The sequence below is a fragment of the Amblyraja radiata genome, chromosome 20 (genome assembly GCF_010909765.2).
Source record: "Amblyraja radiata isolate CabotCenter1 chromosome 20, sAmbRad1.1.pri, whole genome shotgun sequence".
NCBI lineage: Eukaryota > Metazoa > Chordata > Chondrichthyes > Rajiformes > Rajidae > Amblyraja > Amblyraja radiata.
Genome location: NC_045975.1, coordinates 3,997,908 through 4,142,086, shown reverse-complemented (window position 1 = coordinate 4,142,086; position 144,179 = coordinate 3,997,908). Strand labels below are relative to the sequence as shown.

General features: G+C 47.4%; 1 protein-coding gene and 1 long non-coding RNA gene across 2 annotated transcripts; both read left to right on the top strand.

Moving 5' to 3' along the window:
* The first annotated feature begins 59,919 nt into the window (after positions 1-59,919).
* Positions 59,920-134,618, top strand: LOC116984380 (protein kinase C-binding protein NELL1-like). The gene is made up of 6 exons (XM_033038538.1): positions 59,920-59,947; positions 67,716-67,811; positions 121,571-121,776; positions 122,314-122,490; positions 127,368-127,592; positions 133,670-134,618. Exons 1-6 carry the CDS (start codon positions 59,920-59,922, stop codon positions 133,715-133,717), a joined length of 780 nt encoding a protein of 259 aa, XP_032894429.1. The 3' UTR covers positions 133,718-134,618.
* Positions 99,494-116,262, top strand: LOC116984519. Its single transcript, XR_004415052.1, has 3 exons — positions 99,494-99,647; positions 102,739-102,740; positions 116,229-116,262. It is a non-coding gene; the product is annotated as an uncharacterized LOC116984519 (long non-coding RNA).
* Positions 134,619-144,179: the final 9,561 nt, after the last annotated feature.

The following is a 144,179-nucleotide window of genomic DNA, read 5'->3' as shown; positions in this document are numbered from 1 at the left end:
GTTTCTCCAGCACTTTTGTCTACCCTCGATTTTCCAGCATCTGCAGTTCCTTCTTAAATACTGCATCTTCTATTTTACTGCTGCCAATTGCTTTGTACCAGTGAGTGACTCACAAGTTCCTCCTTCTCCCATAGACCAAAGGCTGCCTGCCATCTCATTAATAAGCACCACGTCTTTCTCTCTCTCTCTCTCTCTCTCGCTTAATTGGCGCCAATTTGTGCTGATCTGCAAATGAGTGGAATAATGTTTCAGGACATCCTGGGGCGGCCGACATCTTGAAGACTGCTGTGAAAGGCCTGCTCCTGCCGTGAGCTGAAAGAGTGCCACCCGGCTGTGGGAGAGAAACGGGGCCTTGTTGGCACGGACGTAGAACTCCAATTAAAAATCGCTCACTGAAATATTTGATTGGGCAGAACAAAAAAAAAACAACTCTGAACAAAGGAAGCAGTCGGCTGAGTGATGGCGCGCCACGGTGGCGCGGAGGTAGAGTCGCTGCCTCACAGCGCCGGAGACCCGGGTTCGATCCTGACCACGGTTGCCCCGTCTGTACGGAGTATGTCCCTTCTCCCCGTGACCCGCGTGGGTTTTCTCCGAGATCTTCGGTTTCCTCACGCACTCCAAAGACGTGCAGGTTTGCAGGCTAATTGGCTCGGTATAAAATTAAATTGTCCTTAGTCCATGTAGGGTAGTGTTAGTGTGCGGGGATCGCTGGTCGGCACGGACCCGGTGGGCCGAGTGTGCTGTGTCTCAAAACTAAACTGAAATTCCCGAAACTAAAACTCCTCAAAACGAAAACTAATTTCAAGGTACACCACTGTCAGACAGGCCCGCACTCCAAAGACAAGCGGACCTGCAGGTTAATTGGCTTTGGTAAAGATTGTGAATGGTCCCTGGTGTGTGTAGGATAGTGTACCAGTGCACGGGGGTGATCGCTGGGCGGCGTAGACTCGATGGGCCGAAGGGCATGTTTCCACGCTGTATCTCTAAACTAAACAATGGATAAAACCAAAGATCCTATAGCGGAGCAAGATAGATCACTCCTGCTGAATGCAATGGGCTGACGTGTAGTACGCAACGGAACGGAACGTGGGCCTTTTATTCATCCATTTCCATAACCCGACCCGACCCGCGGTGTAATCAACGTTGCGGGGGATCAGTTTGTGTTAATAAATTAAAATTCTGAAAATGTGGAGAAGATTTTTCCCAAAGAACTTTTATTTTTACGAGGATGTTTTTCGGTGACCGGCTCCCGTCTCCGCACTAGTAACTTTGCTCCGCTGTGGGATCTTTGGTGCGGAGACGGAAGCCGGTTACGGAAATGGGGCCGAAAATTACCCATGAATCTGCCCATGGCCGTACTACGTCTTTTTCGTCAAGTGGACCATCTTGCTCGCTACAGGATCTTTGGATAAAATGACAAGGATCTTTTTTAACGAAGAACAGAACCAAAACTTCACAGAAACATGTTTAAGAAGGGACTGCAGATGCTGAAAAATCAAAGATAGACAAAAATGCTGGAGAAACTCAGCGAGTGAGGCAGCATCTATGGAGCGAAGGAAAGTCCTTCGCTCCATAGATGCTGCCTCACCCGCTGAGTTTCTCCAGCATTTTTGTCTACCTTCAGAGAAACATTCCCCGTTGCAATATTCCAACATTCTTATTTCCCAGGCCACTGCACTGTATCTCTAAACGAAACTAAACCATGCTAAACTAAACTAGATCATACTTGACTATACTAGGCCGTTACACTGATACCTGTCCTTCATCAATCGCAGATTCATGACTCCTTCCCTCAGAACAATGCTAAGAACGTACACTGGTAGCCTTGCTATTGAGGGAGTACAGCGTAGGTTCACCAGGTTAATTCCTGGGATGGCGGGACTGTCATATGCTGAGAGAATGGAGCAGCTGGGCATGTATACTCTGGAGTTTAGAAGGATGAGAGGATATCTTATTGAAACATACAAGATTATTTAAGGGTTTGGACACGCTAGAGGCAGGAAACATGTTCCCAATGTTGGGGGAGTCCATAACCAGGGGCCATAGTTTAAGAATAAGGGGTAAGCCGTTTAGAACGGAGACGAGGAAACACTTTTTCACACAGGGATTTGTGAGTCTGTGGAATTCTCTGCCTCAGAGGGAGGTGGAGGCCAGTTCTCTGTATACTTTTAAGAGAGAGCTAGATAGGGCTCTTATCGATAGCGGAGTCAGGGGATCTGGGGAGAAGGCAGGAACGGGGTACTGATTGGGGATGATCAGCCATGATCACATTGAATGGCAGTGCTGGCTCGAAGGGCCGAATGGCCTACTCCTGCACATATTGTCTATTGTCTATTGACTCCAGATTTTTGAATCTATTGATCCGGGGTCTCCGGCTGGCAGGATCATCGGATGGATACTCATGCCGAATTTTTGCAGAACTCCAAAACTCTCCCGAAGGCGGGAGATGCGTGTGCCTGTCTGGGTGCGCGCTCCAATCTTGGGAATTCAAATGAAATGGCTTGCCATTGCAAGGATTATAGATGTGAGAAAGGCCTCCAGCAATTGAAGCCCACGTCAGGGGATCCAGCATTGAAAATGGGTTTGGAAGTGATGATTCTGCCAAGGGCTGACACTTGCCATGTATGCTTCAGGTCTTGTTTATTTCAGATCATCCCTGACATTATTCATGTCTCTAAAGCCCATGTAACAGGTAGAAACGTCCTCTCGGAGCTTCCGTCTACAGGCCGATAAACTCTTCCATACATCATAATGCAGTCACGGTGGCGCAGCGGCAGAGTTGCCGCCTTACAGAGCTTGCAGCGCCGGAGACCCGGGTTCCATCCCGACTACGGGCGCTGTCTGTACGGAGTTTGTACGTTCTCCCCGTGACCTGCGTGGATTTTCCCCAAGATCTTCGGTTTCCTCCCACACTCCAAAGACGTGCAGGTTTGTAGGTTAATTGACTTGGTGCAAGTGTAAACTGTCCCTAGTGTGTGTAGGATAGTGTTAGTATGCGAGGATCGCTGGTTGGCATGGACTTGATGGGCCGAAGGGCCTGTTTCTGCGCTGTGCCTCGCAATAAAACTAAACTAATCTGCTCCGACATTCAGTGTAGCCCTGCAAACATTTCTATACAATACCAACAATATCATCAGTTTGAAGAAGGGTCTTGACCCGAAACGTCACCTATTCCTTTGCTCCATAGATGCTGCCTCACCCGCTGAGTTTCTCCAGCATTTTTGTCTACCGACAAGATTCTTAATTTTCTCTGCATTTGAACACTCATATCTCTCTATATTCTTCATGTTTAGTTAAGTTTAGTTATTTTAGATCAGAGATTCAGCGCAGAAACAGCCCCTTCGGCCCAACGAGTCCACGCCGATGAGCGATCACCCCGTACACTAGCACTATCCTACACACACTAGGGATAATCTACAATATTTAATATTGACCCACAAACCTGTTCGTCTTTAGAGTGTGGGAGGAAACCGGAGCTCCCGGAGAAAACCCACGTGGTCATGGGGGAGAGCGCACAAACTCCGTACAGACAACACGAGTAGTCAGGATCGGATCCGGGACTCTGGCGCTGTGAGGCAGCAACTCTACCGCTGTGCCACTGTGTATTTAGTTATTTTAGGTTCGAGATACAGCGTGAAAACAGGCCCTTCGGCCCATCGAGTCACTGCCGACTAGAGGGACACTAGACGTATGAAAGAGGCACTTTCATTCTTTTGTTCTATTGTACCTTTGCAACCATCTCCCCCGACTCTCAGTCTGAAGAAGAGTCTCGACCCAAAACGTCACCTATTCCTTTTCTCCAGACATGCTGCCTGACCCGTTGAGTTACTCCAGCACTCTGTGCCTATCTGGCCACAGATAGCTTGGTGCTCTGAGATTGATGGGCTTTGGAAGGGCAATCTTCTCACAGAATTCACCTTTTACTGCTTTTAGATTGAACTGGAAACTCAGATAGATTAGTGGAGCCCCTGCTTTGTGAATTGTTGATAGCATCAGTCAGGAAATGATTTGAGAAGACACATCTAGGAGATTATTTCAACAGAAGGCACGTCAGTCTGACTGATAACTTCAGGGCAACTTTATTATGAGCTGATTTTATCTCTAAAGATAGCAAATAAGACTGAACAGCCGAGATTTTGGGGCGCAGATGTAGAGTTGCTGCCTCACAGCGCCAGAGACCCGGGTTCGATCCCGACTACGGGCGCTGTCTGTACGGAGTTTGCACGTTCTCCCCGTGACCTGCGTGGGTTTTCTCCGAGATCTTCGGTTTCCTCCCACACTCCAAAGCCGTACAGGATTGCTGGCTGATTGGCTTGGTACAATTGTAAATTGTCCCTAGTGTGCGTAGGGTAGTCTTATGGGCCTGTCCCACGTAGGCGATTTTTTAGGCGACTACAGGCGACTGCCAATAAAGTTTCAACTTGTTGAAAGTTTTTTGGCGACGGTGGTGACAATTTAGGCTGTCGTAGGTTGTCGCCAGGTGACGGTGCTGACCGGTGAATTCCATTCTAGTCGCTGGCAGTCGCCTAAAAAATCGCCTGTGGGACAGGCCCATAAGTGTGCGGTGATCGCAGGTCAACGTGGACTCGGTGGGCCAAAGGGCCTGTTTCTGCGCTGTATCTCTAAAATAATGTGGAGTGTACATTTATAGGCAATACACAATAGGTGCAGGAGTAGGCCATTCGGCCCTTCGAGCCAGCACCGCCATTCAATGTGATCATGGCTGATCATCCCCAATCAGTACCCCATTCCTGCCTTCTCCCCATATCCCCTGACTCTGCTATCTTTAAGAGCCCTATCTAGCTCTCTCTTGAAAGTATCCACAGAGGCCTCCACCGCCCTCTGAGCCAGAGAATTCCACAATATTCCAGAGATAGACACAAAATGTTGGAGTAACTCAGCAGGACAGGCAGCATCTCTGGAGAGACCATTCTTCGGACTGATGTCAGGGGAGTGGGCAGTACAGAGATAAAATGTAGTCGGAGGCAGTAAGACTGGTCGGAGAACTGGCCAGGGGGAGGGGATACTTGAATCTTTAAGAGCTCTATCTAGCTCTCTCTTGAAAGTATCCAGAGAACCGGAGCCTGACTCTCCCCTGACTCTCAGTCCGAAGAAGGATCTCGACCCGAAACATCGCCCATTGCTTCTCTCCAGAGATGCTGCCTGTCCCGCTGAGTTACTCCAGCTTTTTTGGGTCTAACTTCGGTCTAAACCAGCATCTGCAGTTCATAGATACATAGATACATAGAAAATAGGTGCAGGTGTAGGCCATTCGGCCCTTCGAGCCTGCACCGCCATTCAACATGATCATGGCTGATCATCCAACTCAGTATCCCGTACCTGCCTTCTCTCCATACCCCCTGATCCCTTTAGCCACAAGGGCCACATCTAACTCCCTCTTAAATATAGCCAATGAACTGGCCTCAACTACCCTCTGTGGCAGAGAGTTCCAGAGATTCACCACTCTCTGTGTGAAAAAGTTTCTTCTCATCTCGGTCCTAAAGGATTTCCCCCTTATCCTTAAGCTGTGACCCCTTGTCCTGGACTTCCCCAACATCGGGAACAATCTTCTGACATTCCCCAATTGGTGATATCTCTTCCACCTGTCGGTCTTTTACAGAACACTGTTTTAACAATAAGCTAATCATTTTATTTGAGCCAAGCAAAAGGCTAAATATATGCTGTCAGACGCGACTGTAATGACACGCTACTATTAGAGATGAATGCCGAGTCGCAGTATAATCACCCTATTTATGTTACTTAAGGCAATTATTATTTGGTGTAATATGAATCTGTCGCTCAAGTTAAATCCACATGTACCAGATGAAGATCAAATCTGAATCCAGTGAATAAGTGAATAAACCCCAGATCACATTAGATATTAGGTGTTGGTGTTCCACACAGTAACACAACGCTGCACATCTGAGCTTCTCTCCGAGCTATTACTGCTGTGGCGTTTAACAGGTTTGTAGGTCTTCTTTTTATCGAGTCATAGAAACATAGAAAATAGGTGCAGGAGGAGGCCATTCGGGCCCTTTGAGCCAGCACCGCCATTCAATATGATCACGGCTGAAGGCCCTGTCCCACTGTACGAGCTAATTCTCCCGAGTTTGCCCTGATTCGAACTCGGAGAATTACGGTAATGGCCGCTCGTAGGTACTCGGGGCTCTCGTGGACATTTTTCAACATGTTGAAAAATCTTCACGAGTCTTCACGAGCTTACCGCGTTTCCCGAGTACCTGCCGTTAGCGTTACGAGCCGCTAAGAGACGTCCCCGAGCTCCGACGTACCCGCTACGTACATTCCACGTGCTTACCACAAGTTTGATATTTTTTTTAACTCAGGAGAGCTCTTGAATTACCTCGTACAGTGCGACAGGCCTTTGATCGTCCCCAATCAATAGCCCGTGCCTGCCTTCTTCCCATATCCCTTGACTCCACTAGCCCCTGGAGCTCTATCTAACTCTCTCTTAAATCCATCCAGTGATTTGGCCTCCACTGTCCTCTGTGGCAGGGAATTCCACAAAATCACAACTCTTTGGGTGAAAATGTTTTTTCTCACCTCAGTCTTAAATGGCCTCCCCTTTATTCTAAGACTGTGACCCCTGGTTCTGGACTCGCCCAACATGGGGAACATTTTTCCTGCATCTAGCTTGTCCAGTCCTTTTATAATTTTATATGTTTCTATAAGAACCCCCCCTCCCCTCATCCTTCTAAACTCCAGTGAATACAAGCCCAGTCTTTTCAATCTTTCCTCATATGACAGTCCTGCCATCCCAGGGATCAATCTCGTGAACCTACGCTGCACTGCCTCGATCACAAGGATGTTCTTCCTCAAATTACACACACACACACACACACACACACACACACACACACACACACACACACACACACACACACACACACACACACACACAGAGTCCACACACAAGATGGCGAGCGAAGGAATAGGTGACATTTCGGGTCGAGACCCTTCTTGAAGAAAAGCTGGAGTAACTCAGCGGGAAGGAATAGGTGACGTTTCCTATTCCTTTGCTCCGTAGACGCTGCCTCACCCGCTGAGTTAAGGGCCTGTCCCACGACCATGCGACCTGCATGCGGCAAGCGCGACCTAAAGGGCCGGTCCCACCAGCATGCGCCTGCATGCGGTGAGCATGACCAAACCAGAAGCGGGGGCAGCGCGGAGGTCGAGTGAGTGAAATGAAGTTCGAGCGAAGTCCACGCGGAGTTCGCGAGTGACGTATGGCGTCGAGGCGGCTGCGGGCCGGCAGGTCATTGCCGTGCGGAATTTTCAAACACGGTCAGTTTTTCGGAGCCCCGCGCGATGTCGGGACCAGCTCCGCACAACTCCATACGGCTCCGGCGATCGAACTGGGACCGGCCCCGCGAGGCCGTACGGCTCAAGCGACCACGTTAGGTCGTGCTTGCCGCATGGAGTCTCTTAGGTAGCGCTTGCCGCATGGAGTCGCATGCACGTGGGACAGGCCCTTTACTCCAGCCTGTTTTGTCTACCTAAAATATTTCTCTTGGTCTGTTTGAAGCAGAGGTTCTTGGCTGATTGATTACGGACCCAGATTGTGTGCCAGAAGGTCACAGCTATGAGTCAACCCATCTGCAGTGTCCACAACATCCACAGTTGCTCTTAAACGTATTGCTGCCGCTCAGCTCTCAGCACCCTCTGGGCCTGCTGCCAAAGGCTTCGCACAAACTGGAGCAGTCTAGGGACGAGATCTCCCTCAAACCACACAAGGGAGAAACGGCCTTGTGACTCCAACAACCCAGGCCTTTCCTACTGTCTCTAATTATCTTTGCCGTTCGAGTCAAGGACCAGACGATGTAGGTTTAAGCTGAGCGGGGAAAGATTTAATAGGAACCTGAGGGGTAACTTTTTCTCACAGAGGGTGGTGGGTGTACGGAACAAGCTGTCGGAGGAGGTAGTTGAGACTGGGACTATCACAACATTGGAAAAAACTTTGGTTTAGTTTGGTTTAGTTTAGAAATACAGCGCGGAAACAGGCCCTTCCGCCCACCGGATCCGCGCCGACCAGCGATCCCCGCACACTAACACTGTCCTACACCCACTAGGGGCAATTTGTACATTTATACCAAGCCAATTAACCTACAAATCTGTACGTCTTTGGAGTGTGGGAGGAAACCGAAGATCTCGGAGAAAATCCACGCAGGTCACGGGGGGAACGTACAAACTCCGTACAGACAGCACCCGTAGTCGGGATTGAACCTGGGTCTCCGGCGCTGCATTCGCTGTAAGGCAGCAACTCTACCGCTGCGCCACCGTAAATGGATAGGATAGGTTTCGAGGGATATGGGCCAAAAGCAGACAGGTGGGACGAGTGTAAATGGGGCATGTTCGTTTAGTGCAGGTAGGAACTGCAGATGCTGGTTTAAACCGAAGACAGACACAAAATGCTGGAGTAACGCAGCGGGACAGGCAGCATCTCTGGAAAGAAGGAACGGATGACGTTTTGGGTCGAGACCCTTCTTCAGTCTGGAGTTTTATCAGTTTAGTTTACTGTCACGTGTACCGAGGCACAGTGAAAAGCTTTTTGTTGAGTGCTATCCAGTCAGCAGAAAGACAATACATGGTTACAATGGAACCATTTACAGTGTGCAGATACATGATAAGGGAATAAGATTTAGTGCAAGGAAAAGCCAGCAAAGTCCAATCAAGGATAGTCCGAGGGTCACCGATTTTATTTTAGTGGACCAAGGCCAGATGGCAACCTTTACACTTCTAAGCTGTTACATTTGGAGCAAGTCCATCAAATCCTTGCAGTCCAGTTTTTCTGGGATAGAGTGGATGTGGAAAGGATGTTTCCACTAGTGGGAGAGTCTAGGACAGGAGGTTATAATCTCAGAATTAAAGGACGTTATTTTAGGAAGGAGGTGAGGAGGAATTTCTTTAATCAGAGGGTGGTGAATCTGTGGAATTCTTTGCCACAGAAGGCAGTGGAGGCCAAGTCAGCGGATATTTTTAAGGCAGATATAGATAGATTCTTGATTAGTGCGGATGTCGGAGGTTATGGGGAGAAGGCAGGAGAATGAGGTTAAGAGTGAGAGATAGATCAGCCATCGAATGGTGGAGTCGACTTGATGAGCTGAATAAGGGGTAAACCATTTAGAATGGAGACGAGGAAACACTTTTTCACACAGAGAGTTGTGAGCCTGTGGAATTCTCTGCCTCAGAGGGCGGTGGAGGCTGGTTCTCTGGATACTTTCAAGAGAGAGCTAGATAGGGCTCTTGAAGATAGCGGAGTCAGGGGATATTGGGAGAAGGCAGGAACGGGGTACTGATTGGGAATGATCAGCCATGATCACATTGAATGGCGGTGCTGGCTTGAATGGCCGAATGGCCTACTCCTGCACCTATTGTCTATTGTCTATTGAATGGCCTTATTGTGCTCCTGTCACTTATGCTCTTATGATTTACTGAGTATCCCTGGGCCTTAGTTCCAGCTGCTAATTGTCTGCGATTAACATCAGTGCTGGTGAAAAGTATCTAGACATTTTGGTCAGACACTCCTTATCAAAAGACAGTCCTGTCTGGCAACAGTGTGTTCGAGTGGACTCGCTCAGTCTAACAGCTGGAAAGATGCCCGTGACTATTTTGTAGCCTGCTTTTAGGTGATAAATGTAAATTCACAGCTTTCCCGATAGTTTCTAATCTACATGCAAAATGAAACACTGCGGAAAGACAATTTTTCTTTAATCACAGAAAACTCATTTATTTCTTGCACGTAGTTCCAGATGCATTGAGGTGAGGATATGGCGCGTTGATTTGACTGGCATTTATTTTAAATGGCACCTACTGCCTTTGTTTCAGAATGTGCTTTCAATGTTAATTAGCAGGGCACGACCTCTGGCACCAACCTCTGCCCCTGTGTCTCACGAATGGGCATCATCGAATTATAATCAGCAGCCGACAAATGTCAGATACACCGATGAATAACAGCCATTGAGGTGACTAATTAAACAACAGTGTGCAAACAGGCCCTTCGGCCCACCGAGTCTGTGTCGGTCAGCGATCACCCTGTATACTAGCTCTATCCCACACACACACTGGGGACAATTTTTTTACAACTGATCGAAGTCAATTAACCGACAAACCTGCGCGCCTTTGGAGTGCGGGAGGAAACCGGAGCACCCGGAGGAAACCCCCCCCCCCCCCCCCGGTCACAGGGAGAACATGCAAACTCCGTAGAGACAGCACCTGCAGTCAAGTTCGAATCCGGGTCTCTGGCAATGTTTTTAGAGTGGCACGGTGGTGCCGTGGTAGATTTGCTGCTGTCTCTCAGCGCCAGAGATCCAGGTTCGATCCCGACTACGGGTGCTGTCTGTACCTTCTCCCCCTGGCCGCATGGGTTTTCTCCGGGGGCTCCAGTTTCCTCCCACACTCCAAAGACGTAACTAGCTTTGTAAGTTAATTGACTTCGGCCAGTTGTAAAATAATTGCCTCTAGTGTGTGTAGGATAGCACTAGTGTACAGGGTGATCGTTGGTCGGCACGGACTCAGCCCAGACACGATGCCTGTTTGCATGCTGCATCTCTAAACTAAACTAATCTAAACTAAACATATTGACAGACACATGGATAGGGTAGGCTTCGAGGGATATGAGCCTTATGCAGGAAGAAAGATATAATAAGAACCTGAGAGGCAACTGTTTCATTCAGAGGGTGGTGGGTGTATGGAACGAGTTGCCGGAGGAGGTAGCTGAGGCTGGGACTATCGCAACGTTTAAGAAACATTTAGACAGGTACATGGATCGGACAGGTTGAGAGTCTGTGGAATTCTCTGCCTCAGAGGGCGGTGGAGGCAGGTTCTCTGGATACTTTCAAGAGAGAGCTAGATAGGGCTCTTAAAGATAGCGGAGTCAGGAGATATGGGGAGAATGCAGGAACGGGGTACTGATTGGGGATGATCAGCCATGATCACATTGAAGGGAGGTGCTGGCTCGAAGGGCTGAATGGCCTACTCCTGCACCTATTGTCTATTGTCTAATGAGAGGGATATGGGCCAAACGCAGGCAGGTGGGACTAGTGTAGCTGGAGCATGCTGGCCGGTGTGAGCAAGTTGGGCCAAAGGGCCTGTTTGCACATTGTATCACTCTACGACTCTATAAGACCTCACCACACCAAAGGTCTTTCTAATCTTTGCAATTAGAGCCCCTGTTTACAGCCTCAAGTTTCCGACACATTTAGACATAGAACAGTTTAAGAAGGAACTGCAGATGCTGGAAAAATCGAAGGTAGACAGAAATGCTGGAGAAACTCAGCGGGTGAGGCAACATCTATGGAGTGAAGGAATAGGTGACGTTTCGGGTCGAGACCCTTCTTCAGTCTGAAGAAGGGTCTCGACCCGAAACGTCACCTATTCCTTCGCTCCATAGATTCTGCCTCACCCGCTGAGTTTCTCCAAGTTTTTTGTCTATCTTGAAGATGGAATAGAGTATGTTCGTTGTATGCTGGGATTGATGTTTATAGCTCTGGAGAACATTGGCCATGTGCATGGCAAGTGAAAAGCAATTGTAATAGTGCACCTGGGCCTGGGATTTATTCAACTTTAATGGATGTACCCAGTCAGCCAGCAGTTATTTTGATGGGGGACGTATGTAACTTGTCTTGTGATCGATTGAAAAGGAATTGAAAGAGAGAAATGAGCTCCTATGCTGAATGAATTGCTACCTCTTGGAAAAAGGATTTAAGTTCATCCAGAACCAGGGCCACAGTTTAAGAAAAAGGCGCAAGCCATTTAGAACGGAGATGAGGAAACACTTTTTCTCACAGAGAGTGGTGAGTCTGTGGAATTCCCTGCCTCAGAGGGTGGTGGGGGCAGGTTCTCTGGATGCTTTCGAGAGAGAGCTAGATAGGGTTCTTAAAAATAGCGGAGTCAGGGGATATGGGGAGAAGGCAGGTACGGGGTACTGATTGGGGATGATCAGCCATGATCACATTGAATGCCGGTGCTGGCTCGAAGGGCCGAATGGCCAACTCCTGCACCTATTGTCTATTGTCTATTGTTTGAGTCATAGAGTGATACAGCGTGGAAACAGGCCCTTTGGCCCAACTTGCCCACACCGGCCAACGTGTCCCATCTACACTAGTCCCACCTGCCCGCATTTGGTCCACATCCCTCCAAATCTGTCCGATCCATGTGCCGGTCTTAACTGTTTCTTAAACGTTGGGATAGTCCCAGCCTCAACCACCTCCTCCGGCAGCTCGTTCCATACACCCACCACCCTTTGTGTGAAAAGGTTACCCCTCAGATTCCTATTAAATCTTTTCCCCTCCACCTTGACCCTACTATATGTCCTCTGGTCCTCGTTTCACCTACTCTGGGCAAGAGACAGCGTGAGTTGATGCAGCTTTAGTTGTACTTGACCAGTTTACCGGGTCTGCATTAGTTTGAAGTTAGTTGTTAGTTTGTGCCCCAATCCTGAAAACCTCACCCAACCTGGTCCCTCACACAATCCATATCTTGTCTCCAGGCTCCATGTTAATCATTCCTCAGTGGGCTGTTCAACAAGTGGATGATCATATAGTTAGGGGCGCAACGGTGGCACAGCGGGTAGAGCTGCTGCCTCACAGCGCCAGAGACCCGGGTTCGATCCTGGACTCGAGTGCTGTCTGTACGGAGTTTGTACTTTCTCCCCGTGACCCGCGTGGGTTTTCTCCGGGTGCTCCGGTTTCGGAATGCTCCGGCAGGAAGATTGTTCCCGATGTTGGGGAAGTTTAGAACAAGGGGTCACAGTTTAAGGATAAGGGGGAAATCCTTTAGGACCGAGATGAGGAAAACATTTTCCACACAGAGAGTGGTGAATCTCTGGAATTCTCTGCCACAGAAGGTAGTTGAGGCCAGTTCATTGGCTATATTTAAGAGGGAGTTAGATGTGGCCCTTGTGGCTAAAGGGATCGGGGGGTATGGAGAGAAGGCAGGTACAGGATACTGAGTTGGATGATCAGCCATGATCATATTGAATGGCGGTGCAGGCTCGAAGGGCCGAATGGCCTACTCCTGCACCTATATTCTATGTTTCTATGTTTCCTCCCACACTTCAAAGACGTGCGGGTTTGTAGGTTAATTGGCTTCGGTAAGAATTGTAAATTGTCCCCAGTATGTAGGATGGTGTTAGTGTACGGGGTGACTGCTGGTTGGTCTGTTCGATGCTGTATCTCTAAACTAAAACTATAATGTAAAACCAAATATACAATCTCACTCTATTCCTCTTTAGTTCTTCGATTTGTATTCTTTAGCTTTAGAGATTTAGCGTGGAACCGGGATCTCGGCCCAGCGAGTTTGCACAGCCCAGCGATCGCCCGTACACTAGTTCTATCCTGTACACCAGGGAAAGTTCACAAAGGTCAAATAACCTACAAACCTGCACGTCTTTTGGAATGTGGGAGGAAACCGGAGCGCCCGGAAAAAAAAACCCGCTAAAACCCACGCTGGTCACAGGGATAGCGTAAAAACGTCGTACGGACGGCACCCGTAGTCAGGATCGAACCCGGGTCTCCGGCGCTGTAAGGCAGCAACTCTACCGCTGCGCCACCATGCCTCTTCTCTAATGGCTGCCATTGGTTTGCGGGCAGGAATGGGTTGGCAATCAATAGTAGTCTAACCAAAGGCATCCACATCGTATAATTTAGTTGGATTTATTGTCACGTGTACCGAGCTACAGTGAAGATTTTTGTTGCTGCGTGCTAACCAGTCAGCAGAAAGATTAGACGTGATTACAATCAACCCGTCTACAGTGTACAGTTACAGGATAAAGGGAATAACATTCCGTGCAAGTAAAGTCCAATGAAAAGTGCTCTGAGGGTCTCCAATGAGGTAGATGGGAGGTCAGGACCGCTCTCCAGTTGGTGAGAGGACGGTTCAGTCGCCCGATAACAGCCGGGAAGAAACTGTCCCTGAATCTGGAGGTGTGCGTTTTCACACTTCTGTACCTCTTGCCCGATGAGAGAGGGGGGAGAAGCAACTGAGATGGTCAAAGGTTACGGGGAGAAGGCAGGAGAATGGGAATGGATGGAGAGGGAAAGATTCTTGATGAGTGCGGGTGTCAGGTGTTATGGGAAGAAGGCAGGAGAATGGGGTTCGGAGGGAGAGATAGATCGGCTATGATCGAATGGTGGAGAATACTCGATGGGCCGAATGGCCTAATTCTGCTCCGATGTCGTCATGATCTTGTGAAAGATACATTTTATACATTGATATTCTATATAGTACCTGAAACGTATCTTGCCTGTCATTGCAGATTTGAAGTAAAGGATTTTGATCTCAATCTTTAATCTAAATAAAAGAGACACTAAATGATCATGTCCCATCACCTGGTAGATCTGTGCGTTATTTGTCTTTGTGTCAGTGTTCTGTTCCCACTCAGCAAATAGATTGCAGATTGAGGCTGCATTAATCGAAATGACAGCACACACAGCTCTTGTGAAGACAACATCTTGTCTCCAGAGTGTGATCAACCTCACTGTGGAAATTCCCACTTGCTGGGAAGGAACTGCAGATGCTGGTTTAAAGTGAAGGTAGACACAAAAGGCTGGAGTAACTCAGCGGGGCAGGCGGCATCTCTGGGGAGAAGGGACGGGTGAGAGAAGGGTCTCGACCCGGAACGTCACCCATTCCTCCTCTCCAGCGATGCTGCCTGTCCCGCTGAGTTACTCCAGCACTTTGTGTCTATCTTCCCACTTACTAGGTCAAGCAGAATAAGAAGCCACCATTTGGTTCCAAACCGCTCCATGATGAGTATTTGCCAACATACCAAATTTGGCTCCAGTTTTCAGACAATACTTATTTATTGAACGAATGAATAAATGAATGAATGAATGAATGAATGAATGAATGAATGAATGAATGAATGAATGAATGAATGAATGAATGAATGAATGAATGAAAGAATGAATGAATGAGTGAATGAATGAATGAATGAATGAATGAAAGAATGAATAATACTTTGTTGGAACATGTGAAAAGTCACAGTGATATTCTTTGTTTTTCGTAACCAAGTATGCAAAGAGTCGCTATATAATGGGCGTCAACAAACATAATCTATTCCGTCTTACACAAACCATTTGTAACACATTCAATTTGTGGTCACCTTTAGTTCTTGGTGGTCCCCCCCCCCCCACCCCCCCCCCCCCCCCCACCCACACCGGCTCCTCCTCAAGGGGGTCACCCTTCGTCTGTTCCTCGTGTGTTGCTGGCAGGTTAACTGACTTTTCTTCCATGTATCACAGCAGAAAACTAGGTGTGATGCATCCCACAGCCTCCGACAGGATCCATGAACACCAACCAGGATCCAGTACTGATAGTTGATGACAGTTAATTACATGCGGTACCAGCGTGACTGATTAGTTCACGACATCTGAGTGAATGAAAGTCACAGTGATATTCTTTGTTTCTTCGCCTGCCCAAAGGAATGCAAAGGGGAGCCACATAAAGGGCGCCGACAATGTTACAAAGTATCCCACACCAGGTCTTCTTCTGTTCTCTCCCCTCCCCTCTCCCCACTCATGGGGGGAGGGGGGGTTCCTCCATGGTAGGTCCTCCTTTCATAAGTCCATAAGTACAAGAAGCAGAATTCGGCCAATCGGTCCATGAAGTCTACTCCGCCATTCAATCATGGCTGTTCTATCTCTTCCTCCTAACCCCATTCCCCTGCCTTCACCCCATAATCCGTGACGCCCATACTAATCAAGTATCTAATCAGGTTTAAGGAAGAACTGCAGATGCTGGAAAAATCGAAGGTAGACAAAAATGCTGGAGAAACTCAGCGGGCGAGGCAGCATCTATGGAGCGAAGGGATAGGCGACGTTTCGGGTCGAGACATGGGGTTAGGAGGGAGAGATAGATCAGCCGTGATTGATTGGCGGAGTAGACTTCATGGGCCGAATGGCAGAATTCTGCTTCTTGAAGTTGTGGACTTATGAAAGTATCTAATCAGGAATCTTTCTTTGACAGCTTTGTTATTCCTGCAAGCTCGCTGTTGGATGTGTGTGTGTGTGTGTGTTTTTTTTAAACCACCTTTTGGAAGCTAAACCATTCAGGGAAGGTTTGATCTTTAATGCGGATTACTAAATCCTTCTGCTGGAAGCTGCACTTCTCTGATAACTGCACTCTTTTTTAAGATCGTCCACCAAGATCTCTGTCAGGGGCCTGAGAAAAAAATATCCTTCCAAGAAACCCTTTGTTCTTCCGATTTGAAATCAAAGCCCACATGGTATTACTCTGCTGGCGGCAACGTTTAATCATTTGTTACCACGCCAGGCAGCACAGTGGGTACGAAGCGAGCTAAACTCACGTCGAATGTACGACCTTGAATGGAAAGCTGGCAGATGTGATGGGAGAGGTTTTTTTTTTGTTCTAATCTAACAGCCCGTGTGAGTCTCGAATCAAGTCAGTTCTTGCAGTCTTAATGCAAGTCCTAAAGAGACCAGTTATAATTCACTAATTGACAGAAGACTGAGCAATCAAACTCGGACAGATCCGACATGAAGGGTGGACTGGGAAATCAGATTTGCAATTCTGCAGCAGGGAACGTTTCTCTTTTGATTCAACTCTGTTTTTTTCTGTTTAGAAGGATCTTTGTTATTTTGGCAAAAACGTCCAGTCTTTGTTTAGCTTAGTTTAGAGATACAGTGTGGGAAGCAGGCCCTTCGGCCCGTCGGGACCGTGCTGACCAGCGCCCCCCCCCCCATGTGTAGCAGCATCCTACACACACACAATCTCCTATTAACGTCTTTGGAGTGTGGGAGGACGTGCAAACTCCGCACAGACAGCACCCGAAGTCAGGATCGAACCCGGGTCTCTGGCGCTGTGAGGCAGCAACTCTACCGCTGCGCCACCATGCAGCCCACTTGCTTTATCTTATTTGAATGTTTTTCTGACATCCGTTCACTAAAGAGATGAGGAGGGATTTCTCTAGTCAGAGGGTGGCGAATCTGTGGGATTAATTGCCACAGACGGCTGTGGAGGCCAAGGCAGTGGATATATTTAAGGCGTAAATAGATAGATTCTGGATTAGTACGGGTGTCGGGGGGTTATGGGGAGAAGGCAGGAGAATGGGGTTGAGAGGGAGAGACAGATCAATGACGAATGAATGGCAGATTAGACTTGATGGGCCGAATGGCCTCCTTCTGCTCCGATGACTTGTGAATTAAAATGTGGTTAAATGTCACGGTCACCTTGGGCGGCACGGTGGCGCGGCGGTAGAGTTGCTCCCTTTACAGCGCCTGAGACCCAGGTTCGATCCTGTCTGTACGGAGTTTGTGCGTTCCCCCCGTGACCCGCGTGGGTTTTCTCCGAGATCTCCGCTTTCCTCCAACACACTCCAAAGACGTACAGGTTTGTAAGTTCATTGGCTTGGCATGAATGTAAAATAGTCTCGAGTGCGCGTAGGGATTTGTTAGTGTGTGCGGGAATCACTGGTCGGCACGGACGGGGTGGGCCGAAGGGCCTGTTTCCGTGCTGTATCCCAAAACTAAACTAAACTTGATCACTTGTGTCAACTGTTAAATGAACTCAGCGTTTATGATTAGTAATTCAGCCGAGAAAATATGCTGGCGTTTTGTTCAAAGGAGAACTTGCTAACAACTTGCTCTGGAAAAGGTTCCTTGGCGGTTCCCTGTCTGAAGATTGTGATTCCAAGTACAATGGCAGGAATAAAGGTACAATATGTATTGGAAGTGTAGCTGCAGTTGGCATTGTGTTCATTAAAGTTGGGATTGTGCAAGTGTGAACAGGCCTTCCATAAAGTGAATCCAGATTTGAATGGGATATCATTTTCTGCATCATTATCCCAGTCTCCGCAAACAATTCTGATCTGTATTGCAGAAACACGCTGCTTCTCTGGATACTTTCAAGAGAGAAATAGATAGGGCTCTTAAAGAAAGTGGAGTCAGGGGATATGGGGAGAAGGCAGGAACGAGGTACTGATTGGGGATGATCAGCCATGATCACATTGAATGGCGGTGCTGGCTCGAAGGGCCGAATGGCCTACTCCTGCACCTATTGTCTATTGTTAGTAATGTTGCTTGCCGAGCGGTGAGTTATGGCGTTTGGGCAGAATCCTTTCTCTACTGCAGAGCACAATAAATGTGGCAGCAGCCAGTACACCTGTGACAAGACAGCCCTTTGCACTAACATTATTGGAGGCCATCTATGTAGCTGCAAGCCTGGCTATAAGGGCATAAGGTCATAAGGAATAGGAGTAGAATTAGGCCATTCAGCCCATCAAGTGTACTCCGCCATTCAATCAAGGCTGATCTATCTCTCCCTCCTAACCCCATTCTCCTGCCTTCTCCCCATAACCTCTGACAGCCACACTAATCCAGAATCTATCTATCTCTGCCTTAATAATATCCACTGATTTGGCCTCCACCGCCTTCTGTGGCAAAGAATTCCACAGATGCACCATCCTGACTAAAGAAACTCCTCCTCATCTCCTTCCTAAAAGAACGCCCTTTAATTCTGAGGCTACGACCTCTAGTCCTAGACTCTCCCACTAGTGGAAACATCCTCTCCACATTAACTCTATCCAGGCCTTTCACTATTCTGTAAGTTTCAATGTGGTCTCCCCTGATTCTTCTAAACTCCAGAGAGTACAGGCCCAGTGCCGACAAACGCTCATCATAGGTTAACCTACTAATTCCTGGGATCATTTCTGTAAACCTCCTCTGGATCCTCCCCAGAGCCAGCACATCCTTCCTCAGATATGGTGCCCAAATTTGCTCGCAATATTCCAGATGTGGACTGACCAGCACCTTATAGAGCCTCAGCGTTACATCCCTGTTTTTGTATACAAGCCCTCATGAAATAAATGCTTTTTTTACTACCAATACCTATGTAGGCAGTGGTTGTAGAGGTGGGTGGATATTGGGACTGGAGTGGAACTAACCACATGCCAAGGGCAGGCTCTATCAACCATGTTCCCAAATAGAGGTGAACATAGACACCAGGAACTGCAGATGCTGGTTTACCAAAAAAAATCCCCAGGTTGTGGAGTAACTAGGCAGGTCAGGCAGCATCGTAGTTTAGTTCTGAGATACAGCATGGAAACAGTCCCTTTGGCCCACCAGGTCCGCGCCGACCAGCGATCACCCCATACACTACTTCTATCCTACACACACACTAGGGACAATGTACAGAAGCCAATTAACCTACAAACCCGCACGTGTTTGGATTGTGGGAGTAAACCGGAGCACCCGGAGAAAACCCACGCGGGTCACGGGGAGAACGTGCAAACTCAGTCCAGACAGCACCCGTAGTCAGGATCGGACCCGGGTCTCTGGCGCTGTGAGGCAGCAACTCTACCGCTGCGCCACCGTGCCACCCTGACATTTCAAGTCGGGATACTTCTTGGAGTTGCTAAACCCCTTGACAAGGAATAAGACCATGACAGGGAAGCAAAATCCTGATTAAAGATTTAGGCTTTCACCACAATGTCCTTGATATGAACATAAGTACGGCTGTCAGGGGTTATGGGGAGAAGGCAGGAGAATGGGGTTAGGAGGGAGAGATAGATCAGCCATGATTGAATGGCGGAATAGATCTGATGGGCCGAACGGCCTAATTCTGCTACTATCCCTAATGACCTTCTGACCTTATGATAACTGCCCCCTTCTGAACCCTGCATCTCTGGATATATTGACAGAGATGGGCAGCCACATTGATTCACAGGATTGATACTGAGACATTAAGAGTTAAGTTATGAGTGCAGAGGACTATGTGAATACAACATTCTGAGGGCCTGAAACTAAACAAGGTATTTCGATAGAGATAAAAAAAAATAATCAATAAGTTTAAATGCAATGAAATTGCTTTGTCCAAAGGGGGATCCGGAGGCAGAATTATAAACCAGGGCCAAGCTATCGAGCAGAATAATAATGCGTTTTTTTTTCAAATAAATGGTAGATTAAATGTGAAACTAAATCTCCTCTCCAAACAGTTACATACTCTGGCTCAATTAAAATCGCAACCAATAGGTTTTGTTTGGCAACTTATTAAGAGCTAAGAAGCAAATGATTGGAGACGTGAGGAACCGCAGATGCTGGAACCTCGCGTAGAATGAAAAGTGCAGGTCAGGCAGCTTTGGGCGGCACGGTGGTGCAGCGGCAGAGTTGCTGCATTATGCCCCTGTCCCACTTAGGAAACCTGAACGGAAACCTCTGGAGACTTTTCGCCCCAGCCAAGGTTTCCGTGCGATCCCCGGAGGTTTTTGTCAGTCTCCCTACCTGCTTCCACTACCTGTAACCTCCGGCAACCACCTGCAACCTCCGGGAACCGCACGGAAACCTTGGGTGGGGCGCAAAGTCTCCAGAGGTTTCCGTTCAGGTTTCCTAAGTGGGACAGGGGCATTACAGCGCTTGGAGCACCAGAGACCCAGGTTCAATCCCGACTACAGGTGCTTGTTTGAACATTCTCCCCGTGACCCGCGTGGGTTTTCTCCGGGTGCTCCGGTTTCCTCCCACACTCCAAAGACGTACAGTTCTGTAGGTTGATTGGCTTCGGTAAAAATTGTAAATTGTCCCTAGAGTGTAGGATAGTGTTCGTGTACGGGGATCGCTGGTTGATGCAGACTCAGTGGGCCGAAGGGCCTGTTTCCACGCTGTATCTCTAAAGTAACGTAGGTCCAGCAGCATCTCTGGATTTTAGTTAGGTTCAGAGATACAGAACCGAAACAAGCCCTTTGGCCCACCGAGTCCGCGTGGAACAACCATCACCCATACACTAGCACCATCCTACACACACTAGGGATCATTTAAAATCTTTACCAAAGCCAATTAGCCTACAAACCTGTACGTCTTTGGAGTGTGGGAGGAAACCGGAGCACCCGGAGAAAACCCACGCGGGTCACGGGGAGAAGGTAGAATGTTTAAGAAAGAACTGCAGATGCTGGAAAAATCGAAGGTAGACAAAAATGGTGTAGAAACTCAACGGGTGAAGCAGCGTCTATGGAGAGAGGGAATAGGAGAACGTAGAAATTCAGTACAGACAGCGCCCGCAGTCAGGATCGAACCAGGCTCTCTGCCGCTGTAAGGCAGCAACTCTACAGCTGCGCCACAAAGATAGCGGACATCGATACGGACCAAGGCGGCGGACATGGATAGGTGACGTTTTGGGCCAGGACCCTTCTATAATTGAAGTTGAGTTATAAGCCACAGTCGGAGACAGAATTCGAAGGCAGAATGGCCTGCACTTTGTCCTGTGCTCCTGCACTGTGATGGAGTTTCTTAAGTTTACGTCACCATGTGACATTGGCTTCATGCGTTTTCGAGGAAGTAAATTATTAAGGAGAGCAACATTTTCCGCTTTGATGAGCTAAAATCTGCTTGAAAGGCAGGCCATTGTAGAAATAGCGGGGTGGAGGCGGAATGTTTTACCTCCTACATGCTGCATGCTGCTCACTGACGAGAGACATCGCTTCACAGTTGTCACGAGTCAATCCCCGTAAGTACTTGAAGCTGTTTTTACATTCAATTGATTTCTGAGCAACAGCACAGTTGGTGAAGCGACCAGATGCTTTATGTACATTAGCTCACTGCAATACTAGTGATGGCTGTGAAAAGAGCCACTCTCTCAGGAACAGTTTAAGAAAGAACTGCAGATGCTGGAATAATCGAAGGTAGACAAAAATGCTGGAGAAACTCAGCGGGTGAGGCAGCATCTATGGAGCGAAGGAATGGGTGACGTTTAGGGTCGAGACCCTTCTTCAGACTGATGTGGGGTGGGGGGGGGGGGGGGCGGGAAGAAGAAAGGAAGAAGCAGAGACAGTGGGCTGTGGGAGAGCTGAGAAGGGGAGGGGAAGGAAGGGAGAAAGCAGGGACTACCTGAAATTGGAGAAGTCAATGTTCATACCGCTGGGGTGTAAACTACGCAGGTACTGCTCCTCCAATTTGCGGTGGGACTCACTCTGGCCATGGAGGAGGCCCAGGACAAAAAGGAACTGCAGATGCTGGTTTAAACCGAAGATAGACACAAAATACTGGAGTATCTCAGCAGGACAGGCGGCATATCAGGAGAGAAGGAATGGGTGATGTTTCGGGTCGAGACCCTTCTTCAATAGACAATAGACAATGGGTGCAGGAGTAGGCCATTCGGCCCTTCGCCATTCAATGTGATCATCATCCAATCAGTACCCCGTTCCTGCCTTCTCCCCGTATCCCCCGTCTCCGCTATCTTTAAGAGCCCTATCTAGCTCCCTCTTGAAAGTATCTTCAGGCTGATCACAACATCAGTCCGCATGATGTTGTGAAAATTCTCAACCCGAAACGTCACCCATTCCTTCTCTCCAGAGAGGCTGCCTGTCCCGCTGCGTTACTCCAGCATTTTGTGTCCAGACTCAGTGCGATACTGGTGATGAAAATAACATTGAATGTGAGGAAAAGCCCACGTTTGCTGTTTGTAAAGTGTGAGAAGTCTAGTGGTTCAGTGCCACAGATGGTGAAGAAATGACGACACTGCGATTCTCATCTGTGGTTAGTGATAAGGCAGGTGTCGATGGCAATGTGTGCAAACTTTGCTGCAAATAGCCACATTAAAGGTGTTTATTTAATCCGAACCTCAGCTTTACAAATAACATTTGCATCATCTCAGGCACTGGAGGAGGTGCTGGAGTCACCAGGTCTACTGGACTCTCAGCATCAATCTCATGTGTTTGTACGTTCTCCCCGTGACCGCGTGGGTTTTCTCCGAGATCCTTGGTTTCCTCCCACACTCCAAAGTCGTACAGGTTTGAGGGTTAATTGGCTTGGTATCAACGCAAATTGTCCCTAGTGGGTGTAGGATAGTGTTGGTGTGCGGGGATCGAGGGTCGGCGCAGACTCGGTGGGCTGAAGGGCCTGTTCCCGCGCTGTATCTCTAAACTAAACTGAACTAAACGAGACTAGGACCATAAGCCATAGGAGCTGAATTAGGCCATTCGTCCCATCGAGTCTATTCTACCATAGCTGGACAAAAATGCTGGAGAAACTCAGCGGGTGAGGCAGCATCTATGGAGCAAAGGAATAGGTCACATTCAAACATGGCCGATCTATTTTCCCCTCTCGACCTCACGCTCCTGCCTTCTCCCTGACACCTCCGACGCCCATTACTAATCATGAACATTTTAGTCTTTGTTTTAAAAATACCCAAATGACTTGGCCACCACAGCCGTCTGTTGCAATGAATTCCACAGATTCGCCAGCCTCCGGCTAAAGAAATTCCTGCTGGCCTACGTTAGTTGTCAATGATAGCTGTTATTTGGTCTGAAGCCCGTACAGTTCTCATATCAATACGGGTGAAATATCACGCTCAGCGCTTTATGACTTTATTTAATATCGCTCTACATCCTCGGCAAATTGGTCTACACAGCGATATGTCTCCAAAATAACACGGCATGTCTCCACGAAACAATCTCTTTCTTTCATCCTTTGATTTGTATTGTGTGTGTAATAGCATGATGTGGAAATTTCATCTCTTGCATTCGAGTCTAAAGGTTGCCTCGAAAAAATATTAGATAAGCAATTGTAGTAGATGGGTACATGGCAATAAGACAAACACAACACATCTAAATGGGATCAAACCGGCAATGAACCTTTTCATCTGCAGATTATGAAACCATCCAAGCCCTCTAAATGTATTACAGACGGCAATTGTTCCCCTTTCAATTTTAAACTGACATTGACATATTTGGCTTTGCTGATTGCACTTCACGTACGTTAAGTCGAAGCCTTCCAGCGTTCATGCTTTGAGCTGCTGTCAACATATTGTTGAGCAATAATTGGGATTAATCCATTGCCCCAGTTCACGACCTACGCTCGGTCCGCAATAACCGACCTGATCTCCTGGTGGCTCAGCACTTCAACTCCCCCTCCCACTCCAAATCCGACCTTTCTATCCTGGGCCTCCTCCATGGCCAGAGTGAGTTGGAGGAGCAGCACCTCATATTTTGCTTGGGTAGTTTACACCCCAGCGGTATGAACATTGACTTCTCCAATTTCAGGTAGTCCCTGCTTTCTCCCTCCTTCCCCTCCCCTTCCCAGCTCTCCCACAGCCAACCGTCTCCGCCTCTTCCTTCCATCTTCCCCCCACATCAGTCTGACGAAGGGTCTCGACCCAAAACGTCACCTATTCCTTCGCTCCATAGATGCTGCCTCACCGGCTGAGTTTCTCCAGCATTTTTGTCTACCTTCGATTTTTTCCAGCATCTGCAGTTCTTTCTTAAACAACTCGATAAAATGCTTTCTGTGGTACATATGGCACAGGCCACAGCGGTGGGGGAAGGAAGGGGTTTACTCCAGCTATTTTGTGCCTGAAGCCAGTCAGATGCAATAAGCACTCTTCCTGCTGAAGCCATTAGTGGATTCATTTCCAGGAACATATCCCAGGGGGTCAGTAAAGTACCTGAGTGCTCAGGTGCTATTGTTGCTATTTAGAAGCAAAGCCTCGGGTGCAGTCAGCACACCTGCTGAGATCTAACACAGTCGCGAAGATCTTCAGTGTGTCAGAAGGAACCGCAGATGCTGGTTTAAACCGAAGATAGACACAAAATGCCGGAGTAACTCAACGGGTCAAGTAGCGCCTCTGGAGAGGAGGAATAGATGACATTTCAGGTCGAGACCCTTCTTCGGACCAGAAGATCTTCAGACCATGAGTCCACAGTCTCACCATTCATAGATAGACACAAAATGGCATTCTAACTAATTTGAGTGCAAATCGATTTAAGAGAGAGTTAGATAGAGCTCTGGGGGCTAGTGGAGTCAAGGGATATGGGGAGAAGGCAGGCACGGGTTATTGATAGGGGACGATCAGCCATGATCACAATGAATGGCGGTGCTGGCTCGAAGGGCCGAATGGCCTCCTCCTGCACCTATTTTCTATGTTTCTATGTAACTCCAGATAAGTCTCAGAAAACTGCTCCAATTTAGTTTAGGGAGGAACTGCAAGCGCTGGTTTAAAGCGAAGATAGACACAAAAATGCTGGAGTAACTCAGTGGGACAGGCAGCATCTCTGGAGAGAAGGAATGGGTGGAGTTTCGTGTTGAGACCCTTCTTCAGACTGAGAGTCAGGCTGCCTGACCCGTTGAGTTACTCCAGCACTCTGTGTCTATCATTTGGGCTGTTAAGTTATTTGACGCTGTGATTCTTTTGTTCTTCAATTTCTCCTGCAGACGTCCCCTTTAGTTTACACCGCAGACAGACACAAAATGCCAGAGTAACTCAGCGGGATAGGCAGCATCTCTGGAGAGAAGGAGTGGATGACGTTTCGGGTCGCTACCCCGTCACCCAATCCTTCCCTCCAGAGATGCTGCCTGTCCGGTTGAGTTACTCCAGCATTTTGTGTCTATCTTCAGTTTAAACCAGCATCCCATAAGGTCATGAGGTCATAAGTGATAGGAGCAGAATTAGGCCATTCGGCCCAACAAGTCTACTCTGCCAATCAATCAGGGCTTTTTCACACAGAGAGTTTTGAGTCTGTGGAATTCTCTGCCTCAGAGGGCGGTGGAGGCCGGTTCTCTGGATGCTTTCAAGAGAGAGCTAGATAGGGCTCTTAAAGATAGCGGAGTCAGGGGATATGGGGAGAAGGCAGGAACGGGGTACTGATTGTGGATGATCAGCCATGATCACATTGAATGGTGGTGCTGGCTCGAAGGGCCGAATGGCCGACTCCTGCACCTACTGTCTATTGTCTATTGCCTATGGTTCATCTATCTCTCCCTCCTAACCCCATTCTCCTGCCTTCTCCCCATAACCCCTGACACCCGTACAAAATCAAGAATCTACCCATCTCTGCTTTAAAAATACCCATTGACTTGACCTCCACAGCCGTCTGTGGCAAAGAATTCCACAGATTCACCACCCTCTGACAAAAGAAATTCCTCCTCATCTCCTTGCTAAAGGTACACCCTTTAATTCTGAGGCTGTGACCTCTGGCCCTAGACTCTCCCACTAGTGGAAACATCCTCTCCACATCCACTCTATCCAAGCCTTTCACTATTCGGAAACTGCATCAGCTGCTCCTTCCTACACATCCCCTTTGATTTATTTTCTGCGCCTCTGTCTCCTTGCACATATTTAAAGACTTGTTCTGTTTGGAACAGTTTCGAGCTCCGTTAACCTTGCTTCACTCTCCGCGGGTGCTGTCGGACCCGCTGGGCATCCCCCAGCAGTTTCTGCTTCTGTATTCACGCCACAATGGCCACGGCAATTTTAGGGAAAGATCTGTCTGTGAATTTCTTATTTTACAGCAAAATCATGTTTCGTTTTACAGCAGCCACGTTGTTATGTGATCTGTATGTTTTAGTTTAGTTTTGTTAGGAGATACGGCGCGCACACAGGCCCTTCGGCCCACCGAGTCCGTGCCGAACAGCGATCCCCGCACACCGACACCATCCTACACCCACTAGGGACAATGTTTACATTTATACTAAGCTAATTAACCTACAAACCTGTACGTCTTTGGAGTGTGGGAGCAAACCGAAGATGCAGTTGTACAGGGTCTTGGTGAGACCACACCTGGAGTATTGCGTACAGTTTTGGTCTCCAAATCTGAGGAAGGACATTATTGCCATAGAGGGAGTGCAGAGAAGGTTCACCAGACTGATTCCTGGGATGTCAGGACTGTCTTATGAAGAAAGACTGGATAGACTTGGTTTATACTCTCTAGAATTTAGGAGATTGAGAGGGGATCTTATAGAAACTTACAAAATTCTTATGGGGTTGGACAGGCTAGATGCAGGAAGATTGCTCCCGATGTTGGGGAAGTCCAGGACAAGGGGTCACAGCTTAAGGATAAGGGGGAAATCCTTTAAAACCGAGATGAGAATAACTTTTTTCACACAGAGAGTGGTGAATCTCTGGAACTCCCTGCCACAGAAGGTAGTCAAGGCCAGTTCATTGGCTATATTTAAGAGGGAGTTAGATGTGGCCCTGGTGGCTAAGGGGATCAGAGGGTATGGAGAGAAGGCAGGTACAGGATACTGAGTTGGATGATCAGCCATGATCATATTGAATGGCGGTGCAGGCTCGAAGGGCCGAATGGCCTACTCCTGCACCTAATTTCTATGTTTCTATCTCAGAGAAAACCCACGCAGGTCACGGGGAGAACGTACAAACTCCGTACAGACAGCACCCATAGTCGGGATCGAACCCGGGTGTCCGGCTCTGCATTCACTGTAATGCCCCTGTCCCACTTAGGAAACCCGAACGGAAACCTCTGGAGACTTTGCGCCCCACTCAAGGTTTCCGTGCGGTTCCCGGAGGTTGCAGATGGTTGCCGGAGGTTGCAAGTAGGGAACCTGACAAAAACCTCCAGGAACCGCATGGAAAACTTGGGTGGGGCGCAAAGTCTCCAGAGGTTTCCGATCAGGTTTCCTAAGTGGGACAGGGGCAGATTCGGCAGCAACTCTCCCGCTGCGCTACCGTGACCCCCCAATAATCCATATTGAATGGCGGTGCTGGCTGGCTGGAAGGGCCGAATGGCCTATACTCCCTGCACCTGTTTTCGATGTTTCTATGTTTCTTAATCCCATCGTCTTTCCACTCAATGCCCCCGGGTGATGGCAAATAGATGTAGATGATACCGGTGAGAGTATCGGGAGCGTAGAGAGATTTGTCATGGTCCTCATTGAGGGCTTCACAAGTATTTAGCGCAGAGAGATTGTTGGCACTTTGCCCGGTATGTGCTTCACAACCCTCCACTGAATATTCATTTGCAACACAGCGCTGTTTGGACTGTTAACAAAAGCAGAAAACCGTGGTGTTTTTGTGCTCCCCGGATGCTGAATAATTGTGTTGGCCCGACTTCAGAAATGAGGCTGTCATCTCAGAGCGTCGTGGAGTTTGCCTCCAGGAGTTAAGCAAGGCAGCTCTCATTACTGGCTCGAAAGACTGCAGGTTTCTTACAGAAAGACGGAGAGCAGTGGTCGCTCCAGCCCTCAACGGAGATTGAGAGCAGAAGGCACCAGTTTGTACCCTAATGGGCAACAGATAGATTACTGCCTCCTCAAAAGCCCACTGAGGTGACAGAATCCATGCCTCACTTCACAGTCGCTGAATAAAAAAATACGCTCTCACCATCGCCAAAGGTTCTTGCTTCTGAAAGTTACGCTGAGCATCAAATTGTAGATTCGGGGCGGCACGGTGGCGCAGCGGTGGAATTAATAGACAATAGACAATAGGTGCAGGAGTAGGCCATTCGGCCCTTCCAGCCAGCACTGTCATTCAATGTGATCATCCCCAATCAGTACCCCGTTCCTGCCTTCTCCCCATCATCCCCTGACTCCGCTATCTTTAAGAGCCCTATCTAGCTCTCTCTTGAAAGTATCCAGAGAACCGCCCTCTGAGGCAGAGAATTCCACAGACTCACCACTCTCTGTGAGAAAAAGTGTTTCCTCGTCTCCGTTCTAAATGGCTTACCCCTTATTCTGAAACTGTGAGACCCCTGGTTCTGAACCCCCCCAACATCGGGAACATGGTTCCTGCCACTAGAGGGTCCAAACCCGTAATAATCTTATATGTTTCAATGAACTCCCATCATCCTTCTAATCTCCAGAGTATAAAAGCCCAGCCGCTCCATTCTCTCAGCATATGACAGTCCTGCCATCCCGGGAATTAACCTTGTAAACCTACGCTGCACTCCCTCAATAACAAGAATGTCCTTCCTCAAATTAGGCAACCACAACTACACACACTTGCTGCCTCACAGCGCCAGAGACCCCGGTTTGATCCTGACTGCAGGTGTCATGGTCGTAGAGTGATGCAGTGTGGAAAGAGGCCTTTCGGCCCAACTTGCCCATACCGGCCAACATGTCCCAATGTTCCCGACGTTGGGGGAGTGGAGAACCAGGGGTCCCAGTTTAAGAATGGCTCGGCCATTTAGGACTGAAATGAGGTCCTGTTTCCGCGCTAAATGAAAAGGATTGAAGTTGCAGGATTGGGCTGGTGAGTGAAGGCCTGTGAGTTGAGGGACTGTCAACGTTAAATGGCAGGGTTGACAGGGCTGGGACAATGGGCCAAGAGCTGACAGCAATGTGAATAGTCACCAGCTTTCAACCAGCTGACTCAGACCTGAAGGTTCGCTGACGTGCCTGCCTTTTAGTTTTGCTGATAAGTTGATTGTGCGCAGAGGACATGCAGAGTTTCATCCAACCTCCAGCTGCACAACGCTAATTCATCACCCTGTTAGTTCCTCGCAAGACACACTGGTGAAACGTGTGTATTTTAGTTTGGAGATGCAGGCTCTACGGCCCATCGCGTCCGTGCCGACCCTTCATGCTAGTTCCACGTTGTTCCACTTTCTCATCCACTCCTTACACCCAGAGGCCAATTAACCTACAAACTGTCCGAAGCAGTTTCCCGACCCAAAACGCCACCTATTCATGTTCTCCACAGATGCTGCCTGACCCGCTGAGTTACTCCAGCATTTTGTGATTTTCTTTAACATAACACAAAGTAGAAATCAACTACTTAGCGTAGCAGAACGGCACGGTGGCGCAGCGGTAGAGTTGCTGCCTCACAGCGCCGGTGACCCGGGTTCGATCCCGACTACGGGTGCTGTCTGTACGGAGTCTGTACGTTCTCCCCATGACCTGTGCTTGTTTTCTCCGAGATCTTCGGTTTCCTCCCACACTCCAAAGACGTGCAGGTTTGTAGGTTAATTGGCTTGGTATAAATGTAAAAATTGTCCCTAGTGTGTGTGAGATAGTGTTAGTGTACGGGGATCGCTGGACGGCGTGGACTCGTTGGGGCCGAAGGGCCTGTTTCCGCGCTCCGAACAAAATTAAATCGACATATACTGACCACATAGCAACGTGGCCGCTGTAAAATGATACATGATATAGTTTGCTGTGAAATAAGAAATTCAGAGACAAACCTTTCCCGAAAATTGCCATGGTTATTGGAGCATGAACACAAAAGCAGAAACTGCTGGTTTGCAGGTTAATTGCCTTGGTGTAAATGTAAAAATTGTCCCTAGTCGGTGTAGGATAACGTCAAGGGGCTGCCCCACTGCGGCGACCTAATTGGCGAGTTTAGAAATGTTTAGGAGAGTTTGAAAAAAATGTCAAGTGGAATACTTCCTTCGACTATGTAGAAGACCTCCTTCAACCTCTTTCGACTATGTTGAAGACCAGCTTCGACTAGCTACAACTAACTTCGTGAAAATTTGACACCGAATAGTGGAGTGAAGATGACCTCCTTCGATCTCCTTCGACCTCCCTTCGACTATGATGAAGACTATCTACGACTACCTTCGACTACCCTCGACTACCTACGACTAACATGCCGACCTTCCACAACCTACTACGACTAAAACTACGAGTAAAAAAAGTATCGATTTTTCCCCATGGCGACTTTTTTTACTCGCGGGCATTTTTGAACATATCGAAAAAAAACGCCGCGACCTAGCTGAGGCCTCGAGTACGCGGAGACCACTCTCCAGCATGAAGGAGAGTTACGAAGACCTCCTAGGACCTCGTGCCGACCATGCTGCGAGTATCAGTCGAGGGCAAACTCGCCAGAACTCGCGGATTAGGTCGCCCGAGTGGGACAGGCCCCTTTAGTGTGCGGCGTGGACTCGGTGGGCCGAAGGACCTGTTTCCACGCTGTATCTCTAAACTAAACTAAACTAAAAATTAACAAACGAACTTGAGAAGCACAGTTCCAGTTATGTGATAGATGGTGTGAAGCCACCGGCCTTCATTAAAACGTTATATGCATCCAATGGGAAACGTGAGCAAATGCCAAATGATTTGCTACCTGGGAAGATTAATAATTTTCGAAGCTAATTCTCTTAAGAGAGCAAATTAAAATAAAATTTCTGGTGTTCTGGGACACATCAGGATCCTTTACATAATGGGTTGGAAAATACAGGTGTGAAGATACCCGAACTATATATGAAACCGTTTTAATGATTTGTCTCTGATTGTGGAACGTAATCTGGATGCAATTAAAATATATCTTTCATTTTTATATGAGTCGCCTATCTCTTTGTATTCAGTAATTGGTTACACAAAATCGGTGGAAATTACATGCTGGAAGCTCTTTTACTTTATCACGCGTCTGAATGCGTAGAACGGGCTGTTAAATTGGAATACGAATCAGTTGCATGGTGGCGCAGCGGTAGAGTTGCTGCCTCACAGCGCCAGAGACCCGGGTTTGATCCTGACCGTGGGCGCTGTCTGTACGGATTTTGTACGTTCTCCCCGTGACCTGCGTGGGTTTTCTCCGGGTGCTCCGGTTTCCCCTCCACACTCCAGGTTTTGTACAGGGTCTGAAGAAGGGTCTTGAAAACGCAGCCCTAAGATTTTTGCCTCCACCACAGTGAGGAGGTGCTTGGAGGACTCACTGTGGTGGATGTTAATTTGTGTTTATTGTTGTTTATTATTGTATGTATGACTGCAGGCACGAAATTTCGTTCAGACCGTAAGGTTTGAATGACAATAAAGGAAATTCTAATTCTAATTCTAATTCTAATTTACCAATACTCACACATGTCAAGTTTCAACCCCTAATCTAGAGTCATAGTGTCATAAAGAACGGAAACAGGCCCTTCAGTCAACTCATCCATGCTAGTACCCCATCGAAGCTCGTCCCATTTGTCTGTGTTTGGTCCATAGCCCTTCAAACCTATCCTATCTATGTGCCTGTCAGAGTGATTTCTAAATGTTGCGATAGTCCCTGCCTCAACTACCTCCTCTGGCAGCTCATTCCATACGCCCACCACTCTCTGTGTGAAAAAGTTACCCCTCATGTTCCTGTGAAATTGGTACCATCTCACCTTAAACCCAGTTCCTGATCATCCTTTCCCTAAGTAAAAGACTCTTGCATTTAGCCTATCGATATCCCTCATGCTCCAAAGAAAGTCCCTGAATGCCCCCCTCGCAGTAGCTCAGGCCCTCGAGTCCCAACAACATCCTCATCAATCATCTCTCCACTCTTTATTTTCCAAAAATAAACTTTCATTTCAATAAAGAATAAATACACGAGCATTGTGCATAAACTGTTGCGATGTTCTCAGTGGCTGGACATGCATTCATTAGCGTTGTGTTTGGTGGTGTTCACAATACCTGGCACCTATGCCACTCGTGTGGCCCCCCCTGGGGTGTGTCCCTCTCTACCTATCTCTCTCTCCACATCACCGTCTATATCTCTCGTTTCCCTTATCCCTAACTAGTCTGAAGAAGGGACTGGACCCGAAACGTCGCCCATTCCTTCTCTCCAGAGATGCTGCCTGTCCCGCTGAGTTACTCCAGCATTTTGTGTCTGTCTTAAACTGCGTGGTCTGGCCGTGCGATGTATTTGATAGTCAGAATGTGAAAGGCCAGCCCCAGCGCTGAATGACTCTGTGACTCTAGTGCTTATTAACACACAGTCCAAGTCTCAAATAAGTCAGACAATCAGAGGTCTGAAGAAGAGTCTCGACCCGAAACGCCACCTATTCCTTCTCTCCATAAATGCTGCCTCGCCCGCTGAGTTTCTCCAGCATTTTTGTCTACCTTCGATTCTTCCAGCATCTGCAGTTCTTTCTTAAACAGACAATCAGAGGAAGCTGTTTCAGGTTGTTTTGGCCCAGCTTGGTTTTTGACGTGAAGAGTCGGTGAATTGATTTTGTAGATCGACTAAAATGGTATTAACTTCTTTCATACAGAGCGGACAGCTTTGACATGTGGCAGTGTCGAACGTAACATAAATAAGGTGATCGGAAATAGTGTCAACAACAGATGCAGCATAATGCAGATTAACAGTGGGTGCTTGTTCGGCAGCGAATGATGAGGATGTTCTTGTGTGTTCACTCCACAATCCACCAGTTACAACAGCAGTCATTTACTGTTCTGTAAAGAGAAGAGACAAAATAAGGGCTTAGGTTCGCTACAGAATAAAGGGAAGCAGAAATCAAATCCAGTCTGGTATCCAAGGGCAACACAATTGACCACTTCTGGAGAGAAGGAATGGGTGACGTTTTTCGGGTGGAGACCCTTCGTCAGACTGGCACGTCACCCATTCCTTCTCTCCAGAGATGCTGTCTGTCCCGCTGTTTTAAGTTTAGTTTGTTCTAGTTTAGAGACACAGCACGGAAACAGGCCTTTTGGCCCACCGAGTCTGCGCCGACCAGCGATCCCCGCACACTAGCACTATCCTACACACACTAGGGACAATTTACATTTAAACCAAGCCGATTAACTTACAAACCTGGAGTGTGGGGGGGAAACTGAAGATCTCGGAGAAATTCCACGCGGTCACGGGGAGAACGTGCAAACTCCATTCAGACAGCATGTAGTCAGGGTAGAACTAGGGTCTCTGGCGCTGTGAGGCAGTAGTTCTACCCCTGCGCCACCGTGCTGGAGTTACTCCAGCATTTTGCGTCTATCTTCGGTGTAAGCCAGCATCTGCAGTTCCTTCAGACATTGAATCAGTGAAGAAGGGTCTCGGCCCGAAACGTCGCCTATTCCTTCGCTCCATAGATGCTGCCTCACCCGCTGAGTTCCTCCAGCTTTTTTTTTTGTCTACCTTCGATTTTTTTTCCAGCATCTGCAGTTCTTTCTTAAACCTCAGTAGCAATTGATTTTTTTGGCCGGTTTTAGTGCAACCATTTCAGACAGTATTAATAAGCACGATCCAATGGTTTTAATCACCTCCATTTGGCCACTTTAGATTTTGATGATATTAAATTGTCGGAGGTCTAAACAGATTTCCACGTAAGCTTTGCCCGTACAAATTATTAAATTCATGCCAACAAAATGAGTCATCATCATATTGTATTTGTTCCAGAGCCATTAACGATAATCTTGCTGTCCACGCATAATAATTCACAACGGCGATTTATCTCTTAATGGACGTGAGCATGTTTCACATTCTGTAATCTCGTTAAGGTAAATAGGGCCATTTCCACTGAAGCAGCTTCTTAACACAAATAGCATAATGGACCTTGCTTCTACATTGAGGACAAGGAATTGATTACAGGGCAAGGCAGTAAACAATGTTTTAATCAACCCACACTCACCCTTCCACACAGAGTGCCAGCGTGATACTATCTGATTGCTCCAGTCAGTATTCATTCCATGTCCGAGTGGACAATTACATCGCGCGTTCTTCAGGCAGTTTTAACTTTTTTTAACTTGACAACCTGGAAAGTTGAACGGGGTGCGTACTGATTGGGGATGAATCATCAGCCCTAATTTGAGGAAGGACATTCTTGCTATTGAGGGAGTGCAGCGTAGGTTTACCAGGTTAATTCCCGGGATGGCGGGACTGTCATATGCTGAGAGAATGGAGCAGCTGGGCTTGTACACTCTCGAGTTTAGAAGGATGGGAGGGCATCTCATTGAAACATATAAGATTGTTCAGGGCTTGGACACGCTAGAGGCAGGAAACATGTTCCCGATGTTGGGGGAGTCCAGAACCAGGGGCCACAGTTTAAGAATAAGGGGTAAGCCATTTAGAACGGAGACGAGGAAACACTTTTTCTCACAGAGAGTGGTGAGTCTGTGGAATTCTCTGCCTCAGAGGGCGGTGGAGGCAGGTTCTCTGGATGCTTTCAAGATAGGGCTCTTAAAAATAGGGGATATGGGGAGAAGGCAGGGGCGGGGTACTGATTAGTAGACATCCCTCAATAGCAAGAATGTCCTTCCTCAAATTAGGGGACCAAAACTGCACACAATACTCCAGATATGGTCTCACTAGGGCTCTGTAAAAATATTTACATTTTGTGTTAGTCCGTTCTAGAGATTTCAGTGGAAACTGTTGTCGGGAGAGCTGGAGCGACTGATTTAGATAGAAAAGCAACATGTTTTGTTCTTTACAGTCTGTGAACTTTTGAAATTATTGAAGCGTCGGAAAGGTTTGTCAGAGATTAGTAACAGTAGGTGGTGAGCAAAGAGGCAGAAATTCAGGATTAAGATCCAAGTGTGAACGAGGCAGGTTTATTTACATTGAACTTCACACGGAATGTTTTTTAGGAAGACGGAGGTTTATTGAAGCTGAGAACAAGGAGGTTTCACATGGAATTGGATTCCAAACTTGCGGGGAAAACATATATATTGTCCCCGAAGTTTGCAGTTCAGTAAGGAAGGCAGCTCTATGACACAGAAGTTCAAAATTAATGTTCATTTACTCTTTAATTAGATTTTAGATCTTCTTATCGCGCCCACACACAAGGTTAGACGTTTTTAAGAAGGAACTGCAGATGCTGGAAAATCGAAGGTAGACAAAAATGCTGGAGAAACTCAGCGGGTGCAGCAGCATCTGTGGAGCGAAGATAAAAGGCAACGTTTCGGGTCGAGATCCTTCTTCAGACTGATGGGCGCCCCCCACCACCCCCACCCCCACATCAGTCTGAAGAAGGGCCTCGACCCGAAATGTCGCCTTTTTCCTTCGCTCCATCGTTGCTGCTTCACCCGCTCCGTTCCTCCAGAATTTTTGTCTACCGTCGATTTTTCCAGCATCTGCAGTTCTTTCTTAAACACTCTGTGGCCGGGTGGGTTTTCTCCGGGTGCACTGGTTTCCTCCTGCATCCCAAAGATGTGCGGTTCAGCAGGTTAATTGGCTTCTGTAAATTGCCCCCAGTATCTGCAAAAGTGGGATAACATAGAACTGGCTCCCCTATCAGTGCCTCTCATAATTTTCATTTCCTACTTCTTATCGTGTCCACACACAAGATTAGATGTTGTTCAGCCAGAGCTCAACTCACTTCTCGGCATCTGCACACAATGGTGTCTGTCTTGCCGCTTCTCGTGCTTCTTGCGCGCAGTGGCCGCGACCTGAACGCTCTTTCCTTGACCCCCACATTAGAGATACAGTGTGGAAAACAGGCCCTTTGGCCGACCAGCGATCCCCACACATTTACACAGCCCTGCACACACACACACACAGGGGCAATTTACAATGACACCAAACCAATTTACCTGCCAAACCTGCACGTCTTTGTAGTGCGGGAGGAAACCGGAGATCCCGGAGAAAACCCACGCAGGTCACGGGGAGGAGGTACAAACTCCGTACAGACAGCACCCGTGGCCGGGATCGAACCGGGGTCTCTGGCGCCGTGAGGCAGCAACTCTACCGCTGCTTATTTTTCATGAAAACCTTTATGAATGGGTGGACCACACAAACTTGCAGGTAGCTCTGGCTGTAGGTAAGTCATGTTAAACTTGTTAAAGAGTCATGTCCCATTTCCGGCACCTTGTAGGAAATGATCAGACTGACACACAGTGATTAGAATCCATAGTCTTTTATTAGCAACTCTGCGGAGGAAACACTAGGTGCTTTCATCTCCAGCTCGTCTGACAGGAGAGAGAGAGAGAGAGAGAGAAGATTGAGGGGGGATCTTATAGAAACTTACAACATTCTTAAGGGGTTGGACAGGCTAGATGCAGGAAGATTGTTCCCGATGTTGGGGAAGTCCAGAACAAGGGGTCACAGTTTAAGGATAAGGGGGAAATCCTTTAGGACCGAGATGAGAAAAACATTTTTCACACAGTGAGTGGTGAATCTGTGGAATTTTCTGCCACAGAAAGTAGTTGAGGCCAGTTCATTGGCTACATTTAAGAGGGAGTTAGATGTGGCCCTTGTGGCTAAAGGGATCAGGGGGGCATGGAGAGAAGGCAGGTACAGGATACTGAGTTGGATGATCAGCCATGATCACATTGAATGGCGGTGCAGGCTCGAAGGGCCGAATGGCCTACTTCTGCACCTATTTTCTATGTTTCTATGTTTCTATGAGAAAGAGAGCTTTTACTAATAGGCCTGTGGGCAGACCAGCAGTATGAGTGACATAAGGAATGTGCAGCAAGCACTATCTGTGTGCTAACGTATATATAGTATCGACACACTGATCTACAGGCACCAGAACAGGGATTCAGTGCCTCTTTCTGTCACCGACACAGCTGAATATGCTAGTGTGAGCTTTGTGAAACGCTTCCTCTCAATCTCTGCCAGAATCAATTCACCTGTCATTGCGCTGACTATCGATCAGCACCTTCACTCCAGATTTGCTGCTGTCTTTGTTTGTGTCGTGGATACAATACACTCTCTGTTTCTCATTGTCAAAATTAAATGCCGAATCATGAAGTCCTTTTTTTTCTATTGTTCTCTTGAATTACTTTGAAAATTGCTTTGTAGAGTCATAGAGTGATACAGTGTGGAAACAGGCCCTTCAGCCCAACTTGCCCACACTGGCCAACATGTCCCAGCTACACTAGTCCCACCTGCCAGCATTTAGTCCATATCCCTCCCAACCTGTCCTATCCATGTACCTGTCTAAACATTGAGATAGTCCCTGCCTCAACTACCTCCTCTGGCAGCTCGTTCCATACACCCACCACCCTTTGTGTGAAAAAGTTACCCCTCAGATTCCTATTAAACCTTTTCCACTTCATCTTAAACCTATGTCCTCTGGTCCTCGATTCCCCTACTCTGGGCAAGAGACTCTGTGCATCTACCCGATCTACTCCTCTCATGATCTTATACACCTCTGTAAGATCACCAATCATCCCCCTGTGCTCCAAGGAATAGAGACCCAGCCTACTCAACCTCTTCCGATAGCTCAGACCTTCTAGTCCTGTCAACATTTGCTGTGGTAACTTGCCCTTAGTTGCTATTAGTTTAGAGGTACAGCTCAGAAACAGGCCCTTTGGCCCACCAAATCCACACCGACAGATACTTTCAAGAGAGAGCTAGATAGGGCACTTAAAGATAGCGGAGTCAGGGGATATGGGGAGAAGGCAGGAACGGGGTACTGATTGGGGATGATCAGCCATGATCACATTGAATGGCGGTGCTGGCTCAAAGGGCCGAATGGCCTACTCCTGCACCTATTGTCTATTGACCAGCGATCTCCGCACACTGGCACTATCCTACACTAAGGACAAGCTACAGAAGCCAATTAACCTAAAAACCTGTACGTCTTTGGAGTGTGGGAGGAAACCAAAGCACCCGGCTCCCCACTCTCTCCCCAATTTTTGCACATCCCCAATCCTGGACTTTGCGCTCGTCACTTCAATTTAATGTTTCACACATCTTGTTCCAAAGAACATGGAAACATAGACAATAGGTGCAGGAGTAGGCCATTAGGCCCTTCGAGCCAGCACCACCATTCAATATGACCATGGCTGACCATCTAAAATCAGTATCCCATTCCTACTTTCTCCCCATATCCCTTGATTCCTTTAGCCCCAAGAGCTAAATCTAACCCTCTCTTGAAAACATCCAGTGAAATGTTCTCCACTGCCTTCTGTGGCAGAGAATTCCACAGATTCACAACTCTCTGGGTGAAAAAGTTTTTCCTCATCTCGGTCCTAAATGGCCCTTGTAGTGTTTTTGTGACTCTCGGCAGAACAATCCCCCCCCCCCCCCCCCCCCCCCCCCACCCCTCCCCTGGATAAATAAAGTTCCGTGGTATCGCATCGTAAAGTTATTTCAGGAGTGTCGTCATGACAGAAACCTGGGGAAACTTTGTCTTCTGTCTCTTAACACTCCGTTCGAGCGAGCGAGGTCTGTTAGAAGTGTTAATGTTTAATCTCTCTACTGTTATTGTTACAACTCTGCTGCCTGGCCCTTATTAAAACTGCTGGAATTAAAACTTGGCCCCATGACCAAGGCCAGAAAAATGAAAGTGTGACATTTAACAGAGAGAATATGTGTGCGTCGCAAACCTAGATTTAATCACGATTAGGTATAGTTGTTATTAATGTTAAAATTACATTTATATGAGGAAAATATCTCAAACAATCTTCCCGGCTTTTAAGTCCAAAAACCATTTTTTTACTATTAAAATTCGCCATTTCAATCAAATTGTAGATTGTGGAGAATATTCAGTGTGTTAGACATCTAGTGGCGATCAAGTGTATTACAGCATTTAAAACATTAACTGGGATGTTATGGAGTCAGTCGTACAGTGTGGAAACAGGCCCTTCAGCCCAACTTGCCAAACATGCCCCAGCTACACTAGTCCCACCTGCCTGCGTTTGGCCCATAGCCCTCCAAACCTGTCCTATCCATGTACCAGGTTGGTCGGTCGGTTAGTTAGCTAGTTAGCTACACATCACACATTCCGTCTCTCCACAGATGCTGCCTGTCCCGCTGAGTTACAGACATTCTAGAGATGTTTCATTTTGTCCATTCCCCTTCCCCTTATACTGAAGGATAAGGGGGAAATCTTTTAGGACCGAGATGAGAAAAACATTTTTCACACAGAGAGTAGTGAATCTCTGGAATTCTCTGCCACAGAAGGTAGTTGAGGCCACAGTTCATTGGCTATATTTAAGAGGGAGTTAGATGTGGCCCTTGTGGCTAAAGGTATCAGGGGGTAGGGAGAGAAGGCAGGTACAGGATACTGAGTTGGATGATCAGCCATGATCATATTGAATGGCGGTGCAGGCTCGAAGGGCCGAATGGCCTACTCCTGCACCTATTTTCTATGTTTCCCCTAACTCTTTCTTCCTAAATGCACTTAAAATTTTTGATAAGCATTTCCTTTGGATCTAGAAGACGCCCTGCCCGATACTGACGTCACCTTATATTGTGGACAAATGCCTGTATTTAATCAGGGAAAAGAGCATTTTATACAAATTGATCATTAGTATTATGGGAATCACTGAGGTTTTGTTTGCTATTACATTAAGAATCCTGTTCAGCTCCGGGCTAATTTGATGCATTCTGCCCTCAATATATCTTTACACATCTGTCATTCTGTGGCCTTACTGAATGAGTCAATACGCCATGGGTTATGAACTGTGAAAACCATACAATGTATTACATAGACGCTTCTGTAAAAGCCTATTGTAACTCCAGATTACAGCTGCATTTGTAGAAGCAAAACATAATGCCATGCTTCAATGATTTGTGGCATGAATATTTGATGAATCTTTTGTGTTCACATCAATATATAAAATCACGAGGGGAATACATAGATAATGCACAGAATCTTTTAATCACAGAAGGGGAATCAATAACCAGAGGACATGGGTTTAAGATGAGATGGATGAGTTTTAATAGGAACCTGAGGGGCAACTTTTTCCACACAGGTGGGTGGTGGGTGTATCGAATGAACTGCTGGAGCGGGTAGTCAAGGCAGGGACCATAATAGCATTTCAAACATTTAGACGTGGATCAGGAATGTTTCGAGGGATGTGGGTCAAACACAGGCAGGTGGGACTAGCACAGATGGGGCATCTTGGTCAGCATGTGACAAGTTGGGACGAAGGGCCTGTTTCTGACTCTGATACTAAGTGCAGGAAGGAACTGCAGATGCTGGTTTACACTGCAGATAGACACAAAATTGCTGGAGTAACTCAGCGGGCCAGGCAGCGTCTCTGGAGAGAAGGAGTGGGTCGAGACCCTTCTTCAGACTGAGAGTCATGGGAGAGGGAGACACAGAGATATGGAAGGGTGTGGTGTGAAAACGAGGGATCAAAGGGGATGAAGCTGGAGGATAACGCAGAATAGATCATCGGTAGCCAGGGGAAGGTGACAACCAGGCATACAAAGATAAAGTTTAATCAGGAGGACGGTCAGGCTGGTTGGAGAACTGGGATGGGGGAGGGATGGAGGGAGAGGGAAAGCAAGGGTTATTTGAAATTAGAGGTCTATATTCATATGGCTGTGTTGTTGGCTGCCCACGCTATGATTCAATGATTCTATGACAACTCCGTGTATTAGTAACTGCTTTCCTATTTGCAATCCCACCTTTACTCATGTTATTGACATAGAAACATAGAAACATAGAAAATAGGTGAAGGAGGAGGCCATTCGGCCCTTCGAGCCAGCACCACCATTCATTGTGATCATGGCTGATCATCCCCAATCAATAACCCGTGCCTGCCTTCTCCCCATATCCCTTGACTCCACTAGCCCCTAGAGCTCTATCTAACTCCCTCTTAAATCCATCCAGTGATTTGGCCTCCACTGCCCTCTGTGGCAGGGAATTCCACAAATTCACAACTCTCTGGGTGAAAAAGTTTTTTTCTCACCTCAGTCTTAAATGGCCTCCCCTTTATTCTAAGACTGTGGGCCCTGGTTCTGGACTCGCCCAACATTGGGAACATTTTTCCTGCATCTAGCTTGGCCAGTCCTTTAAAAATCTTATATGTTTCTGTAAGATCCCTCATTTATATATATTTTTTTCCAATTCCGTGATTAGTTCAAAATCAATATGTGTCACTTTTAATGAAACATATTGGAGGCAACGCTGACAATATTGTAACTAAAACTGCGTTAATTTATTTATTCATCGATTAAAATTTTATTTATTTATTAATGGAGTCCGAAGAGGGGTCTCGAACCGAAACGTCGCCCATTCCTTCTCTCCAGAGACGCTGCCTGACTCGCTGAGTTACTCCAGCATTATGTGCCTGTCTGCGATTTAAACCAGGGTCTGCAGTTCTTTCCCACACATTAATTTATTTATGTTCATCTTTACCAGGCATTGTACACGTCGGCCTTAAATGGCTTTTAAAATGTTGACATCATTACCAATTAAATTTGCCGGTGGGAATCTGTGCTGCGGTTTAAGCTGGGGATTTTAATAGGATGAGTATTTTACATTAGTGGAGATGCATCTTCTCCTGTTATGCGATGTCTATATTTCATCTGTGGAGACAGGAGGGAACGGGAACCCAATCCAGTAATGGAATCATGCCCTGAGGACCAGAATAAGATACCGAAATAACCTTTATTTTTTGTGCTTCTTGGCATCTAAGCATCAGATGCTGCTTAGTTTAGTTTAGTTTAGACCAGTGGTGGGGAACCTGCGGCCTTAAGGCTGCATGCGGCCTTATAGGCCATGAAGTGCGGCCTTGTGAATCCAAATTTTGTAGAACAAACCTTTTATTTTTATTAGTATGTTTTTTATTCGTCTTTTATTATTTTTTATTTTTAACTTAAAATGAACGTATTTAAAATACCAAAGAGTAAAAGAAGATTCAACAAAATAATCCTCACAATTAAAACATTAGTAATAATAATAATAATAATGGATGGGATTTATATAGCGCCTTTCTAATACTCAAGGCGCTTTACATCGCATTATTCATTCACTCCTCAGTCACACTCGGTGGTGGTAAGCTACTTCTGTAGCCACAGCTGCCCTGGGGCAGACTGACGGAAGCGTGGCTGCCAATCTGCGCCTACGGCCCCTCCGACCACCACCAATCACTCACACACATTCACACACAGGCAAAGGTGGGTGAAGTGTCTTGCCCAAGGACACAACGACAGTATGCACTCCAAGCGGGAGTTCCGGTCGCCAGCCGAACACTTAGCCCATTGTGCCATCGGTCGTCCCAAGTCATGAGGGCTATTTTAACAAAATAATGTACATTTTGAAGTGTTTATAATTGAAGTTTATTAGATCACAGCTAAATTAATGCTGCCTTCCAACATGAAAAGGTTCCCCACCCCTGGTTTAGAGATATAGCGTGGTAGCACGCCCTTCTGCCCTCCGAATCCGCGCCGACCAGCGATCCCCGCACATGGACACTATCCTACACACACTGGGGACAATTTTTTATATTTCTACCGAAGCCAATTAACCTACAAACCAGCACGTCTTTGGAGTGTGGGAGGAAACCGGAGCACCCGGAGAAAACCCATGTGGGTCATGGGGAGAACGTACAAGCTCCGTACAGACAGTCGGGATCAAACCCGAGTCTCTGGCTGTGCCACGACCCTCGCTAGTAGCTCTGGATAATATGGAGGCACAGGGGACAAGTTAACTCGTGCTAATTAAATGAGCATGGCAGTTTATAGATTCAACATGCAAGCCTTCAGGGCCAGTCACCCCATGACACCTGTATGGTCGTGAGCAATCGCCCAAAGAGTCGTACCTTTGTTCTGGTCGCCGCTGGGTTTTCAGCGTGTTGAAAATTTCCGGTGACATGCTGCGACTATGACGGGTGCCGGCGGTCGCCGAAGAAAATCGCGTAAGTGGGACAGGCCCTTGAAACTGCTGGGGTTTTTTTTTTTCAAATTTGTGGCAGTATATTAGAAATGAGATGTCAGAGTTTACACGCCGTCGCTGTTTGAGTTGAAAGGCGGAATGCTGCGGCAAGAAAATAAATTGCTGCTTTTAACTAGCGGACAAACCATAACTCATTGGCAGAGAAAAGGATTCAGGTGTGCTACAGTCAACGCTTTGTGTGTTAATGTCTGATGCCTTGAGGATCAGCTGTCACATACACACACACACACACTGTGAGCCTGTCTGATACTGACCAGTGAAACGTTCTAACTCAGCGTGCGCATGTGGCTCGGACAAGAGTCAAAAGAGTGTTTTATTGTCATGTGGCCTAGATAGAACGGTGACATTCTTAAGTGCCTGTCCCACTTCGGTGTCATTTGCGCGTCATTTACGCGACATCATTTACGCATCACGACATATGACGCAGGCGTCATGACGTACACGTGATGTGCGCATGATGCGTATTACGCGCGCACGGTGCGTGGTGACGTAGGCAGTGACGGGCGATCGCGCGCGGCGCTCCAGGATTTTGGGATGTACAAAATTTGAAAAATATCAGATTATTAAGGGTTTGGACACGCTAGAGGCAGGAAACATGTTCCCGATGTTGGGGGAGTCCAGAACCAGGGGCCACACAGTTTAAGAATAAGGAGTAAGCCATTTAGAACGGAGACGAGGAAACACTTTTTCTCACAAAGGGTTGTGAGTCTGTGGAATTCTCTGTCTGTGGGCGGTGGAGGCAGGTTCTCTGGATACTTTCAAGAGAGAGCTAGATAGGGCTCTTAAAGATAGTGGAGTCAGGGGATATGGGGAGAAGGCAGGAACGGGGTACTGATTGGGGATGATCAGCCATGATCACATTGAATGGCGGTGCTGGCTCAAAGGGCCGAATGGCCTACTCCTGCACCTATTGTCTATTGTCTATTGTCGCCCAAGTGGGGCAGGCCCTTTACTTGCTGCACCACAACAGAATATGTAAACACTGTAAACAATATGATAAACGAGAGAGAGAGAAAAAAGGTTCAGTGTGTACATACACACATACTCACTTATATTTATATATATATATATATGAACATTGACATCCCCAATTTCAGGTAGTCCTTGCGTTCTCTCTCCTTCCCCTCCCCAGCTCCCCCACAGCCCACTGTCTCCACCTCTTCCTTTCTTTCCCCCCCCCCCCCCCACCTCCCGCATCAGTCTGAAGAAGGGTCTCGGCCCGAAACGTCATCTATCCCTTCGCTCCATAGATGCTGCCTCACCCGCTGAGTTTCTCCAGCATTTCTGTCTACCTTATATATTTATATATACGGTGGTGGCCCGTCGGTGATGACAATGGCAGGTTGTGCTGCCTCAATCCTGGCGAGCTCTGACATGGCTCATGAGTCCAGGGCTGCACGAAAAACTGCGCGTGAACGGGTTTAAGGTGGAGAAGCTGTTACACTGTAGCGACCCCCCCCCCCCCTCTCTTCCGCAGATGTCAGAGTCCAGTGGTATGAAAAATGATCGCGGCTGGAGACTTCTTGGCTGCAGTGGATGGCCGTATCGTCTTTAGTGCTCTGACTAGCCCTGCGCATTCCACGGTGCGTCGCTTCCAGCTGTTGGCTCACGAAGTTCTCTCCCGCCTGGTCCGGACAAGGCAGACTTGAGATGAAGGATGATCATCCCCCACAGGTTGAACTGGAATATATAGTACCAGTTGCAAGGCGACGCCTTGACCTGACATGTATCTATAGAGAGAAGGAATGGGCGACGTTTTGTGTCAAGACCCTTCCTCAGACTGACAACTATGCTTTGCACCCGATATCTTCCCCTTTGCTACATCTATTGTGCTTGTGTTTGGCTTGATTCGTGTTTTTGTTGAGGTTTAACCGATCATTAGTTTAGTTTAGTTTGGAGATACAGCGCGGAAACAGGCCCTTCGGCCCCACTGAGTCCGTGCTGACCAGCGATCCCCGTACACTAGCACTACCCTACACACACTAGGGACAGTCCACAAATTTATCAAACGTGTGTACTGAAAAAAATCAGGAGTTTACAGACATGAATCTTTACAAGTCGCAGAAGTTGATAAAGCCATTTGAAAGTTAGAACAATGAAGTTACAGGAAGAGGCCCTTCGGCCCACAGTGCCTGTGCTGATCAGGGTGCCAAGTTCATCTGAACATTTGCTCGAATGTGTCTACATTCCTCCATGCTCTGCAAGTTCAGCTGTTTAGATTAGAGATACAGCGCGGAAACAGGCCCTTCGGCCCACCGCGTCCGCACCAGCTAGCGATCCCCCGCACACTAAAACCAAGGTTCCTATAGCGAGCAAGATAGATCACTCGATGAAAAAGACGTTGTACGGTCATGGGCAGATTCATGGGTGATTTTCGGCCCCATTTCCGTAACCGGCTTCCGTCTCCGCACCAAAGATCCCGTAGCGGAGTAAAGATACTAGTGCGGAGACGGAAGCCGGTCACGGAAACATCCTCGTAAAAAAAAAAAGTTATTTGGTAAAAATCTTCTCCTCATTTTCAGAATTATGATTCATTAACACAAACTGTTCCCCCGCAACGTTGATTACACTGCGAGTCGGGTCGGGTCGGGTTACTGAAATGGATGAAAAAAAGGCCCACGTTCCGCTCCGTTGCGTACTACACGTCAGCCCGTTGCATTTAGAAGGAGTGATCTATCTTGCTCCGCTATAGGATCTTTGACTAAAACTATCCGACACACACTAGGGGCAATTTACAATTATCCCGAGCCAATTAACCTGCAAACCTGTAGGTCTTTGGAGTGTGGAGGGGCGGAGGGGGGGGGGGGGGGGGGGGGGGGGGGACGGGGCGGAACCGGAGGGCCTGTTTCCACGCTGAATCTCAGAAAAACTGGACCCGAAGGGGCCAATTGATGGTTAAAATGGTGAAGGGATGAGAAAGAGAATAGGTGAGATTTTTTGAGCCGAGAAAAGCTGCTTTAGTGTTGGCGCAGATGTAGGATTTGAAGAGTGGATCGACTCGAGACCGGGCATGGGGGTTAAGTGTCAACAGGCTGAGCATGAGTAATCTGCTTTAACATAATTGGAGGAGCTGGCAAGGTACCAGCTGGCAAGGAACGCGTGCCAAGATGTGGGATCTATTCGGGATTTAGCCTGTCTTCAAATCCTGCACTTTTACAAAGGAGTTTACTTTTCTCCACTAGTTTAGTTTAGTTTAGTTTAAAGATACAGTATGGCAACAGGCCCTTCGGCCCACCGAGTCCACGCTAACCATCGGCCACCCAGTCACACTAGTTCAAGGCTATCCCACTCTCCACATATTGGAGAAACCCAGCGCGTGAGGCAGCATCTATGGAGCGAAGGAATAGGTGACGTTTTGGCAGTCCGCTGAAACATTGCCTAAGTGGGACAGGCCCATTGCTGTGCCATGAACTCAGAAGCTTTTCCCCAGGGTGGAGATTTCAATGTGGAATGTTAATTGACTTTGTTAAAAAAATGTTCTTGGTTCATTTTATACCAGCGGGAAGACTGTACATGCATTACTACCTCCAGGGATGCTGCCTGACCCGCTGAGTTACTCCAGCACTTTGTGTCTTTTGTCGTAATAACCAGCATCTGCAGTTTCTTGCTCAAAAGTGAGATGTTCTTTCACCTTGAGTTTAAGAATAAGGGGTAATCCATTCAGAACGGAGACGAGGAAACACTTTTTCACGCAGAGAGTTGTGAGTCTGTGGAATTCTCAGCCTCAGAGGGCGGTGTAGGCTGGTTCTCTGGATACTTTCAAGAGAGAGCTAGATAGGGCTCTTAAAGATAGCGGAGTCAGGGGATATGGGGAGAAGGCAGGAACGGGGAACTGATTGGGGATGATCAGCCATGATCACATTGAATGGCGGTGCTGGCTTGAAGGGCCAAATGGCCTACTCCTGCACCTATTGTCTATTGTCTGTTGGGAGAATAGCATGTCAGGAAAGAAAATGTAAAATTATGCAATTGGTAACCCAATTTTTAATAATAAATGTAGCATTTGACCTCTCGACTGCTGTTCGCTTTTCGCACATGGGGAACAGTAAATCTTCAAATCTACTCCTTCACTGATAAAATTAAGATGCAGAGGTATAAACAGGGGTGTGAAGTTCGACACAGAGTGCTGGAGTAACTCAGCGGGTCAGGCAGCATCTCTGGAGAAAAGGAATCGGGTCGAGACCCTTCTTCAGACTGAGAGTCGGGGGGAAAGGGAAACGAGAGATAGAGAACACGCGAATGAAAGATGTGAAGGCAGGCATTGCAGAGAATGAGTACTTTAGATTTGAAAGCCTGCAAACATTTTACGATGAGTAAACTGGACAAAGAAAGCATTGCTTAATCTTGGAATATGATCGAGAGGCATGCACTCTGCATTGATGTTTTTTTAATGGGAGATTTCATCATTCATATCTCAATAAGAGTAACAATTTATCATGAATGGACGGTGATAAAGGATGGAACAGTGCATGAAATGCAAGCATATACCATGTTCCCAATGTTGGGGGAGTCCAGAACCAGGGGCCACACAGTTTAAGAATAAGGGGTAAGCCGTTTAGAACGGAGACGAGGAAACACTTTTTCTCACAGAGAGTGGTGAGTCTGTGGAATTCTCTGCCTCAGAAGGCGGTGGAGGCAGGTTCTCTGGATGCTTTCCAGAGAGAGCTAGATAGGGCTCTTAAAAATAGCGGAGTCAGGGGATATGGGGAGAAGGCAGGAACGGGGTACTGATTGGGGATGATCAGCCATGATCACATTGAATGGCGGTGCTGGTTCGAAGGGCCGAATGGCCTACTCCTGCACCTATTGTCTATTGTCTATCTCAATCTTGTGTCGGAAGTAGCTGCATATGCTGACTCCAACCGAAGACAGACACAAAAACCAGGAGTAACTCAGCGGGACAGGCAGCATCTCTGGAGAGTATAGATGTAAATAGATTTATTTATTGAAATCATATTCTATGTCGCTCTCCAGGGAGATGCTAACTGCATTTTGTTGTCTCTGTACTGCACACTGACAATGACAATTAAAGTTGAATCTGAATCTGAATCTGAATCTGAGAGAAGGAATAGGTGACTTTTCATGTGGAGACCCTTCTTCAGACTGAAGCTTCAGTCAGGCAGCGTCTCTGGAGGAAGTAATGCATGCATAGTTTTCCCGCTGACTGGATAGTACGCAACCAAAAAGCTTTGCGCTGTATTTCAGACTGAAGAAGGTTCTTGGTTGGAAAAGTCACCAATTCCTTCTCTCTGGAGATGCTGCCTCACCCGTTGAGTTATTCCAGCTTTCTGTGTCCACCACCTCAACTTTGCCTGAAGTTTGTTCTTTCTGTTTATTTAGAGATGGCTTTAAAAGTTTAGTTTGAAAGCATCAATTGTCCTTATTTTGAAAGCACCAGTAGCTGTACACTGCTGTCAATACCTCACATTTCCAGATATAAATCACAGGTTTTTGCTTTGTACTTTGTAACATACTAACTTGTTTTAAAAAATCTATGAGCAATTGATCAGAGTTTTGCTGGTTGTCGAAGACTGAGGTGTAGTTTTGTGTGCGGAGTTTAACTTTTTTTTTAGTTTTAGAGAGACAGCATGGAAACAGGCCCTTCGGCCCATCGAGCCCATGCCGACCATATAAGGATAAGAGGGAAAAGGCAAGGATAAGGGGGAAATCTTTTAGGACCGAGATGAGGAAAACATTTTTCACACAGAGAGTGGTGAATCTGTGGAATTCTCTGCCACAGAAGGTAGTTGAGGCCAGTTCATTGTCTATATTTAAGAGGGAGTTAGATGTGGCCCTTGTGGCTAAAGGGATCAGGGGGTATGGAGAGAAGGCAGGTACAGGATACTAAGTTTGGATGATCAACCATGATCATATTGAATGGCGGTGCAGGCTCGAAGGGCCGAATGGCCTACTCCTGCACCTATTTTCTATGCTTCTATGTTTCTATGACCATCGATCACCTGCTCACACTAGTTCTATGTTATCCCATTTTCTCATCCCCCTCTCTATACCCAAGGGACAATTTTACAGAGGGCCAATTAACCTACAAACCCGCATGTCTTTGGGTTGTGGGAGGAAACCGGAGAACCCAGAGGATACCCACGAGGTCACAGGGTGAATGTGCAAGCTCCACACAGACAGCACCTGGGTTAGAATCGACTGCAGTGTATCTGGCCTTGTGTGCTTCACCCCAGTGGTATTTGATGGCCATCATGCACAAGGAACGGCATAGTGGCGCAGCGGTAGAGTTGCTGCCTCACAGCGCCAGGGTCCCAGGTTCGATCCCGACAACGGGTGCTGTCTGCACAGACTTTGTACGTTCTCCCCGTGACCTGCGTGGGTTTTCTCATAGATCTTTGGGTTTCCTCCCACACTCCAAAGTCATTCAGGTTTGTAGGTCAACTGGCTTGGTGTAAATGTAAATTATCCCTAGTGTGTGTAGGATAGTGTTAGTGTGCGGGGATCGCTGGTCGGCGCGGACTCGGTGGGCAGTAGGGCCTGTTTCCACGCTGTATCTCTAAACTAAACTAAAATAATATTGATAAAGCGCGCACAGTACGTACTTGACATCGCGAGGATGCATGTGTTTGAGATTTCCTTTATCAATTTGACCACAAAAGAGCTGAAGACAATTGAAGTAAAGGCTGCACGGTGGCGCAGCGGTAGAGTTGCTGCCTTACAGCGCCAGAGACCCGGGTTCCATCCTGACTACGGGTGCTGTCTGTACGGAGTTTGTACGTTCTCCCCGTGACCTGCGTGGGTTTTACTCCAGGAGCTCCGGTCTCCTCCCAAATCCCAAAGGATTGCGGGTTTGTAAGTTAATCGACCTCCGTAAATTAAACCCGAGTGTGTTGGATAGAATTAGTGAACAGTCGTTCGGCGCGGACTAGATGGGCCGAAAGGCCTGCTTCCACACTGCATCAGCCATGATCATATCGAATGGCGGTGCAGGCTCGAAGGGCCGAATGGCCTACTCCTGCACGTAGTTTCTATGTTTCTATCTCCGAACTACACGAAACCAAAGATTGCCGATGATTTCTATTCCATGGTTATCTTTAGAATATTCCCAAGGAATGTAAAAATACAAATGGGATTTCACCTTTTTATTCCTTAATTCTATCCTCAGGCAGCGGAGTCTACAATAGTTAATTCACCAGCTGTGTGTTTTCCTTTACTGCAGATTAAAATACAAAATAATTTTGGAAGGAACACAAAATGCTAATTGCTTACATGAACGTCTCGTTAATCGCAAATGTGGAAGATTTTTGTGCGTCTGACCCGAAATAAATTACTTTTTTCAAAGCATTACAGAACGGCGGCTTCTCAAGTTAAACTAATCTGCGAACGAAGTGTTTCATTGCAAGATCTCTGAACTGGGCAACCTTATTAGCCCTCATTATGTAAAAATGCACCGAGATGTCGTCTGCTTAAAATTATGAAAGGGCTCGGCGGGATAAACAGTGGGAATATATTTCCACTTGTAATGAGACCAAAAGCTTGGGAGCGTAAACACAAAATAGTCATGAATAAATCCAATAAGAAATCTCATTATGACATGAAGTATTTGGGGTAATTTGCTCTGAGTCATTTGTAAGGCAAACCGTGATAGACCTGCAAAGGTGGTAGATAGGTAGAATTGAAAGCATGTTCAGTTAGCGGGAGTGAATAGGCGTGGGAGGAATCACATAGGCACCTTATAAACTGGTGGAAGACTGCTGGGATAAATGGTGCTGCTATGTCTGCTCCACCCGCTGAGTTCCTCCAGCACTTTTGTCTACCTTCGATTTTCCAGCATCTGCAGTTCCTTCCTAAACACTGCGATGTGTCATGTATACGCAATGATTACTGATAGAATATTTGTGTAGTTTAGTTTAGAGATACAGCACGGAAACAGGCCATTCGGCCCACCGAGTCCGCGCCGACCAGCGATCCCCGCACACTACTACTTCTTCTTGCGCATGGAGCGCACAGTCTAAAGTTGTAGCGTGCAAAGATTGTTAAGGGTTTGGACACGCTAGAGGCAGGAAACATGTTCCCGATGTTGGGGGAGTCCAGAACCAGGGGCCACAGTTTAAGAATAAGGGGTAAGCCATTTAGAACGGAGACGAGGAAACACTTTTTCTCACAGAGAGTGGTGAGTCTGTAGAATTCCCTGCCTCAGAGGGCGGTGGAGGCAGGTTCTCTGGATACTTTCAAGAGAGAGCTAGATAGGGCTCTTAAAGATAGCGGAGTCAGGGGATATGGGGAGAAGGCAGGAACGGGGAACTGATTGGGAATGATCAGCCATGATCTCATTGAATGGGGGTGCTGGCTCAAATGGCCTACTCCTACACCTATTGTCTATTGTCTATTGTAGGTCAACTTGTTCTATTTGATCTTGTTTGTGCACGTCGGGTTGAATGCATTCGTCGAAACTGAGAGGACCACGTGAAGGTCCCACCCCAGCCCCGCACACTATCACCATCCCACTCACACCAGAGCCCAGTTTACAATTATACCGAAGCCAATTAACCTACAGCCCGCGGGTCTTTGGAGTGTGGGAGGAAATCCGGAGCACCCGGAGAAAACCCACGCAGGTCACGGGGAGAACGTGCAAACATCCGTGGAGACGGCACCCGTAGTCAGGGTCGAACCCAGGTCTCTGGCGCTCTGAGGCAGCGACTCTACCACTGCGCCACCCTGCCGCCCACAAGTTGTCACAAAGTATAGGGGCAAAGAGGTCCTTCTGCAGTTGTACAGGGCCCTAGTGAGACCGCACCTGGGGTATTGTGTGCAGTTTTGGTCCCCCTAATTTGAGGAAGGACATTCTTGCTATTGAGGGAGTGCAGCGTAGGTTTACAAGGTTAATTCGTGGCGTTGCGTGATGATGTCACCGCCCGACGCCGTGCGACGCCCAAATTCAGTCGGCCCGCCTCATGCCCAGCTGATTGGTAAGCATGACGCAAATGACGTCACACGCGAACTTAGCGCGTACTTAGCACGTACTTAGCGCGAACTCCGCTTCCGTTTGGTCGCGCCAAACGCACACAATCGCATGCAAGTGGGACAGGCACTTAACTCTACCGCTGCGCCACCGTGCCCCGCTTGTATTCCTCACTATGCCTCCTGGTTTAAGCAACAATAGTTCCGCACCATCAATAACGAGCCTACCTGATTCAATTCATGTAGCAGAAAATGTGCTATTGACTCCTTTATTGACCACTTTCCATGTTATGGAAAGGAATGATTTAAATGGCAAGTTGCGGTGACATCAAATTCTTTCATTGCTGTTTGATTACAAGCCCCCTGAAAACAAATCAATAGTTTGATTGGGGATGCTGTAGACTAAAATTGTCGGTTCATACTTACATGGTGTGAGATGTCACAGGGAGATATGGCTCGCTGTGTAGAGAACAGCTTGAAGCCTTTCATGAGAGAGTCAAGGGCCTGTCCCACTTACGAGACTTTGTCTCCTCAGTCGCCCAAAGAGTCGTAGCGGCTTTCTGGTCGCCGCTGGATGTCCAACATGTTGAAAATTTTCAGCGACCTATGACGGGTGCCGGCAGTCGCCGAAAAAGTCACGTAAGTGGGACAGGCCCTTTAGATTTAGGTCTTGGGGCTAAAGGAATCAAGGGACATGGGGGGAAAAAAAGGTACGGGGTACTGATTTTAGCTGATCAGCTATGATCATATTGAATGGCGGTGCTGGTTCGAAGGGCCGAATGGCCTACTCCTGCACCTATTGTCTATTGTCTACTGTCTACTGTCTATTGAATGGCGGTGCTGCCTCAAGGGGCCGAATGGCCTACACCTGCACCTATTTTTCTATGTTTCTTTACATTTATCAGTTCAGTTTATTGCCACGTGTACCGAGGTAAACATAGAAACATAGAAAATAGGTGCAGGAGTAGGCCATTCGGCCCTTCGAGCCTGCACCGCCATTCAATATGATCATGGCTGATCATCCAACTCAGTATCCTGTGCCTGCCTTCTCTCCATACCCCCTGATCCCTTTAGCCACAAGGGCCACATCTAACTCCCTCTTAAATATAGCCAATGAACTGGCCTCAACTAACTTCTGTGACAGAGAGTTGCAGAGATTCACCACTCTCTGTGTGAAAAATGTTTTTCTCATCTCCGTCCTAAAGGATTTCCCCTTTATTCTTAAACTGTGAACCCTAGTCCTGGACTTCCCCAACATCGGGAACAATCTTCCTGCATCAAGCCTGTCCAACCCCTTAAGAATTTTGTAAGTTTCTATAAGTTTCTATAAGACAAGCCTTGTGAGTTTCCCTTTAACGCATCATCCTGTGTTGGAAACGAGTCACTGTCTCTTTGTTGTCAGTTTATCAATTCCCAGCCAGCAGTACACTGAGATACTTTAATCACATTGTCACCAGGGACACACACTGAAGTGACGATTACATCATGCTGACTAAAATAGCTGAGTAATGCCCACATCTTCAGGGAAATGATTGATTGAATGTTCGATAAATTGATTGATTGATTGATTGATTGATTGATTGATTGATTGATTGATTGATTGATTGATTGATTGATTGATTGATTGATTGATTGATTGATTGATTGATTGATTGATTGATTGATCGATAAATGGATGGATGGCTCGAAAGAAAGATACGGCCCTTCAGCCCATCATGAAATCGAAACTTACTGAAAAATGAAAGACTTGAATAGAATGGATAGAGTAGATGTGGAGAGGACGTTTCCACTAGTGGGAGAGTCTAGAACCAGAGATCACAGCCTCAGAATAAAAGGACATTCCTTTAAGATGAGGAGGAATTTCTTTAGTCAGGGGGTGGTAAATCTGTGGAATTATTTGCCACAGAACACTGTGGAGGCCATATCAATGGACATTTTTAAGGCAGAGATAGATAGATTCTTGATTAGTACGGGTGTCAGGGGTTATGGGGAGAATGCTGGAGAATGGGGTTAGGAGGGAGAGATAGATCAGCCATGGTTGAATGACGGAGCAGACTTGATGGGCTGAATGGCCAAATCTGCTCCGAACACTTATAATGGCATGATAGCAGCAATAAATAGTGTACGGTAGAAGCACAGCGATATAGATGTGGAGATCACCAGATGGTTAAGCAGTAGCTATAGAAAGACACAACGGGACGGGCAGCATCTCTGGAGAGAAGGATTGGATGATGTTTCGGGTCGAGACCCTTTCTCAGGTTCAGTTCTTCGGGTCTGAAGAAGGGTCTTGACCCGAAACATTACCTATTCCTTCAAGAAATGTTTTGACTGGTTAGTTTGCAACAAAAGCTTTTCACTGTACCTCGTTACACGTGACTTATAAACTAAACTGAACTAGTCTGAAGAAGGCTCTCGACCCGAAACGTCACCCATTCCTTCTCTCCAGAGACGCTGCCTGTCCCGCTGAGTTACTCCAGCATTTTGTGTCTCCAGAGATGCTGCCTGTCCCGCTGAGTTACTCCAGCAATTTTGTGTCTAGCTCCAGTTTAAACCAGCGTCTGCAGTTCCTTCCTGCACATGCAGTAGTTATATATGTGTTGTATTTTCTGCACAAAACTGATAAATATTTGATTGTGACAGGGAGCTGGCTGGTGAAGGGGTGAAAGGTCAGTTCATTATCTCTGGGATCATTAGTATAGATGTGTGGACTGGTACTGTTGCCTGCTCCCAGTGAAGCACAATGATTATTAATGGCCTGGCGTAAATCACCTCATTTTCTCCATCAATGTGGGGAATAACATAATTTTTTTTTCCTTGCGATTTTCCAGGTGCTAATTTTACATCTTGTTATCTTGTCAGAAATGAGAGCACAGAGGAGAGCTTGATGGTTCACAGAGACAAATGCTTGGCGTACAGAATCTATATATCTCTGCCTTAAAAGTATCCACTGACTTGGCCTCCACAGCTTCCTATATCAAATAATTCCACAGATTCACCACCCTCTGACTAAAGAAATTCCTCCTCGTCTTAAAGCAACGTCCTTTTATTCTGAGGCTGTGATCTCCGGTTGTAGACTCTCCCACTAGTGGAAACGTCATCTCCACATTTACTCTATCCATCCTAGCTAAATGCCAGCTCCCTGGTCATGACTCGGCGATGTCATAGATGGGCCTGTCCCACTCAGGCGATTGTTCAGGCAACTACAGGCGACTAGTTTGTCGCCACATGTTCGCCGCCGGTCGCCGGGAGTCGTCCCCTCAGTCGCGCAAAAAAGTTGCGGCGTCTTTCTGGTCGCCGCTAAATTTTCAACACGTTGAAAAATGTTTGAGAACAGTTTTCTTTGATGCCTTACCCCACTACTCAAACCTCACGTCAAAAACCTTGGCGTGATATTTGACTCCACATTAAAATTTAATAATAATAATAATAATACATTTTATTTTTGGGCGCCTTTCAGAAATCTCAAGGACACCTTACAGAGATTAACAGGAATATACACATATAATCAGAATAAAATAAATAATAAAGACATCACAGAAACACAAATTAAAAACAGAATTCAGTCCAAAAACAAAAAATCAAAAACACAATGTGAAGAGAGAGCAGCGGCAGCTAAAGCGCGCCAGCGTCCACTCTCCCTTCCGACAGCCATCTTGGACAAAGACTAACAGGATTACTTACAGACAAAAAAAAAATAATCCCCCCACAATGGATACCACTGTGGGCGAAGGCACAATGTCCAGTCCCCAACCCCAAGTTCACCCAAAGTCAGGCCTATTGAGGCCACCGCAATTGCCTCTACGGAGGCCCAATGTTCCTGGCCGTTCGCACCGGGTGATCTTGCCCCGGCGTCGGGAGAGTCCTCTCAGCGGCTGGGCCACCTGGAACGGCCACTTCCTAGCTGGAGACCGCGGCTTCCGAAGCCGACAAGGCCGCGCCGGCCTGGAGCTCCCAGGCTCCCGATGTTGAAATCGGCGCCGCCCGCTCCGCTCCGCAGACCCGCAGCCCGGAGGTGTCGAACACGGTGGACACAGCTCACCGGAGCTCCAGCGCGTCGATCCAGCGCGGCGACCCAGGCAAGGCATCGCCCGCTCCGCTCCGCGACAGCGCCCCAGCGCTGCGCCGCCACCGAGGCCGAGGTGCTGGGCGGTCCCCGCCAGGAAACGGCGCTCCAAGCCCGCTGGTAGGCCACGAGGACGGGTCGACGGGCAGCCCGGAGAAAAAGCTGCCTCACCGACCAGGTAGGGACCTAGAAGTAAAATTGCCCCCTGCCCCCCACATTAAAAAGTCAATTTCTCCAACGGACGAAACACAGGACTTACTAAAAACTTTTTTAAAAAAGCGAAGAAAACGGACGGTTGCTGGTTAGCAGCCGCTCCCCAAGATAAGATAAGATAAGATAAGGTAAGATAAGATAGAATTTCTTTGCCACACAACCAGGGTCGGTGGAATTTGGGTTGTCAGCAGCGATACAATAATAAAGAACACACAACCACAATAAAACTGTAACACAAACATCCACCACAGCATTCATCACTGTGGTGGAAGGCACAACATTTGGCCAGTCCTCCTCTATTTCCCCCCCGTGGACAGGACCAGAGTCCAGAGTCAGTCCAGGATCGGCTCTTCCTCACCGGAGACCGCGGCTTTAGATTGTTGCAGGCCGGCGGTCGAGATTTAAAGTCTCCGCCGCAGCCAGAAGCACCGTAGACTGCAGGGCCGGCGGTCGAAGCTCCCCTCCAGGGGTGATGTTAAGTTCACGCCGGGCCCGCAGTAGAAGTTGGCCGCGGGCCGGCAGTGATGGCTTCTTCTTCCCCCGGGTCCCCAACGAGGGATCCCAGGCTGTAGACGCCGCACCAGCTGGAGCTCTGCAGACCGCGGCTTCAGGCTGCGACTTCAGGCTGCCGGCTGCCCCAGGCCAGCGAAACGGAGCGCTCCCCTGCAGCGAGCCCCAGCGAGGGCTCACCCGCTCCACAACGAGAGTCCACGCTGCGCCCGCCGCTGAAGCCCCGGGCGCGTTTCCGGGAAAGGCCGTGCCGATCCTTGATGTTAGGCCACAGGGGAGGTGACCTGGAAAAAGTCGCCTCTCCATGGAGGAGGCGACCGAAGCGGTTTCCCCCTCACCCCCCCACACCACCCCCCACACAAGACACACAAAGGAACATTAAGCACATACTTTAAAACATACTAAAAAAATAAAAAAAAGTTGAAAAAACTGACGCGCTGCTGACATGGCTGCTACCAGAGGAGCGCCCCCTACAGACACATACAGAATTGACAAACAAGTCAATGTCGTGGTAAAAGCTAGTCTCTTCCAGCTTCGCACGATAGCTAAAATCAAACCGTTCCTCCAATTCGGCGACCTTGTAACGATCATCCACACATTTAGCTCCTCCCGCCTCGATTACTGCAACTCCCTCTACACTGGCATCAGCCAATCATCCCTGTCCCGCCTGCAATTGGTCCAAAACGCTGCAGCGAGACTCCTGACGGGCACCCGTAAAAGGGACCACATTTCCCCAATTCTGGCCTCTCTCCACTGGCTCCCAGTACGGTACAGAATCAACTTCAAGCTCCTCCTATATGTATACAAAGCCCTTAACGGGCTTCCCCCCCCCACCTATATCAAAAATCTGCTAACCCACCATTCTACCTGCAGTTCCCTCAGGTCGGCCGACTTGGGGCTACTGACTATCCCGCAGTCTAGGTTTAAGCTCAGGGGCGACCGCGTTTTTGCGGTTGCAGCTCTTAGACTGTGGAACAGCATCCCTCTCCTCATCAGTACTGCCCCCTCCATCGACTCCTTTAAGTCCAGACTTAAAACCTATTTCTACTCACAAGCGTTTCTTGAGGTCCTCAGAGGGAGCGCTGTATGTATGTATTCATGTATGTATTGTTAGATCTGTGTATCATGTTAGTTCCTGCACTGATGTGAAGCACTTTGGTCAATGAGAGATGTTTTTAAATGTGCTATAGAAATAAAATTGACTTGACGACTTGACTTGGTCAAAGGCACACTCGCCCGAGGTTCTGTAGTGACACAAACGCGCCAGCAATGGCTGTTATTGCTGCTTCCTCTGGGTCATAGACAGGAACAGCAAACTGCTGAGAGCAGCGTTTTGCAATTGAATTTCAATGCTTATTAATCTAAGCTGCGGAAATTCACAATGCAGAACAGATCAAGCTTTTAATTAGTAACTCCGAAACGTCCAATGGAAGTGTCAATTAAATTAGCATCCAGTAAGTACCTAGCCGCATATTTAATTGCCGTCATGGCCCGTCTGAAGGTTCAACATTATACTTCAATGATCAATGGGTTTAGCTACGTGGGATTGGGTCCAACCAAAGCACACAGTGTAAGATGCCCCTTCCAGAGAGAACGTGTATTGCTGAGTGTCTGAGAAGTTCACGTTCATCGGAGCGGAATTAGCCCATTCGGCCCATCCACTCCGCCGTTCAATCATGGCTGATCTCTGCCTCCTTAAAGGCCCTGTCCCACTTTCACGAGTTATTCACGAATTCTCCCGAGTTTTCCCCTTGATTCAAACTCGCAGAATGTCCGTAACGAGTCTGTAGGAGTCCGTAGATATATCGTAGCGGCTCGTTATGCCAGCCGTAGGTACTCGTGGCATCAGGTAAGTCGGGACGTTTTTTCCAGCCCGATAAAAAATGTCCACGAGTAAAAAAATGGTTGGGATGAAAGAAATTTCAATTTTTTACTCGTAAGGAGGGCATCGAAATAGTCGCGGGAATTCGTAGACACTCGTAGGAGTTCGTGAACATAGTCGTGGAAGGTCGTAGGAGTTTGTAGATTATCACGATCTTGATTTTTTTTTTAGGTCCTTTAAACTCGGTAGAGGTTTTGAATTAAGTCGTGAAAGTGGGACAACCCTTAATTCACAACCTCTGCCGAGTTTGCCCTTGTCTCATACTCGCAGCATGGTCGTCACGAGGTCGTAGGAGGTCGTAGGTAGGTCGTGATGCTACTCGTAGGTACTCGTGGCATCAAGTAGGTCGGGCCGTTTTTCTAGCCTGATGAAAAATGTCCACAAGTAAAAAAGATTGTGAATTAGGTCATGAAAGTGGGACAGGCCCTTTACTCAAATGTCACTGTACCTTAATGGGTTAAGTGACAATAAACGCGAACTTGAACTTCAACATTTTCCCACTTTCACCCAGGAATGAGTAGGCAAGCATATGGTGAGCGCTGGGCCTCTACTCACTGGGGTTTAGAAGGTCGAGGGGTGGGGGGGGGGGGGGGGGGGGACACCTCATTGAAACGTACAGAATAATGAAAGGTGTAGATAGAGTGGATGTGGAGAGGATGTGTAAAAGGGCGCTCTTTTAGAAAGGAGGTGAGGAGGAATTTCTTTAGGCAGAGAAGTTCCTGTAAATTAACTTCTGTGAAACAATCACGTCTAGTAGAAACAAGGAACTGCTGATGCTTAGAGTCGCAGAGTCAAAGAGTGAATGAAACAGGCCCTTCGGCCCAACTTGCCCACACCAGCCAACGTCCCATCGGCTCTCGGCCCACCTGCCTGCATTTGGCCCATATCCCTCCAAACCTGTCCTAACCAGCTTCATTAGTTCATAAGTGAGAGGAGCAGAATTAGTCCATTCGACCCATCAAGTCTACTCCGCCATTCAATCATGGCTGATCTATCTCTCCCTCCTCACCCCCATTCTCCTGCCTTCTCCCCTTAAACCCCTGACACCCATGCTAACCTGCTTTACAGTGCTGGAGCAATTCAGTGGTTCTGAAGAAGGGTCCCAACTCAAAACGCCGCCTACCCATGTTCTCCAGAGATGCTTCTTTACCCCACAGAGTTACTCGAGCATTTTGTGTCTGCCCCTTTAAGTGGCACTTCATGACGGTAGAACTGCAGTCTCATCTTCATTTATATAGGTCCTCTCCCAATCTAAAGGTCCTGACCCACTTTCACGAGGTACGTCACGAATTCTCCCGAGTTTTCCCCTTGATTCAAACTCGCAGAATGTCCGTGGCGAGTCCGTAGGAGTCCGTAGATATATCGTAGCGGCTCGTTATGCCAACCGTAGGTATCGTGGCATCAGGTAAGTCGGGACGATTTTTCCAGCCCGATGAAAAATGTCCACGAGTAAAAAAATGGTCGGGAAGAAAGAAATTGCGATTTTTTACTCGTAAGGAGGGCATCAAAATAGTCGCGGGAATTCGTAGACATTCTCGTAGGAGTTCGTGAAGGTCGTAGGAGTTCGTAGATTACCACAATCTTGATTTTTATTTTAGGTCCCTTAAACTCGGCAGAGATTTTGAATTAAGTCGTGAAAGTGGGGCACGCCCTTAAGTAAGAGCCATTGAGGAGGGGAATACCTGTTTCATAGAACATAGAAGAGGACAACACAGGAGAAGGCCCTTCCGCCCACAGTGTTTGTGCCAAGCATGATGCCATCTCATGTGAGACCCGGGTTCGATCCCGACTACGGGTGTTGTCCGTATGGAGTTTGTACCTACTCCCCGTGACCTGCGTGCTCGAGAATTTTCTCCGAGATCTCTGGTTTCCTCCCACACTCTAAATGCGTGCAGGTTTGTAGTTTAATCGGCTTGGTATATAAGTGTTAAAATTGTCCTTGGTGTGTGTAGGATAGCTGTTAATGTGCGAGGATCGTTGGTCGGTGTGGTCTCGGCGGGCCGACAGGGCCAGTTTTTTTGGACTGTATCTCTAAATTCTTGCTATAGAGGGAGTGCAGCGTAGGTTTACAAGGTTAATTCCCGGGATGGCGGGACTGTCATATGCTGAGAGAATGGAGCAGCTGGGCTTGTACACTCTGGAGTTTAGATGGATGAGAGGGGATCTCATTGAAACATATAAGATTGTTAAGGGCTTGGACATGCTAGAGGCAGGAAACATGTTCCCGATGTTGGGGGAGTCCAGAACCAGGGGCCACAGTTCAAGAATAAGGAGTAAGCCATTTAGAACGGAGACGAGGAAATACTTTTTCTCACAGAGAGTGGTGAGTTTGGAATTCTTTGCCTCAGAGGGTGGCGGAGGCCAGTTCTGTGGATGCTTTCAAGAGAGAGCTAGATAGGGCTCTTAAAAATAGCGGAGTCAGGGGATATGGGGAGAAGGCAGGAACGGGGTACTGATTGGGGATGATCAGCCATGATCACATTGAATGGCGGTGCTGGCTCGAAGGGCCAAATGGCCTACTCCTGCACCTATTGTCTATTGTCTAAACTAAACCAAACTAAAAGAAGTTGTCGCTGGGCTGGACAGTGCGGCAGTGGGTGGAGCTGCTGCCTTACAGCGCCAAAGACCCCGATTCGAAACTGACCACGGGTGCAGACCTCGGCTCGATGGGCCGAAGGGCCTGTATCCTCACTGTATCCTTAAAACTAAAAAAAAATAAAAAATTTCTACTAATTGGAATAGCCGACAGTTCATTCCTGTGATCTATGACATCGGATATTGATGATCAATGTACATGATTGGGTTTTTTAAATTGACTGCTGCAGGAATATAAGCTGTAGGGCTTTCTTTTACCATTCACTATTCCTTGCCTGTCTCCTTTGCCTCTACAGTGACAATATCCCACCTGCACGTTGCAATATCATTGCTTTATTGGTTTATTTCATACTCTTGTTCATTTGTGGTTTAATGTTTCACCTTTAAATTCTCAATAAAGGAATAAAGCTAAACTCCGCTCACTTTCTCAGTCCTGCACAGTCCATCCACAGATACAAATATATAGAAGGGAGAAACATAGCCAGCACCGCCATTCAATATGATCATGGCTGGGCTTGTATACATTGGCATTTAGAAGGATGAGAGGTGATCTTATTGAAACATATAAGATTATTAAGGAGGGAGGTATTCGCCCGACACCTCCGCTCGGTCCGCTTTAACCAAACTGATCTCCCGGTGGCTCAGCATTTCAACTCCCCCTCCCATTCCGAATCCGACCTTTCTGTCCTGGGCCTCCTCCATGGCCAGAGTGAGTCCCACTGTAAATTGAAGGAGCAGCACCTCATATTTAGCTTGAGCAGTTTACACCCCAGCGGTATGAACATTGACTTCTCGAATTTCAGGTAGTCCCTAATTTCTCCTCCCCTTCTCAGCTCTCCCTCAGCCCACTGGCTCCATCTCTTCCTTTCTTCTTCTTCACCCCCCCCCCCCCCCCCCATCCCCCCTCACCCTCACATCAGTCTGAAGAAGGGTTTCGACCCGTAACGTTGCCTATTTCCTTCGCTCCATAGATGCTGCCTCACACGCTGAGTTTCTCCAGCATTTTTGTTCACCTAAGATTATTAAGGGTTTGGACACGCTAGAGGCAGGAAACATGTTCCCGATGTTGGGGGAGTCCAGAACCAGGGACCACAGTTTAAGAATAAGGGGTAGGCCATTTGGAACGGAGATGGGGAAATATTTTTTCACCCAGAGAGTTGTGAATCTGTGGAATTCTCTGCCTCAGGAGGCAGTGGAGACCAATTCTCTGAATGCTTTCAAGACAGAGTTAGATAGAGGTCTTAAAGATAGCGGAGTCAAGGGATATGGGGAGAAGGCAGGAACAGGGTACTGTTCTAAAATGCGCAAAAAAAAAAGCATTCTTTCCATCAGTGACAACCGCAGAGCCAGATGTCGATTCGAAAACAAATGTCCTTTGTTTGTTAATAAAAGTGAACCATTTCAGTATTAAAAACGAAGAATTTGGACCTTAAAATGTCCCTGGAAAGAACATTTTAAGGTCCAAAAAATAAACAAGTGTCCTTTGTTTGTTCGCGGAGTCAGGGGATATGGGGAGAAGGCAGGAACGGGGTACTGATTGGGGATGATCAGCCATGATCACAGTGAATGGTGGTGCTGGTTCGATGGGCCGAATGGCCTACTCCTGCACCTATTGTCTATTGTCTATTGTCTATTGATCATCCAAAATCAGTACCCCATTCCTGCTTTCTCCCCATATCCCTTGATTCCGTGAGCCTTAAGAGCTAAATCTAATTCTCTCTTGAAAACATCCAGTGAATTGGCCGAGGTACAGATTTCCATATATACTTCAATTTTATTTCATACAATACGATACAATATAATTAAACTTTATTTTTCCATTTATCCCTGGAGGGAAATATATCTGCCAACAGTCGTAAAAACACAAAATATATGAAACATGAAATTAAAGCGACGAATGGAAAGGCTTGGGGGATGTGCAAAGATTGGGGGGGGGGGGTTAGGGGGGAGTCAGTCTCAGTCTACCCCACGACAGAAGGGGGAGGAGTTGTACACTTTGATAGCCACAGGGAAGAAGGATCTCCTCTGGCGTTCTGTGCTGCATCTTGGTGGGAACCAGTCTGTTGCTGAAGGTGCTCCTCAGGTTGACCAGTTTTTTTTCTTTTTTTTTTCTTCTTTTTTTTTTCCCGTAAATGTTTTTTATTCGATTTTCAAACAAATGTACAATTTACAAGGGAAGGTAGAAAGCTCAAACAATTTTAAAAAACACTTAAGGAGGGGGTGAGCTGTATAGAATAGAATAGAATACGTTTATTGTCATTAACCATATAACAATTACAGCACGGAAACAGGCCATCTCGACCCTTCTAGTCCGTGCCGAACACGTATTCTCCCCTAGTCCCATATACCTGCGCTCAGACCATAACCCTCCATTCCTTTCCCGTCCATATAACTATCCAATTTATTTTTAAATGATAAAAACGAACCTGCCTCCACCATCTTCACTGGAAGCTCATTCCACACAGCCACCACTCTCTGAGTAAAGAAGTTCCCCCTCATGTTACCCCTAAACTTCTGTCCCTTAATTCTCAAGTCATGTCCCCTTGTTTGAATCTTCCCTACTCTCAGTGGGAAAAGCTTATCCACGTCAACTCTGTCTATCCCTCTCATCATTTTAAAGACCTCTATCAAGTCCCCCCTTAACCTTCTGCGCTCCAAAGAATAAAGCCCTAACTTGTTCAACCTTTCTCTGTAACTTAGTTGCTGAAACCCAGGCAACATTCTAGTAAATCTCCTCTGTACTCTCTCAATTTTGTTGACATCCTTCCTATAATTAGGCGACCAAAATTGTACCCCATACTCCAGAATTGGCCTCACCAATGCCTTGTACAATTTTAACATTACATCCCAACTTCTATACTCAACGCTCTGATTTATAAAGGCCAGCACACCAAAAGCTTTCTTTACCACCCAATACTGTGCAACAAAATTCCATCGCATCTCCTTCGGTTTAAAAAGAACAAACACAACCGCCATTGACTCACATATACACAAATCATTTAAAAAATAATAATAAATAGGTATTAAAAATATTTTAAAAGAATATTTCGCATTATCTTGCACCCCGAATTATATTGTGCTTCCCCAGTGTTCTCTGTTAGAATTAAGTTCTTTTATCGTACATGGGTAGAAACTATTTTATAGTCTACTGGTATTGTCCAGGATGTTCCGCAGTTTGAGGAGCATCCTCCCCTCCAAGACCACCTCCTGTGAATCCAACCCCACACCCAGAGCCAGCCTTCCTGATGAGTTTGTTGATCCTGCTGGTCCTATTATCTTCCATGAATCCATGATTTCATAAGGTCAAAAGTAATAGGAGAAGAATTAGGCCATTTGGCCCATCGAGTTGAGCCAGCACCGCCATTCAATGTGATCACGGCTGATCATCCACAATCAGTACCCCGTTCCTGCCTTCTCCCCATATCCCCTGACTCCGCTATCTTTAAGAGCTCTATTTAACTCTCGATTGAAAGTAACCAGAGAATTGGCCTCCACCGCCCTCTGAGGGAGACGGCAGGAGAATGTGGTTGAGAGGGAAAGATAGATCAGCCATGATCGACTGATGGTGTAGACTCCATGGGCTGAATGGCCTCATTCTGCTCCTGTGACTTATGAACTAATGAAACTGGATAGGACAGGTTTGGAGGGATATGGGCCAAATGCAGGCAGATGGGACGAGTAGCTGGGACATGTTGGCCGGTGGGGGCAAGTTGGGCCGAAGGGCCTGTTTCCACACTGTATGAATCAACAGAAGGTGTGAGACAAAAAGGCTGATGGCGCGGTGGTAGAATTGCTGACTTACAGCGCCAGCGGAGCTGGTACGTTCTCCCCGTGACTGCGTGGGTTTTCCCCAGGTGCTCCGGTTTCCTCCCACACTCCAAAGATGTAGAAATGTGTAGTTTAAAATTTGTAAATTGGCCCTAGTGTGCAAGATGGTGCTCCTGTACGGGTGATCGCTGGTTGGCACAGACTCGATGGGCCGAAGGGCCTGTTTCCGCTCTATATCTCTGAACTGAACTGATGAAAACACTAATCTAAGTGGTTCTACCACCAATCCAGAACCATATTTGCTAAAAACATTATCTAAGCAATGGGTTTTCTACAAGAACATATTTGCAAAATGCAATTTTCAAAACACAATTAAAACCTTTTGAATCCTTTGAAATGAAAAATAATTTTGACTTGATTCTATCACAGTTTACCCAAGAGGCAAGAAATTAGAATCCAGAATATTTTGTTGGTGCATTAAACCTATGTAGAGTAGCTGCTAATGTTGCTGTCTAGGAGCTTTGCCACGCTGGGAGCTATTATTCCCATGGAGGGAGGAGACAAAAGCCCCCCCCCCCCCCAGAAAGAAATAAAGACAGCAATTTTCTAAACCACTGGAGAATAGATTTAGAGTCATTGTTCTGTGTTGCGGAACTTCGAGTCAACCACTCAATGCGCTGCAAAGCAATAGACAATAGGTGCAGGAGTAGGCTATTCAGCCCTTCGAGCCAGCACCGCCATTCATAGAAACACAGAAACATAGAAAATAGGTGCAGGAGTAGGCCATTCAGCCCTTCATGCCTGCACCGCCATTCAATGTGATCATAGCTGATCATCCACAATCAGTACCCCGTTCCTGCCTTCTCCCCATATCCCCTGACTCCGCTATCTTCAAGAGCCTTATCCATCTCTCCCTTGAGAGTATCCAGAGAACCGGCCTCCACCACCCTCTGAGGCAGAGAATTCCACAGACTCACAACTCTCTGTGTGTAAAAGTGTTTCCTCATCTCCGTTCTAAAAGCAAGCAGAAAGCAGTCCGCCTAAACCTACCTGATCACCCGGTTTGCCAAACACTCTAACTCCCCCTCCCATTCCCACACTGACCTTCCTGTCCTGGGCCTCGTCCACTGTCAGAGTGAGTCCACACACACATTGGAGGAACAGCACCTCATATTTCGCTTGGGCAGCTTACACCCCAGCAGTATGAACATTGACTTCTCTAACTTTAAGTAATGCTTGCATCCCCACTCTCTCCGCCCCTCCCGCACCCTAGTCATCGTACTAGTTTCACTGTCGTCCTAGTGAGTTCCACTGTCTGTATAACTCGTTATCACCTATCACACCGGCAACAATGGACCATTGTGGGCCACACCTTCCCTTGATTATTGAAGGTAGAAATAAATGCTGGAGAAACTCATTGGGTGAGGCAGCATCTATGGAGCGAAGAAAATAGGCAACGTTTCAGGCCGAAATCCTTCTTCAGACATTGATTATTGTTGCTTTCAGCATATCTTCCGTTCATTTGTCCTAAGTACCATCTATATCTCTCGTTCCCCTCTCCCCTGACTCTCATTCTGAAGAAGGGTCTCGGTCCGAAACGTCACCCATTCCTATTCTCCAGAGATGAGTTACTCCATCTTTTTTTGTTATCTTTTTTGATTTAAATCAGCATCTGCAGTTCCTTCCCACACGTTATGTTACCATTGTACAAGATGGACGTTGATGAGTAGCCACCTATCTATATACTATTAAAAGCCCCGACTTGTTTGTCTGTCTGTCTGTCTGTCTGTCTGTGATCTCAGGAGCTACGCCAAAACGGTACATGGTAGCGCTGAGATTTTTGCTGAACCTTACTCAGCTTTTTCTTGTCGTCTGTCTTGTCAAGTTTTCTTCACATTTGATGTTATATTTCACAAGTTATTGATATTTCATCGTTTAAAAAAGCCAACTTTAACATGATTTTTACTGTTAAAATCCTTCCTGCCAGCTTCCAACAAACTTTGATACAAAGTTGCAATACAGGAACACTCTGTGCCTCCACCAACTTTTCACCTGAATGGGATATCACAGTCCTCCACCCGACATTTGCAACAATGTTGCCATCATACAACACTTATTCCAGGAGGGTGAATTGGTGTTGCAATTGGGGAAGTGCAATTGGATTTTTTTTTAAAGTCCAGTGCTGGGAGAGACAGGGGAATGCTGGAATCTTACGTTTGGCAACAGGTTGAGTTGGGGGCCCAGGCCTCACGTGTGACAGGGACCCAACGGGTCCCAGTTGGTCCAGTTAAACTATAAAATGGTGTAAAGTGAGGTTTGAGCTTGTGAGGGGGAAGATTTAAAAGAGACCTGAGGGCCAACCTTTAATGTGGTGGCATGGTGGCGCAGCAGTAGAGTTGCTGCCTTCCAGCACCAGAGACCCAGGCTCAATTCTGACCACGGGTGTTGTCTGCACGGAGTTTGTACGTTCTCCCCGTAACCTGCGTGGGCTTTCTCCGAGATCTTTGGTTTCCTCCCAGACTCCAAAGCCGCGCAAGTTTGTTGGTTAACTGGCTTGGCAAAAATGTAAATTGTCCCTAGTGTGTGTAGGGTAGTGTTAATGCGCAGGGATCGCCGGTCGGTGGGCCGACGGGCCTGTTTCCGTGCTGTATCTCTAAACTAAAAAAACAAACTAAATGTGTTATTGTTTCACGGAACAAGAAGTCAAGTTTCATTGCCGAATAATTGCACTGTTCTTGGGGATTTTTTTTTTTTGTTGCTCTGACCATGTTTGGGTGACAAACAAACATAAAGGTTCTTTCTCTTTCCAGCATTCTGCGAGGGAGGCTGCAGGAATGGGGGAACATGCGTCGCTCCCGAGGTGTGTGTGTGTCCTCCTGGCTTCACAGGAAGCACCTGCCAGACAGGTAAGGCTCACCTTCACTCACTTACCTCACCTAGGTTGGTCACACGACAGCTTTTCACTGTACCTCGCAACAATAAACAAAACTCATTGAAACTTACTGAATAGTGAAAGGCCCGGATAGAGTGGGCGTGGAGAGGATGTTGCCATTTTATTGTCATGTGTCCCAGATAGGACAATGAAATTCTTGCTTGCTGCAGCACCACAGAATATGTAAAGGTAATGCAGAACAGGAGATAAAAGTTCAGTGTGTCTCTAAACCATATATATATACACAATAAATAAACAGATAAAGTGTAATAGTGATAATAGACTGTTATTGTTCAAAGTTTGTTTGATAGTGAGTTTAATAGCCTGATGGCTGTGGGGAAGTAGCTATTACTGAACCTGGATGCTCCAGTTTTCAAGCTTCTGTACCTTCTTCCCGATGGCAGCGGAGAGATGAGTGAGTGGCCAGGATGGTGTGGGTCTTTGATGATGTTGGCTGCCTTTTTGAGGCAGCGACTGCGATTGATCCATTCGATGGTGGGGAGGTCAGAGCCGGTGATGGGCTGGGCAGTGGTCACAACTTTCTGCATTCTTTTCCGCTCCTGGACGCTCAAGTTGACAAACCAGGCCACGATGCAGCCAGTCAGAATGCTCTCTACTGTGCACCTGTGAGGCCACAGGCTCAGAGTTAAAGGACGTTCCTTTAGGAAGGAGATGAGGAGGAATTTCTTTAGTCAGATGGTGGTGAATCTGTGGAATTCTTTGCCACAGAAGTCTGTGGAGGCCGTCAATTGATATTTTTAAGGCAGAGATTGATAGATTCTTGTTTAGTACGGGTGCCAGGGGTTATAGGGAGAAGACAGGAGAATGAGGTTAGGACGGAGATATAGATCAGTCATGATTGAATGGCAGAGTAGACTAGATGGGCCGAATGGTCAAATGCTGCTATTACTTATGACCTGACATTATGAACTGAAAAAGATACCACCTTCTCTCACGAAGGGCAGGAGTCACATATGGGACTGGAAGAAGATGCAAGAAACTGCAGGCGCTAGAATCTTGAGAAAAAAAAGTGTTGGAGTAACTCAGCAGCTCAGGAAGCATCTCTGGAGGACATGGATAGGTGCCGTTTTCAATCGGAATCTTCAGACCTGAATCATCACCTGAATCCATGTTCTCCAGACATGCTGCCTGACCTGCTGAGTTACTCCAGCATTCGGTGATTCCAGCATTGCAGTTCCTTGTTTGAATCCTTGTGTAAAACAACGATTGTAATCATGTATTGTCTTTCCGTAAGAAAAGCGTTTCACTGTACCTCGGTACACTTGACAATAAACAAAACAGTAACTGAATCCGCCTATCATGTGACTTGCTCTATCCCACCCCAACCTCACCTCCAGCTGTCTGACCTCACCACACTCAGTCTGAAGAAAGGTCTAGACCCGAAACAACACCTATCCATGTTCTCCACAGATGCTGCCTGACCCGCTGAGTTACTCCAGCACTCTGTGAAACGTCACCTATCCATGTTCTCCACAGATGCTGCCTGACCCGCTGAGTTACTCCAGCACTTGGTTATTTTCATCTTTTATTTTCGGCTTTAATATTCCTTTTTCTTCCGTTCCGAAACGAAACATCAACTCGAGACATCAACTCACAGACTCCTTAAATTGAAATTATCAATACTAACAAAAGGCGCAAATTCTCCCCTCTCCCATCGGGCAAAAGGTATAGAAGTATGAAAACGCACACCTCCAGATTCAGGGACAGTTTCTTCCAAGCTTTTATCGGGCAACTGAACCATCCTATCACGACCAGAGAGTGGTCCTGAACTACTATCTACATCATTTATTTCTTTGTATCAAAAAATATTTAAATTAATTTCGATACAAAAACCAAAAAAAAAACAAACCGTGGTGACGTACCCACCACCATGTTACAAAATCATCAAACAACTATGCTACAAATAGTCTAATAACTACTGCACAACCCCGGTAAAGGGGCAAGCATCTGGCTCGGGAGGGCCAGCTTGGCCAGGCCTAGGAGCAACTCACCCAGGACATCTTCAGCCCTACCGTCCCCCTAGAACCCAACACCAGTCCTTCGGTCATTGACAGCAGAGCCACTCCTCCCCTTGCGGACCCTAGGTGGAGTGTCGGGCGGTGCTCCTTGCCCTCCAGACCCTGGCTACAAGGGACGCTCCACTGGAGCCCACTATCTACCTCATTGGTGACCCTCAGCAGGCACGGAAATCGCTGTCAAAACATGCGGGAGACACAATTTTTTGGCGGCCACGCGCGCGCATGCACATACATACGCGCAAGCACGCGCATGCGCGCACACGCGAGGTTTCGGCCGTGGGCAACAGCAGCAGCAGCTTCGTCCACCCTGAATAGTGGAGCTTGAATTGGCCCTTTCACGGGGTCTTTCATCGGCCGGCAGTGGCTTCAACATCTGGAGTCTTGATCGCCTCGATGCAGCAGCTAGATTTTAAGTCGCGCCGGGTGCTGAACGGCCCCCAGAAAGGCTCCTTTCTAAGGGCTGATAAAGGACTTTATCAGCCCTTAGAAAGTGGCTGATAAAGTCCGGATTACAAAACATGGGAGGGGGGGGGGGGATCGTCCCCTGCCTTAAAGCAGGCGGGGGGGATGCCCCCCCCGTCCCCCCCAGGATTTCCGCCCCTGAAGTCTATCCTTGATCGGACTTTACCGGCATTACCTTGCACTAATCCCTTATCATGTACATTGTAAATGGCTCGATTGTAATCACGTATTGTCTTTCCGCCGACTGGTTAGCGTGCAACAAGAGCTTTTCACTGTACCTCGGTACACGTGACAATAAACTAAACTGAACCGAATATTCAAAGGGAAACTAACATGGAAATTTACTGCCTTCTGCCAATTAGGCGCTGTCTTGGCAACGACTAACATGCCACATGCTAGGGTCACCAACCTCATTTACAAACTGCCTATAGCATTCTTATAGCAAATGAATAAATATGTACACTTCGCCAAGTTGTATTAATAGGGTTCATCGGTGAAAAAAAGAAGCAATATTTCTAAGTAAGTCTTCGGGGATTTTTTTTCCAGTTTCTGTTGATTAACTGAGACGTTCAAGCCAACCCATATCTTATTGATAACATTTTATTTTCCCAAGGCAATAGACAATAGACAATAGGAGCAGGAGTAGGCCATTCGGCCCTTCGTGGCAGCACCACCATTCACTGTGATCATGAATGATCATCCCCAATCGGTACCCCGTTCCTGCCTTCTCACCTTATCCCCTGACTCCGCTATCTTTAAGAGTATCTAACTCTCTCTTGAAAGCCTCCAGAGAATTGGCCGCCACTGCCCTCTGAGGCAGAGAATTCCACAGATTCACAACTCTGTGTGAAAAAGTGTTTCCTCGTCTCCGTTCTAAATGGCTTACCCCTTATTCTTAAACTGTGGCCCCTGGTTCTGTTCATTCTCTCAGCATATGACAGTCACCAATTCCTTTTCTCCAGAGATGCTGCCTGACCCGCTGGGTTACTCCAGCACTCTGTGTCTTCTTTTGCAAACCACTATCTGCATGGTGGACGTCTTGATTGTAATCATGGGTCGTCTTTCCTTTTTCACCTTTTTTTGTTGCTGAGATGAAACATTAACGTGAGATTGTCCTGGCTACGTTCCGTTCGGATGGCTCAACACAAATCAAACACAACCATAATGAAGCTCAGTCCGTCGTGGCCTACGCGATCTCCCAGTTGCCAAACACTTTATCTCCCCTTCCCGTTCCCACACTTACCTTTCTGTCCTGGGCCTCCTCCATTGTCAGAGTGAAGCCCAGCGCAAATTGGAGGAACAGCACCTCATATTTCGCTTGGGCAGCTTTCAACGCAGTTGTATGAACGTTGACTTCTCTAACTTGCCTTCCCAGACCACCCCCCTCCCCCCCCACTCTCCCCCCCCCCCCCCTGGTCATCCTACTAGTTCCACTTATTTATCTTGCGTATGGCGTGCACAGCCTAAAGTTGCAGGACAACTTGTTCTATTTGATTGTGCACGCCAGGTTGATTGCATTCGTCGAAACAGGGCAGACCACGTGAAGGTTGCAATCTCCCACCCCACTAGTTCCACTCATCCCTGTATCCTCTCGTTATCACCTGTTGTCTATTGTTTTGGGTCAAGATCCTGCATCATTTCCCAGATCAGATCAGAGACAGGTCTGAAGAAGGGTCCCGACCCGAAACGTCACCCATTCCTTCTCTCCAGAGATGCTGCCTGACTCGCTGAGTTACTCCAGCTTTTTGCGTCTATCTTCGGTGTAAACCAGCATCCTACGCATCGTTCTAAACCAAATTAAACCCGTTCCTCCCTGACCCGCTGAGTTACTCCAGCACTCTGTGCCTTTTACAAATCACTGAATATTGGTTGTGGGCATCAAACTGAGAAAGAAAACAGGCGGGGAATCAGATCGGCTGTCAAAATTGCAGCAATTTTCCATGACAGTGGGTAATTATAGGGATTCAAGTTTGAAAAAAAGACAATGAATTTGCAAGCTTTGTGCCAGTGAATTGGAAAGGTATGCCTCGAAACCTTACAACAGTTGACAAGAAAGGTCACAGCAAAGCAAAATATTTTGATATAAACATGTAATAATATCAAACGCCATTCATTCATTTATACCTTTTCTGATATTAAAAGTATTCAGACAGAAAATTACCATTTTGAGCTTTCATTCGGTCAACTGGCCATTAGATTTGATGACTATACAAGGTTGGATAGAGATCGAGGTGACACTGGGTGAGCGGATGAAATATATTCCTTAACGTTGCACCAATATTATATTATAGTGAAGAAGTGATGATATAATGTGTACCTTTTTGCTCCCTATAATATCTAAAAGTAGTAAAATGAGGGCGTCACAGTGGTGCAGTGGCAGAGACCTGGGTTCGATCCTGACTGCGGGTGCTGCCTGTATGGAGTTTGCACATTCTCCCCGTAATCTGCGTTGATTTTCTCCAAGATCATCGGTTTCATTCTCACCCTCCAAAGACGTGCAGGTTTGTAGGCTAATTGGCTTGGTAAGAATGTAAAATTGTTCCTCATGTGTGTCGGATGGTGTTAATGTGCGGGGATCGCAGGCCGGTGTGGTCTCGGTGGGCCGAAGGGCCTGTTTCCACGCTGTATCTCTAAACTAAACTCGAATGAAGGGGGTTTTCAGACAAAGTGGATTCCACAATCCTGTAAATAATTGAACCACATCTCACCCTCAAGTTAAAATAATTTCACAGCATTTACTTTTAGTTTCAGATTTAGTTTTCCTGTTAGAGATACAGCATGGAAACAGGCCCTTCAGCCCATCGAGTGCACGCCGACCAGCGATGAACCATTCACACTCATTCTATACAATTCCACTTTCTCATCCACTCCCTGCACACTAGCATCAATTTTACGGAGGCCAATTAACCTACAAAATCCGCACGTCTTTTGGATGTGGAAGGAAGCCGGAGCACCCGGAGGGAACCCACATGGTCACAGGGAGGACTTGCAAACTCCACACGGACAGCACCCGAGTTTACCGCCACGTTATGTATCCCTAAGTTTACTTAATTGTTCACAGGTGAAATCTCTTACCCATTTGAAAATAATAATCGGGCGAGAGGGCAGGGCTTGTACACTCTGGAGTTTAGAAGGATGAGGGGGCGTCTCATTGAAACATATAAGATTGTTAAGGGTTTGGACACGCTAGAGGCAGGAAACATGTTCCCGATGTTGGGGGAGTCCAGAACCAGGGACCACAGTTTAAGAATAAGGGGTAAGCCATTTAGAGCGGAGATGAGGAAACACATTTTCTCACAGAGAGTTGTGAGTCTGTGGAATTCTCTTGCCTCAGAGGGCAGTGGAGGCCGGTTCTCTGGATATTTTCAAGAGAGAGCTAGATAGGGCTCTTAAAAATAGCGGTCAGGGGATATGGGGAGAAGGCAGGAACGGGGTACTGATTGGGGATGATCAGCCATGATCACTTTGAATGGCGGTGCTGGATCGAAGGGCCGAATGGCCTACTCCTGCACCTATTGCCTATTGTCTATTGTCTATTGAGAGGGTGTTTTCAAAATTTGAAACGTCACCTATCCTTTTACTCCAGAGACTCTGCCCCACCTGCTGAGTTACTCCAGCACTCTGTTTCTATCTTTGGTATAAACCAGATGCAATAGTGGCGTTTAAGAGACTTTTAGAAGGTCATGTGGATGTACAGGGAAAGGAGGGATATGGATTATGTGCAGGAAATCAGGAGTTGGTCTTGGCATCAAGTTTGGCACAGACATAGCGGGCTGTAAGGTCATGAGGCCATAAGTAATAGAAATAGAATTAGGCCATTCGGCCCATCAAATCTATTCCGCCATTCAATCATGGCTGATCTATCTCTCCCTCCGAACCACATTCTCTTGCCTTCTCCACATAACCCCTGACACCCGTACTAATCAAGAATCTATCTATTCCTGCCTTAAAAATATCCACTGATGTGGCCTCCACAGCCTTCCGCGGCGAAGAATTCTACAGATTCACCACCCTCTGACCAAGGATATTTCTCCTCATCTCCTTCCTAAAAGAACGTCCTTTAATTCTGAGGCTGTGACCTCTAGTCCTTGACTCTCCCACTAGTGGAAACATCCTCTCCACATCCACTCTATATAAACTCCAGTGAGTACAGGCCCAAAGGGCCTTTGCCTGTCCTGTACAGTTCTATGTTCATTCACGATTGCTTTGTAGTGAAGCAAACCATTCTCAAATGCCCAGCTTTATACTGGAGACAGCTTAAAGGGCCAGTCCCACTTGCCGATTTTTTTCGGCGACTGCCGGCGTCATTGACCGACGTATCAGGGTCTCCGAAACATTTCAAAAATCCAGCGGCGACAAAAAAAATGTTGTGACACTTGAGGAGATACGTCGTCACGCCGCGACTTCTCCGGTGACCTGATGCGTGGTGTCAGTGATGCCGGCAGTCGCCGAAAAAAAACGCCAAGTGGGACAGGCCCTTCACACACATAAAATGCCTCCTTCAATTTCTTATATCTCTTTGGAGGATTCAATGCATTGAGAGGATTGATGGCTGCTGTCCTAAAATATGTCTCGGTTTTTACATGTGCGCGGGGGATAAGTTGCAGAATAAATAGGCCATCAAATGATGAATTAGATTGGTTGTGGGCACTGCTTATGATGGCGACTCATAGGGATATTTCTGGCCCATTTTTTCAAGTGTAAAGTTCACGTCAAGGTGGCTCAAATCACATTTCTTGCGGAAAATTTCCTCCAAGTATTTAGGATGCCAAGAACTGCTTTTTGAAGTGCAGTGTCCATTGGTGCATTGGCAGTTTTTTTTTCAATCAGAAATTTGAAATAAGAATTAGTAACCAGCAGTTTGTAAAAACTACCGTCTTGGCATTTTTGCAGCAGAGCTTTTTTTGCTGAGTAATTGGTTGGGCATGGTCTGATATTCCTGGATACATGTAAGAAATGTGTGTGTTTGCAAAGCCTTCTGCCTGAAAACACTGCACTTGTACTGGAAGTTCGCAAGGTTGTTAAAATGCTGACAGAGTCATACAGTGTGGAAACAGGCCCTTCGGCCCATCTTACCCACAAGCCCCATCTTCACTAGTCACACCTGCCTGTAATTTGGCCCATATCCCTCCAAACCTGTCCATGTACCTGTCCAAATGTTTGTCAAACAATGTGCGAGCCATCATGGTGGTGCAGCAGTAGAGTTGCTGCCTCACAGCGCCAGAGACCCGGGTTCGATCCCGATTACGGGCGCTGTCTGTATGCAATTTATACCTTCTCCCCGTGACCTGCGTGGGTTTTCTCCGAGATCTTCGGCCTCCTCCCACACTCCAAAGACGTGCAGGTTTGCAGGTTAATTGGCTTGGTGTAAATGTAAAAATTGTCCCTAGTGGGTGTAGGATGATGTTAATGTGCGGGGATCGCTGGTCGGGGCAGACCCGGTGAGCCGAAGGGCCTGTTTCCGCGCTGTATCTCTAAACTAAACTAAAAAAAAAAGTCAAGTCTAGTCACATTTATTTATATAGCACATTTAAAAAAACAACTCTCGTTGGCCAAAGTGCTTTACATTTGTTATAAGAATAGTATAAACAAACAAACTACATACATAGGTACACAAAAATGCTGGAGAAACTCAGCGGGTGCAGCAGCATCTATGGAGCGAAGGAGATAGGTAAAGTTTCGGGCCGAAACCCTTCTTCAGACTACATACATATAGCCCTTGCTCAGTGGACGTCAGGAAAGGCTTGGGAGTAAAGATGAGTTTTAAGTCTCGACTTAAAAGAGTCGATGGAAGGGGGCAGTTCTGATGGGAAGAGGGATGCTGTTCCACAGTCTAGGGGCTGCAACCGCAAAGGCACGGTCGCCCCTGAGCTTATGCCTAGTGGGCTAAAAAAAAAGTACATGCCTCAACTACCTCATCTGGCAGCTCGTTTTTTTTCCATACGCCCACCAGCCTTTGTGTAAACCTATCCTATCCACGTATCTTTGGTGTAAACTAGCTCCTGCAGTACCTTCCTGCACACTACCCATGTACCTGGCTATATTTTTACTTTCGATTTGTCCAGTTCAGTTTAGTTCAGTCTGGAGATACAGCACAGAAACAGGCCCTTCAGCCCACTGAGTCCGTGCAGACCAGCGACCTCCCCCCCCGCACACAAGCACTATCATACACACTAGGAACAATTTACAATTATACCGAAGCTAATTCACCTCCAAACCTGTACGCTTTTGGAGTGCGGGAGGAAAATGGAGAACCCAGAGAAAACTCACGCAGGTCACGGGGAGAACGTACAAACTCCGTACAGACAGCACCCATAGTCAGGATCAAACCCGGGCCTCCGACGCTGTGAGGCAGCAACTCTACCCGTTTCTTAGATGTTGTGATACTACCTGCCTTAACTACCTCCTCCGGCAGATCATTTCATACTCCCACTACCCTTTTTGTGTGTAAAAAAAAGTGACTGATCAGGTTCCTATTAAATCTTTAAGAAGGAACTGCAGATGCTGGAAAATCGAAGGTACATAAAAATGCTGGAGAAACTCAGCGGGTGCAGCAGCATCTATGGAGCGAAGGAAATAGGCAACGTTTCGGGCCGAAACCCTTGCGGGTTTCGGCCCGAAACGTTGCCTATTTCCTTCAGGGTTTCAGCCCGAAACGTTGCCTATTTCCTTCGCTCCATAGATGCTGCTGCACCCGCTGAGTTTCTCCAGCATTTTTGTCTACCTCCTATTAAATCTTTCCAGCTTCAACTTAAACCTATGTCCTCTGGTTTTCAATTCCCCTACTCTGGGCAAGAGAATCTGTGCGCCTACCCAATCTATTCCTCTCATGGTTTTGTGTGCCTCTATAAGTGGTGTTCAAAATCATGAGAGGAATAGATCGGGCAAAGGCACAGAGGCGATATGTGAAAAGAAAAAAAAAACTGGCTTGTTCAATATTTAATTGAAACACAGAGTTAAGTTGTTACGAGGGACTTAATAGAATCCTTACAAAATGAGCAAACAGTATCTTTGAAAACCATTCCAATTTCCTAACTGTTCATTCCAGCCAGTCACGATTTCAAGCCTTTTTGATTTCTATTGCAAACTCCACAATTTGGATGATACAAGGAAGTGCAGATGCTGATTTACACCAACAAAAAAAAGCACAAAGTGCTGGAGTAACTCAGCAGGTCAGGCACCACCTCTGGAGAACGTGGATAGGTGACGTTTTGGGTGGAGACCCTTTAGTTTAGTTTAGTGTAGTTGATAGATACGGCGCGGAAACCGGGCCCAGGCCGGCCAGCGATCCCCGTAAATTTAACACTATCGTACAAACACTCTGGAAAATTTACAATTATACCGAGACAATTTACCTACAGACCTGTACGTCTCTGGAGGGTGGAAGGAAACGGAAAATGCCGGAGAAAACCAATGCAGGTCACGGCGAGAACGTACAAACTGTGTACGGACAGCACCCGTGGTCGGGATCGAACCGGGGACTCTGGTGCTGTGAGGCAGCAACACCTCCAGTTTAAATTCCATTTGGAATATTTTGGAGGTCGAACAAACCAAGCAGCAACTCTACTACTCTTGTATGTTTGAAATTATTTTGTCACGACGGGCGCTGTAAAATCTGTGCTCCAACAGTCCCGCCGGTGATGAATAATATTTCAGTCCGGGGACAGCATTGGAATTGCCGAAATAAACTTGGAATTGCCTCCTGCAGAACCGACCGCAATGCTGCCATAGTTATGAAGACAGCTCTGTGACAAGACATTCATTTCATGTTTTGAGCAGGAACCGTAGTTTGGCAAATGTTCCTTCGTGGAGTTGACTTGGGAAGATGCCACTCCGAAGACGTACAGGTTTGCAGGTTAATTGGCTTATTATAATTGGAAATTGTCCCTGGTGTGTGTAGAGTAGAGTTAAAGGGCCTGTCCCACTTGGCGATTTTTTTTCGGCGACTGCCGGCGTCATTTCAGTGTCGCCAAAAGATTTTGAACATTTCAAACTCCAGCGGCGACAAAAAAAATGTTGCGTCACTTGAAAAAACACCGCGCCTCAATACGTCATCACGCCGCGTCATGCCGCGTCACGCCGCAAATTTCTTGGTGACCTGATACATCAGTCAATGATGCCGGCAGTCGCCGAAAAAAATCGCTAAGTGGGACAGGCCCTATACTGAGCGGGCATCGCTGGTCGGCACGGACCCGGTGGGCCGAAGGGCCTGTTTCTCTAAATTAAACTAAACAGAGTATTTTTTAACCAATGGTAGGGTGACACAATGGTGGAGCTGCTGCCTTACAGCGCCAGAGAACAGGTTCGATCCTGACTACTGGTGCTTGTCTAAGAAAGAACTGCAGATGCTGGAAAAATCGAAGGTAGATAAAAATGCTGGAGAAACTCAGCGGGTGAGGCAGCATCTATGGAGCGAAGGAATAGGTGACGTTTCGGGTCGAGGCTCTTCTTCAGACTGATAGGGGGGGGAGGGGGAAGAAGAAAGGAAGAGGCGGAGACAGTGGGCTGTGGGAGAGCTGGGAAGGGGGGGGGGGAAGGAGGGAGAAAGCAGGGACTGCCTGAAATTGGAGAAGTCAATATTCATACCGCTGGGGTGTAAACTTGTGTGTACAGTTTTGGTTTCCTCACACACTCCAAGGATGTGCAGGTTTGTAGGTTATTTGGCTTCTGTAAATTGTCCCTAGTATGTGTCGGGAGTGGATGAGAAAGAGGGATGACAGAGAACTGGTGTGAGTTGGGTGATCGCTGCTTGGTGTGGACTCGGTGGGACAAAAGGCTGAAGGGCCTGTTTCCATGCTGTATCTCTAAACTAAACTAAATTTAGTATTTACTCATCAATTGTAGTGGCGGCACGGTGGCACAGCGGTAGAGTTGCTGCCTCACAGCACCAGAGACCCGAGTTCGATCCTGACTACGGGCACTGGCTGTACGGAGTTTGTACATTCTCTCTTTAAGAGAGAGTTAGATAGAGCTCTAGGGGCTAGTGGAGTCAAGGGATATGGGGAGAAGGCAGGCACGGGTTATTGACAGGGAACGATCAGCCATGATCACAATGAATGGCGGTGCTGGCTCGAAGGGCCGAATGGCCTCCTCCTGCACCTATTTTCCATGTTTCTCTGTGACCATGTGGGTTTTCTCTGGGTGCTCCGGTTTCCTCCCACACTCCAATGATGTCCTGGTTTGCAGGTTAATTCTGTAAATGGCCCCTTGTGTGCAGGGAGTGGATGAGAAAGTGGGATAACATAGAACTGGAGTGAACGGGTGATCGGTGGTGAGCGTGGACTCGGTGGGCAGAAGGGGACTGTTTCCGCGCTGTATCTGTCCTTTCCAGTGCCTTGAGAAATGTACTTGCATGGGACTGATGGAACAGTACTGCTCTTCGAGCTTTCATCTGATCCCAGTTTGAAAAACCGGGTCCGTGGGCCCTTTTCATTTTCGCCCTTGAGTACGTCGACACGCGATGTAAAAATAATATTCTTGTTCGGGCTCATCTGCACTGTTGGTAATTATCTTAAATCTGTCTTGTCCAGTTGTTGATGACTGGACATATCTTCAACCATTGATATGTATCTTGGACCTCGTCCAAAGTCAACCTTATGGAAGAGTCTTTGCCTCACCTGTATACAAAAGTAATGTCTTGTTAAAGAGTTGTCTTCATAACCATGAGTGAACTGAGGGAAATACAGCAGACTTGGTATTTCAAAGCCCTGGGCAATATCGCCATTGACAAGTTACTGAAATATCATTCAATACCAATGGGACCACAGTGATATGAATTCTACTGTGCCGACTGCTTACTAATCTTGTTTGCTCTCCTTATTTACTCTCCTCTCTCGAGGCCTTTCATACTTCTTAACAGCAGCTGTTAATCTGCCTGTAGTCTAAAGTTAGATTGACTTTTTGTTTGACTTAGATTCAAACTCTTTGAATCACTTCCCTCTGGAAGGCGACTCCGGACTGTCAAAGCTGCCACAGCCAGACATAAAAACAGTTTTTATCCACGAGTAGTTGCTCTACTCAACAGCCAAAAATCTGTATCCTCCCTTTGATCTGGTATTTTGTTGGTTCACATGCTTGATCAATGGTGTTTTATCATTAATGTTTTATTATTATTAATGTTTCTGAGTCATTCGTAACTGTCACTGACAGTTGCCCACAAGTAACAACATGTCATGTTGTTACTTGTGGGCGGAGCACCAAGGCAAATTCCTTGTATGTGAATACTTGGCCAATAAAATTACTTACTTACTTTTTGTTTGGTCTTTCGTGTGACTGTTGTTACAGTGAAGGAGACCATATTGCAGGGTGTCTGAGTTTAGTTTAGTTTAGTTCAGAGATGCAGCGCGGAAACAGGCCCATTCGGCCCACCGAGTCCGCGCAGACCAGCGATCCCCGCACCCTAACACTGTCCTACACACACTCGGGGACGATTTACAATTTTTACAGAAGCCAATTAACCCACAAACCTGCACGTCTTTGGGGTGTGGGAAGAAACCGGAGCACCCGGAGAAAACCCACGCAGGTCACGGGGAGAGCGTGCAAACACCGCACAGACAGCACCCGTTGTCAGGATTGAACCTGCTTCTCTGGCGCTGCAAGGCAGCAACTCTAACGCTGCGCCACTGTGCCGCCCCTGAATAGTTGCAGATTTTTCAATCCTGACTTCGGGTGCTGTCAGCGTGGAGTTTGCACGATCTCCCTGTGACCGCGTGGATTTCCTCCAGGTGCTCCGGTTTCCTCCAATATCCAAAGATGTGTGGATTTTTAGCTTTATTAACCTCTATAAAATTGCCACTAGTGTGTAGTGAGTTGATGAGAAATTGGAATGACAAAGAACTAGTGTACGGGTGATCGATGGTTGGTGTGGACTCAGTGGGCCGAAGGGCCTGTTTCCATGCTGTAAGTTTGTTTAGTTTGTTCTGCATGCTATCCAATCAGATCAGATGTCCCATACCTAGTTACAACCAGTTCAAACTCAAGTACAACAGGTAGAGCAAAGGGGAAGATACAGAGTGCAGGATATAGTTCTCAGTTCTCAGTATACCGCATCAGTTCCACAGACAAAGTCCAATGTCCACAATGGGGATGAGATGAATTGGAAAGTAGCCTAGATTATGGAAGAAGCTTTTAATACTCAAGCCCATGCATGTAGAAACAAAGAACTGCAGATAATAATAATAATAATAATTTTATTTATAAAGCACTTTAAACAACTGCAGTTGCCACAAAGTGCTGTACATGAGAACTCATGAACAAAAAGCTATTACAACAATTAAAAACCATTAAAAACCGTAAAACGAAGGACTATAAAAAACACACTAAAAATTAAAAGACATTAAAAGCACTAAAAACAGGAGCAATGCCTCAGCCAGTGTCGAAAGCCAAAGAATAAAAATGTGTTTTGAGGGAGGATTTGAAGATGGACAGTGAGGGGGCCTGTCTGATGTGCAGCGGCAAGGTGTTCCAGAGTGCCGGAGCAGCAACAGAAAAGGCTCTATCCCCTCTGAGCTTCCGCTTAGACCTTGGTACCTCAAGGAGCAGCCGATCAGCTGACCTGAGGCACCGGGCAGGAGCATACAGGTGGAGCAGCTCAGAGAGGTAAGGCGGGGCGAGCCCATTCAACGATTTGAAAACAAATAAAAGAATTTTGAAATGAACTCGAAAGTGCACTGGGAGCCAGTGAAGGGAGGCCAAAATTGGCGTAATGTGCTCCCTCTTTCGAGTTCCGGTCAAAAGGCGAGCGGCAGCAAAAGATGCTGTTTTATACCAAAGATAGATGCAAAGTGCTGGAGTAAAGTGCCTGTCCACGATGCGAGTTCACCCAAGAGCTCTCCCGAGTTAAAAAAAATCAAGCGCGTAGAATTCTACGAACTCCTACGACCTTCCACAAGTATGTTTACGAGCTCCAACGAGTAAAAAGTAACAATTTTTTTCATCACAAGTATTTTTTTACTCGTGGACATTTTTCACAGCGTTGAAAAAACATCACGAGTAAAAAAATACTTGTGATGATAAAAATCGAGTTGCCATTGCAGCACATTAATAAGAATACAACATAATATTATAAAGGAATGTAACATAAAACATAAAAACATCCCCCCACATGGTTCCCATTATGAGCGAAGGCACAAAGTCCAGTCCCCATTCTCTTGTCCACCCATAGTCGGCCCTATTGAGGCCTCCGCAGTCGCCGCTACGGAGGCCCGATGTTTCAGGCTCTTCTCGCCGGGTGATGGTGCTCCGGAGTCGGGAGAACACTCTCAGCGGCTTGGGATACCTGGAACGGCCGCTTCCTTACTGGAAACCGCGGCTTCCGAAGCCGACAGGCCGCGCCGGATGGAGCTCCACCGCTGGCGATCTCGGCGAGAGATCCCAGGCTCCCGGTGTTAAAGTTCAGCGCTGCCGCCCGCGGCTGGCCGCTCCACAGACCCGCAGCTTCGCGATTGTTCAATCCCAGCAATCTAGCACCGGCGACCCGGACAAGGCATCGCCCGCTCCGCTCCGCGATAGCGCTCCGGCGCTGTGCCGCCGTCGAAGCCGGGGTTCTGGCCGGTCCCCTAAGGAAACGCCGCTCCAGACCCGATGGAAGGCCGCGAGTACGGGTCAAAGATGCTGCTCGGAGGAAAAGCCGCCTCTCAGACCAGATAGGGACCAGGAAAAGCAGTTCCCCCCCCCCCCCGCACCCCACCCCACACATAAAAAGACTAAACCTCCAAAAACAAAACACTATTTAACACACTAAAAATAAAAAAAAGAAGTGAAAAGACGGACAGCTGCAGGCAGGGCTGTCATGCCCAAATGGGTGGTGCCCCCCACAGGGATAGTGCTAGTATATGTGGTCAGCGTGGACTCAGGTGGGCCGAAGGGCCTGTTTCCACGCTATATCTCTAATCTAAACATGATTCATGTTGTGTGTAAAACGTGCATTAATTAATTAACGGTACATTCCAACTATTGTAACATCCTTCACATTTTGTACTTCAATTAGCACTTACTAAATTACATAGTTTTATTCTTTCAAAATCACAATACGAACTTCATCTTACTTACAATGCACAGAGTCTTTTGTTCAGTCTGCTATGTTGGAAGTGCTTGAACAGGTTAATTAGTTTATGTATAAGAAGGATTTGTTGCAAATTTCTAATGCATGCATTATTCATTTCGATGAAAGTTAATTCTACTTAGATTGGTAAAATTAAAAAGGATAGTGTTTTTAATACATTTGGATGGAGTTCAAATCGAACTGAGGTAACTTTACACAGGGTTTAGAGTCATAGAGTGATACAGTGTGGAAACAGGCCCTTCGGCCCAACTTGCCCAAACCGGCCAACATGTCACACCAACACTAGTCCCACCTGACCGCGTTTGGCCCACATCCCTCTAAACCTGCCCTATCCATGTACCTGTGTTTAATTAAATGTTGGAAGAGTCCCAGCCTCAACTACTTCCTCTGGCAGCTCGTTCCATACACCCACCACCCTTTGTGTGAAACCATTGCCTCTCCAGTTTCTATTAATTATTTTCCTCTCACCTCTGTCGAGGTTAGGGTTACCGTTTTCTGGGTAAAAAAACTCTGTGTGTTTACCTGATCAGTTCCTCTCATGATAGACAATAGGCAATGGGTGCAGCAGTAGGCCATTCGGCCCTACCGCCATTCAACGTGATCGGTAAACTGTGGCCCCTGGTTCTGGACTCCCCCAACATGGGGGACATGTTTCCTGCCTCTAGCGTGTCCAAACCCTTAATAATCTTCTGTTTTTCAATAAGTTACCCTCTCATCCTTCTAAATTCCTGAGTGTACAAGCCCAGCCGCTCCCATATTATCTGTTCTCACCAGTAAGTTAATGGAAGATAAACCCTTGGGAAAATTCTCAGTCAGTCCATTTCCGGTATTAATTACTGCTCATTATGAACTGCCAGGGATGCGGAATAAACAGCCTGCTTAAACACTGCCTGCAGAGGGAAGAAACTACTCCTTGTTCATCTGTGACTAATTAATTTTCAGCGTAATGTTCATGAAAAAAAAATGCTTGTTGACACACACACGCACGCACTTTTTTTCCAGTTCGGTTTGTCTTATAGTCACGTGTAGCAAGGTACAGTGAAAAGCTTTTGTTGCATGCTGACCAGCCAGCAGAAAGACAATGCATTATTACAATCGAGCCATTTACAGTGTACATATATGTATATGATAAGGGAAGGTAGACAAAAATGCTGGAGAAACTCAGCAGGTGAGGCAGCATCTATGGGGCAAATGAATATGTGATGTTTCGGATTGAGAACTATTCCGTCACCTATTCCTTCGCTCCATAGACGCTGCCTCACCCGCTGAGTTTTTTCCAGCATTTTTGTCTACCTTCGATTTTTCCAGCATCTGCAGTTCCTTCTTAAACATATGTGATAAGGGAATGGCATTTAGTGCAAGGTAAAGCCAGCAAAGTCCGATCAAGGTTTAGTCCGAGGGTCACCAATGAGGTTTTAATGATAGACTCAAAGTGCTGGAGTAACTCAGTGGGATAGACTGCATCTCTGGAGAGAGGGAATGGGTGATGTTTCTGTTCGAGTTCCCGACCCGAATCGTCACCCATTCCTTCTCTCCGGAGATGCTGCCTCTCCAGCTGAGTTACTCCAGTATTTTGTGTTCATCTTCGATTTAAATCAGCATCTGCAGTTCCCTCCTACACACGAGGTTACAATGAGAGTAGTTCAATGTATTGCAGGATTGAATTATTTTGCTTTTACTGCAATTTATTCATATCTGCTATTCTCTAATGATGAAATAAATGCTCTTAATATAAAACATGATCTCTTTCATGTCAGAGCAACATCACCCAAAAAAACATAGATTGTTTGAATTATCAATCAAAATCATGAAACATATTAAAATGCAGCACGGTGGCACAGCGGTAGAGTTGCTGCCTTACAGCGCCAGAGATCCGGGTTCGATTCTGACTGCCGGTGCTGTCTGTACGGAATTTATACATTCTCACTGTGACCGCGTGGGTTTTCTCCGGGATCTCTGGTTTCCTCCCACACTCCAATGACGTACAGGTTTGTTGGCTAATTGGCTTTGGTAAAAATTGTAAATTGTTCCGAGTGTGTGTAGGATAGAGTTAGTGTGCGGGGATTGCTGGCCGGCGCGGACTCGGTGGGCTGGTGTGCCTGTTTCTGCACTGTATCTCCCAACTAAACAAATATATCTCTGAATCGACAGTCTGCCGCAGCCTTATTGCTGCTTACCTTCAAGAAGCTGATGCTGACAATTCCCCTTCACAAGACCCGTCGAGTCCGCGCCGACCAGCGATCCCCGCACACAAACACTATCCGACACACAATTTACAATTTTTACCGGCGCCAATTAACCTACAAACCTGCGCGTCTATGGATCGTGGTGGGAAACCGGAGCACCCGGAGAAAACACACGCGGGTCACGGGGGAGAACGTACAAACTCCGTACAGACAGCACCCGTGGTCAGGTTCGAACCCGGGTCTCCGGCGCTGTGAGGCAGCAACTCTACCGGGTCACAGCCTGCAAATTCATCTCGATGTCTTCTGAAGTAGGATATATATATTGTTTGTATTGTTCCTGCCAGATTAGATTAGCAGCTTCTGCATATAATAGTCTTTCCCGGATTCAGCCGTTCATTAAGCAGATGAACAGTGTTAGGATGCACACTATATTTCCGGCGTTGTCTAGACAATACGTTTTGAATTATATGCCTGGGATAATTACACTTTGTTTGGCAAATGAGGCAAGAATATTAATAGCGTGCTACCTTGGTAGAATTCTGCAAGTGTAGCCCAATTTGTCTGCAATTCTTCTGTCGGATTCACAGATTTATTTTTTAATTAAAATGCTACTTCACACAGTTGTACGTGCAGTTACTGATGCTATGAAATGATTTTAAACTTGAGTGTGAATGTTGCAAGGCCTGGATAGAGTGGATGTGGAGAGGATGTGTCCACTAGTGGGAAAGTCTAGGACCAGAGGCCACAGCCTCAAAATGAAAGGACGTTCCTTTTGGAAGGAGATGACGAGGAATTCCTTTAGCCAGAGGGTGGTGAATCTGTGGAATTCTTTGCCACAGAAGGCTGTGGAGGCCATATCAATGGGTATTTTTAAGGCAGTGATAGATAGATTGTTGATTAGTACGGGTGTCAGAGGTTATGAGGAGAAGGCAGGAGAATGGAGTTGAGAGGGAGTGATAGATCAGCCATGATTGATTGAATGGCAGAGTATACCTGATGGGCTGAATGGCCTAATTCTGCTACTATCACTTAATAACTTACCATAACAATTAGTACGACAGGTCCGGAAGAATGAACAAATACGCCTGTCCGGCCGGTGAAGGATGTGTTAGTCTAAGATGCCAAACAGTGAGCATTATTGCCACAAAGGATGGTCATACTGACAGCTTCGGCAGTTAAATATTCTGCGAGTAATTCCTGACAGAAAGTATACAGCAGTATTGTAACAGAGAGAGTAGGTATGTCCAAGCCAGCTGTGAAATGCAGGTTAAATAGAGCAAATAAGTCTGTGGAATTCTCTGCCTCAGAGGGTGGTGGAGGCCGGTTCTCTGGATACTTTCAAGAGAGAGCTAGAGAGGGCTCTTAAAGATAGCGGAGTCAGTGAGATAAGGGAAGAAGGCAGGAACGGGGTACTGATTGTGGATGATCAGCCATGATCACATTGAATGGCGGTGCTGGCTCGAAGGGCCGAATGGCCAACTCCTGCACCTATTGTCTATTGTCTACTGTCTATTGAACTCATCCCCTCAACATCCTGTGTGTCTGAACCCATCTCTTTATCATTGGCAGCCTTGTAGGCTCTGGAATGCCTGTGGGGTGAATATCAATAGTCATGTGAAAAAATGGGAGGCCATGTTGCACTTGTGGACGACGTTGGTGAGGCCGCATTTTAGAGTATTGTGTTCGGTTCTGGGCACCACGTTATAGGAAAGGCGTTGTCAAGCTGGAAAGGGTACAGAGAAGATTTACGAGGATGTTGCCAGGACTGGAGGGCCTGAGCTACAGGGCGAGGTTGAGTAGGCTGGGACTCTATTCCTTGGAGTGCAGGAGGATGAGGGGTGATCCTGTAGAGGTGTATAAAATCATGTGGGGAATAGATCGGGCAGATGCACGGTGTCTCTTGCCCAGAGTAGGTAGGAGCTGGTCGGGGATCAGTATCTGTGATGGACCGGGCAACGTCCAACACTATTTGCAATCTTCTTCGTTGAGCTGTGACCACTTTGGTGCAATGATTAATATAGTTTAGAGATACAGTGAGGAAAGAGGCCCTTCGGCCCCACCGGGTCCGCGCCGACCAGCGATCCCCGCATATTAACACCATCCTACACACACCAGAGACCTTTTTTACATTTACCAAACCAGTTAACCTCGAAACCTGTACGTCTTTGGAGTGTGGGAGGAAACCGATGATCTCAAAGAAAACTCACGGTGAGGACGTACAAACTCCGGACAAACATGCACCCGTAGTCGGGATCGAACCTGGGTCTCCGGCGCTGCAAGCGCTGTAAGGCAGCAACTCTACCGCTGTGTCAACATTCCGATCTCTCCCGCTTTTATTTATTGAGGCCCACCCCACCTGCCCGCGTTTGGCCCATATCCCTCCAAACCCGTCCCATCCATGTACCTGTCTAACTGTTTCTTCAACATTACACTCCTGTCATGCTAACCTTGTCGAAATATCACAATACCATATAACCATATAACAATTACAGCACGGAAACAGGCCATCTCGACCCTTCTAGTCCGTGCCGAACACATAATCTCCCCTAGTCCCATATACCTGCGCTCAGACCATAACCCTCCATTCCTTTCCCATCCATATAACTATCCAATTTATTTTTAAATGATAAAAACGAACCTGCCTCCACCACCTTCAATGGAAGCTCATTCCACACAGCTACCACTCTCTGAGTAAAGAAGTTCCCCCTCATGTTACCCCTAAACTTCAGTCCCTTAATTCTCAAGTCTTGTCCCCTTGTTTGAATCTTCCCTACTCTCAGTGGCAAAAGCTTTTCCACGTCAACTCTGTCTATCCCTCTCATCATTTAAAAAACCTCTATCAAGTCCCCCCTTAACCTTCTGCGCTCCAAAGAATAAAGCCCTAACTTGTTCAACCTTTCTCTGTAACTTAGTTGCTGAAACCCAGGCAACATTCTAGTAAATCTCCTCTGTACTCTCTCTATTTTGTTGACAATAAAGTCTTGGAACGATCAGGTTCAGGAATGCAACGCGGTTTTTTAAAATAAAATAAAAATAAAAAGGATAAAGCAGTTTTTCTTTACTTAAAATCAGCTTATTTCAAATTAATTCCTGAAGGGAGACAATTTCTTTCAAAGTGGCTTAAAACTTTGGTTTAAAAATCAGCATACTTTAAATTACTTTTGAAGGGCTTAACAATGACAAAGTATATCTTTGAATTTCAACTAACTTGACGGCCTCCACCTGCCTGAAGGACTAATGGAAATACTTAAAGGCAGAGCTTTCGTCTGGATTCCTTGCCAAATAGGTCATTTCTTGTATGGATTATGGAGTGATATGTAAGTGGGAGAGATACAGAGTGAGTCACTCACAGGCTCATCTGACTTTGGGAACCCTTGCGGCGAGGGGAATTCCCGAGGATACAATACATTTCTATTTTTTTTAGTCATCATCATCATCGGTCACTCGGAAGGAGTATGACTGTCCTCTTCACAGCAGGCAGTGAAGAAAGCGAATGGCATGTTAGTCTTCATTACAAGGGGAGTTGAGTATAGGAGCAAAGAGGTCCTTCTGCAGTTGTACAGGGCCCTAGTGAGACCACACATGGAGTATTGTGTGCAGTTTTGGTCCCCTAATTTGAGGAAGGACATTCTTGCTATTGAGGGAGTGCAGCGTAGGTTTACAAGGTTAATTCCCGGGATGGCGGGACTGTCATATGCTGAGAGAATGGAGCAGCTGGGCTTAGATGTTTAGATACTTCTGGAGTTTAGAAGGATGAGAGGGCATCTTATGGAGACATACTCCTGCACCTATTGTCTATTGTCACACTGTATCACTCTATGACTCGATGACAAAATGTACCATCATGACACAAATCTTAAAAATACAGAAAGACAGTGAATGCTGGAGTAACTCGGTGGGTCGGGCAGCATCCCTGGGGAACAAGGATATGTGTGAGTTCAACACAACACGGTTATGACTGGGGAAGTGCCTCGACCCGGAACGTCACCTACCCATGTTCTCCAGAGATGCCGCCTGGCCCGCAGAGTTACTCCAGCACTCTGTGTGTGTCTTTCTTAATGGGAATAAATCAGGCAGAGGGAAACCGAGGTTGTGAACTCTGATGGACTGTTGCATTGGATCAGATGCAGGCGAGGATTGTGCCTGTGGCAGCAACAACAGAGCCTAGAAGTAAGGTGTCACATCTCCTCTCCACTCGCAAAGGCTTTTCTCGTTTTTACAGCCCGCAGCAACTGTGGCAAATGTATTTCTGCAACACAAACCTATCGTGTGTGAAGTCCTCCAGAAATATGAAGAGTTCTGTCCTTTCATTTACCGGACTGGTAATATCTCTCATCCAACAGCCTCTTCTCTCTTCACTTTTTCAAGTGTAGGAGTCGGCCGTCAGTGGGCGGTCACAGTGGCGCAGCGGGTAGTGTTGCTGCCTCACAGCGCCAGAGACCCCAGGTTCGATCCCGACTATGGGTGCTTGTCTGTACGGAGTTTGTAGACTCTCACCGCGACTGTATCAAAAACAGGAAGGCAGATTATTATCTAAATGGCGTCAAGTTGGGAAAAGGGGATCTGGTGGTCCTTGTTCATCAGTCTATGAAAGTAAGCATGCATGTACAGCAGGCAGTGAAGAAAGCGAATGGCATGTTGGCCTTTATAACAAGAGGAGTCGAATATAGGACCAAAGAGGTCCTTCTGCAGTTGTACAGGGCCCTAGTGAGACCACACCTGGAGTACTGTGTGCAGTTTTGGTCCCCCTAATTTGAGGAAGGACATTCTTGCTATTGAGGGAGTGCAGCGTAGGCTTACAAGGTTAATTCTCGGGATGGCGGGACTGTCATATGTTAAGAGAATGGAGCGGCTGGGCTTGTACACTCTGGAGTTTAGAAGGATGAGAGGGCATCTTATTGTAACATATAAGATTGTTAAGGGTTTGGACACGCTAGAGGCAGGAAACACGTTCCCGATGTTGGGGGAGTCCAGAACCAGGGGCCACAGTTTAAGAATAAGGGGTAAGCCATTTAGAACGGAGACGAGGAAACACTTTTTCTCACAGAGAGTTGTGAATCTGTGGAATTCTCTGCCTCAGAGGGCTGTGGAAGCAGGTTCTCTGGATACTTTCAAGAGAGAGCTAGATAGGGCTCTTAAAGATAGCGGAGTCAGGGGATATGGGGAGAAGGCAGGAACGGGGTACTGATTGGGGATGATCAGCCATGATTACATTGAATGGCGGTGCTGGCTCGAAGGGCCGAATGGCCTACTCCTGCACCTATTGTCTATTGACCTGCGTGGGTTTTCTCCGAGATCTTCGGTTTCATCCCACGCTCCAAAGACATAGGGCTTTGCAGATTAATTGGCTTGGTATAAGTGTAAATTGTCCCCAGTGTGTGTGGGATAGAGTCAGTGTACGGGGATCGCTGGTCAGCGCGGACTCGATGGGCCGAAGGGCCTGTTTCCACACTGTGTCTTTAAACTAAACTAAAAATAATTAAAAGCAATTTAAAAAAAAATGAAATGACAATAAGTAAAAATATATTCCATGTTGCTGATTATCAACTTTTTAATATATTCTTTGGAGTTTGACTTTTCATGTTCTTGATACTGTTCAAAAGACTGGTTAATTTTATTCATAAATTTTAATATTTTACTTCCTTTATTGTGGAGTGTTTTGTAATGTATTATGTAAAGCTATTAATATTTTATAAGATTTTCATTACACTGAAATAAATGTTTTTCCACACTTGCATTTTCACAAATGATCTTTGAGCCTATTGTATTTTTCCCTCTCATTCCAAGACTATTTGGGGCAGTTTTGGCAGGCCAGGCAGATAGATGATGGGGGATGAGGGGGGGGGGGGGGGGGGGGGGGGGGGAGAGGTAGGTTGGGTCCGAAGCTCAGGTGCAACAGGTCGAAGATAAGCCAATGTGCTCCAATTCAAAACAGAAGGTAGTTGAGGCCAGTTCATTGGCTATATTTAAGAGGGAGTTAGATGTGGCCCTTGTAGCTAAAGGGATCAGGGGGTATGGAAAGAAGGCAGGTACAGGATACTGATTGGGGATGATCAGCCATGATCACATTGAATGGCAGTGCAGGCTCGAAGGGCCGAATGGCCTACTCCTGCACCTATTTTCTATGTTTCTATGTTTCTATCAAAAGGCATTTAAGGTGACACTCATGTGCCTGATACCTTAAAGAATGGGTCGACTGGGCTTGTATTCACTGGAATTTAGAAGGAAGAGAGGGGATCTTATAGAAACATGTAAAATTCTTAAGGGATTGGGCAGGCTAGATGCAGGAAAAATGTTGCCCCATGTTGGGGGAGTCCAGAACCAGGGGTCACAGTTTCTCACATCTACAACTTCCTGCAATTTCTTGCTGTCTCAGGCAGAGCTTTTAAGATACATGTGATCCACGGACACATGTTTTCCACCGAGGCTCGTATATATTTGTTCAAGCAAGTAAACATTCTAAAGACGTTAAAGGCACTTTTGCCAATTGATTTTTATCCCTCTGTTTCTAAAGTGAGTAATCTATACTATTTTTCGAACGATCACCCAAATCCTGAAGCTCACTCGTGATGTTTCAGACTTACAGGCGGCTGTGGGTGGGATCATGAGGGGAACTAATTGAGGGGTTGTTTTTGTTTATTGATCCCGTGCGCTTAGCGGGATAGTGAAGATTGAGTGATGGGAAGTCAGTTACTCGAAGCTCGCAATCAATTCTCAGAGGTCGCTGTGTTTCTGACCTCCAGCGCAGCTGGGAGGGAAAACAAATGAGCAGAGAAAAATCCATTTACAAGCGACCTCCAGGAGGAGGTCAGAGACGAGCTGTTGCGGGTTGAAGATAGACACAAAAAGCTGCAGTAACAATAGACAGTAGGTGCAGGAGGTGGCCATTCGGCCCTTCGAGCCAGCACCGCCATTCACTGTCATCATGGCTGATCATCCACAATCAGTACCCCGTACCTGTCTTCTCCCCATATCCCCTGACTGCTATCATTAAGAGCTCTATCTAACTCTCTCTTGCAAGAATCCAGAGAACTGGCCTCTACCGCCTTCAGAGGCAGAGTTGCCCCCCCTTCCCCCTCGGTCATGACTGACCATGGGTGATGCATCCTAGTTTGCAGGTGATGTGTGGTTGGATGCAAGCCTGGGCGATCGATGTCACATGGAGAACAGGCTGTTGCCCATGCAGCACGTCCCCCCCCCTCTCCACGTCACTGATCCATCCAAAGGAACAGCAGGGCCGTTACAGTTTGGCACCAGCGCCGTCGCAGGAGCTGCCAGAGCGAGGTTGTAGACAACGACGAACTGCCTTAGGGGCTCCGACTCCGGATATTCTTGAGGTTTACTCCTGGAGCCTTTTCCATGACTGGATATGGCCACAAGGAAGTGGAGGTTTTAAATCAGAGTTTTCCCTCTCCTAGATGGACTGCCTTCCCAGGCTGACGAGCCCCATCTGCCCGAGACTCGTGGGGGCGGGAGCGTCTACCTTCCCGTGCAGGTCTATAGCACCTGCCACACTGCCCACCGTGGGCTGTTGCTATAGACGGAGAATTCCACAGATTCACAACCCTCTGTGTGAAAAACTCAGCGGGACAGGAGAGAAGGAATGGGTGACGTTTCGGGTCGAGGCCCTTCTTCAGACTGGTTAGGGACAAGGGAAACGAGAGATATAAGCGGTGATGTGGAGAGATAAAGAACAATGAATGAAAGATATGCGATGATAAGGAAACAGGCCATTGTTAGCTGCTTGAAGGTACACAAAATTGCTGGAGAAACTCAGCGGGTGCAGCAGCATCTATGGAGCGAAGGAAATAGGCGAAGTTTCGGGCCGAAACCCTTCTTCAGACTGATTGTTAGCTGCTTGCCTGACGAGGATTAAATTTGTACTTGCTGGGCTTTGTCCTTGTCATAGATAATCTCAAGTTGTTCTCGAAAGAGCTCGTGACGCCTGTAAACAAGGGCAGACTGATTTTGCGCGTGAACTAACACAGATTGGAATTGAAAACTGCTGGGAAGTAAATGAATTCGGCGGAGGAGAAACTAAACAAAAGGCGCAGTCTATATCCTTGATGTGTGTTTGTTTGGTGTCAACCGAATCTGTCCACAACTCATTGGAAGATCAATGATACTGTAACAGGCAGTTTCCCTAAGGACCCTGACACCTTTTTGCCCGATTTGAAAATCGGTAAGGTGGCCAAAAAAAAAGAGATAGAGTGAGATTTAAAAGATGCAATTGATCGAAAGAATTCAAATCAAATATAGAGCCTGTCTGAGCAACACGACGTTAAGTCATGAATTGAAAAAGAACAATTGGGCGGTCATGGTGGCGCAGCGGTAGAGTAGCTGCCTCACAGCGCCAGAGACCCGGGTTCGATCCTGACCACTGGTGCTGTCTGTACGGAGTTTGTACGTTCTCCCCGTGACCTGCGTGGGTTTTCTCCGGGCGCTCCGGGTTTCCTCCCACACTCCAAAGGCGTGCAGGTTTGTAGATCAATTGGTGTCGGTGAGAATTGTAAATGGTCCCTAGAGTGTAGGATGGTGCCAATGTACTGCGGGTGATCGCTGGTCGGCGTGGACTCGGTGGGCCGAAGGGCCTTGTTTCTGCGCAGTATCTCCAACCGAAACTAAGTCTGTTATTTTAATGGGAGGATGACCAAATCTGTGCATTTCCGGTCAATTTATTCAATTTATTCATTCATAAATTGTGGATTTCACCAACACGACCATTATATGTTGTACATCCCTATTCATAACGTATAATCATGCACAATCATATATGATCACATATAGTCTTTTCGCTGACTGGGTAGCATGCAACAAAATAAGCGTATCTTTGCAGAACCTGACCTCGGGCGCTGTCCGTGTGGAGTTTGCACGTTCTCCCTGTGACCGCCTGGGTTTCCTCCCACGACTAAAAGACGTGCGAGATTGTAGATTGATTGTGAAAAGTGCCCCCAGTGTAGAGGGAGTGGATGTCTAAGTGGGGCGACATAGAACTATGTTACACTCCCACACTCCAAAGGCGTGCCGGTTTGTAGGTTAATAGACACTTGGAAATTGTCCCTAGTGAGTGTAGGGGTTCTGATTGGGGATGATCAGCCATGATCACATTGAGTGGCGGTGCTGGCTCGAAGGGCCGAATGGCCTACTCCTGCACCTATTGTCTATTGTCTATTGATAGTGCTTGTTCGGCGTGGACTCGGTGGGCCGAAGGGCATGTTTCTACACTCTATCGCTAAAGTCTAACATCTAAAGTTAAGACTATAGTGATCGATGGTCGGCACGGACTCCGTGGGCCGAATGGCCTGTTTCCACACTGTATCTCTAAAGTCTAAAGCCAACAGTAAAGGCCAAAGTCTAGCCTGAATGGGTGATCAATGTTCAGTGTGGATTTGGTGGGCCGAAGGGCCTGTTGCCATGCTGTCCCTTCCAATCAATTCAAGTACAGAAAGTTGAGGAATGAAGTCATGAAAGCAAGTCAGAAAAAATACTGACTGCTTTTTACAAATATGTGAAGGGAAGTGGGAGATAATGAAAATAATAGGTGAAGCGGAGTGTGGGGGTGGGTGTGATTCTGAAGGAGTACATTTTGTCAGCCTTCATCGGGTAAAGTGACAATGCAGACATTGAATTTAATGAAGGGATCAGGGTTAAGGGATGAGCAGCAGAATAGATTCAAGTTTGGAGTTTGTTCCTTCGTGATCAACACTGCCTTTCGCAATTTACCTTCACAAGTTCGCTTTTGGAATCCGGAATGCGATTCCTCGCTGAATTAGGAGGGGGGGGGGGGGGGGGGCAGTCAATAGACAATAGACAATAGGTGCAGGAGTAGGCCATTCGGCCCTTCGAGTCAGCACCAAATCTTGGTTCGACCACACTTGAAGCACCCCCTGCTATTCTGCTCATCATATTATATAGAGTTAGACAATAAAAAAATACATTAAAAGAATCATTACAAGGATGACAACAGTAATATGAAGGTTGACTTATTGAGCGGCACGGTGGCGCAGCGGTAGAGTTGCTGCCTCACAGCGCCAGAGACCCGGGTTTGATCCTCACCACGGGCGCTGTCTGTACAGAATATGTACGTTCTCCCCGCGACCCGCGTGGGTTTCCTTCGGGTGCTCCGGTTTCCTCCCACACTCCAAAGGCGTTCGGGTTCGTCGGTTAATTGGCTTCTGTGAAATGTGTATAGGATATAAATTAAATTAAATTAAATTTCTTTATTTATATAGCACATTTTTAGTCAACTTGCATTGACCCCAAAGTGCTTCACATAATTACATCCACACACACAGGCAAAGGTGGGTGAAGTGTCTTGCCCAAGGACACAACGACAGTATGCACTCCAAGCGGGATTCGAACCAGCTACCTTCCGGTTGCCAGCCGAACACTTAGCCCATTGTGCCATCTGTCGTCCGTAAATAAGTGTTTAGGTGATCGCTGGTTGGCGCGGACTTGGTGGCCCTAAGGGCCCATTTCTACGCTGTATCTCTTAGCTAAATTCAACAAAACTTACCAGTAAAGTGAGATCCAACAGAGTATTTTTTCCAGATGAAAGTTTCAAGGGCATTCTAATGGGGGTCTTTATAAAAAAAATGAAATGTTTTGAAACAGTAGGTACAGAGGGAATGGTTTGCAATGTATTTTTAAACTCTGAGCGCTTAGGAAATAATTATAAGGTCATATGGGATAGGAGTAGAATTAGGCCATTTGGCCCATCAAGTCTACTCCGCCATTCAATCATGGCTGATCTATCTCTCCCTCCCAACCCCATTCTCCTGCCTTCTCCCCATAACGCCTGACACCCGCACTAATCAAAAATCTATTTATCTCTGCCGTAAAAATGTCCACTGACTTGGCCTCTACAGCCTTCTGTGGCAAAGAATTCCACAGATTCACCACCCTCTGACTAAATACATTTCTCTTCATCTCCTTCCTAAAGGAACGTCCTTTAATTCTGAGTGTGACTTCTGGTCCTAGACTCTCCCACTAGTGGAAACATCCTCTCCACATCCACTCTATCCAGGCCTTTCACTATTCTGTATGTTTCAATGAGGTCCCCCCCTCATTCTTCTAAACTCCAGCGAGTACAGGCCCAGTGCCGACAAACGCTCATCGTAGGTTAACCCACTCATTCCTCATATATTCAATGGGTCCTTGGACACGTCAATGAAAGGTTATTTGTAGATGCAGCAAGCAATTAGGCAGGCATGTGCTTATTAGAAGGGGATTTGAGTACAGGAGTAAAGATGTGTTAATTGTAGTTATATAAGATCATGGTGAGAGGAGAATTATAAATACTAATTATTCCCTAACTAAATCACAGGTAAAGACATACATATATAATGGAGGAAATGCAGTAAAGAATCACTGCACTGATTCCAGGGATGATTTGCTTTCTCTATGAGCAGTGATTATGCACCACATGTCATTTAATTTCGAGATACAGCATGGAAACAGGCCCTTCAGCCCACCTAGTCCACACTGACCAGCGATTCCCGCACATTAACACTATTCTACACAAACTAGGGCCTATTTACATTTATTCCGAGCCAATTAACGTACAAAGCCGCACGCCTTTGGGACGTGTGTGGAAACGGGAGCACCCGGAGGAAACCCACGCAGTTCACAGGTGAAAACGTGCAAACTCCACACAGAGAGACGATAGACAATAGGTTCAGAAGTAGGCCATTCTGCCCTTCAAGCCAGCACTGCCATTCGATGTGACCATGGCTGATCATCCCCAATCAGTACCCCGTTCCTGCCTTCTCCCCATATCCCCTGACTCCGCTATCTTTAAGAGCCCTATCTCTTGAAAGTATCCAGAGAACCGGCCTCCACCGCCCTCTGAGGCAGAGAATTCCACAGACTCACAACTCTCTGTGTGAAAAAGTGTTTCCTCGTCTCCGTTCTAAATGGCCTACCCCTTATTCTTAAACTGTTGGCCCCTGGTTCTGGACTCCCCCAACATCGGGAACATCAGACAGCACCTAAGGTCAGGATCGAACCAGGCGCTGTGAGGCAGCAGCTCCACCATTCCTGAGAAGTTAATTCATCGTTGCACCCAAATAACTATCAGACAACGAAAAAAAGGATTCTATTAAATTAAGATCCTTTTCAGAATGGTAGGCAGTGACTAGTGGGGTACCGCAAGGCTCAGTGCTGGGACCCCAGCTATTTACAATATATATTAATGATCTGGATGAGGGAATTGAAGGCAATATCTCCAAGTTTGCGGATGACACTAAGCAGGGGGGCAGGGTTAGCTGTGAGGAGGATGCTAGGAGACTGCAAGGTGACTTGGATAGGCTGGGTGAGTGGGCAAATGTTTGGCAGATGCAGTATAATGTGGATAAATGTGAGGTTATCCACTTTGGTGGCAAAAACAGGAAAGCAGACTATTATCTAAATGGTGGCCGATTAGGAAAAGGGGAGATGCAGCGAGACCTGGGTGTCATGGTACACCAGTCATTGAAAGTAGGCATGCAGGTAGGTGCAGCAGGCAGTGAAGAAGGCGAATGGTATGTTAGCATTCATAGCAAAAGGATTTGAGTATAGGAGCAGGGAGGTTCTACTGCAGTTGTACAGGGTCTTGGTGAGACCACACCTGGAGTATTGCGTACAGTTTTGGTCTCCAAATCTGAGGAAGGACATTATTGCCATAGAGGGAGTGCAGAGAAGGTTCACCAGACTGATTCCTGGGATGTCCGGACTGTCTTATGACGAAAGACTGGATAGACTCGGCTTATACTCGCTAGAATTTAGGAGATTGAGGGGGGATCTTATAGATACTTACAAAATTCTTAAGGGGTTGGACAGGCTAGATGCAGGAAGATTGTTCCCGATGTTGGGGAAGTCCAGGACAAGGGGTCACAGCTTAAGGATAAGGGGGAAATCCTTTAAGACCGAGATGAGAAAAACATTTTTCACACAGGGAGTGGTGAATCTCTGGAACTCTCTGCCACAGAAGGTAGTTGAGGCCAGTTCATTGGCTATATTTAAGAGGGAGTTAGATGTGGCCCTTGTGGCTAAAGGGATCAGAGGGTATGGAGAGAAGGCAGGTACAGGATACTGAGTTGGATGATCAGCCATGATCATATTGAATGGCGGTGCAGGCTTGAAGGGCCGAATGACCTACTCCTGCACCTATTTTCTATGTTTCTATGTAAGATGATGAAAATCTGAATTTTGAAGGACAAGCCTATAATGCAAGTTTAAGTAAAGGTAAACTAACTAATTAGACGTTGCATAGAAGCATAGAAAATAGATGCAGGAGGAGGCCATTCGGCCCTTTGAGCCAGCACCGCCATTCATTGTGATCATGGCTGTCGTCCCCAATCAATAACCCCTGCCTGCCAATTAGGTCTCCCAAGTGGGACAGCCCCTTTACAGCGAATGCAGTGCCGGAGACCCGGGTTCGATCCTGACTACGGGTGCTGTCTTTACGGAGTTTGTACGTTCTCCCCGTGACCTGCGTGGGTTTCCTCCGAGATCTTCGGTTTCCTCATTCCAAAGACGCACAGATTTGTTGGTTAATCGGCTTGGGGTAAATGTAAAAATTATCCCTCGTGGGTGCGGGATGGTGTTAGTGTGCGCGGGGATCGCTGGTCGGTGCGGACCCATCGGGCCGAAGGGCCTGCTTCCGCGCTGTATCTCTAAAGAACTCACAAACATTTGAAGCATTGTTATTGTTTTGGAAGCAACATTGGAGTTGAGCTGCTGAATATGTATTGAACTCCTAAAAGCCCTGTCCCACGGTACGAGTTCATTCCAAGAGCTCTCCTGAGTTTAAAAAAAAACCAAACTCGTGGTAAGCACAGAGAATGAACGTAGCGGGTACGTCGGAGCTCGGGGACGTCTCTTTGCGCTAACGGCAGGTACTCGGGAAGACTCGCTAACGGCAGGTAAGCACGGGAAGACTCGTGAAGATTTTTCAACATGTTGAAAAATGTCCACGAGAGCCTCGAGTCCCGACAAGAGGCCATTACCGTAAATCTCCGAGTTCGAATCGGGGCAAACGCGGGAGAGCGCTTGGAATAAACTCGCACCGTGGGCCAGGGGTTTTAAAACTCCTATTGAGCAGGAAAATGTCTGCAATCATATCCTCTAGTTATTTCAGTGACACAGTTATTCGCGCTAATTAACGCATGGGTAGTTTTGTTACTGGCCTGCACCTTGCCCTGCACATCAATGCCTTCTATGCTGGAAAGTGTCATGATGGTTTATTCAACGTGGCAATCTGTCAAAGTCCCCCGTGACCCATAATTATGTTCCCAGCCTGTTGATTGATTATTTGGAACCATGTCATTTGACTGCATAAGACTACAATAGTTTAAACTAAAAGTAAAGTCCTTTGAGGGCCCCTGTTCCATTCAAGCACCGACTCGAAAGCCTGGAGCATCAATAGATAAGTCCAGTAGCTTCCAGTCATTCTTTCATATGGATTGCTGTTGTTTTCCAGATGGGTAGGCAAAATACTAACTACTTTATCCTAGGTAGACAAAATATGGAGCGAAGGAAATAGACAACGTTTCGGGTCGAGGCTCTTCTTCAGATTGATGTGAGGGTGGGGATGGGGAGGGGGCGGGAAGAAACATAGAAACTTAGAAAATAGGTGCAGGAATAGGCCATTCGGCCCTTCGAGCCTGCACCGCCATTCAATATGATCATGGCTGATCATCCAACTCAGTATCCCGTACCTGTCTTCTCTCCATACCCCCTGATCCCTTTAGCCACAAGGGCCACATCTAACTCCCTCTTAAATATAGCCAATGAACTACCTTCTGTGGCAGAGAATTCCACAGATTCACCACTCTCTGGAAGAAGAAAGGAAGATGAGGAGCCAGTGGGCTGAGGGAGAGCTGGGAAGGGGAGGAGAAAGTAGAGACTACCTGAAATTAGAGAAGTCAATGTTCATACCGCTGGGGTGCAAACTGCCCAAGCGAAATGAGTTTCTCCAGCATTTATATCTACCTGGCATTTTTTCTATCTGTTTATCCCCACTTTCCATGCCTGTTGTTTTTTTTATTTGCAATTACCATCATTGCATCAATTATGCAGTCAAGCGGGGCGAGAAGGAGATCTTTGTATATTTTATTACAAATAACAGATGGCTAACGTTGAAGTAAGCACGTTTGTGGGTTGCTGTTCACTTTGGACATCGACTGCCTTATTAATGTTGACACAAAAATTAACTTGGGACGAGGTATGCATGAGAAGCTTATCACCATCCATCTGTTAACACTTCAGGCTTAAGTCTTCACTTTGCAAAGGAATACAAGAGCTTAAGATGGGGGCAGCACAGTGGCGCAGAGGTAGAGTAGCCGTCTTACAGCGCTTGCACCGCCCGAGTCCCGGGTTCGATCCCCAATCAATAACCCGTGCCCGCCAATTAGGTCGCCCAAGTGGGACAGTCCCTTTACAGCGAACGCAGCGCCGGAGACCTGGGTTCGATCCCGACTACGAGTGCTGTATTTACGGAGTTTGTAAGTTCTCCCCGTGACCTGCGTGGGTTTTCTCCGAGTTCTTCAGTTTCCTCACACACTCTAAAGGCGTGCAGGATCGTAAGTTAATCGGCTTGGTGTATCTGTAACTTGTCTGTAGTGTGTGCGCAGGAGTGTGTTAGTGTGCGGCGATCGCTGGCCGGTGTAGACTCGGTGGGCCGAAGGGCCTGTTTCCGTGCTGTATCTCTGAAACTAAAAACTAAATATACTCCGTGCTGTTTTGTAGAACCTTATAGAAACATATAAAATTATAAAAGGACTGGACAAGCTAGGTGCAGGAAAAATGTTCCCAATGTTGGGCGAGTCTAGAACCAGGGGCCACAGTCTTAGAATAAAGGGAAGGCCATTTAAGGCTGAAGTGAGAAATCCTCAATCAGTACCCTGTTTCTGCCTTCTCCCCATAGCTCCTGACTATCTTTAAGAGCCCTATCTAGCTCTCTTGAAAGTATCCAGAGAACCGGCCTCCACCGCCCTATGAGGCAGAGAATTCCACAGACTCACCACTCCCTGTGAGAAAAAGTGTTTCCGTTCTAAATGGCTTACCCCTTATTCTTAATTTCTGGACTCCCCCAACATCGGGAACATGTTTCCAGCCTCTAGCATATCCAAACCCTTAATAATCTTAGGTACACAAAAATGCTGGAGAAACTCAGCGGGTGCAGCAGCATCTATGGAGCGAAGGAAATAGGCAACGTTTCGGGCCAAAACCCTTCTTCAGATGCTTTCCACTGGCTGGATAGCACGCAACAAAAGCTTTTGACTTTACCCCCGTACACGTGGCAATAAACTAAACAAAATTAACTTTCAAAGTTTCTTGATGACATTCGCTTTGACTGAAAGGGCATCTGCTGGCATTCAAAGAGCTAAAACCGATCCATTAAGTTGTGAGTGATGATACAAGGACTACATTTTCTTAAATGGGCTATTTGTCAAAAGTGTTCTAAATGGTTCATAAAATGATATTCCGTGACATTAGAACCCTGAACTTGCATTTTCTGATTTCACTATTCACACATGATCAGCTCAGCGACAACCTATAAGGCCATGGTTTGCCATTACTTCTCTCTCCTCTACATTCCACAATGCATTAAACCACAAATCGGCTCCTCAGAAGTAGGTCATATTTCATGAAACAGGGAAATACAAATCTACGTCCGAATTCTCTTTTATCTTTAGATGCCTGTCCCACTTACGCAACATTTTCGGCGACTGCCGGCACCCGTCATAGGTCGTTGCAGGTCGCCGAAATTTTTCACCGTGTTGAAAATTCAGCAGCAACCAGAAAGACGCTACGACTCTTTGGGTAACTAGGAGGCTACTCACGACCATACAGGCGACATGTCGCGGCCCACCGAGACGCCTGTATCGTCGTGAGTGGTCGCCCAAAGAGTCGTACCTTGTTCTAATGTTTTTCCTCATCTCCGTTCACACGAGGGAGTGATAGAACAGTCATGATTGAATGGCAGAGTAGGCTTGATGGGCCGAATGGCCTAATTCTGCTCCTATCTCTTTTGAACATTGGAAACATTGTTATTGTTTTTGGCGGCAAGATAACAGTTGAGTGTTGAATATGGATTAAACTCCTAAAAGCCCCTGATGGGCTGAATAGCCGAATTCTGCTCCTATTTAGAGTGGCACAGTGGCGCAGCGGTAGAGTTGCTGCTTTACAGCGCTTGCAGCACCGGAGACCAGGGTTCAATCCTGACTACGGGTGCTGTCTGTATGGAGTTTGCACGTTCTCCCCGTGACCGCGTGGGTTTTCTCCGAGTTCATCGGTTTCCTCCCACACCCCAGAGACGAACAGGTTTGTAGGCTAATTGGTATAAAATGTAAATTGTCCCAAGTGTGTGTAGGATAGTGTTAAATGGCAGGTTTCGCTGGTCGGTGCGGACTCGGTGGGCCCTGTTTCCACACTTTTTCTCACAGAGAGTTGTGAGTCTGTGGAATTCTCTGCCTCAGAGGGCGGTGGAGGCCGGTTCTCTGGATACTTTCAAGAGAGAGCTGGATAGGGCTCTTAAAGATAGCGGAGTCAGGGGATATGGGGAGAAGGTAGGAACGGGGTACTGATTGGGGATGATCAGCCATGATCGCATTGAATGGCGGTGCTGGCTCGAAGGGCCGAATGGCCTACTCCTGCACCTATTGTCTATTGTCTATTGTATCCCGAAAACTAAACTAGAATAAAGAAGCGAAAAATGTGCAAAATTATCTAAACTACAAACATCTCACACGAGGAAAATTAAAACTATCACTTGTGACCTTCTGACTTAATGTGAAGTTGCCGAGTTCGCCTCATGTGTGTCCTGTATTTCTGTGCGTAGAAGGCAGTGTCCAATGTCACTGTGTTAATCTACCAGGGTGGTACCACTGTGAATGCAGGGCCCGTTACCATGACAACGGCAACTATTCATTCACCGGTGAGACTTGCACTGGTAAGAAATTAAACAAAGCCGTCTCAGAATCATAGAAATATACAAAAAATAGCTGCAGGAGTAGGTCATTCGGTCCTTCGAGCCAGCACCGCCATTGAATACGGTCATGGCTGTTCATCCAGAATCATTACCCCGTTCCTACTTTCACCCCATTATCCCTTGATCCCTAAGAGCCATATAGAGTCACGGTGTGGAAACAAGCCCTTCGGCCCAACTTGCCCACACTGCCAACAATGTCCCAGCTCGTGTGCGGGGATTGCTGGTTGGGGTGGGCTCAGTGGTCTGAAGGGCCTGTTTCCACGCTGTATTTCTAAGCTAAGCTAAACTAAACCAAATAGCCCTATTAAAACAGCTGGAGAAACTACACATCAACCCACTCTAAACAGGCCCTTCGGCCCAACTTGCCCACACCGGCCAACAATGTCCCAGCTACAGTAGTTCCGACCTGCCCATGTTTGGTCCATATCCCTCCAAACCTGTCCAATCCATGTACCGGTCCCTTAAACAATTGGTTAGTCCCAGCCTCAACTAACTCTCTCTTGAATATCTTCATCCCCATCATCATTTATGTTTACAAGAATGATTCCAAGAATGAGTGGGTTAGCATATGATGAGAGTTTGATCAACACTGGGCCTGTACTCACTGGAGTTTAGAAGATTAATAATAATAATAATAATGGATGGGATTTATATAGCGCCTTTCTAATACTCAAGGCGCTTTACATCGCATTATTCATTCACTCCTCAGTCACACTCGGTGGTGGTAAGCTACTTCTGTAGCCACAGCTGCCCTGGGGCAGACTGACGGAAGCGTGGCTGCCAATCTGCGCCTACGGCCCCTCCGACCACCACCAATCACTCACACACATTCACACACAGGCAAAGGTGGGTGAAGTGTCTTGCCCAAGGACACAACGACAGTATGCACTCCAAGCGGGATTCGAACCGGCTACCTTCCGGTTGCCAGCCGAACACTTAGCACATTGCGCCATCTGTCGGGGGGGACCTCATTGAAACTTACAGAATAATGAAAGGCCTGGATAGAGTGGATGTTTCCACTGGTGGGAGAGTCTAGGACCAGAGGTCACTGCCTCAGAATTAAAGGTCGCTCTTTTAGAAAGGAGGTGAGGTGGAACTTCTTTAGTCAGAGGGTAGTTAATCTGTGGAATTCTTTGCCACAGAGAGCTGTGGAGGCCAAGTCAGTGGATATTTTTTAGGCAAAGATAGATAGATTCTTGATTAGAACAAGTGTCAGAGTTATGGGGAGAAGGCAGCCTTAAGGGTGATCGCTGGTCGGCTCTGGTACTTTTAACTCAAGTCGTGTACTCAACTGAACCATCCTACCACAACCAGAGAGCGGTGCTGAACTACTATCTACCTCTTTGGTGACCCTCGGACTATCCTTGATCGGACTTTGCTGGCTTTACCTTGCACTAAACGTTATTCCCTTATCATGTATCTGTACATTGTAAACGGCTCGAATGCAATCACGTATTGTATTTCCGCTGACTGGATGGCACGCAACAAAAGCTTTTCACTGTACCTCGGTACACGTGACAAATGATGGGATAGTCCCAGCCTCAGGACCACTCTCTAGATGGTGAGGGGATGGTTCAGTTGCTTGATAACAGCTGGGAAGAAACTGTCCCTGAATCTGGAGGTGTGCGTTTTCACACTTCTCTATCTCTTGCCTGATGGGAGAGGGGAGAAGAGGGAGTGGCCGGGGTGAGATCGGTTCAGGTCAAAATTGATTAGTACGGGTGTCAAGGGTTAGGGTGGGGGGGGGGGAGGCAGGAAAATGGGGTTTGGAAGGAGAGACATGATTGAATGGCAGAGTAGACTTGATGGGCCGAATGGCCCAATTCAGCTCCTATCACTTATGACCCATAGGAAGGGGAGGTGGGAAACAGGAATGACGGTGTGATGCTGAAATGGATGACAATGGAATGAGTACAGGAAACAATGATGGAATCAGGGGAATGGTAAGTGAAAGGGAGAAATCAATAGCAGAAATTATTGAATCCAGATTTTGATGGAAGGTTCAAATGGGCTAATTTCCAGAAACAAGCAATGTATGGCCCCAGAACCGAGGAAGTGTACACTTCCACATGAAATACAGTAATTGCCTGAAATACTATTATAGCGGGCAGTAAACCTGTTAATAGGAATTCCGATTGATAACATTTTATTGGATTTACAGGTTAAGTGAGTGTTTGTGCCCGTAATTTTGCTGCGAGCGAGATTTTCACTAGCTCTACCTCCCCCTGCTTGTGCATGTAACGATAACGTTTTAGTTTAGAGATACAGCGCTGAAACAGACCCTTCGGCCCACCAAGACCGCACCTACCAGCGATCCCCGCACACTAACACTATCCTACACGCACACTAGGGACAATTATACAATTTTTACCAAAGCCGATTAGCCCACAAATCTGTACGTCTTTGGAGGGTGGGAGGAAACCGGAGCACCCGGAGAAAACCCACGCAGGTCACGGGGAGAACGGTACAAACTCAGTACGGACAGCGCCCGTAGTCAGGATCGAACCCGGGTCTCTGGCGCTGTGGGGCAGCAACTCTACCGCTGCGCCACCGTGCCAGGTAAACTTGACTTGACGTTAAATGCATTGAGGGGGTGCAGAACGACAGAACAAAAAATAAAGACAAAATGCTGGAGTAACACAGAGGGTCAGGCAGCATCTCTGGAGAACATCTGTGGAGGGCGGCACGGTGGAGTTGCTGCCTCACAGCGCCAGCTATCTGGGTTCAATCCTGACTACGGGTGCTGTCTGTACAATATTTGTGCAGTGTCTGTCTGGGTTTTCTCCGGGTGCTCCAGTTTCCTCCAAAGACATGCAGGTTTGTAGGTTCAGTGTCAGTAAAAGTTTCAAATTGTCACTAGTGTGTAGGATAGTGTTACTGTCCTGCAGATGTGATCGCTGGTCAGCGTGGACTTAGTGTTTCCACTCTGGATATCTAAAACTAAACCTAAACATGGATTGGTGACTTTTCGGGTCGGGACCCTACTTCAGACCCGAATCGTCACCTATCCACATTCTCCAGAGATGCTGCCTGACCCGCTGAGTTCCTCCAGCATTTTATGACTGTTTTGCAAACCTTGTTCCAACAGAACAAAGGAACAGGGAGAGGTGTGAATGGGTAGTGTTTAGTTAACACACGCCGGTCACAGGGAGAATGTACAAACTCCGTTCACACTGCACCTGAAGTCAGGATCGAACCCGGGTCTCTGGCGCTGTGAGGCAGCAACTCTACCGCTGAGCCACCGTGCTGCAGATAAAAGAAAGGCGATCGCTTCGCCCGACACCTCCGCTCAGTTCGCATTAACCAACCTGTTCTCCCGGTGGCCCAGCACTTCAACTCCCCCTCCCATTCCGAATCCGACCTTTCTGTCCTGGGCCTCCTCCATGGCCGGAGTGAGTCCCACCGCAAATTGGAGGAGCAGCACCTCATATTTTGCTTGGGTAGTTTACACCCCAGGGGTATGAACATTGACTTCTCCAATTTCAGGTAGTCCCTGCTTTCTCCCTCCTTCCCCTCCCCTTCCCAGCTCTCCCACAATCCTACTGTCTCCGCATCTTCCTTTCTTCCCCCCTCCCCCTCCACCCCCACCCCAGACATCAGTCTGAAGAAGGGTCTCGACCCGAAACGTCGCCTATTTCCTTCTCTCCATAGATGCCGCCTCGCCCGCTGAGTTTCTCCAGCATTTTTGTCCACCTAAGGAAATGGATGATCAAGTCAAAACCCCAAAACTGAAGAGGTTTCTCCTTTATTTTCACCATTGCCGCTTTGTTTAAATTAAATGGCCCATTCTATATGTGCGGCTATAACTCCTTCTGCCGTCTGGTGCCAAATAACACTGAGCACAGAGTGAAAAATCGACTTGCGCCTTCAAGTTACGAGACAGTGAATGTGATTTTAAAAAAAAATCCTTTTAATCCATCATTAAATCACACGTAGCACTGTTTTCACATGCGGTATTAAGTGCCTGCAACTTGCAGGGTTATAATTGACTTTCACCTTAAAGATTCGAGTGAAACGGAAGAGGTTTAATGAGTTTTCTCGATTCCTGCTGGGGGAAGCCTTTGACTCGGTGAGAATTAATGCACCACGCAAGCAGTAGCTTTCTTTTATTTGCTGTCTCGGGCTTGAAGGTAAAAGGGAGATGTGTTTTGCAAGTTTAAGAAAGAACTGCAGATGCTGGAAAAATCGAAGGGGGACAAAAATGCTGGAGGAACTCAGCCGGTGAGGCAGCATCTACGGAGCGAAGGAATAGGCGACGCTTCGGTTCCCTATTTCCTTCGCTCCATAGATGCTGCATCACCCGCTGAGTTTCTCCAGCATTTTTGTCCACTTTCGATTTTTAAAGTGTTCTTCTTGATCACAAGGGCTTCCTGACTGTGCTGCAGCCAAGGTGGCGCAGCGGTAGAGATGCTGCCTCACAGCGCCAGGGACCCGGGTTCGATCCTAACCTTGGGTGCTGTCTGCGTGGTGTTTGCATGCTTTGCTTTCGTTTCATTCTGTTTGGAGAAACAGCGTGAAAACCGGCCGTTCGGCCCACCGAGTCCGCGCTGACCCGCGATCCCAGCACACTAGCGCTATCCTACACACACGTTTACCGATGTCAGTTAACCCACAAACCTGCACGCCCGTGGAGCGTGGGTGGAAGCCAGAGCGCCCGGAGAAAACCCAGATCTGAAACGTTACCTATTTCAGGTAGTCCCTGCATTCTCTCACCTTCCCCTCTCCCCTTCCCAGCTCTCCCACAGCCCACTGACTTGGCCTCTTCCTTTCTTCTTCCCCCGACCTTGGGTGATCACAAAGGTTCAAAAGGTTCAAAGGTTATTTTATTGGTCACAGACACCTAGGTGTAGTGAAATGCTTCTTGCCAATGCAGCACATAAAGAAAGAATACAGTCATAACAATAATAAAGACATTTAACTTTCTGATGCCTTTCCCCACAGTGGAAAATGTTGATTCTGTTGTGGGGGGACGTTCATGTTGAATTCTATAATTGTGTTGTGTCATTTTTCTTTTTTTTTTTTAATTTTTCTATGGATGTACGGAAACTTTAATTATTTTTTTCTATGTAAAGCATTTTTGGTTTCAACGCGAGTCGATTTAAACGTGCTATATAAATAAAATTTACTTACTTACTTATCTACTTACTATGCCTGTTCTCCAGAGACGCTGCCTGACCTGCTAAGTTACTCCAGCACTTTGTGTCTATTTTTGTAAGTGGGCTTGTGGGAGAGCTGGGAAGGGGAGGGGAAGGAGGGAGAAAGCAGGGACTACCTGAAATTTGAGAGCTCAATATTCATACCGCTGGGGTGTAAACTACCCAAGTGTGCGGTGCTGCACCTCCAATTTGCGGTGGGATCTCACTCTGGAGTCAATCAATGAAGGGTGATGCTGAGGAGAAGGGAGGAGAAAAACCAAGGCAGTGGATGGGTCCGTAGGAAAGAGATCTCCACATAGTCACAATGATTGATGGTCCCCAGGTACAACTGGTTAGCAGAAGAAGAGGGATTTCTGCTCCATGTGTTTGCACTTCTCTGCTTCATCAATTGAGCAATGTTCATTTAATAAACTTTAGTAGCCTGACAGCTGTTATGGATGGAGTGAACAGTTGCACCAAGCAATAGCCAGGACTAACTCATGTGGATTTGTGGCTTTATTGATTTCTCACTTCTTAAAATAAAGTGTGAATGTAAATTGGTTGCAGTGTGCCAGAGAGGCTGAGAGCTTCATAAATCTTGAATTATCAGTTAAAAACTTGACTTATCTAAAGCCAACGGTTTCATTCCGCAGCGTGGAAAATAAGTCACCATCGGGGTGAGGCCTCGCTCTTCCCGAAGCTGAGGTTTGTCACGGAATTAGTCTGGTAAACAGAAATGTATTGCAACATCGCGGAGATCCCCGGACCCTTTAAGCCGCTGAAACATCCGTTAACCCACAAAGGTTGTCTTGCCTTTTGCCATTTCGATGTTCGGCGCAGCGTTCAGGGCGGCACGGTGGCGCAACGGTAAAGTAGCTGCCTCACAGCGCCAGAGACCTGTGTTTGATCCTGTCTACGGGTGCTTACCCGCTCAGAGTTTGTACCTTCTCTCTGCGTGGGTTTTCTCCGGGTGCTCCGGTTTCCTCCCACACTCCAAAGACGTACAGGTTTGCAGGTTAATTGGCTTTGGTATAATTGTAAATTCTAGTACGTGTGGGATAGCGTTAGTGCGCGGGGACCGCTGGTCGGCGCGGACTCGAATGAATGAATAAATTTATTGGCCAAGTATTCACATACAAGGAATTTGCCTTGGTGCTCCGCCCGCAAGTGACAACATGACACACAGTGACAGTTAGCAATGACACATAAACCATTAAAGGTTAATAATAAAACATTATCTGTGGGCCTGTTTCCCTGCTGTACTCCTTAATTAAGCTAATCTAAAAGTGGTTCAAGATCAAAAGAGCTCTCCGTTGACTTTACACAGTCACTGCTGGTGGTCTGCTGTCTCTGATTGTGACTTGCGTTTCCTGTGGAGTTTTCTGACCTGCATGTTCTGTGCATGAGGCATCCAATGTGACATTGAAACATATAAGATAAGATTGTTAAGGGCTTGGACACACTAGAGGCAGGAAACATGTTCCCGATGTTGGGGGAGTCCAGAACCAGGGGCCACAGTTTAAGAATAAGGGGTAAGCCATTTAGAACGGAGACGAGGAAACACTTTTTCTCACAGAGAGTGGTGAGTCTGTGGAATCCTCTGCCTCAGAGGGCGGTGGAAGCCGGTTCTCTGGATACTTTCAAGAGAGAGCTAGATAGGGCTCTTAAAGATAGCGGAGTCAGGGGATATGGGGAGAAGGCAGGAACGGGGTACTGATTGTGGATGATCAGCCATGATCACATTGAATGGCGGTGTTGGCTCGAAGGGCCGAATGGCCTACTCCTGCACCTATTGTCTATTGTCTATTGTCAAAGACGCTCCACCAATTACAAACCCTTGTGCGTATTTGATAATCTACATTCATCTGGATCTCTCTGGAAGATGCACAGAATCCCTTCCTTCTTGGTGAATTCACCTCGCCACCCAGTTCCTCTGCTTTGCTATCCCTTCTGCCTTCTAGGGGGTAGAGTGAAATTAGATCCTAATTGGAGAAACTGACAGAACAGTGTATTTTTTTAAATATATATAAAATAAGTGAGTGTTCAGGGCAGGGGTGACGTTGTCACAGAGTCCTTATCGAATAGATTTCATTCCATCACCAGTCACAGCACATGGCTGCATTATTGAAGACCAGTGTTTCTTTATGGCAGAGAGCAAATGAAGGCACGATAAGTGTTGCAAGCACCACTGCACACCTGCTGCTGCCACTGGTTTCAACAAACACGGTGGCACAGCGGTAGAGTTGCTGCCTCACAGCGCCGGAGACCCGGGTTCGAACCTGACTGTGGGTGCTGCTTGTACGGAGTTTGTACGTTCTCCACCGTGACCCGCGTGGGTTTTCTCCAGGACCTCCGGCTTCCCTAACAAGACGTTCTACTAAGACGCCCTAGGTGTGTAGGTGCGCAGAAGGGTCTCGACCCAAGACGTCACCTATTCCTTCGCTCCATAGATGCTGCCTCACCCGCTGAGTTTCTCCAGCATTTTTGTCAACCTTCGATTTTTCCAGCATCTGCAGTTCTTTCTCAAGGAAGTGTGTAGGTTAATTGGCTTCGGTAAAATTGTGAATTGTCCCCCTTTAGTGTGTGTGGGATAGTGTAAACATAGAAACATAGAAAATAGGTGCAGGAGTAGGCCATTCGGCCCTTCGAGCCTGCACCGCCATTCGATATGATCATGGCTGATCATCCAACTCAGTATCCCATCCCTGCCTTCTCTCCATACCCCCTGATCCCTTTAGCCACAAGGGCCACATCAAACTCCCTCTTAAATATAGCCAATGAACTGGCCTCAACAACCTTCTGTGGCAGAGAGTTCCACAGATTCACCACTCTCTGTGTGAAAAATTATTTTCTCATCTCGGTCCTAAAAGACGTGTATGGGATGATCGCTGGCCTGCACCCCCATCTTCTGCATCGAGGATTCCAACCCCACTTCCAGACATTCTGGTTCAGACCTGCCCCAGAGCACAGGCACCGACAGTCGATCCACCACTTTTCTCAGAATCAGACTTTTTAGTTTAGAGATACAGCGTGGAAAGAGGCCCTTCTGCCCACCGAGTCCACGCCGACCAGCGATCGCCCGTTCGCACTAGTTCCATCCGACACACTAGGGACAATTTACAGAAGCCAATTGACCTCATTGGAGTGTGGGTGGAAACCGACGCACCCTGAGAAAACCCACAAGGTCCACAGGGAGAACGTGCAAACTCCACACACTCAGCGCCCGCAGCCAGGATCAAATCTCGGTCTCTGGCGCTGTAAGTCAGCAGCTCTACCGCTGCGCCACCGTGCTGCCACGCAACAGCGCCTCGTGTATTAAACGTTGTGATCTTTATCCTTAGTTTCCCCTGATTCGAACTCGGAGATTTACGGTAATGGCCGCTCGTAGGTACTCGGGGCTCTCGTGGACATTTTTCAACATGTTGAAAAATCTTCACGTGTCTTCACGAGCTTACCGCGTTTCCCGGGTACCTGCCGTTAGCGTTACGAGCCGCGATGAGACGTCCCCGAGCTCCGACGTACCCGCTACGTACATTCTACGTGCTTACCACGAGTTTGATTTTTTTTTTAAACTCGGGAGAGCTCTTGAATGAACTTGTACAGTGGGACAGGCCCTTTACTCTTCTGTCCATGGAAAGTGGAAAGTGAAATTACATGATGTAAATTTATGGTCTTAATAACTTTTAACGAGCCACTTCACCTTTGTTAATGAGCGTGGCTTACAGCACGGTGATTGGGAGCGTGCGGAACACAAGGTTACTGGGATGGTGCAATATTTCATGGGCAGAGATTGCCAATCAATTTCCAAAAGGAAGGTGTTTTTCAGTTCACTTAATAGCCATTAAAGCGTTGGACGTGATGGACAATGGCGTGACCTTGAAAGGCAAGAAACTCCGAGCGTGGGTTTGAACCAAAGCTTAATGCTTTGTCTCCGTCTGGAGGGAAGAGAATATCATCAGATTAGTTTATCGTCACGAGTACCGACCAAGGTCCAGTGAAAAGCTTTTGTTGCGCGCTATCCAGTCAGCCCGCTTGGTCGCTACTCGTGACAATAAACTAATCTGGTGATATTCTGTTGGGTGGAATATTCCAGGGGCAGAAATCCTGGGGGGGGGGAACCTGTCACCACCCATGTTTTGAGAGGTGGGGGACAATCCACCCCATGTTTTGTGACTTGGGCGCTGCAGCTCGCTTGCCCCAGGACTGGCGGTAGTGCCCAGTTCAGCTCGCCTAATTGAAAAAAAAACGCCTGCGGGCAGGATGATTTTGGGTTGGGGGCCGGCCCCGGCCCGTGGGCCGCAGGTTGCTGTTGTGTATTTGGGTGTTTGGAACCGACTTAAAATAACAGTCGGACACGGGAGTACACTAACTAGCTTCTTTATTCCAGGACGCCACCTTGAGTCTCCCCTGCGCAAGACATCACATATGCTAATTATATCACATACCTAACACTCCTCCCCCTTTAACTTGGAGGCAGGTAACACCATTTCTATTACATACTCCGCAGTTGCTGACCCCTGTCCTAGATGTCAGGCCTCATCGTGTCCCCCCCATGTTTTAAAGGCGATTTCCGCCCAGACAGGCGGCCTGCTGCGACTATGACGGGTGCCGGCAGGCACGGTAAAAAGTCACGTGTGGGACAGGCCCTTTACTCACGTTATCTAATCATGTTCATAGTTTATTGGAGCAGAATTAGGCCATTCGGCCCATCAAGTCTACTCTGCCCATCAAGTCTACTCTGCCATTCAATCATGCCAGATCAATCTAACTCTACCGCTGTTTCACTGTGTCGCCCCTGATTTCATTCACCTCCCTGAGATCACCCCTCATCCCCCTGTGAGCTCATCCCCCATCCCCCTGCACTCCCGAGGAATATAGTCCTTGCCGGCCCAACCACCCCCTACAGCTCAGGCCCTCAGGTCCTGGCAACATCCTCGTAAGTTTTCTCTGCCACCATTTCCAGCTTGGCAACATCACGAGCCAACTATTTTTTAAATTAATTTTGGATCTGGATTGGAGGCACCTAATCGTTAAAAGTATTTTAACCCGAACCTATTACAAACACAGTTTAATTCTGTCGGGGTGAGTCAGGCTTAACTTTAGCAATGATGAGTTTGCAGTTCCTGTCAGTGTCTGAGTCTAATATGGGGAGATGAATTTAGCATTGTTACAGTAGACAAAAATGCTGGAGAAACTCAGCGGGTGAGGCAGCATCTATGGAGCGAAGGGAATAGGTGATGTTTCGGGTTGAGACCCTTCTTCAGACTGGTGAAGGGTCTCGACCCGAAACGTCACCTATTGAGCGACCCGCTGAGATTCTCCAGCATTTTTGTCTACCTTCGGTTTTTCCAGCATCTGCAGTTCCTTCTTTAGCATTGATCCAGTAAATAACCAACAAGTCATCAGTCTGAAGAAGGGTTTCGGCCCGAAACGTTGCCTATTTCCTTCGCTCCATAGATGCTGCTGCACCCTGCTGAGTTTCTCCAGCAATTTTGTGTACCAACAACAAGTTAAAGATTGTTGAAGAAAGAACTGCAGATGCTGGAAAAATCAAGGTAGACAAAAATGCTGGAGAAACTCAGCGGGTGAGGCAGCATCTATGGAGCGAAGGAATAGGTGACGTTTTGAGTCTGAAGAAGGGTCTCGACCCGAAACGTCACCTATTCCTTCGCTCCATAGATGATGCCTCACCCGCTGAGTTTCTCCAGCATTTTTGTCAACGTTAAAGATTTATCTTTCTGGACAGCTTAAATAGTTTTAGTTATCAGTCATTTTAAAAATGAAGTGTCTTTATAAACTGACAAAGATATTTTAGTTATCTCTACATCCTCTGGGGGAACGAGGTGCCAAAGTGATAAATCTCTCACCGTTAACCATGTCACTCACGCCCTTCATCCCTAGTAACCTTGCCCACTAATTCCCTGTGTCTGGACATCCTCGATTTAAATGAATCTTGTACAGAGTCACATACTTTGCTGGAGTTTAGAAGATTGAGGGGGGACCTCATTGAAACTTACAGAATAATGAAAGGCGTGGATAGAGTGGATGTGGAGAGGATGTTTCCACTGGTGGGAGAGTCTAGGACCAGAGGTCACAGCCTCAGAATTATAGGGTGCTCTTTTAGAAAGGAGGCGATGAGGAACTTCTTTAGTCAGAGGGTAGTTAATCTGTGGAACTCATTGCCACAGAGGGCCGTGGAGGCCAAGTCAGTGGATATCTTTAAGGCAGAGAGAGACAAATTCTTGATTAGAACGGGTGTCAAGGGTTATGGGGAGAAGGCAGGAAAATGGGATTAGGAGGCAGAGATCAGCCACGATTGAATGGCGGAGTAGGCTCGATGGGCCGAATGGCCTAATTCTACTCCTATAACTTGTGTGAATACTTAAACCTGCCTGAATCTGAGAGGCCTTGAAAGAATGGTTGATGTTTTGGGTTGGGACATCGGTCTGAAGTAGGGTCTCGACCTGAAACGTCACCCATGCCTTCTCTGCAGAGATGCTGCCTGTCCCGCTGAGTTACTCCAGCTTTTTGTGTCCATCTTTGGCATAAACCAGCATCCGCAGATCCTTCCTACACGTGACTCTAAAGCCCCTGTCCAGGCTGTCGCCACATGGTTGCGGGGTGACGCCCGTATGGTCGTGAGTCGTCTCCTCAAGTCGCGTAATGAGTCGTTACGTTTTTCTGATCGCTGCTGGATTTTCAAATGTTCTAAACTTTTCGGTGACTGTGGGCTTGTCGTAGCTTGTCTTCTCCTGTTGTAGGTGCTGTCGTAGGTCGGCGCCAGGATTGAGTTGCAGTGTTGGCTCGAAGGGCCAAACGGGCTACTCCTGCACCTATTTTCTATGTTTCTATGTTTCTAAGTTGTGTCTGGCCGTTGCATTGGGGAGTGTTGCTGGAGCTGTCGAACATTTTCTGGCTTCGGTACCAGGCTTGCAGGGTCTTGAACCACAACTGAACCATTCTACCATAATCAGGGAGCAGTCCTGAACTACTGTCTACCTCATTGGTGACCCTCGGACTGTCCAAGATCGGACAATGCTAGCTTTACTTCACACTAAACGTTATTCCCTTATCATCTGTATCTGTGAACGGCTCGATTGTAATCACTCGTAGCGGCTCGTACGAGTAACGGTAGGTACTCGGGACATCCGGTAAACTCGTGATGTTTTTTCAACACGGTGAAAAATGTTCACGAGTAAAAAAATACTCGTGACGAAAAGAACTGTTACTTTTTACTCGTACGAGCCGCTACGAGACATCCACAAACTCCTACGGACCCGCTACGGACATTCTCCGAGTTCGAATCAGGGGAAAACTCGGGAGAACTCTTGAATGATCTCGGACAGTGGGACAGGGGCTAAAAGCTTTTTGTTGCTTGACAACACGTGACAACAAACTAAACTGAACTGATGCGGCTGTGCTTCCTACCTGCCTAGAGGTCCTCTCTCCCCCCTCCCTGTCCCCCGCACGTAACTGGTACTGGTCCTCATCTATGTGTGGGAAGGAACTGCAGATGCTGGTTTACACCGAAGATAGACACAAAATGCTGGAGTAACTCAGCGGGACAGACAGCATCTCTGGGGAGAAGATATGGGTGACGTTTCGGATCGTGTTTGAAGAATGTTCTCAACCCGAAACGTCAGCCATTCCTTCTCTCTAGAGATGTTGCCCGTCCCCCTGGTACTCTTATAGACAATAGACAACAGGTGCAGGAGTAGGCCATTCGGCCCTTCGAGCCAGCACCGCCATTCAATGTAATCATAGCTGATCATCCCCATTCAGTACCCCGTTACTGCCTTCTCCCCATATCTCCTGACTCCACTATCTTTAAGAGCCCTATCGAGCTCCCTCTTGAAAGTATCCAGAGAACCGGCCTCCACCACCCTCTGAGGCAGAGAATTCCACAGATTCTTCTACATTCTTCAGGCAGCATCTCTGGAGGGAAGGAATGGGCGACATTTCGGGTCGAGACCCTTCTACAGACCCGGAACCGTCACCCAATCCTTCCCTCCAGAGATGCTGCCTGTCCCGCTGAGTCACGCCAGCATTTTGTGTCTATCTTTGGTTTCAACCAGCATCTGCAGTTCATTCCTACACCTTAATCTAGGCTTTTGGAGAGTGGGTGGAAACCGGTGCGCCCGGAGAAAACCCACACAGGTCACGGGGGGAGCGCACAAACTCCGCACAGACAGCACCCGTAGTCGGGATCGAAGCCGAGTCTCTGGCGCTGTATGGCAGTAATGCCCCTGTCCCACTGTATGAGCTCATTCAAGAGCTCTCCCGAGTTTAAATAAAAATCAAACTCCTGGAAGCACGTAGAATGTACGTAGCAGGTATGTCAGAGCTTGGGACGTCTCTTAGCGGCTCGTAACGCTAACGGCAGGTACTCTGGAAACGCGGTAAGCTCGGGAAGACTCGTGAAGATTTTTCAACATGTTGAAAAATGTCCACGAGAGCCCCGAGTACTCACGAGCGGCCATTACCGTAAATCTCCTTGTTCGAATCAGGGCAAACTCGGGAGAACTCTAGAATGAACTCGTACAGTGGGACAGGGGCATAACACTATCGCCTCGACACCCTAGTTTTTCAGAGTGGTTCATATTTTCTGGAATTGCCGCAGTTCTAACTGGCCAGTTTATCCCGTGCTTCTGTTGAAACGCTGGCAAACACAGGCACCTAATCAAAAGTAGACCATTAGATCACTGGAGCGTGCATTTCACCCAGTTCCCCAGGGCAAACGTAGGTTGTTTATCACCAGCACATTTAACACAAAGCCTTGCCCACACTGGATGCTTCTCAAAATTCCATTACAATCTAACCTGAGCAACCATAAAGGGGACAGCTGCAAAATAACTAGGACCTGTTCAAATTTCGAACAATAGAAGTTTTATTGAGTAATTTATTATTACCACACAAACATCATTTCACAACTACAAACTCCTGTCTTCAGAGGAGTAACACGAAGGTCATGCTGACATTATTTTTACCAGTGTGTGCATTTTTTTATTCCAAAGTTGTTTATTATTTAGGCTCCTAAATGTGATTCGCTGCAGGATATTTGTATATGGACGACAGACAATAGACGCAGGAGTAGGCCATTCGGCCCTTCGAGCCAGCACCGCCATTCAATGTGATCATGGCTGATCATCCACAATCAGTGCCCCGTTCCTGCCTTCTCCCCATATCCCCTGACTCCGCTATTTTTAAGAGTTCTATCTAACCCTCTCTTGAAAGCATCCAGAGAATTGGCCTCCACCGCTGAGGCAGAGAATTCCACAGACTCACAGCTCTCTGTGTGAAAAAGTGTTTCCTCATCTCCGTTCTAAATGGTTTACCCCTTATTCTTAAACTGTGGCCCCTGGTTCTGGCCTCCCCCAACATCGGGAACATGTTTCCTGCCTCTAGTGTGTCTTGCAAAGGCTGTCGTTTGGTTCAAGGGGTTTGGACTAATTAGTCCTGCCTGCTGTCTTGCTGATTGCTTTGTGATGTTCCCCCTGGATCATTCTCCACACGTCCAGTTATCCATTCTTCACTAGAGCATGATCCTTTTCTCACCTCAAGTTCCCCCCCCCCCCACTTCCAACTCTTACTTTCAGTCTGAAGAAGTGCTCTGAGCCGAAGCATGTATGGAGCATTTCTCTCCAGAGATGCTATCTGACCCGCTGAGTTACTCCAGCAATTTGCATCTATCTTCATCAGAGAAGCTTCTCTTCATTTGCGGAGTTTGCTGAACTTTAACGACCCTGCCAGAGAACATTTTGGCGTGTCCACATACTTGAGATGCTCCATCCCAAGAGCAAGGAACATAGGTGAGGCAGCATCTATGGAGAGAAGGAACTGGCGACCCTTCGGGTCTCAACCTGAAACGTCACCAATTCCTTCTCTCCATAGATGCTGCCTCACCCGCTGAGTTTCTCCAGCATTTTGTGTCCATCTTTGGCATAAACCAGCATCCGCAGATCCTTCCTACACGTGACTCTAAAGCCCCTGTCCAGGCTGTCGCCACATGGTCGCGGGGTGACGCCCGTATGGTCGTGAGTCGTCTCCTCAAGTCGCGTAATGAGTCGTAGCGTTTTTCTGATCGCTGCTGGTTTTCAATGCGGCTAAACACGTTCGCACACACACCCACGCGCGCGCACCACAACGCGCAGCACAACACGGGCAGCACACAGCAGCACACAGGTCGAACACAACACGGGCTATCGCACACTTCTACGCATGTTCAAAGTGGTCGGCCGTTGCATTGGGGGTGAAACACAAGCGTCGAACATTTCTGGCACGTACAGCTTGCAGGGTTGAACCACAATCCTGCCTCAAACACCACACCCGCGCTCCAGCATTTTGTGTCTACCTTCGATTTTACCAGCATCTGCAGTTCTTTCTTAAACAGCTAGGAACATGGTCTTAGAACCAGATCCAACCAGTTAGGATTTGGACCACGTCAGATATTTTCACGTGGATGGTCATGGTGCTTGGGAATTCTCTATCTGGGAGATACACACGCGCGCACACACACGCGCGCACACACACACACACGCACACACACACTTCTGCGCGCGCACACATGCACACACACACACACACACACGCAACAAAAGCTCTTCACGATCGCGGTACACGTGACAATGAACTAAACACACAAACAACATAAGAAGCACGATATATTATTTATTATCTTGTTTACAGAATATTATGTTTACATATTCTGTTGTGCTGCTGCACGGAAGAATCTCATTATTCCATTTCGGGACATATGACAATAAAACACTCTTGTTTCTTGTCTCTCCTTATCGAGGCTAAAGTGCATCTTTGGATCATGAGAGAATTGGAGTAGATGGGAATATGGATGAAGCCATGATTCTTGATTGGCACAGGTGTCAGAGGTTATGGGGAGAAGGCAGGAGAATGGGGTTCGGAGGGAGAGATAGATCAGCCATGATTGAATGGCGGAGTGGACTTGAAGGGCTGAATGGCCTAATTCTACTCCTATTGTGGAATTCTCTGCCTCAGAGGGCGGTGGAGGCCGGTTCTCTGGATACTTTAAAGAGAGAGCTAGATAGGGCTCTTAAAGATAGCGGAGTCAGGGGATATGGGGAGAAGGCAGGAACGGGGTACTGATTGGGGATGATCAGCCATGATCACATTGAATGGCGGTGCTGGCTCGAAGGTCCTAGTGTCTATTGTCTACTGTCTATTCCTCATGAACTTTCTCAATGCCAGAGCAAAATCCAAACATATTCCTTCTATACCTTTTGTTGCTTTTTAAGGTCCTTTCATTGTAGATTCTTTATTTGTCATTTCCATGGTCTTATACAAAAGAACAAAACAAAGCCCAAATACAAACTGTCGGACTCACAAATCAATATTGAATATGTAGCTGACAGAATCATATTTCCTTTTACTTTTTATGACATGAATCCAAGGTTTTCTTAAAGATACTGCTGATTGTGTGGGGAATTTTAAGCAATATCCATTTAACCTTTGTTTGGACTACACAAAGCTGCCTAAAGCATTGAAAGTATTTGCTCGTGATAATTTTCTTTGGCAACGTTCCAGGAAGTTTCTTGTGCTGGTGCTCTGGCAAAAAGTTTATTAGTTTGGAGATACAGCGCAGAAACAGGCCCTTCAGCCCACCTAGACTACGCTGACCAGTGACCACTAGCACTATCCCGCACACGAGTTCCGATCTACAATTTTACCAAAGGCGGCTAATCTACAAAGGGCGGCAGGGTGGCGCAGCGGTAGAGTTGCTGCCTTACAACGCTCGCAGCGCCGGAGACCCGGGTTCGATCCCGACCACGGTGTTTGTACGTTCTCCCCGTGAACTGTGTGGGTTTTCTCCGGGTGCTCTGGTATCCCCCCACACTCCAAAGACGTGCAGGTTTGTAGGTTAATTGGCTTCACAGCACCAGTAGACCCAGGTTCGATCCCGACCACGGGAGCTGTCTGCACGGTGTTTGTACGTTCTCCCCGTGACCTGTGTGGGTTTTCTCCGGGTGCTCAGGTTTCCTCCCACACTCCAAAGACGTGCAGGTTTGTAGGTTAATTGGCCTGGTGTAAGTGTAAATTCTTCCCAGTGTGTGTAGGATAGTGCTAGCGTGCGGGGGTCGCTGGTCGGCGCGGACTCGGTGGGCCGAAGTGCCTGTTTCCGCGCTGTATCTCTAAACTAAACCAAACTAAACTGACCTGTGCGTCTTGGTGGAGCGTGGGAGGAAACTGGAGTTATACCTGTTGCAAGGAAGGCCTTGATTGTTCCGTTTTGCGACTTCTGACACTAAAACACTCTTGACGTTTGACCTGCCAAGCCGTTTGTTTTTGTGCTCCAGACTCCGGCACCGCGCAGTGTCTGGATCTGGATCTGGGTCTGGACCCTAACCCTAACCCTAATGCACTATACGAGATGGAGATGGAGATGCCTTTGGAGTGCATCTTTGTGCCTCACTTGTGCCCAAAGATCCTATAGCGAGCAAGATAGTCCACTCGACGAATAAAACGTAGTACGGTCATGGGCAGATCCATGGGTAATTTAAGGCCCCATTTCCGTAACCGGCTTCCGTCTCCGCACCAAAGATCCCGTAGGATACTAGTGCGGAGACGGAAGCCGGTTACGGAAACATCCTCGTAAAAAGTTATTTGGTAAAAATCTTCTCCTCATTTTCAGAATTATAATTTATTAACACAAACTGAGCCCCCACAACGTTGATTACACTGCGAGTCGGGTCGGGTCGGGTCCGGTTACGGAAATGGATGAAAAAAAGGCCCACGTTCCGCTCCATTGCGTACTACACGTCAGCCCGTTGCATTTAGAAGGAGTGGTCTATCTGTAGGATCTTTGCCCGTGCCCCAGTGATGTGTGCACGTTGTTTCCTGGCAGATATCGACGAGTGTGCCACGGGCTTGCACAGTTGCTGGAATGACTCGGTGTGCGTTAACCTGGAGGGTGGATTTGACTGCCGGTGTCCCCTTGGGGAGCGCTGCCCGGGGGACTGTCCACAGGAGGAGGAGGAGGAGGAGCAACCCAAGCGCAACGGTCAGGTGTGGACCTTGGCCGGCGATCGATGTTCAGTCTGCTCCTGTCAGGTGAGTGCACGCACTGTTGCAGTGAGGAGGGGAGGTTTGCCCCGTGGGGGGGGGTCTCCCCTGAGTCCGAAGAAAGGTCTCGACCCGAAACGTCACCTATTCCTTCGCCGTTGTGGGGGGAAACGCCGTGAGGGGGGGGGGGGGGGGGGGGAGGAGAACAATGGGGGACCCGGAGTGGGGGGTGGGGGAGGGGAGGAGGTGAGAACAAAGGAGGAGCTGCGGGGGTACCTTGTAACTCTGTCTGTGCCCTTTATGTGACCACTATTGGCATACCTTGGGTGTGCAAGCAAAGAATTCACTGTGACTTGTCATTTGACAATGAAGTGTCCCATTCCATACCTTCCATTCTTTGCACCTTTTCATCCCTCTTATCTCCCCCTCCCCCCGACTCTCAATCTGAAGAAGGGTCTCTGAATACCCGAGATGTCACCTTGTTCCTATCCCCCCAAGAGGTGCTGCCTGACCCGCTGAGTTACCCCAGCTGTTTTGTGTCCGTCTTCCTATGATTGTCCCCTCTTTGCGTCCTCTCCCGCGCAGGACGGGAAGATCTTCTGCAGGAGGGCGGTGTGCGACTGTCAGGACCCCGACGTTGACCTGTTCTGCTGCTCAGAATGCGACAGCAGGGTGACCAGCCAGTGCCTGCATCAGAACGGACATCTCGTTTATCGCAACGGCGACATCTGGACCTTCAGCTGCCAGCAATGCCGATGCCTGGTATGTTGCCGAGTTTTCTTCCGGGAAAAATTCCAGAAGTTGATGAAGAAAAATGAAGCAGTTAACGGAACCTGTGAGATTATATCCCAAAACGTCTCATTCCTTCCATTCCTTCTGCCCAGCTGAGTTACTCCAGCATTTTGTGTCTACCTGGTATATTTAGATTAGTTTACTTTAGTTTGGAGATACAGAGCAGAAACAGGCCCTTCGGCCCACTGGGTCCGCGATGCCCACCGATCACCCCGCACACTTATACTATCCTACACACACTGGGGACAATTTACAATCTTTACCAAAACCAATCACCCTGCAAACCTGTGCGTCTTTGGAGTGCACCTGAGTTCCCGGGGTAAATCCACGCAGGTCACGGGGAGAACGTGCAAACTCTCAGACAGACAGTACAGACAGCACCCATCGGACAAGCACCAGAAGAATGAGAGGGTATCTTATAGGAACATATAACATTCTTAAGGGATTGGACAGGCTAGATGCAGGAAAAATGTTCCCGATGTTGGGGGAGCCCAGAACCAGGGGTCACAGTTTTAGAACAAGGGGTCGGCCATTGCAGACTGAGATGAGATAAGACGTTTTCATCCAAAGTGTTGTGGATCTGTGGAATTCTCTGCCACAGAAGGCAGTGGAGGCCAATTCACTGGATGTATTTAAGAGAGTAAAGCCCCTGTCCCACTTTCCCGAGTTTCTCACGAATTCTCCCGAGTTTTCCCCTTGATTCAAACTCGGAGAATGTCCGTAGCAAGTCCGTAGGAGTTTGTAGATATATCGTAGCGGCTCGTAATGTCAGCCGTAGGTGCTCAGGGCATCAGGTAAGTCGGGACGTTTTTTCAGCATGTCGAAAAAGTGTCCACGAGTAAAATAAATATCCCTAAGTACCTACGGCTGGCATCTCCAAGCTTGAATCAAGAGAATCATTGAAAGTAGGCATGCAGGTGCAGCAGGCAGTGAAGAAAGCGAATGGTATGTTAGCTTTCATAGCAAAAGGATTTGAGTATAGGAGCAGGGAGGTTCTACTGCAGTTGTACAGGGTCTTGGTGAGACCACACCTGGAGTATTGCGTACAGTTTTGGTCTCCAAATCTGAGGAAGGACATTATAGCCATAGAGGGAGTGCAGAGAAGGTTCACCAGACTGATTCCTGGGATGTCAGGACTTTCATATGAAGAAAGACTGGATAGACTTGGCTTATACTCGCTAGAATTTAGGAGATTGAGAGGGGATCTTATAGAAACTTACAAAATTCTTATGGGGTTGGACAGGCTAGATGCAGGAAGATTGTTCCCGATGTTGGGGAAGTCCAGGACAAGGGGTCACAGCTTAAGGATAAGGGGGAAATCCTTTAGGACCGAGATGAGAAGAAACTTTTTCACACAGAGAGTGGTGAATCTCTGGAACTCTCTGCCACAGAGGGTAGTTGAGGCCAGTTCATTGGCTATATTTAAGAGGGAGTTAGATGTGGCCCTTGTGGCTAAAGGGATCAGGGGGTATGGAGAGAAGGCAGGTACGGGATACTGAGTTGGATGATCAGCCATGATCATATTGAATGGCGGTGCAGGCTCGAAGGGCCGAATGGCCTACTCCTGCACCTATTTTCTATGTATCTATGAAAAACTTGGGAGAATTCATGAGTAATTCGGGAAAGTGGGACAGGGGCTTTAGATTTAGCTCTTAGGGCTAAAGGCATCAAGGGATATGGGGAGAAAGCAGGAACGGGTGTACTGATTTAGGATGATCAGTCATGATTATATTGAATGGCGGTGCTGGCTCGAAGGGCTGAATGGCCTACGCCTGCACCTATTGTCTATGGTTCTAGTCAGGATCGTACCTGGGTCTCTGTCTCTGTAAGGCAGTAGCTCCACCGCTGTGCCACCGCTAGTTCTACATGACTCTCTAAGTCCTTACCAAAGATGCTGTTTATTAGCTTTAGTGATCACTCAAGTTCAGCCGCAGATTCTGGTGATTATGAAAGGTCCAGGCCGCGGGAAAAAAAAGATCTACAGAATCGTGCTCTGGGGGGGGGGGGGGTCAAATTAGTGCACACTTATCGATGAAGTGATAGTAATTCTGTCGGCAGTGAAGTGCCACTTGAGGTCGTGATCCAGACTAGTTCATATCTGAGAAAGCTCTCCGTATTAATGTTCAATGATGCCTCAGTTTAACCAAACGTGTAATTGGACCCAGTTCAGATCTTTTCCCTGTGTGCGTAGGTCAGAGTGGGCTAGCTCGCCTGCACCAAGTGATTCATCCCACACCCTCTCCACTGCCGGCAATGCGTGGGACGAGATTGTGATGGACTCCCTTTCAATTGCCCGCTGCTCCGAGAACAGTCAAGGAACTCAAGAGCATCCATGCCACGCGAGAGAGAGTTAGATAGAGCTCTTCGGGCTAACGGAATCAAGGGATATGGGGAGAAAGCAGGAACGGGGTACTGATTGGGGATGATCAGCCAGGATCATATTGAATGGCGGTGCTGGCTCAAAGGGCCGAATGGCCTCCTCCTGCACCTATTTTCTACGTATCTATGTATCTATGTCGGTGCAGGAGTAGGCCATTCAGCCCTTCGAGCCAGCACCGCCAGTCAATAAGAAAAAGTGTTTCCCCATCTCCGTTCTAAATGGCTTGCCCCTTATTCTTAAACTGTGTGGCCCCTGGTTCTGGACTCCCCCAACATCGGGAACATGTTTCCTGCCTCTAGCGTGTCCAAACCCTTAACAATCTTATATGTTTCAATAAGACTCATCCACTCTCTCAGCCCCAACGCATACAATGTTCTTGCTTCTGTAGATGTTGCCCACTCAGACCAATAACAATAAAAACTACCATGGAACATGTTGATGGAGATTTTTATCCAGATTCATGTTGCGTCCTATTTTTAACAATGCACGCATGCAACAGTAAGGAAGCAGATTAACTGTAAATCCTTTATACACAGCAACTTCCATCTGTTTGTAGATTAACTTCGATCAATGTCAATATTTACCCACTGAGTGTTCAAATCCTTTGATCCACGCTAATCTTGAATGTTGGCATCATATTAACATCAGCCCCTAACCCAGGATGTGTAACCCTGCCCGATCTCCCGGTTGCTAAATACTTGGAATATATATAAACAAATAAGAATTTTTTAAAATGGAGCATTTCATGTTGAACTGAAAGAGAAATTAAGTCATTAACTGGGGCGATCTAATATGGAAATTGGCTTTTTTTGTGATCTAGAGGAAAATAGTGGTAGAAACATAGAAAATAGGTGCAGGAGTAGGCCATTCGGCCCTTCGAGCCTGCACCACCATTCAATATGATCATGGCTGATCATCCAACTCAGTATCCTGTACCTGCCTTCTCTCCATACCCCCTGATCCCTTTAGCCACAAGGGCCACATCTAACTCCCTGAAATAATCCAGGTGAACAAATTGGAGGAATCACCTGTATCTCCTGAACATACCTGTTCTCCCGGTTGCCAAACACTTTAACTCCCCCTCCAAATCCTACACTGGCCTCTCCGTCCTGGGCCTCCTCCACTTTCACAGCACAGATCGGAGGAACAGCACCTCATTTTTCGCTTGGGCAGCGGTATCAATATATCTAACTTCAAGTAGCCCTTGCTTTTCCTCTCTCTCCATCCCCTTCCACTTCCCAGTTCTCCCACCAGAATGGAGATAAGGAAATACTTTTCCACACAGAGAGTTGTGAGTCTGTGGAATTCTCTGCCTTAGAGGGCAGTGGAGGCAGGTTCTCTGGATACTTTCAAGAGAGAGTTAGATTGGGCTCTTAAAGATAGCGGAGTCAGGGGATATGGGGAGAAGGCAGGAACGGGGTACTGATTGTGGATGATCAGCCATGATCACATTGAATGGCGGCGCTGGCTCGAAGGGCCGAATGGCCTACTCCTGCACCTATTGTCTATCTAAATATCTTTTGAACGGTAAGCAGCAAGGTTTTAGTTTACAAAATTGCTGGAGAAACTCAGCGGGTGCAGCAGCATCTATGGAGCGAAGGAAATAGGCGACGTTTCGGGCCGAAACCCTTCGGTTTCGGCCCGAAACGTCGCCTATTTCCTTCGCTCCATAGATGCTGCTGCACCCGCTGAGTTTCTCCAGCAATTTTGTGTACCTTCGATCTTCCAGCATCTGCAGTTCCTTCTTGAACACAAGGTTTTAGTTTAGTTTAGTTTAGAGATACAGTGCGAAAACAGGCCCTTCGGCCCACCGAGGTCGCGCCGACCAGCGATCCCCGCACATTAACATTATGCTACACCCACTAGGGACAATTTTTACATTTACCAAGCCATTTAACCTACAATCCTGTACGTCTTTGGTGTGTGGGAGGAAACCGAAGATCTTGGAGAAAACCTACGCAGGTCACTGGGAGAATGTACAAACTCCGTACAGACAGCACCCGTAGTCAGGATCGAACCCGGGTCTCCGGCGCTGCATTCGCTGTAATGCCCCTGTCTCACTTAGGAAACCTGAACGGAAACCTCTGGAGACTTTGCGCCCCACTCAAGGTTTCCGTGCGGTTCCCGGAGGTTGCAGGTGGTTGCCGGAGGTTGCAGGTAGTGGAAGCAGGTAGGGAGACTGACAAAAACCTCCGGGAACTGCACGGAAACCTTGGGTGGGGCGCAAAGTCTCCAGAGGTTTCCGTTCAGGTTTCCTAAGTGGGACAGGGGCATAAGGCAGCAACTCTACCGCTGCACCACCGTGGCCGCCTGTCCATGTACCATGTACCTGCCTGACTGTTCCTTAAACTTTGGGATAGTCCCGGCCTCAACTACCTCCTCTGGCAGCTCGTTCTATAACTTCCTCCGTGGTCAGTTTGCGAGTTGTCGACCTCCTGACCGTATACCACTTTTTGTGTTTCTGCAGCAGGGGGAGGTGGACTGCTGGCCTGTGAGCTGCCCGGCCCTGCACTGCGAGTACACCACCATGGCGGACGGGGAGTGCTGCCCGCACTGCGTGAGCGACCCGTGCCTGGCTGACAGCGCGGTCTACGACATCCGGCAGACGTGTACGGACAACCACGGGATAGCGCGGCTAGGCGGCTCGATCTGGACCTCGGCCGGCTCACCCTGCACAACCTGCACGTGCAAGGTACGCGCGCACAGCGCCAACATTTGCCGTTACCCGGGCTGCACGGTTCACGGCCCACCGAGTCCACGCCCCCGCCCAGCGAACACCCGTTCACACTCCCACCTCCAACGTGACCCCACCACTCGCCACATCTTCCCATCTCCCCCCATGTCTGCCTTCCGCAAGGTCCGCTCCCTCCGCAACTCCCTCGTTAATTCTTCCCTTCCCTCCCGTACCACCCCCTCCCCGGGCACTTTCCGTTGCAACCGCAAGAAATGCAACACCTGTCCCTTCACCTCCCCCCTCGACTCCATTCAAGGACCCAAGCAGTCGTTCCAGGTGCGACAAAGGTTCACCTGTATCTCCTCCAACCTCATCTACTGCATCCGCTGCTCTAGATGTCAGCTGATTTACATCGGGGAGACTAAGCGTAGGTTGGGCGATCGTTTCGCCGAACACCTCCGCTCAGTCCGCAATAACCTACCTGACCTCCCGGTGGCTCAGCACTTCAACTCCCCCTCCCATTCCCAATCCGACCTCTCTGTCCTGGGTCTCCTCCATTGCCAGAGTGAGCAACAGCGGAAATTGGAGGAACAGCACCTCATATTCCGTCTGGGGACCTTGCGTCCGGATGGCATTAACATTGAATTCTCCCAATTTTGCTAGCCCTTGCTGTCTCCTCCCCTTCCTTAACCCTCTAGCTGTCTCCTCCCACCCTCCCATCCGCCCGCCCTCGGGCTCCTCCTCCTCCCCTTTTCCTTCCTTCACCCCCCCCCCCCACCCCCCATCAGTCTGACGAAGGGTTTGGATCATAAGATCGTACTTCAGTTTGATTCAGTTCATAATGGGAGGAAACCGAAGATCCCTTGAGAAAAACCCAAGCAGGTCACGGGGAGAATGTACAAACTCCGTGCAGGCCGCATCCGTAGTCGGGATCGAACTCGGGTCTCCGGCAACTCTGCCGGCACGCCGCCCCATTGAGAACTTGGACTCACCCCAGCGGACTCCCCAGGGTCCGTGACTGACTGAGCTTTGAAACTGAGTCTGAAGAAGGGTTTCGGCCCGAAACGTTGCCTATTTCCTTCGCTCCATAGATGCTGCTGCACCCGCTGAGTTTCTCCAGCATTTTTGTCTACCTTTGAATGATCATCTCCTGTTTGGCTTCCACTGTGTATGACAGGATATCTTAAAGGCTGGCTTAAAGATAGTGGAGTCAGGGGATATGGGGAGGAGGCAGGAACGGGGTACTGATTGGGGATGATTAGCCATGATCACATTGAATGGTGGTTTTGGCTCGAAGGGCCGAATGGCCTACTCCTGCACCTATTGTCAATTGTCTATTGTCTATCATTCAATCCCAGCTCTCCCTGTACTGTTTTGACACCAGCAGACCTTCTAATGAGAGTGATGCCTGCTGGTCGGGGAAGAAGCGCGGCCAGTGATTTCTCCGTGACGCTGAAACATTCACGTTCATCATCATTAGTCCATTATGAGACCGACGCACATGGTGCCAGAATGTGCCATTTATTCTAAACCTCTCGTTTGCATCCTTGAATAAATCAGCGCTTTCCCTCCGACTGCCTGGCAAGAAGGTGTCAGATTTGCAATTAAATTGCCGATAGTGTGTTGTGATCATCGAGGCACAGATTGTCAGCACTTTAGAAAGAGAAAACTGTTCCTATTTCAGCCACTTAGTGTCAGGCACTCTTTACTCATTTATAGTGCAGGACCATCATGGAGTTAATGCATTCGATTTTTTTGTCCCTTGGAACTTAACAAAAGCACTGAGGCTTTTAACCCTGGTGAATCATTCCGCTTCTGCCCACTATATCACAGTCTCTTTGCTACTTGCTGGGCATAGCTGTTCAGTAAAAAAGCAAGGCGGAAATGAGAGGGTGGGGGTGGGGGGTGGTTGGGTTATGCCCCTGTCCCACTTAGGAAACCTGAACGGAAACCTCTGGAGACGTTGCGCCCCACCCAAGGTTTCCGTGCGGTTCCCGGAGGTTGCAGGTGGTTGCCGGAGGTTGCAGGTAGTGGAAGCAGGTAGGGAGGCTGACAAAAACCTCCGGGAACCGCACGGAAACCTTGGGTGGGGCGCAAAGTCTCCAGAGGTTTACGTTCAGGTTCCCTAAGTGGGACAGGGGCATTAGGAACTGGCCGGATAATGAAAGGCCCAGAGAGAGTTGGTGTGGAAAGGGCGTTTGCAATAATGGGAGAGTCTAAAACCAGAGAGCACAGCCTCGGAATAAGAGGACGTACCTTTATAATGGAGGTTGGGGAGAAACTTAAGACCAACAGTAGGGGATGGAGGTGGGGGGGGAGGTTAGGAGCTGGTGGTCAATAAAGGCAGGGACCCTAGGTGCGGCACGGTGGCGCAGCGGTAGAGTTGCTGCCTCACAGCGCCAGGGACCCGGGTTCGATCCTGACTGTCTGTACGGCATTTGTACGTTCTCCCTGGCATTCCCTCTCTCTCTCCATCCCTCCCCCACCCAAGTCGCACCAGCTTCTCGTTATCACCCTGCAAACAGCTGACAACGGCCCGTTTCCTTTATCATCCTTACTTTTTTGCATATCTTTCATTCATTGTTCTTTATCTCTCCACATCGCTGACTATATCTCTCATTTCCCTTATCCCTGACTAGTCTGGAGAAGGGCCTCGACCCGAAACGTCTCCCATTCCTTCTCTCCAGAGATGCTACTGCCTGTCCCGCTGAGTTACGCCAGAATTTTGTGTCTATCTTTGGTTTAAACCAGCGTCTGCAGTTCCTTCCCGCACATAAAACAGGGAGCAGATTTGCTACATCTCACTGCTGGGACTTAGCCAACGTACAAGACGTGCCCACAATCACCTACTTCCAATGGCCGTTGGCCCAGAACAAGCCCGACTGCAATTCAACAGACTGTAATACTAGAGGCCAGGATTAGAAATTCGATCTTACAAGTCCCCACGCTCGGTGTAAAATTATGCATTCATCATTAAATTATCCCTATTGATTATTCAACAGCAGCTTCGAAATCCCTGCTTCTGTGAAACACAACTGGAGTGAAACCATTCCATTATGGCAAAACACATCTCTTCCCCTCTGTTATCAGGCTCCTGTATGTGTAGGAAGGAACTGCAGATGCTGGCTCAGGCCCAAGATAGACACAAAATGCTGGAGTAACTCAACGGGACAGGCAGCATCTCCGGAGAGAAGGAGTGGGCGACGTTTTTAGGGTCGCTTCAGTCTGACCTGAAACGTCACCCATTCCTTCTCTCCAGGGATGCTGCCTGTCAATAGACAATAGACAATAGGTGCAGGAGTAGGCCATTCGGCCCTTCGAGCCAGCACCGCCATTCCATGTGATCATGGCTGATCATCCCCAATCAGTACCCCGTTCCTGCCTTCTCCCCATATTCCCTGATTCTGCTATTTTTAAGAGCCCTATCTAGCTCTCTCTTGAAAGCATCCAGAGAACCGGCCTCCACCGCCCTCTGAGGCAGAGAATTCCACAGACTCACAACCCTCTGTGAGAAAAAGTGTTTCCTCGTCTCCGTTCTAAATGGCTTACCCCTTATTCTTAAACTGTGGCCCCTGGTTCTGTCCCGCTGAGTTATTCCAGCATTTGGTGTCTTATCGGCTTCTGAACAGTCTTTCCATAAGCTAGGGTACTGTCCGATTCACCTCTACCCCATTGCGGACATTGGACTTTGTCTCTGGAACTGATGCGCTACAATGCTGAGAACTATATCCTGCACTCTGTATCTTCCCCTTTGCTCTACCTGTTGTATGAGTTTGACTCGATTGTTTCTATGCTTAGGTATATCTGATCTGTTTGGGCAGAGTGCAAAAATAAACCTTTTCACTGTACAAGTAACAATGATAAACCTAAACTATCAAGTGGATAGTGTTAACTGCAGAATGTAGAAACAAGGAACTGCAGATGCTGGTTTACAAAAAAAGGCATAAAGTGCTGGAGTAACTCCGTGGGTCAGGCAGTATCTCTGGAGAAAAAGGATGGATGTGTCTGGTTTCATGTCTGGAGAAGAGTCCCGACCCAAAACATCACCTATCCCTTTTCGCCAGAGATGCTGCCTGACCCGCCGAGTTACTCCAGCACTCTGTTTCCATGCCCGGTTTAGTTTTTTTTAGTTTAGTTTAGAGACACAGCGCAGAATCAGGCCCTTCGGCCCACAGAGCCCGTGCCGGCCAGCGATCCCCGCACACCAACACTATCCTACACACACTGGGTACAATTCTTTTGCATTTTATACCAAGCCACTGAACCTACAAACCTGCACAGCTCTGGATAGCGGAGAAAAGCCACGCAGGTCACGGGGAGAACGTACAAACTCCGTACAGACAAGCACCCGTAGTCGGGATCGAACCCGTGCCTCTGGCGCTGTACAGCAGTAGCTCTACCGCTGCGCCACCGTGCTGCCCGTTACATGGGCTGAGTTTGTGATCACCTGCGCTAAAGATCATGGGTTGATCTGGGTTTCAGAGTAGATTCACTTTGCGCTCATTCAGTATCCAGGCAGTTTCCTCACAATCATGTTATTAAGCGTTTAAGAAGGAACTGCAGATGCTGGAAAAATCGAAGGTAGACAAAAAATGCTGGAGAAACTCAGCGGGTGAGGCAGCATCTATGGAGCGAAGGAACAGGCGATGTTTCTGGTCGAGACCCTTCTTCAGACGTTATGGACAAGCGTTATTTTCTGATCCCGCACTCTGTCGAGTGATGTCAAGAACAATCACTCACATCTGATCTCGGGAAGCTCATTCCTGTGGTGCCCATTTGGTTTGGCGCTGTAATGAGTCATATGGTCCTGATTCACCGATTCAGGACTTACCTGGACTTTATCTGGACTTTACCTTGTCTGAACTTCTGGACGCCCGCAGCGCCGGCTGTGGAGGGTTGAGGTCCCGACCACGGGGGGGAAATGGAGGAGGACTCGCCAATTTTTGTGCCTTCCACCACAGTGATGAATGCTGTGGTGGATGTTTGTGTTACATTTTTTTATTGTGTATTGTGTGTTCTTTTTTTGTTGTACCGCTGCTGGCAAATTCATTTCACTTGCACTTTATGTGCATGTGACGAATAAAACTAATATTGATATTGATGGAAACTGGTGACGTTGTTTGTTCATTTGTTACGGTGAAGGTGAGGTGCACACGGCATCCAGCCAACAGTCCCTTGACTTTTTCATTTGTGGTTTCACTTTTAACTTCAGGTTTTCCAGTACCTTGTGTGTTGTGACTGTCGGCAGACCAATATCCCTCCATCGTTGCTGCGATGTTCAAAAAAACAATCAGACAGGTTCATGGATAGTACACAAAAATGCTGGAGAAACTCAGCGGGTGCAGCAGCATCTATGGAGCGAAGGAAATAGGCAATGTTTCGGGCCGAAACCCTTCTCCAGGCCATGGATAGGACAGGTTTTGGGCCAAACGTAGGTAGCTGGGACACGTTGGCCGTTGTGTTGGGTCGAAGGGCCTGTTAGGTCTGTTGGGGCCTGTAGGGTCGAAGGGCCTGTTTCCACGCTGTCCTATTAATCGGTGGTGGCCAGTGCCATCATCTTCGCTGCCATGTGCTGGGGCATCAGGGCGAAGGCCGCGGATGCCAACAGGATTAACAAACTCATCAGGAAGGTCGGCTCCGTCCTGGGGAGCGGAGTTGGAGTTGGATTCACGGGAGGTTGGCCTTGGAGGGGAGATTGTTCCTCAAACTGCGGAGCATCCCGGACAATACAGTTCACCCACTCCATGACACACTGGTCAACCTGAGGCGCACCTTCAGCAACAGACTGGTCCCACCAAGATGCAGCACAGAACGCCACAGGAGATCCTTCTTCCCTGTGGCTATCGAACTGTACAACTCCTCCCCCTTCTGTCGTGGGGTCGACTGAGACTGACTCCTCTCTCCCCCAATCTTTGCACATCCCCAATCCTGGACTTTCAAATCATCACTTTAATTTCACATTTGATGTATCTTGTTGTGGTTCGATGACTATTGGCAGATCAATTTCCCTCCTGGGAGAAATAAAGTTCTATTGTATCGAATGGTATCGTACGACTCGATGACTCTCTCATGCTTTCTTTTCCCTTCCGCCCTAGAATGGAAATATCTGCTGCTCCGTTGATGTGGAGTGCCTCTACAACTGAAGCCAACGTTCTGGACTCATCCCATACCCGCACGTTCAGTGCAGGCTAATCGTGAAAGCATACCGCAAAAAGGCCCTCCCGTTGTCGATGCAAATGGAGCAAGAAGTCCAAGAGTTTGTGTGTCATTGAACAGCCCTGCACTTTTGTAGATGTCTACTTCCAGTACTTTTCACTTCCCGCACAAGGTTGGGACTTTCCATTATCATACTGTTACAAAATATCACTTCTATATTTTTTACAATGGCTCCTTGTGGAAAAACTGGATGCGTTATCTGTCCTCACAGATAATATCTGTCCCAATTTGTTGTCGTGTTCCTTTGTAACTCAATTATCTATAATAGTGTGTAACGAGCCTTCGAGCTGAATGTCTTCTGTGTTTTTAAATTCCATAGTCTTCTGTCCAAAAATACTCAACGAAATGAAACACCATTGAAGGCCAGTGCTGAACACAAATTTAGATGAAGAAGGTGAGGTCCTCTGGAAGAAGGATCCAAAATGCTACCTTCAATTGTAATCTTTGGTTGGAAAGATAAAGTGATAAATGCTTCCTGAGTTTTGCACTCAACACTTCTCTGGAGATGTTGCCAAGCAGAAGATATCCATTTTCCTTTCGGTCAAGGAGTAACAACCAAAAATCTAAAATGCTACTGCAATACCTGAAGGTTGGTCGGGTGGCCAAGGCTAACATGGGCATCGAGAGGGGCAGAAAGGTTCTTGATCAGGAAGGGTGTTAAAGGTTAAAGTTTAAGGGGAGAAGGCAGGAGAATGGGGAATTCATTGCTGCGGACGGCTGTGGAGGCCAAGACATTGGGTTCGCTGAGCAGAGATTGTTAGCTTTTCGGTTAGGAAGGGTGTCAAAAATCATAGCGAGAAGGCAGGAAAATGGTGAAGGGAGAGTAATATATATAGAACATAGAAATATAGAAAAATAGGTGCAGGAGGAGGCCATTCAGCCCTTCGAGCCAGCATCGCTATTCATTGTGATCATGGCTGATCATCCCCTATCAATAACCCGTGCCTGCCTTCTCCCCATATCCCTTGACTCCACTAGCCCCTAGAGCTCTATCTAACTCTCTCTTAAATCCATCCAGTGATTTGGCCTCCACTGCCCTCTGTGGCAGGGAATTCCATAAATTCACAACTCTCTGGGTGAAAATGTTTTTTCTCACCCCAGTCTTAAATGACCTCCCCTTTATTCTAAGACTGTGGCCCCTGGTTCTGGACTCACCCAACATTGGGAACATTTTTCCTACATCTAGCTTGTCCAGTCCTTTTATAATTTTATATGTTTCTATAAGATTTCCCCTCATCCTTCTAAACTCCAGTGAATACAAGCCTAGTCTTTTCAATCTTTCCTCATATGACAGTCCCGCCATCCCAGGGATCAATCTCGTGAACCTAGGCTGCACTGCCTCAATGACAAGGATGTCCTTCCTCAAATTAGGAGACCAAAACTGTACACAATACTCCAGATGTGGTCTCACCAGAGCCCTATACAACTGCGTGATGGGCCATGATTGAATGGTGGAGCAGACTCGATGGGCCGAATGGCCTAATTCTGCTCCTATGTCTTATCAAATTTTACTTTTGTCGTAGAGGAGAGTTAAACCACTATTAGCTTCTGTGAGCTTTTATAAATAGTGGTGTTGGTGGAATTTTTTAACATTTTTATCATAGCAACTAAGAATCTCTTGACTAAGTAAACAAATGATCTGAACTAAACTAAAATAAACTAAACTAAACTAACAAGGGTGTAGGAAGTAACTGCAGATGCTGGTTTACGTCGAAGATAGGCACAAAATGCTGGAGTAACTCAGCGGGACGGGCAGCATCTCTGGAGAGAAGGAATGGGTGACGTTTCGGATCGCCCAAGACGTCCCCCATTAAAAACCTAACAGAGGAATCTTCTGAAGTTGTCACGGATGTGATGTTGATTGTATTTCCTTCTCTGTGTAGCTTTAACTGATTCCTTACCCAGTTGTAAGATAGTGGGTGGCACGGTGGCACAGCGGTAGAGTTGCTGCCTCACAGCGCCGGGGACCCGGGTTCGATCCCGACTACGTGTGCTTCTCTGTATCTGCGTGGGTTTTCTCCGAGATCTTCGGTTTCCTCCCACACTCCAAAGACGCACAGGTTTGTAGGTTAGTTGGCTTGGTATAAGTGTGAATTGTCCCTAGTGTGTGTAGGATAGTGTTAGTGTGCGGGGATCGCTAGTCAGTGTGGACTCGGAGGGCCGAAGGGCCTGTTTCCACATTGTATCTCTGAGCTAAAGCCATAAGAATAATCACCTCCAGCAGACATTAGTGAAGACCCCTTGTGTACTCCATGTGGGGCACACTATTGAGAAGGATGAGAGGGTATCTCATTGAAACATATTAAGGGTTTGGACACGCTAGAGGCAGGAAACAGGTTCCCGATGTTGGAGTCCAGAACCAGGGGCCACAGTTTAAGAATAAGGGATAGGCCATTTAGAACGGAGACGAGGAAACACTTTTTCACCCAGAGAAGTGTGAGTCTGGTGAAATTCTCTGCCTCAGAGGGCGGTGGAGGCCGGTTCTCTGGATACTTTCAAGAGGGAGCTAGATAGGGCTCTTAAAGATAGCGGAGTCAGGGGATATGGGGAGAAGGCAGGAACGGGGTACTGATTGGGGATGATCAGCCATGATCACATTGAATGGCGGTGCTGGCTCGAAGGGCCGAATGGCCTACTCCTGCACCTGTTGTCTATTGACCGTGACGGCCATTGTGTCTGTGTACAGGCACAGCTGCTCTCTGAATACGATTTATTCCCGGCATGTTTCCTGCAATTATGAGGTAGTAATAATAAATAACGCTAAAATTAACTCCAATTAACTTGAGTCGCAGCCGCTGTGATTTCAGAAATGTTCTGGCAAAAGCTTCGCTTAGCGTTGCAGGGATGTGTGAATCGTCTGGAATATTGCTGTGGTACAATGTTGGGAGGGCTGAGACTCATAACGTCATCAGTGATAGGAGCAGCATGAGGCCGTTCGGCCCATCAAGTCTACTCTGCCATTCAATCATGGCTGACCGCTGTTTAAGAAAGAACTGCAGATGCTGGAAGAATCGAAGGTAGATAAAAATGCTGGAGAAACTCAGCGGGTGAGGCAGCATCTATGGAGCGAAGGAATAGGTGATGTTTCGGGTCGAGACCCTTCCTCAGACTGATATATCATGGATCATATCTCATATATGATAGATCATGGCTGATCTATCTCTCCATCTCAACCCCATTCTCCTGCCTTCTCCCCATAACCCCTGACACCCGCACTAATCAAGAATCTATCTATCTCTGCCTTAGAAATATCCATTTTGACTTGGCCTCCACAGCCTTCTGGGGAAGGGGGAATTTGCTTTTCAGACAGGTTGACTAGGTGGACAAAAAAGGCTTTTGGCACTTTGGCCTTCATCAGTCAGAGTATTGAGTATAGAAGTTGGGAGGTCATGTTGCAGTTGCATAAGACATTTGTGAGGCCGCATTTAGAGTATTGTGTTCCATTCTGGGCACCGTGTTATAGGAAAGATATTGTCAAGTTGGAACAAGTGCAGTGAAGGTTTACGAGGATGTTGCCAGGACTCGAGGGTGTGAGCTATTGGGAGAGGTTGAATAGGCTGGGACTCTATTCCTTGGAGTGCAGGAGGGTGAGGGGTGATCTTATAGAGGTGTACAAAATCATGAAAGGAATAGATCGGAGAGTCTCTTGCCCAGAGTAGGGGAATCGAGAACCAGAGGTCATAGATCTAAGGTGAACGGAGAAAGATTTAAAAGGGATCTAAGTGGTAACTCTTTCACGCGGAGGGTGGTGGGTGTACGGAACGAGCTGCCCGAGGAGGTCGTTGAGGCTGGGACTATTGCAACATTTACACTGCAAGGGGCAGGAAGCCAGCGGGCAAGATCATCTCTGACCCCTCTCACCCTGGCCACAAACTCTTTGAATCACTTCCCTCTGGAAGGCGACTCCGGACTGTCAAAGCCGCCACAGCCAGACATAAAAAACAGCTTTTTACCACGAGCAGTAGCTCTACTCAACAGCCAAATGTCTGTAGCCTCCTTTTGCTCTGGTATTTTATTTCATTCTTCACATGTTTAAATTATAATGTTATATTCTTAATTGTTTACTGTATATTGTGTTGTTACTTGCGAGCGGAGCACCAAGGCAAATTCCTTGTATGTCTACATACTTGGCTAATAAAATGTATCCAACTCAATCCGATTCAATTACGACAGAATTAGCAGGTATGTGGATAGGACAGGTTTGGAGGGATATGGGCCAAACACAGGCAGATGGGACTCGTGTCGCTGGGACTTGTTGGTTGGCATGGGCAAGTTGGGCCGAAGGGCCTGTTTCCACACTGGGACTCCATGATAAGCAAAAGATGTCCCAATAATTGTGAGAAGGCAGCAGGAGATGGCCAATGCCTCTCCTTCAATCAACACCTTGTGCAGATAATATACTCAGCGCTATTTACGGTACTCTGCTGTGTGAAAACATGTTGTCACTTTTGCTAAAACAAGGAAGGACAAGATTTCAAAAATATCTATTGACTCCAAACATTTTAGGAAGTCTTGGTACCTAAGGAAGGTGTTAATTGAATGTGTGCTCTTTAATTCTGCTTCACATTTCTAATGAAAGAAGTTAGCAAAGGAACCTCATTGCAACCTCATTGATGCTTGTGTCAAACAGACCAGATACTCTCATTTAAAGGAAGACAGAAATGTTGGAGAAACTCAGCGGGTGAGGCAGCGTCTATGGAGCGAAGGAATAGGTGACGTTTCGGGTCGAGACCCTTCTTCAGACCAAAAATCCGCTCTATGAGATTGTTAAGGGTTTGTACACGCTGGAAGCAGGAAACATGTTCCCGATGTTGGGGGGAGTCCAGAACCAGGGGCCACAGTTTAAGAATAAGAGGTAAGCCATTTAGAACGGAGACGAGGAAACACTTTTTCTCACAGAGAGTGGTGAGTCTGTGGAATTCTCTGCCTCAGAGGGTGGTGGGGGCGGGTTCTCTGGATGCTTTCAGGAGAGAGCTAGATAGGGCTCTTAAAAATAGCGGAGTCCGGGGATATGGGGAGAAGGCAGGAACGGGGTACTGATTGGGGATGATCAGCCATGATCACATTGAATGGCAGTGGTGGCTCGAAGGGCCGAATGGCCTACTCCTGCACCTATTGTCTATTGTCTATGACCTTTGCTTCAGACTGATGTGGGGGTGGGGAGGGGGCGGGAAAAAGAAAGGAAGAGGCAGAGACAGTGGGCTGTGGGAGAGCTGGGAAGGGGAGGGGGAGGAGGGAGAAAGCAGGGACTACCTGAAATTGGAGAAGCCAATGTTCATACCGCTGTGGTGTAAATTACCCAAGCGAAATATGAGGCGCTGCTCCTCCATTTTACGGTGGGCCTCACTGAAGGAGATGTGCGGGGGCAAGTATTATACCACAGAGGTCGGCACGGTGGCGCAGCGGTAGAGTTGCTGCCTTACAGCACTTGCAGCCCCGCAGACTCGGGTTCGATCCCGACTACGGGTGTTGCCTGTGCGGACTTTGTACGTTCTCCCCGCGACCGCGTGGGTTTTCTCCGAGATCCCATTCTTCAGCCGGAACCTTCTCTCCAGAGATGCTGCCTGTCCCGCTGAGCTCAGCCAGCATTTTGTGCCTATCTTCGATTTGAACCAGAATCTGCAGTTCTTTCCCACACATGGGTTTGTAGGTTGATTGGCTTCTGTAAAATAAATTGTCCCCAGCGTGTGGGATGGAAGGGAGTGTGGGAGGTGATCGCTGGTCGACAAGGACTCGGTGGGCCAAAGGGCACGTTTACACACTGTGCCTCTCAGCCCAAACCCAAACACAAAGCGCTGGAGTAACATTAGCGGGTCACGCAAGCATCTCTGGAGAACTGGATGGCACTTGTCGATACATCCATCATAGACATTTCTTGGCATTGTCACGCCTATCTGGTGTGGGTTCCGCTTGGATGAGAGAAGACAGATTCTCAGCACAGAAGCCAGGAGTGGGTCCTTTGCCAGAAGTTTAAAAGGACATCTGTTACACACATACACTGTGAGGTTGGCAATGTGTGGTTTATCCTCTACACACACACACACACACACACACACACACACACACACACACACACACACACACACACACACACACACACACACACACACACACACACACACACACACACACACACACACACACACACCATGAAGCTCAGTGACGTTCGCCTGACACAAACACACACCACGAAGCTGACACACTATGGTTCAGCGAGACTGCAAGAACGGCACATGCCACGTATGAGACGGCGTATGGTGGAGGCGAAGTCATTGGGTACTTTTAAAGCGGAGACTAAAGGGCCTGTCCCACTTGGCGATTTTTTCGGCGACTGCCGGCGTCGTTTCTGCGACACTTGAAAAAAACACCGCGCGTCAAACACATCATCACGCCGCGCCGCGCCACGCCTGATACGTCAGTCAATGATGCCGGGGGTCGCCGAAAAAAATCGCCAAGTGGGACAGGCCCTTTACAGATTCATGATTAGGCCGGGTGTCAGGGGTTACGCGGAGAAGGCAGGAGAATTGAGTTGACAGGGAGGATCAGCCATTATTGAATGGTGGAGAAGAGGTGACAGGCTGAATGGTTTAATTCTGCTCCTGTGACATATGAACCTCTGATGATTGGTGGTGAAGATATTTTTGTCAAGAGGATGCATTTCATCTGTTCTTTTCCTCATTTTCTTTTCTTTTCTGATGCTGTTTTTCAGTTATGTTCTAACAGAGCCGTTCACTTTGCAGCTGAATTGGAGACTTGTCTCCACTCATGAAAAATAAAATGGATTTTCAAGCATATCGTATTTTATTGGTAAGCCTCAGTCATCCATTGTGTATTCGTGAGGTACAGTACGAACTTCAAAAACCCCAGCACCAGAAACACAGAAACATAGAAAATAGGTGCAGGAGTAGGCCATTCGGCCCTTCGAGCCTGCACCGCCATTCAATATGATCATGGCTGATCATCCAACTCAGTATCCTGTACCTGCCTTCTCTCCATATCCCCTGATCCCTTTAGCCACAAGGGCCACATCTAAATCCCTCTTAAATATAGCCAATGAACTGTGGCCTCAACTACCTTCTGTGGCAGAGAATTCCACAGATTCACCACTCAATTATCTGCTCATTTATCTCATCAATTAATTTTATTTGTTCTTAAACTGAGATGTACGCATTTGGAAATAAATTGCTAAATATCTTCCTCGCGATTGGAATGCAAAGATGATCGTTCCGCATTCCCCACTCTGTCTTACGATGTCGGAAATCAAAAATTGAAAAACACTCGAGTTATTTTATTGCAATTGTACTCCAATTAATATGACATTGTAAAACTGAATGTAACTCGTGTTGGAGTGTGAGCTTGTGGATTACCGAGGGAAATTGCCTTTTATGAGAGGGAGAATTACACCTCGTTTAACTTGTTTCATGGCTTATAAACCTCTGATAGATCATTTTAACAACAAGATGCTCATTTGCAACGGTAATCAAACCAATCAAATAATTAAGGATTACTCCAAAGTTAACCATCTCAGGTTTTCTGCTGCAATTATGTTTATTTTCCTTTAGAAACCAGCTGCGATCATTTGTGGAATGAATTGTGGTTGTATCTGAGATTAACCCTTTGAATACTCCAATCGACGGCCTCTGCATTGCCGACCGAACAGCTGTAAAACTGAGGGTGGACAAAAGGAACTGCAGACGCTGGATTAGGACGAAGATAGACACAAAGCGCTGGAGTAACTCAGCGGGACAGGCAGCATCTCTGGAGAGAAGAAGTGGGTGACCCTTCTTCGGATTGAGGTTTACTGGCTTCAAAGTTTCTGATGAAAATTGTAAGAATATTGCTCGCTCTCAGGGAGGTCTGCCATGTTGTTATTGAAGATAGACACATAATGCCGGAGTAACTCAACGGGACAGGCAGCATCTACGGAGAGAAGGGCCTCGACCCGAAACACCACCCATTCCTTCTCTCCGTAGAGATGCTGCACGTCAAGCTGAGTTACTCAAGCATGTTGTGTCTTTCTTCAGTGTAAAACAGCCTCTGCAGTTCCTTCCTACACATGTTGGTATTGATATGTTTATCGTGTGTTGAAATATTGTGTGAATATTGTTTTAAATTTTTTTTAGACATCCATGTTTAATATTTTCATAAGTTCTTGATTAGTACAGGAGAGCTAGATAGGGCTCTTAATTATAGCGGAGTCAGGGGATATGGGGAGAAGGCAGGAACGGGGTACTGATTGGGGATGATCAGCCATGATCACATTGAATGGCGGTGCTGGCTCGAAGGGCCGAATGGCCTACTCCTGCACCTATTGTCTATTGTCTTTGCCACAGACGGTTGTGGAGGCCAAGTCAATGGATATTTTTAAGGCAGAGATAGATTTTTGATTAGTATGGGTGTCAGGTGCTATGGGGAATGGGGGTATGGGGTTAGGAGGGAGAGATAGATCAGCCATGATTGAATGGCGGAGTAGGCTTGATGGGCTGAATGGCCTAATTCTTTTCCTATCACTTATGAACTTATTTTTAATATTGTTGAATCTTGACTGTTTTTTCTCAGTTTCAACAAGGCCACTCTATGTCACATGTGCAGCCTGCAATATAATTTGCAGAATATTCCATTTGACATAAATGTAAATGGAACTTTATACAAGAAGTACTGAGGGAGGTATAAGGCATCAGTTACAGATGTTTTTAAAATGCTTCACATTATCCTCACGTTAACCTCTGACGCGTGATTTGCTACAATTAAGTTATGAATCAGCGGTGCTGGCTTGAAGGGCCGAGTGGCCTACTCCTGCACCTATTGTCTATTGTCCATTGTCATACATCGGTGTCACGGTGGTGCAGCGGTAGAGTTGCTGCCTCACAGCGCCGGTAATCCGGCTTCGATCCCGACCACGGGTGCTGCCTGTGCGGAGTTTGCACGTTCTCCCCGTGGGTTTTCTCCGAGTTCTTCGGTTTCCTCCAAAAAACGTGCAGGTGTGTAGGTACATTGGCTTGGTGTAAATGTAAAATTGTCCCCGAGTGTGTGTGTGGGTGTGTGTGTGTGTGTGTAGGATAGTGCTAGTGTGCGGGGATCACCGGTTGGCATGCACTCGGTGGGCCGAAGGGCCTGTTTCCGCGCTGTATCTCTAAACCAAACTAAATTTAAAAATCCGTGGAACTGGTTAAACTATGTAGGCTTCACGTTGACAATTCAAGTCACACAATTCAGCTGTTCAGCACTAACTATATTTTAATTTGTTATTTGTACAACTCATGATCCCGTCATTTGTAACCTATATGGTCTCATCTTTATTTACTGTGTCTGAATCATTCGATGTACATAGAGGTTAATTGGTGTTGGTAGAATCACGGCGTGTAATGAAAAGCTTCTATCTGTACATTGAGGGAATGTTACTGTTTAATACATTTAAAGGTTACTTACTTTGATGCCTGCCTTTGACAGGTTATTAAAGGACGGTGCATTTGAATCTGCTTTGTTGAATAATTGAACAATAAATGTGGATTTTTGTATTGGCCCAAGTGTTTTTCTTACATAACTCCATGGATCGCCCCGCCATTGGTGCTGCCAATACCAACAGTGAGAAATTGTTGGCCATTCTTGTTGCTGGTAAGGACGCCCACTCGATAAACATAGAAACGTAGACAATAGGTGCAGGAGTAGGCCATTCGGCCCTTCGAGCCAGCATCGCCATTCAATGTGATCATGGCTGGTCATCCAAAATCAGTACCCCGTTCCTGCCTTCTCCCCGCATCCCTTGATTCCGTCTTAAGAGCTTCTTCTTCTTCTTGCGTATGGCGTGCACAGCCTAAAGTTGCAGGACAACTTGTTCTATTTGAGCTTATTTGAGTGTGCACGCCAGGTTGATTGCATTAGTCGAAAAACAGGGTGGACCACGTGAAGGTTGCAATCTCCCACCTCACTTTAAGAGCTAAATCTGAAGGGCCTGTCCCAATGTACGAGGTAATTCAAGTGTTCTCCCGAGTTTTCCCCTGATTCAAACTCGGAGAATGTCCGTAGCGGGTCCATAGGAGTTCGTGGATGTCTCGTAGCGGCTCGTCCGAGTAACGGTCGGTACTCGGGAAATCCGGTAAACTCGTGACGTTTTTTCAACACTGTGAAAAATGTCCATGAGTAGAAAATTACTCGTGATGGAAAAAAGTGTTACTTTTTACTCGTACGGCGATCGTTTGCCTGCGTCTGCTGCTGTTGGAGGTGAGACGTTGCCTGGCGCCAGGGTCTTGGGGCTGTCCCACTTTGGCCGCAAGTTACGCGACAGGTCCGCTGGCACGCGAAGAATTCCACACTCCTCCACGCCACTCCATGCGCCCGTCCAGCGATACCCACACGCTACCCACACGCTAGCAGGTCGCGTAAATGGCG

What these genes read in the sequence shown, in the direction of transcription:
- LOC116984380 (XM_033038538.1), top strand. Translation starts at nt 59,920, where the DNA reads ATGCCAACCGTAGGTATCGTGGCATCAG. An exon ending in CGTAGGTATCGTGGCATCAG is followed by an intron (nt 59,948 to 67,715) that starts GTAAGTCGGGAC and finishes TTCTCTTTCCAG; the next exon opens with CATTCTGCGAGGGAGGCTGC. An exon ending in AGGAAGCACCTGCCAGACAG is followed by an intron (nt 67,812 to 121,570) that starts GTAAGGCTCACC and finishes GTTTCCTGGCAG; the next exon opens with ATATCGACGAGTGTGCCACG.